General features: G+C 56.5%; 3 protein-coding genes across 18 annotated transcripts; 1 reads left to right on the forward strand and 2 right to left on the reverse strand.

Moving 5' to 3' along the window:
- Nucleotides 1–5,683: 5,683 nt before the first annotated feature.
- On the forward strand, nt 5,684–25,021 carry CCNQ (cyclin Q). Of its 7 annotated transcripts, none has more exons than XM_036305385.1 (6): nt 5,684–5,708; nt 11,249–11,432; nt 14,452–14,584; nt 16,633–16,860; nt 20,534–20,675; nt 22,608–23,144. In XM_036305385.1, the coding sequence occupies exons 2-5, from the start codon at nt 11,263–11,265 to the stop codon at nt 20,645–20,647; spliced, it is 645 nt and encodes a 214-aa protein (XP_036161278.1). In that variant the 5' UTR covers nt 5,684–5,708; nt 11,249–11,262; the 3' UTR covers nt 20,648–20,675; nt 22,608–23,144. The 7 variants fall into 7 exon arrangements, with proteins under 7 accessions (XP_036161278.1, XP_036161279.1, XP_036161277.1 ...); XM_036305384.1 differs by lacking the exon at nt 5,684–5,708 and adding an exon at nt 6,062–6,345; XM_036305380.1 differs by lacking the exon at nt 5,684–5,708 and adding an exon at nt 6,063–6,349.
- A 4,951-nt stretch (nt 25,022–29,972) lies between these two features.
- Nucleotides 29,973–85,189, reverse strand: ATP2B3 (ATPase plasma membrane Ca2+ transporting 3). Of its 8 annotated transcripts, none has more exons than XM_036305284.1 (21): nt 84,839–85,189; nt 80,278–80,475; nt 79,808–80,065; nt 79,267–79,392; nt 78,483–78,608; nt 74,983–75,024; nt 72,914–73,078; nt 72,353–72,567; nt 71,449–71,691; nt 70,658–70,899; nt 67,082–67,316; nt 61,230–61,409; nt 60,984–61,071; nt 59,984–60,090; nt 59,194–59,385; nt 56,423–56,636; nt 54,014–54,225; nt 51,969–52,076; nt 49,734–49,916; nt 44,091–44,204; nt 29,973–33,026 (listed from the first exon to the last, which is right to left on the reverse strand). In XM_036305284.1, exons 1-21 carry the CDS (start codon nt 85,044–85,046, stop codon nt 32,706–32,708), a joined length of 3,777 nt encoding a protein of 1,258 aa, XP_036161177.1. In that variant the 5' UTR covers nt 85,047–85,189; the 3' UTR covers nt 29,973–32,705. The 8 variants fall into 8 exon arrangements, with proteins under 8 accessions (XP_036161177.1, XP_036161170.1, XP_036161171.1 ...); XM_036305277.1 differs by having other exon boundaries at nt 44,118–44,204; nt 84,839–85,046; XM_036305281.1 differs by having other exon boundaries at nt 32,871–33,026; nt 44,051–44,204; nt 84,839–85,046.
- A 29,398-nt stretch (nt 85,190–114,587) lies between these two features.
- On the reverse strand, nt 114,588–130,159 carry BGN (biglycan). 3 transcript variants are annotated; one of them, XM_036305432.1, is made up of 9 exons: nt 129,976–130,159; nt 129,561–129,663; nt 119,564–119,812; nt 119,172–119,284; nt 118,163–118,376; nt 117,549–117,659; nt 117,283–117,376; nt 117,060–117,198; nt 115,621–115,818 (listed from the first exon to the last, which is right to left on the reverse strand). In XM_036305432.1, the coding sequence occupies exons 3-9, from the start codon at nt 119,799–119,801 to the stop codon at nt 115,621–115,623; spliced, it is 1,107 nt and encodes a 368-aa protein (XP_036161325.1). In that variant the 5' UTR covers nt 119,802–119,812; nt 129,561–129,663; nt 129,976–130,159. The 3 variants fall into 3 exon arrangements, with proteins under 3 accessions (XP_036161327.1, XP_036161325.1, XP_036161326.1); XM_036305434.1 differs by lacking the exon at nt 129,976–130,159 and having other exon boundaries at nt 114,588–115,818; nt 129,561–129,716; XM_036305433.1 differs by lacking the exons at nt 129,561–129,663; nt 129,976–130,159 and adding an exon at nt 121,674–121,817.
- Between the last annotated feature and the right edge of the window lie 8,501 nt (nt 130,160–138,660).

The raw sequence follows: 138,660 nt of genomic DNA on the forward strand, positions 1-138,660 counted from the left end.
GCTCAGTGGATAGAATGTCAGCCCGTGGACCGAAAGGTCCAAGGTTCGATTCCGGTCAAGAGCACCTACTTACATTGCAGGCTCAATTCTTGGCCCTGGTCAGAGCATGTGCAGGGAGGCAACCGATCGATGTGAGATGTTTCTCTCTCTCTCTCTCTCTCTCTCTCTCTCTCTCTCTCTCCCTCCCTCCCTTCCACTCTCTCTAAAAATCAATGGAAAAATAGATCCTCAGGTGAGGATTAACAATAAAAATAACGGCTTTTTTGAGATATAATTCATCCATTTAAACTGTACAATGCAATGGTTTTGAGTATATTCAGAGTTGCGCACCCATCATTATAATCTAATTCCAGGGCATTTTCATCACTCTCCCCCCCCCCCCGCAACAAGAAACTCTGTGTCCATTACAGTCACCCCATTGCTCCTCCAGCCCCCAGCCCCAGGCAAGCACTCATCTACTTTCTGTCTCTGGACTCATAGCAGCTGCTCGGCATAGCTATTGCTGGGTGGGCTCCCTGCCCTCCTGTGCTTCCTGCGACTCTTGGCACCTCTCCTGATGTTCAACTTGGTCCCGCACAAGATCCTGTGGGTGCTCAGAGCTGGCTCCATCTCTCTCTCTCTCTCTCTCTCTCTCTCTCTCTCTCTCTCTCTCTCTCTCTCTCTCTCTTAAATCTTTAGCCAGGCCAGCGAGCCTCAGCAGTTGAGTGTTGACCTATGAACCAGGAGGTCACAGTTCGATTCCTAGTCAGGGCACATGCCTGGGTGGTGGGCTCAGTTCCCAGTGTGGGGCATGCAGGAGGCAGCCGATCCATGATTCTCTCTCCTCATTGATGTTTCTGTCTCTCTCTCCCTCTCCCTTCCTCTCTGAAATCAATAAAAACATATTTAACCCCCCCCAATTAACTGTTTATTGTTGAAAGTATTACCTATGTCCCCTCCCCCCCCCATTGACCCCTCCTAGGCCACCCCACCCCACATTTTTCTCTGTCTTGAGCCTGTTTTTACTCAAAACTCTGAAAAAGGAAATAATCCCCGGCAACAAATTAACAAAGAAGCATAATCCCCCCAGTGTCCTCACTTGTAAGGAAACTCCCAGCGTCTTTAATAAAAGCGAACCCTGACCTGCCAGGTAAAGGGAGCTGCATTCTGGCAGCTGGTCCGGCTCCGGTGGGGCTCGGGGAGGGAAGGGCCCGATCAGACTTCACTCTCACAAAGGTTGCTCTGTCTGGAGTGTGGGGGCGAGGGGGTGAGGGCAGGCTACTGAAGGGAGACCCTGTCTGCTTTGTCCCAGCGCCAGGCCTGATCACGGCCCACGTGGGCACTCAGTCAACGGGGGGGGGGGGGGGGGGCAGGAGAGCCTGCCCGCGCCCACAAGGGGCAAGTGTGTAGGGCGGGAGGGAGTGTGTCGTGGCCACTCTGTGGGAACAGGAGGGACCCCCGCCCCAGATTTGGTTTGAATGTGGAGACTGGTGATGCCACACCCACCAAGAGGTTATGAAAAGGTTCCCTCCTCACATCCTGAGCTTTCTGGCAGGTCCCCACGCTGGTCAGAACATGGCTTGAGAGGTCACGGAAAGGAGGGGAAAGGAGACGGGCAGGGCTCTTTGTCAAGGTTGGGATGGGGGGTGGGGGTGGGGGGGCAGGGTGAGGGTTCCTGTATGTGGTTTGAACTCCCAAAGGAGGGAGTGCCCAGGCTTTCTGGTCAGCTTGCCCAGATGTGGGCTCAAGGGGTGGGGGTGGGGGTGGGGGCAGAGGGATGAGGCATCACAGCTGGGCAGCCAGACAGCAAGACAGCAGAGTTGGGAGCCAGGTTCTTGATAACAGAGCGGCCCCCTGCGAGGGCTGCCGGGAGGAGGCAGTTGGGAGGTGGCCCATAACCTTAGCAGGCACTCTATGGCCTGAATGCGAGCCTGAAATGGAATGATGAGATTCCAGAGGGACCTCTTGTTCCTCCCACCACATGAGGGCGCGGTGAGAAGAGGGCTATCTGCAACCCGGAAGAGGTTCTCACCAGGACCCCACCATGCTGGCACCCTCATCTTGGACTTCCATTCCCCAGAACGGTGAGAACGAAATTTCTGTTATTAGCCACCCAGTGTGTGGTATGTTGTTATATTGCCTGAACAGTCTAAGATAAGGATGGGGGTGGGGTGGGAGACAGTTTCATGCATCAGGGGCCAGATGTGAGGGACCAAGGGCAGAGCATGCGGGAGGGCATGGAATCCAGGGGCACAAGTGGTTCCAGAGACGTGGCACTGAGAAGGGTGGCAGGGGAGGGGAGAGGGACCCCAAGTGAGGCTGCTGGATTTGCTGAGGACGGGAGGGGAGAGGCTTGCACAGAAAATGTTGGTGGAAAGCAAAGGGGCAGCCCTAGCTGGTTTGGCTCAGTGGATAGGGTGTTGGCCTTCCGACTGAAGGGTCCCAGGTTCAAATCCCATCAAGGGCACGTGCCTGGGTTGCCGGCTCCTCCCCAGCCCGGGGGCCGGTGGGTGTGTGTGTGTGTGTGTGCAGGAGGCAACCAATCCATGTGTTTGTCTCCCATCGATGTTTCTCTCTGTCTCTCCCTCTCCCTTCCACTCTCTCTAAAAATCAATGGGAAAATATCCTCGGTGAGGATAAAAAAGAAGAAAGGAAAGGGGCAGAGTGGGAAGAAGGGGTGACAGTGGAACTTGGTCCTCAAATATTGAGAAGGTTCCAAGGACAAGTGGTAACTGGACTTGAACGAGGCTGCCCTTCAACCGAGTGCTCCTCATGCGAAGGCCCCTGGGGAAGATGGGAGTGGCTCGAGCACTTTGGATATGGTCCCATCTTTGAAGATCTTCCAGGCCTAGCCCGGTCGGTGTGGCTCAGTGGTTGAGCTTCAACCTATGAACCAGAAGATCACGGTTCAATTCCGGGTCTGGGCACATGTTCGGGTTGTGGGCTCCATCCCCAGTGTGGGGCGTGTGCAGGAGGCAGCTGATCAATGATTCTCTCTCATCATTGATGTTTCTCTCTCTCTCCCTTCCTCTCTGAAATCAATATAAATATACAAAAAATTAAAATGAAATCAATAAAAATATATTAAAAAACAAAACAAAGATTCCCAGGCTCGCCCTAGCTGGTTTGGCTCAGTGGATAGAGCATTGGCTTGGGGACTGAAGGGTCCCGGGTTCGATTCCGGTCAAGGGCACATACCTGGGTTGTGGGCTCGATCCCCAGTGGGGGGCGTGCAGGAGGCAGCCAATCAATGGTTCTCTCTCATCATTGATGTTTCTATCTCTCTCCCTCTCCCTTCCTCTCTGAAATCAATAAAGATATATTTTAAAAAGAAAAGAAAAAAGATTCCCAGGCTTTCCTGGGACCCTGCTGGGCACAGCCTTCCTCTGCACCCTGAATACCCCTCCCTCTTCTCTGCCTCCTGTGAGCTTCAGCCTTAGCCCCTCCTTTCTCCCTCCCTCCTTCCCTCCCTCCCTCCTTCATGTGATCGGCAATAGCAGGGTGGGCCCTGGGAGGAGGGGACTGTGGCTTACTCGGTGTAGAGGCACCGATAAGGGTTAGATAAGGCAGTGTGGCAAATACCATAGAATCCTCTTCTGCTACGATTGTCTGCCCCACCTTTATTGATTGCCTTCTCTGTGCGGGGCCTAGGGATGATTCCTGGGAGAGGTCAAGGGTCCAGGAGTTGGGGAGAGAGGGGAATGCCAGAGAGGGGAGTGGTGACAGGTGACAGGAAGGGAGGGCCCCCTCAGTGGGTGTGCCCTGCTGGTAGGAGACGAGGTGCTGCCTAGGGGTTTGCCGGTTCCAATGGGTGGCTGGTGAATTATTCATTTATCAACCACTGCACCCAGGCTGCCTGCCAGGAGGATGCCCCGTGACCCAGGGCTTGAAAAATTAATGTGTTCATTGAGTCATTCCCTCGACTCACATTCACAGGCACCTACTGCTTGCTGAGCTCAGCCTCTTCACATCACGAAAGGCCCAGGGGAGCAGCGAGAGTCCCAGCTGCACTGCTTAACTGGCGAACACAGTGGGCGAGGAGGTGACAGGCAGGGGCCAGAGGAAAGAGGACTACGGTTTGGGGGCGGGCACGTGTGTACACGTGTGCACCTCTCTGTCAGTGGTGGGAATGCCTGAGGGGCATGTGTGTGTTTATGTGTGAGTGCATGGAGAGCATGTGTAAAGCGCATGAATGTGGGAAGCTGGGATCCCTGAAGACCCACAGCTCCTTTAGGTGGGTGCTCCAGGCTGGGGAGAAGGTGGCACTGCTCCTGGCCCAGGGGCACACACCGGCAACAGAGTGCTCAAGGCATGACAGGGGCCAACAGCACGGGGCTGGGAGCCTGAGCCTTTCCACACACGCACACATGCATTTGATGCGCGCACACAGGTACTCAGCCCAGAGGGCCTGAGCCTTGCCTGGGCCAGAGGGAGCTGGGGAGAAGGATGTGGGGTGGGACTTCCTTCACTGGGCTGAGCATGTGCAAAGACCCTCAGCTGGGACTCCATCATCTTCAGGGAGCTGCCCTAGGTCCTTGCCATGAGTGGCAAAGTGGTGGCACCTGAGGCTGGCGACCCCACAAGGACGGGCATGTCAGGCCTAGGCCACCCATTCAGCCTCACATTTTAGGAAGCTTGCTCTGGTGGCTGACATTGTGGGCCAAGGAGTAGCGCCCCCCCCCCCAAAGATGTGCCCACGTTCTCATCCCTGGAACCTGTGAACGTGACCTTATTGGTAAAGGGGGTCTTTGCGGAAGTAATGAAGTTAAGGATCTTCAGATGAGACCATCCTGGATTACCCTGGTGGCCCCAAATACAATGTGTCCTTATGTGAAGGTGGAGGCAGAGATGGGAGTGATGTGGCCACAAGCCAAGGGATGCCTGAGACCACCAAAAGCTGGAAGAGGCGAGAAAGGTCCTCCCCCCAGAGCTTCTGGAGGGGGCACGGCTCTTCAGGCCCCAGTTTCTGACTTCTGGCCTCCATAATTGGGAATTTACTGTCTAGTAAATTCCTGTTGTTTTAAGCCCGCAGCTTGTGGTCGTTTGTTTCAGCAGCCAAGGGAAACTTAGCTGGCTGATGTGGAGAGAAGACTGGGGGAGCTGGTGGGGTGGGGGTCTGAGGAGGGGGATGAAGGCTGGGTGGGTGGGGGTGAGCTGGAGGTGGAGCCATCAGGAGGTGGAGCCTTGTCACCCAGGCACAAGGGCTTGGGAACAGTGACGTTTCCTCTCAACTTCTCAGCTCTTTCAAATCAACAATTATTTCACTCCATCAGAATGACCCGAGTGAGGCTGCGAGTTCCTTTGGTGCGCCACACACACCTATAACGCCTGATGCACCATTTCCTGTTTGTGCCAGACACAAACGAAAGGTGTCATGGTTCTGTGAGTTGAATACTCAACATGCATCCAGCAAACATGGAAAACTTTCTACTGAGGGCCGGCCGGGCTGGAAAGGTGAGCAGCAACCAGACCCCCAAGGGCTGCAGGGCTGCTGTAAAACAGAGACAAACACCCCCAACGCCCTCATTCTGCTCGCAGCATCCCCTCCGGATTTGGCTTTTACGAAACTGACACTGAATCACACGCCATTTCCTGTTGGGAGCCGCCCAAGTCTCAGCGTGAATTCCCGTAAGCGCCCTGCGCCTAGGCCGGGCTTGACAGACGCTCCCCGTCCTACACCGCGCTGGGCCACCCGCCCGGAGCGACACCTTAGTCGGATCCCAGCTCAGGTGCCTGGGGGTGACCTCGTTGCGCCCCGGAGGTTCGGGCGTGCAGCTCCCTTAGGTCGGGCATGTGGCCTTTGGGGACTGGGCTGCGGGGCCCGACGTTCCCAAGGGCAGGGCTTAGAGGTGAATGAGGGCGGAGCGTGCGGGGTCCCAGGGCGTGACGTCCTCCGGGAGGCGGGACCTGCGTATTCCGGGGGGCGGACCTAAGGCTCTCGGGGGCGGGGCTCGGGGGCGCGGTGGGCAGGCACGGGTGCGAGCGGTCAGGCTGCAGCGGCCTCTGCGCCTGCGCCTGCCGGGGCCAGAGCCTGCGCCCGCTCCTCCTCCCGCCTTCTGCGCGCCGCCGCGCGCTCGCCCCCGGAGGGGGGGGAACCCGGGTGGCGGGCCGGCCCGGGCGGGGCGGGGCAGGTGGGGCCGCCGGGCGGGGCAGGGCGGCCGCGCCCGGCGCTAGGACCCCCGCCAGCGGCGGCCACGCGCTGGGGACCGTAGCCCTTCCCGCCGGGGGTCTGGGGCCTCCGGGCGGGGCCCCATGGAGGACCTTAGCCTGGACAGCTGCGGAGAGGAGGACGCGGCGCCGGGCACCAAGGGGTGGCCCGCACCCCAGGCGAGGGTGCACTTCCGCGTGACAAGGTTCATCATGGAGGCAGGTAACCGTGGCCAGGAAGAGAGTCAGTCCCGCGCGGGCGGGACGTGGAGGCCAGGGTCTGCGGGTCGAGGCCAGCGTTGCGGGGCCCCGGTTCCCGGAGGAGGGGACCCTCACCACGCGGAGTCCGCGTGGCTGGGCAGAGGGAAGAGATCGGGCCTGAACCGGGCCTCTGCCTTCCGCCACGCCCTGGGTACTAGGCTTTGAGTTACAGGGCAGACGCGGGCATTGTCATTTCACCACCCTGCGCTCAGGCCCAAAAGAGAGGAACTGGCCCCAGCTAGAAGGTGGCCGAGTCGGGGTGCCTGCAGCTAGTTGAGTGCATTGTGCCTTTTGCCACTCCTGTCCCGCAGCACAGGGACACTGCATGGCACTTGGTTGCACCGAGCCTTTTGAGCACGTGCTTGCAGAGGCTCGTGACAAGCCTTGTTAGAGAGGTCCTGTCACACCGGGCGCCCCTGAGTCCAAGTTAGGCAAGGAAACAATGGGATTCCTGGAGAGACGTTGTTCAGCTGTCAAAAGTATCTTAATCAGCTGGCAGACGGTTGCTTTCTACGTTTGTTACTTTGTATGCACTTTGAGGGAGGGGCGTTGGATGAGTCTCAAGTCAAGGCGGGCAGTGTGTGGCAATGATGCAGAACCATAATATTTCTAAGAAGAGTTGCAAAGTGTAGCAGGAAGGGTGGCAGTGTCCCCTCAAATGCTCTATTCGTCTACTCAGAGGGTCCATGTGCCGGGAGCCGGTCCATCCTTGCTGTTTCAAGGGACCTGGCATATATAGCATACTGTTCTTAATATGTTTGCTCCCCTTAGCGCTGTTTTAACCAAGGTCACCTCTCCGAGAAAGGTTGTTTCCCCAGGTAGGGATTTTTCCCTGAAGTCAGGGAGGGGATGAAACTCCTTAACTAAGTGCCAGGCGGGTAGTTAATCACTTTAACTACAAACAATAACGCTTAAACTACATAATCTTTACTCCCTGGAATGGAGATAAGAAACGCCCTAACCTTTGCAATAGAAATTGACAGGATTGGAATCAACTGGTATAAATACGGATGTAACAAGACAATAAACAGCAGAGCTTCGCTGGAGATCCTGAACGGAACTTGGCTGGAGGTCCTGGCTAGAGATCCTGGCTGGGTTGCTGATCAGCTGAATGCTGTCTCCATGTCATTCCTTCTTCGCCAACTCCGTCCACACCTTTGGGGACCCCTGGACCTGTTGGGGTTGGACCCCAGCATCCATGTAAACCAGGAGAGCAAGCTGCCCTTCGAGAGTTGACTGCATAAAACAAGACTTGGTGGAAGGTCAGATGCAGCAATACCACCGTATTGACATCTCTGGGAATAAGGGGCCCCATGTAGCAACTGAAGTTTAAATCATATATATATATATATATATTGAATTGAGAGAGGAAGGGAGAGAGAGAGAGAGAGAGAGAGAGAGAGAGAGAAATAGAGAAATAGAAACATCAGTGATGAGAGAGAATCATCGATCAGCTGCCTCCTGCACGCCCCACACTAGGGATCGAGCCCGCAACCCGGGCATGTGTCCTGACTGGGAATCGAACCGTGACCTCCTGATCGACACTCAACCACTAAGCCACATGCTGGCCGGGCTGAAGTTTAAATCTTGAAATACTTAAAGCTCTTTAGGTATCACTTTAAAAGGACTTCTCTATTAAAACGTATTGTCTATGCCTTTGCCTTCTGTGCGAAGCTGAATACTGGTCCTGCGGAGATGTTCCCATTCTCAGCCCCGGAACCTGCGATTGTTACCTTATGTAGCAAAAGAGAGTTGACAGGTGGACTTAAGCATCTTGCGCTGGGGCAGTGGTTCTCAACCTTCCTAATGCTGCGACCCTTTAATACAGTTCCTCATGTTGTGGTGACTCCCAATTTCATTGTTACAAATTGAACATAATTAAAGCATAGCGATTAATCACAAAAACAATATGTAATTATATATGTGTTTTCCGATGGTCTTAGGTGACCTCTGTGAAAGGGTCGTTCGACCCCCAGGTTGAGAACCGCTGCGCTGGGGGAATTATCCTAGACCTAGACTCTGACCTAGAGCAGTGGTTCTCAACCTTGGCTGCACATTAGAATCACCTGGGAATCTTTTTAAAATCCTGATTTCTGGGCCTCATCCTCCGGAAATTCTGTTTCTTTGTTATGGGGTGGGGCCACAACATTAGTAACAAAGAAACAGAATTTCCGGAGGATGAGGCCCAGAAATCAGGATTTTAAAAAGATTCCCAGGTGATTCTAATGTGCAGCCAAGGTTGAGAACCACTGTCCTAGAGTATCTGATGGGCCTGATAGAATCACACCCATCCTCAAAGAAAGAGGCAGGGGAGGGACGGGCAGAAGAGAAGGCCATGTGATGATGGAAGCAGAGTTAGAAGATGCTACACTGCCTGTTTTGAAGATAGTGGACGGGGCCACGAGCCAAAGACTGCAAGTGTGACCAGAAGCTGGAAAGGGCAAGGAAACATACTCCCCTGGAGCCTCCAGGATGAACCAGTCCTGCCAAGCACCTTGAGCTTAGCCCCCCATTAGAACAGGGGGTCCCTCGGGGGTGAGGACAACGGAGCCCCAATGCGCTAGGGCGCTTGCATGCATGACTCCGGAGACCAGGTTCAGAGACACAGATCTAAGTTTATTAAGGAAGTACAGCCGTATATAAAGGGGTAAGCAGCCAATAGAACAGGGACACACTTGCTATGTTATCCAATGGGCGTGAGGGTCGGGGCTAAGAGTAGGTGGCTCTTGGAGATTTGTCAGGCGGGCGTTGCCACTTCCTGGTGTGCCAAGGAAACCTGTTCGCTGGAGTGTGCTCACAGCGTTGCTTCGGCCGCAGCACTGAGATAGATCTCCTGAGCTCTGCCCACACCCCAAGACTCATTTTGGACTTCTGACCACCGGGATTGTGAGAGGAAAAAAAAGTGTGTTGTTTTAAGCCACTGAGTTTGTGGTAATTTGTTAAAAGTAGCCCTAGGGAACTGATACAGTTTCTCAGGCAGAGGATGTTGAAGGTGATCGCAATGATTGTTGGTGGTTGTCCACCGTCTTTCAATTTATTGGATGCCATTTAACCTTCTCTTGTTAATCCTGGTCATTGGTTTTGGTTCTCTGACCCATCGCAGTGATTTCCTTAGAACAGTGATGGCGAACCTTTTGAGCTCGGCGTGTCAGCATTTTGAAAAACCCTAACTTAACTCTGGTGCCGTGTCACGTATAGAAATTTTTTGATATTTGCAACCATAGTAAAACAAAGACTTATATTTTTGATATTTATTTTATATATTTAAATGCCATTTAACAAAGAAAAATCAACCAAAAAAATGAGTTCGCGTGTCACCTCTGACACGCTTGTCATGGGTTCGCCATCACTGCCTTAGAAGTTCTAGGGGTGGAGTAGAGGGAGAGCTTTAACCCGTAAAGCAAACCACCTTGTTATGTTTTTGTTTGTTTGTTTTAGAGAGAGAGAGGAAGGGAGAGGGAGAGAGAAGGAGAAACATCGATGTGAGAGCCGAGCATCCATCAGCTGCCTGCTGCCCATCCCCTTCCTGGGATCAAGCCCGAAACCAGGCATGTGCCCTGACGGGAATCGAACCAGCAGCCTTTTGGTGCACGGGACGACGCTCAACCAACTGAGCCACACCGGCCCAGGCAGCTGTGCTCTTTTTTTTGAGTTCTGTTCCCTTGTCAGTTTTCCTGCCTGGGCCTGGCTGTGGCTTTTTTCCTGCTCTGCCTGCAGTTGCCTTTGGCGGGCACTCTGCTTGCCTTTTCTAACCTGCAGACTAGGAAACCAGTGCTGAATAAGACCTGTTTTTAAAACAAACAAACAAACAAACATATTTTATTGACTTAAGAGAGGAAGGGAAAGGGAGAGAGGGAGAGAGAGAAACATCAATGATGAGAGTGAACCATTGATCAGCTGCCTTCTGCACGCACCACACGGAGGATCGAGCTCTCAACCTGGGCATGTGCCCTGACTGGGAATTGAACTGTGACTTCCTGGTTCATAGGTCAATGCTCAACCACTGAGCCACACTGGCTGGACAAGTATAATCTTTTGCATGGGGGGGGGGTTTAAATTGATTTTTTAGAGAGAAAGGAAGGGAGAGACAGAAAGAGATAGTGATAGAGATATAGATAGAGAGAGAAAAAGAAACATCAATGTGAGAAACAGCAATTGGTTGCCTTCTGCACACATCCCGACTGGGGAAGGATGGAACCTGCTCCCTGGGGATGTGCCCTGACTGGGAATTGAACTCCCCACCTTCTGGTGTGTGGATGATGCTCCCACCAACCGATCCACACCGGCCAGGGCCTGAGTCTAATGTTTACACTGATTGATTGAGTGCATTTATTGGGGTGACGTTGGTTAACAAACCCCAGGACTGGTCACCTCAGGACTGTGATATCTGTCTGATGCTCAGAGGAGTTTGGTTAGCGGAGCTGAGGGAGCGGTGCTGATCTCTAGTTAAGCACTTGCTGGCAACACACATACAACAGTGGAGTGGTCCTTTCAGGATGTGCAGAAGCTGCGATGCCAGGAGCTGACTGAGCTGTAGTCTCATTGCTTCACCGGTGTGGTCTGCAGAGCGGAAGCTGGGGGTGTCCTGGGGGCATGGGACAAGAGCAGGATCTGCTGAGTTACTGGAGCTTTGAGCACAAGCCCTAGGGGCCCGTTAGGCCATTAGAGTCTGGGAAGGCTCTCTCTAAGCCCCTCAGGCCGAGGACTCCGTGAAAGACCCAGTCACTGCTGGCTGGGCTCCAAGATCTTGGTCTTGTCCCAGCAGGTCTGTGCCTTAGGGCGCAACCCAGCAGCGCCCCTCACCCTGGAGGAGGGGGAGGGCTCTGGGTTGAGGTATCTCCTGCCTATTTTCTCTTGGTAGGTGTCAAGCTAGGGATGCAGTCCATTCCCGTCGCCACCGCCTGTGCCATTTACCATAAGTTCTTCTGCGAGATCAACGTGGACGCCTATGACCCCTACTTGGTCGCCATGTCTGCCCTTTACTTGGCTGGCAAAGTGGAAGAACAGCCCCTGCGAACCCGTGACATCATCAACGTGTCCAACAGGTGACAGCTTCCGGGCCCAGGCCTTGGGGGACACTTCCTGGTGTCCACCCCATGGGGAGGACAGAGGAGGTCCCACTGTGCCCTGCCTCCCAGGCACTAGCAGTCAAGCTTTGAAGGAAGCACTTGGGTGGCCTTGAACCAGGGCTGGAAGTACCAGCAGCAAAGGTGGCAATGAGCCCGGCCGGCGTGACTCTGTGGTTGAGCATTGAGCATTGACTTATGAACCAGGAGGCCACAGTTCGATTCCCTGTTGGGGCACGTGCCCAGATATTGTGGGCCCTATCCCTGTGGGGCGGGGGGCGGGGGCATGCAGGAGGCAGCCGATCAATGATTCTCTCTCATGATTGATGTTTCTAGCTCTCTCTCCCTCTCTCTTGCTCTCTGAAGTCAATATATATATAAAAAAAGTGGGAAAGTGGGAATGAGCTGGTGTCAGAAGCCTGGAGAGGGTCTGTGGGGAAGAAGTTGGACTAGATAATGGGAAGCCTCAAAGGCCAGATGGAGTGGGGGAGGGTTGTTATGAAGAAGTCCGGGTGTTGGGGTGAGGGAGGCGAGGGAGGCATGGCATGGAGGGAGCAGGGAGGCGTGGTCCATATACTCCCCTGTATGATGGGCTGACCTGTGGGGCCCACAGAATCCAACTAGTTCAGTCTTTCCTGTCCAACACATCTCTCTAAGCTCCCTCATCCTCCGGAAATTCTGTTTCTTTGTTATGGGGTGGGGCCCAGAAATCAGGATTTTAAAAAGATTCCCAGGTGATTCTAATATGTAGCCAAGGTTGAGAACCACTGGTGTAGGAGGTGAGAGAAACCAGTCAGAGCTGCTAAGGAGCCCAGCTCTGGCCCTGGTGTGGGCATCACCTATGGGCCCAAGCAACTGTGTTCCTGTAGGGCAGGGGTGGGGAACATCCGGCCTGCGGGCCATATAAGGCCTGCAAAATCATTTGGTCTGGCCCTTCCAAGGCATTAGGGGTGAGTTAATTAAATGATTGACCAAATAAAGCAGGCTCATTTTTTAAAAAAATATATATTTTTATTGATTTCAGAGAGGAAGGGAGAGGGAGAGACAGATAGAAACATCAGTGATGAGAGAGAATCATTGATTGGCTGCCTCCTGCACGCCCTGCACTGGGGATCAAGCTGACAACCCGGACATGTGCCCTTGACCGGAATTGAACCCAGGACCCTTCAGTCTGCAGGCCAATGCTCTAGCCACTGAACCAAACTGGCTAGGGCTAAAGCAGGCTAATTTTTAAGTGGATCATTTTGTATGGTCTGTGAATAATGTTATAAATATCCACATGGCCCTTGGCAAAAAAAAGGTTCCTCACCCCCTGCTGTAGGGGAAGGATGTAGGGTCCAGCCAGCGGGTGGGCTGCATCGAGGCCCTCAGGGCCCAGGAGAAAGTGATTTATGGAAAGTTACTGACTAGCGGAGCCTCATCGCAGGTCCAGGAACTCTAATCATTAGGGAAGAAAACTGTTCTGTGCTGTTTCTCTTTTAATAAACAGGTTAGAGAAAAAAGCACTCCCCACCTACTAAAAGCACGGCAGGTTCACAGTGTACCTCAAAAGACTAAGAGGAAAACAGGAGAGGGCAGTGAGGGAGGGCGGCAGGAGTCCACCCATAATTGCCGGGCCGCCAGCAGGGAGCACTGGCAAGAGGGGAAATTGTATTGATCGCTAATTGGACATGGGGCTCAGGTGGGGTTCTGTGGGAGCTGGAAAATGAGTGAGGAGCTAGGAAGGATGAGTCATCGGCAGAGAGGTTTTTAGTTGTTTTTAGAGAGTGGAAGGGGGGGGAGAGAGAGAGAGAGAGAGAGAGAAACATCGATATGACAGAGACACATTGATTGGTTGCCTCCCACAGGTGCTCCAACCAGGGCTGGGGATCAAGCCTGCAGCTGAGGTATGTGCCCGTGACCAGAATTGAACCTGGGACCCTGCAGTCCGCAGGCCAACGCTCTATCCACTGAGCAAAACCGGCTAGGGCCAGAGAGCCTGCCTTTATACTTCTTTAAAAAATATTTTTTTATTGATTTCAGAGAAGAAGGGAGAGGGAGAGAGAAACATCAATGATGAGAGAGAATCATTGATCAGCTGCCTCCTGCATACCCCCTACAGGGGATTGAGCCTGCAACCCAGTCATGTGCCCTTGACTGGAATTGAACCCGGGACCCTTCAGTCCACAGGCCAACACTCTATACACTGAGCCAAACCAGCTAGGGCTCACCTTTATACTTGACATCTTGCTGGGCAATATGGGACAGCCCATCAGGACTAAAAGTAGAAGTTGGCTTCTCTCTTCCATTGGTTACTGTTTTTATCCTGTACACTAGACATGTATATGAAAAACAATTTATAAAAACAGAAGTAGTCCTAGCTAGTTTGGCTCAATGGATAAAGCAGACCCAACGGTCCTGGGTTTGATTCCGGTCAAGGGCACATACCTCAGTTGCAGGCTCCTCCCCGGCCTGGGCCCTGGTTGGGGCACATGCAGGAGGCAACAAATCGATGTGTAACTCTCACATCAATGTTTCTCTCTGTCTTTCCCTCTCTCTTCCATTCTCTCCAAAAATCAATGGAAAACTATTCTTGGTGAAGATGAAAACAACAACAAACAACAAAACAGAAGTAGAATGACACTATGTTTGTTTTTTTAATAAATTTTATTTATTTATTTTTAAAAAATATTTTTATTGATTTTAGAGCGGAAGGAAGAGGGAGAGAGAGATAGAAACATCAATGATGAGAGAGAATCATTGGTTGGCTGCCTCCTGCATGCCCACCACAGGGATCGAGCCTGCAATCCGGGCATGTACCCTTGACCAGAATTGAACCTGAGACTCTTCAGTCCGCAGGCCGATGCTCTGTCCACCAAGCCAAACATGCTAGGGCGAATGACACTATGTTAATCATACTGCAGAAGGATATTGGAGTTTAGATCTGGACATCACGTGACTTCAGGGGCTGCTCAGGGCCACGTCCGTGGCTGCTGTAAGCATCGCCGTTTCTCCACAGGTACTTCCACCCAGGCAGCGAGCCCTTGGAGCTGGACTCCCGATTCTGGGTGATCCGGGACAGCATTGTGCAGTGCGAGCTCCTTGTGCTGCGGGTACTGCGCTTCCAAGTCTCCTTTCAGCACCCACACAAGGTACGGACCTCTTCGTTCTTCATACCGGAAGTGCACCCATCGAATCCTTGAGAGCACATGGGGGACGTTAGAAGGGCAGGGTCACAGCTGGGCACCGGGGCTCCCGATGGCATGCAGTGACTGGCTCAGGCAGCCTCTCCTGTCCCACTTGTGGAGTTTTCTGAGGTTCTGCCTTTCTGCCTGCTCAGCTGTGGCCACGAGCCGGGATCCGGGCTGTCCTCTGAAGCCCTTGACGATCCCGTGACCCACATATACTGTGCGCTCAGCGAGCCACATGAAACAGGGCTGGTTTGTGATCTGCTAGAGTTCCTGTCCCCAAGAGCTGCTGCTCTGCCTTGGAGTTTGCATCCAGTTCAGTTTTTTAAAAAATTGATTTTTAGAGAGAGGAAGGAAGAGAGAGACAGAGAGAGGGAGAGAAACATTGATGTAAGAGTGTCACATCGATTGGTTGCCTCCCACATGCGCCCCAACTGCCAGGGATCGAACCTGCAACCGAGGTACATGCCCTTGACTGGGAATGAAACCCAGGATCCTTCAGTGTGAGGGCCAACGCTCTAACTACTGTGCATATCGGCACACTTTTGACTACTAGAACAAATAAATCCCAACAGAAGAACGGTTTCAAACAGCAGCAAAAGGATCACATTAAACCCTTAAAGCACTTGGACATTGGGCGCGGACTGGGGGGGGGGGGGGATTGTGGGGCTCTGTGCCAGGATTTTGTTTCTTTGCAATTGAATTTTTATTGAGGTAAGTGTAGATATATAAGCAGTTGGAAATAACGCAGAGACACCCCGTTTAAGATAGACACTTTGCCCAGTCTCGCTGAATGGAAACATTTTGTAAAATGAATACAATGTAGCAGCCGGAGTGTGGGCACTGCTACAGTGCCCTGGTTCCTGGTGTTACCTGGTTACTTGTACTGCGCTGGTGCCATACAATATAATTTATGCTCGTGTGTCATGTATCCACCACCCCAGTTAGATACAAAATAACTCTTATCACCTCAAGGATCCCTCGTGTTGCCCCCTCCCTTCCACACCACCAACCTACTCCTGGAAACCCCTGGCGGCAATTTTGAAAGTTGCGTTTTCCTGGCGCCGGCTCGATGCAGGGGCAAGGCAGGAGGGCCCCTGGCTCTGCCAGGCAGTCAGAGGGCAGAGTCCCGGGAAGAATGGCACCCACTGGGAGGGGGCCAGTGTGACCTGCGAGCGAGCTGTGTCTTTCCCTTCCATAGGGGTCAGGGAAGTGGTGGGTGAGGCCCCTCTTCCAGGTGTGCTGGAGCCCCACGCATGTGGGGGGCAAGGCTTACTAGTGTGTTCAGTTGAGCAGGAGGTTCAGGCAAAGCAGCCGTCTCCCCAGGGTGGGAGCTGACATAACTGAGTTAGAAGTTCATTGACAAAGAGGTCACAGCCATGGGCGCTGTTGCAAAATGCAGTCATCTGTCTCCAGTTCCCCCGAAAGCAGGGTCCTGTCTCGTCTGGGCACATGGGCGCCATGCTCTGTTCTGTAGATGAGGGTGCTGTCTCCGGGGCTTATGTTTGAGGGGGGGATGGGGGGGGCAGTGATGCTGACGGTGGCCAGAGCAGGGCCATGCGATGGAGAGGAATTTCGCGGGGGTGGCCATTAAGAGTGGTCCAGGCAGGTTTTGGGAGCGGGGCCTGGGGGACAATGGTGGGTGGGCACGTGGGGACTGGGACAGGAGTGGAGATGATCTCAGGCTGAGGGAGCAGCAGATGTCAGGGCCCTGAGGTGGAGGCCCCTGGTGGTCAAACATAGCAGGAAGGTGGGGTGCGGGCAACGAGGCCGAGAGGGAGGCCGGGCTCGGATGCCAGCGGAAGGCACTGGGGCTTTATTCTAAGTGACAGAGCACCACTGGAAGGTTTGATCAGGAGGTGACTCTGGCCCATCTGTATTTTATATGCATCGAGACAGCTTCCGGGAGAGTGGCTGGCGGGCAGAGGAAGCGCAATGCCCCACAGTGAGGAGGCGGGTGACTGGGGGCCAGAGCCCTGCGAGCCAAGAGGCTGACTGGCGTGTCTTTGCAGTACCTGCTCCACTACCTGATTTCTCTCAAGAACTGGCTGAATCGTTACAGCTGGCAACGGACCCCCATCTCCGTCACTGCCTGGGCCCTGCTGCGGGACAGCTACCACGGGGGGCTGTGCGTCCGGTTCCAGGCTCAGCACATAGCGGTGGCGGTGCTCCACCTGGCCCTGCAGGTCTATGGGGTCCAGGTGCCCGCCGAGGCCGAGGCCGAGAAGCCATGGTGGCAGGTGAGGTGACTGCTCAGTGCACGGGCATGTGTCCCCCTTTCCTTTAGAAGTCCCTGTGTCTTTGTAGCGATGATCCAGCAGAGAGATGTGGGCCACTTGGGAACATTGAAGCTTGCAAATGCCCTGTCATTTCTAAGTCGAAGGCAGGGACGCTCCCCTTGGCACTGTGGGCGTCTGGGGCTGGACCATTCTCTGTGCTGAGGCATCCTGGGCACTAGGATATTGAGCAGCATCGCTGGCCTCTGCCCACTCAGAGCCAGGGGCATCTCCCCACTAGTCATAGCAACCAAAGATGTCTCTAGATATTGCTAAGTGTCCCAGGCTAGGGGTCCCCCCAGTTGAGAATTACTGAGCTCAGTCAAGCACTTTTAGTGAATGGAGTGGAAGCTTGTGTCATAGGTCAGAGGTTAATAAACTTGGCTTCGCATCAGAAGTATGGGGGGGTGCTCTAAAACAGCAGTCGCCAACTGGTGGTCCGTGAGGTCTGAAAGGCTGGCGACCGCTGCTCTAAAAAGATGGATGGATGATGGGTAGGTAGATAGATGCTGGAGAAAGATAGCTAGCTAGAAGATGGATAGATGGATAGATTAGATGGATGAATGATAGGTGATAGCTTTAGTGGTAGATAGGTAGAGAGCTAGCTAGATGGATGGATGGGTGAATTAGATTGGCTAGATGATAGACAGGTAGAGAGAGAGGAGAGGATGGTGGGTAGGTTCCCCTGCCTCCCCTAGACCTGCAGAATTCAAAGTGACATTTGTAGAGAGCAAGGTGACATCTGTCCGTCAGAAGGGCTGTACTCAAGGACTTCTGCCCTCTGTCAAATTTCCCCCGGGTGGTCCCCTTATTTTGGAATGGGATTTTCAGACCATTTTCTGTGTGTTTTTTTTTTTCTTTTCCATACTTGAAGTCTGATGCTCCTCTCTTCCTAACACCTCATTGTCTAGCCTTGGTCTAAAACAAGCATGTCAAACTCAAAGGCTAACACGGGCCAAATAAACAAGGTTTAAGTTTATGTGGCCACAAAAACACAAAAGCTTCAATTTTCATAGAAACGTAGGTTTATTTCAGTAGAGACATGCTGAATACAAAGGGCTGAAATAAATGAGTCATCGTTCACATAAAGTAATAGAACATTTTATTTTATTTTATTTTTAAAATATATTTTATTGATTTTTTACAGAGAAGAAGGGAGAGGGATAGAGAGTTAGAAACATCAATGAGAGAAATCGATCAGCTGCCTCCTGCATGCCCCTTACAGGGGATGTTCCCGCAACCCAGGTACATGCCCTTGACCGGAATCGAACCTGGGACCCTTCAGTCCGCAGGCCGACGCTCTATCCACTGAGCCAAACCAGTTCGGCTGTAATAGAACATTTTAATAAAAATTAATATTTTTTCTTGAACATTAACTTACCAGGCACTGAATAACTGCCCAAATTAATAAGCATCACACAACTAAATCTATTTTTCTTGTTCTCTGAAAGCAAAATATTTCCTGTTGTGCACACCAAACAAGTCAGTCCAAGACTAATGACGTCATAATCGACTACTAAAATATTCAGGGCTAGTATTAGCGGAGAGAAATGGTGCGCCTGTGCGTAATATGCATAAGGGAAATGAATGCCACATGATGATAGTAATCAGTCATTAGCGAGAGTTATAGTTCATTATTAATAATCTATCATAATAAAAGCATAATATACTAATTAGACTGACATCCTTCCAGACAAAGCTGGGGCTTCAAGGGCCGAGCCCCTTGCACTAATTTCGTGCATCAGGCCTCTAGTTATGTATAACAGGATATTGTAAAAATGAAGTTATGAAATCTTTATTAAAACGTTTCTTACATACCATTATATTGGCTGGGCTGCAAAAATATTCATTGTGGGCTGCATGTGGCAGCTGCGAGTTTGACATGCTTGGTCTAGACCAGGGGTGGGCAAACTTTTTGACTCGAGGGCCACAATGGGTTCTTAACCTGGACCGGAGGGCCGGAACAAAAGCATGGATGGAGTGTTTGTGTGAACTCATATACATTCAAAGTAAACATCATTACATAAAAGGGTACGGTCTTTTTTTTTTTAGTTTTATTCATTTCAAACGGGCCGGATCCGGGCCGTAGTTTGCCCACGGCTGGATTAGAATGAGGTTCTACGTAAGCAGAATTTGACGTAACTTAAAGTGTCCCCTTTTGGCGTACCCCCCTCCTGCACAAACCCACAGTGGCCAGAAGTCTTCTAAATGTGTCATCGGTTATCAATTTCCCATAAGGGAGTGTGCCCCATGGGTGCCGTCCTGGGCCAGCTCCTCACTACCTCTCCCCCCTCCCCCCACCGCTCCCCTCTTGCAGCTCTTGGCTTACATGGGGCCTCCCCCTTCCTGACACTCCCTCCCCGCGGTCTGCTTGCCCTCCATGGGAGTCCACAGTTTTTCCTTCTCTGCTCTGCTGGCCTTTATTGTCTGTGGAATTCCCCCCACCACCCCTTGACAGACTATAAGTGCCTGGAGGCCAGGGGTCTTGTCTGCTTTATCAACTGCCTCGCGTCCAGTGCCTGGACCTGGCACATAGTAGGTGATCACATGGCTAAACAAATGCATCCATAACCCCACCTTGGGCCAGATGCACCCGCATAGCATGGCGATGGAAGGGCATCTGTATGCACAGAAAGTATTGCTCCACGCATTGGCTTCACGGGGCTCCCAGATCCCGTGCCTGCAGTGTCCCTGCTCTGTTGCAATCAGGTGGTGGCAGAGGACCTGTTAGTCCCTGGCCCTGTTTTCTCGGGGCACCTGGTGGGCACAGAGGCCCCAGTCCCTCAGCTGCTTGGATCTGCAATGTCGTCACTGGTTTCCACTGTCCCTGTGTCTCTCCTGTGTCTGCCTTCCTGCGCTCCTTCCTCTTCACTTGCTCCTGGCCGTCCCTGGACGTCACTATTCCTACTGCCTCTGCTTCAGACTCGCTTCACGCTCTAGGCTCTTGCGAGAGAAAGGCGCCGGGAAGCGGCTCCACTAGGACCCTGTGTTCTGGGCACCACAGACTTAACCAGTAATTGTTACAACTGGGAAGAAGCGGCTTCTTCGAGGTGTGGCGCTCAGGTTCACCCAACTCCTCACCTTTTCTGGATGATTCTGGGCCCGGTGCACTGTGTGCGTCCTGGGCACCCTGTGGACTCGGCGAGCTGTGAGCGCCAGCTCCCCATGGCGCCTGCCTGCCCCGTCCTGACACCCATGTCTGATCTGTAAACACTTTCTCTGCTCGCATGCTCTCCGCCGCCACTGTTTGCAGCAACCGCCTCTCTGTTGTCACTTGTCTGCTGGGGGCTGGGGCTCCGCCGTGCAGTCAGGAGATTTAGCCAAGCTTGATGCACTTGCCCACCAGAAGCCTGCGCTGGACTGTGCCTGCGGCTGCTGGCCTCTGCGCTAGGCCGGGTCCAGCCTCTGGGTCCGTGAGACACCGCCTCCAAATCAGTAGTGTGTTGGAGTATGTGTCAGTTTCTGCCCTCTTTAAGGCTGCATACTAGGCCATGGTCTGGGTGGACCACATTGTGTTTGTCTAGCCTTCCATGGAGGGGCGCTTGGGTGGCTTCCAGCTTTTGGCCGTGGACTACTTTATTTTATTTTATTTTATTTTATTTTATTTTTTGCCTCAAAAAGTGTTATTTATTCAAAGGGGAAAGAAAAGAAAAAGAAAAGAAATGACAAGATGTCTATCCCTGGGCTCCCTTCCCTCCCCGCTCCTGCTCCTCCTCAGCCTGCCAAGGACGGAGAACACTGGCTGGGATGAGATAGCAGGCCAGCCCCTCTCCAATGAGGTCAGCAGCATTGGGGGGCATCTCCTCGATGGAGGTGTAGAACGAGCAAGTCAAACTCAAAGGCTAACATGGGCCAAATAAACAGGGTTTAAGCTTATGTGGACTGCAAAACAGCAAAAGCTTCAATTTTCATAGAAACGTAGGTTTATGTTGATAGAGACATGCTGAACACAAAGGGCTGAAATCAATGTCATCGTTAATGTAAAATAATAGAACATTTTAATAAAAAGTAATATTTTTTCTTGAACATTACCTTACCAGACACTGAATAACTGCACAGATTAATAAGTGTAATGCAAATAAACCTATTTTTCTTGTTCTCCGAAAGCGAAATATTTCCTGTTACTCACAGCAAACAGGTCAGTACAAGACCAATGATGTGGCCATCGGCTGCTAAAATATTCGCTGCTAGCATTAGTGGAGAGAAATGGTGCGCCTGTGTATAAGGCACATAAGGGAAATGAATGCAACAGGATTATAGTACTCAGTCATTAGTGAACGTTGTAGTTCGTTATTAATAATTGTGTATAACAGGATATTCTAAAAATGAAGTTATGAAATTTTTATTAAAACCTTTCTTACATACCTTTACATTGGCTGGGCCGCACAAATATTCGTTGTGGGCCGTGTGCGGCCTGGGGGCCGCGAGTTTGGCATGCTTGTTGTAGAAAGTCTCAATGTCTCAAAGAGTCCTCTTGTCTTTGGCCCTGGACTACTTTAAAAAATATATTTTTATTGATTTCAAAGAGGAAGGGAGAGGGGGAGATAGAGATAGAGATAGAGATAGAAACATCAATGATAAGAAAGAATCATTGATGGGCTGCCTCCTACATGCCCCACACTGGGAATAGAGCTTGAAACCCGAGCATGTGCCCTGACGGGGAATCAGCTGTGACCTCCTGGTTCATAGGTCGATGCTCATCCACTGAGCCACACCAGCCGGGCATGGACTACTTTTTAAAGGCCACTTCTTTGCTTGAGGTCTCTGGGAGCACACAGGTAGTGGACCCTGCCAAGCAAAACTAAAATGAGTCTACATAGGGCAGGTGCAGGAGAGACCTGGCGCAGCTTCCAGGCCCCGGCACTGATGTGCCAACATGCACGGGCGCTGCCACCAGGAAAGCATCCCTGGCCGCGGTGTGCAGGGACTTCCCTGAGAGTGGGTCCCGCAGGCCTGGGGCGCCCACGTGGCTGACCTCGGTCTCAGGCTCCAGCCCCTGGAGGCCAAGGTCGTATGTTGGGCCCAACCCCCCCTCAGACAGCACTGTCAGTAGAGACTACCTGCAGAGCGCGCGCCCAGGCAAACCAAGGCCTCCTCCTCAGGCAGTGCTGCCAGGTACCTAGAGGTCCCTCCCAGGATCTGAGGGCCAGAACTTCCCTGGAAACATGCAGGGTCAGCCCTGAGCTGCACCCCACCCTTGATTTGGCCCCCTGGGGACTTGTCTTACAATTTTGTCACCTCTCCGGCACAGTCAAGGGGATGCCTGGTCCACCCTATGGAGAAGGGGCCAGCCTAGGTTGGAGTGGAGTCCAGGTGACCCTGCCTGCTTATTTCTGGAAATGGACTCCCACCCCTTTCTCTCTTAAGATCCCCAGAGACCGACCTAAGAGGGCCCGGGCAGGGATGGTGGGGAGGCAGGAGCCCGTGCTCTGGGCCCAGCTCTATGACCAACTGCCTATGTAACCTGGGACAAGCCCCCTCTCCTGTCTGAGCCAGGTGATCACCCAGGCCTTTTCCATCTGGAATGTTCTCTGCTTTGTGATCAACCTGGGTAGGTGGGGACTGAACTGGCTTTGCAGAGAGCCTCCGTCACCTCCAATAGCAAGTCCTCGTGCCGTCCCCCCATGCAATGCGAGTCGACACTTAGCAGCGGGAGCCTCGGTTAACACAGAGGGAGTCTAATCGGAACCTGTTTTCCTTCTCCTTTCTAGGTGTTTAGTGACGACCTTACCAAGCCAATCATTGATAACATTGTGTCTGATCTCATTCAGATTTATACCATGGACACAGAGATCCCCTAAGGCCCTGGTCCAGGCCTGTCCAAAGAGAAGCCTGGGACGCTCGGCTGCCAGGGGACGGCGCCACCACATCGCCGTGACCGCCGGTCCCCAGAGGACTGGCTGGGAGGACTGGTTTTGTGCTGCTGGAGAAGGGCCGGTGAAGGCGCTGACATGCTGCCACTTTGATTCTCAGGCTTTGACTGTCCCTGGCAGCCATGGTCCAGATGGTGACGGGAGCTGCACCTCCCGCGGGCAGGAGCGTGCTGCGGGCGGCTCTGAGGCCTCCGGGTCTGCTTTTGTCCTTTGAAAGGACGCAGACTACAGCCGAGGTTTGGGATCAGTGGAAGGAAAATCAAAGAACGGATGGGACTGTGCCCCAGGGGATTTTTTTAAAGGCCAGATTTAGAGAAAGTATGAATGAACATAGAGGAAATTTTATTTTGTTTAATAAAAGATATTACAAAGCCATAGAGTTTCTTTGCTTTGGAGCCAGTGCTGCCGAGGGCATTTAGGGGTGCTGTCCTGGCTTGGTTTCTCCTCAAGTGCTCTGCTGTCCACGTGGGATTGTCCCAGGTGCTCCTGAGATGGTCCTGGGGCAGGCTCTGCATCGCCTCCTGAGGGCATGATGGCACAGCGCATGCCCATGCCATGGCAATGTCTTAAAGGAGCCTGTGTGTCATCACTCCTCCTCCACTGGGACATTCACAGGGCTTGGGCTTGGCAATCGTCCTGCTTGCTGCAGTGAGCATACATTTTGGAAAGGGGGCTTAGGGATTATCATTTGGGTTAAAAAACAAAAGAAAACACGCCAGATCTGACTAAACTATAAGTAGGAAGTGATACACTTTTTTCTAAGCATTAATAAACTTTTTAATCACCTGAGGATATGATTTTTTAAAATATATTTTTATTGATTTCAGAGAGGAAGGGAGAGGGAGAGAGAAACATCAATGATGAGAGATAATCATTGATCAGCTGCCTCCTGCATGTACCACACTGGGGATCGAGCCTGCAACCCGGGCCTGTGGCCTGACAGGGATTGGTGCTCAACCACTGAGCCACATCAGCTGGGCTCAAAAGGCATCTCTCCACGAAGGACAGCTCTTGGGTGCATTAGAGAAGCAGACCAACCTGGGTTGTTCTCCCTGGGAACCCCCACTGGGCTCCATGCACACTGGTGGGACCATCCTATCAACACATGATGGCGTAGGGTCTGGGGGACTGTCCTAGGCACTTCCCTTCCTTTGGGAGGTTGTTACCAGGGGAGTGTGGGCTGTGGACACTGGCTGCCATGCCCTATGGCGCCACTGGCGTGGGGATGGCTAGAGCGCCTGGAGCCCACCAAGGTAGCTTTGGCGCTCTCCTCCCTGGTTGGGGGCACAAGGAGGGCTCACACACTCGTGACCAGCCAGGCACTGGGGCTTGCTGGAGTTTATGAAGTGACTGTGCTATTTATCTTCAGGGTAAAGGATCCAAGTACGTGTCCCCTTCTGTGTCCTTCCCACATGTATACACCCAGCTTCATTGGGAGCCCTTGGAGCGCAGGGCCGGCGCCCAGGCTCAGGACCCAGGGCTGGGACTCTGGGCTTGGAGGGTAGCAGGTGAGGGGCCCAGCCCGGCAAGCCTCTGAGGACAGCTTCAGGGCTCTTGCCAGTCCATTCTGCTTCTGCTGTTCAAAAAGCACTCGAGTCCGGCTGGTGTGGCTCAGTGGTTGAGCGTTGACTTAGGAACCAGGTGGTCACGGTTCAATTTCCAGTCAGGGCAAATGCCCGGGTAGCGGGCTCGATCCCCAGTGTGGGGTGTACAGGAGGCAGCCAATCAATGATTCTCTCTCATCATTGATGTTTTTCTCTCTCCCTCTCCCTTCCTCTCTGAAATCAATAAATATTTTTTAAAAAATCACCTTGCCTCTGTCATGCCCTTCTTCCCTGAAACCGGGCACAGGCACCCCCGACCCTCTGTGCCCCAGGCCTTGCCTGTGCTGTGTTGACAGGGCCCTGCCCTTGGCCAACACTGACTTGATTTGAATGGAAGAGACGGATGTTTCACTTTGGGATTCCCTGACAGAAGCTTCCATTTCTTTGCATCTCCTCAGGGTCAGCTCCAGGGAGGCAGCTGCCCCATGCACATACTTGACTGGAGGCCTGCTCTCAGCTCTCAGCTCTCAGAAGGCAGAACCCCTGCTCTGGACAGGAGGGCTCTCCAACTACGCCTGTTCCAATGTGTCCCCTTCCCACACCCGGTCCAGGGCAGGTCAGAGCCAAGGGGATGGTTGGGTAAAGCTCCCTAAGGAATCAATGAGCATCCCCCCATGCCTATGATAGCTACCATGCTGACCCAGGAGAGCATGGCCCAGAAAGCTCTGGGTGGCGGGGGCTAATGCAGTCTCTGTGGGGGGTTTTGTGGGTGTAGGTTTCCTTTTCTTTCTTTTTTTAAAATATATTTTTATTGATTTCAGAGAGGAAGCAAGAGGGTGAGAGAGATAGAAACATCAATGATGAGAGAGACTCATTGATTGGCTGCCTCCTGCACACCCTACTGGGAATAGAGCCTGCAACCCAGGCATGTGCTCTGACTGGGAATCGAACCCAGGACCTCTTGGTCCATGGGACAATGCTCAATCCACTGAGCCACCACAGGCAGGCCAGGTTTTTGTTCTTGATGGCACAATTGTTTCTGGTAACTTTAAAAAAAAATATATTTAAAATATATTTTTGATTTCAGAGAGGAAGCGAGAGGGCGAGAGAGATAGAAACACCAATGATGAGAGAGAATCACTGATTGACTGCTTCCGGCACGCCCCCTATTGGTGGTCGAACCTGCAACCTGGCCTGTATGCCCTTGACCGGAATCAAACCTGGGACCCTTCAGTGAGTGGCTTTCTCTCTATGGGACTCAGTTTCCCACTTTTTTTTAAAAAAGTGTTTTATTGATTTCAGAGAGGAAGGGAGAGGAAGAGAGAGAGAGAAACATTAGTGATGAGAGAGAATCATTGATTGGCTGTCTCCTGCATGCCCCCTCTTGGAGATCGAGCCCACAACCTGGGCATGTGCCCTGACTGGGAATTGAACTGAGACCTCCTGATTCATAGGTCGACGCTCAATCACTGAGCCACATCAGCTGGGCGAAGTTTCCCAATTTATAAGTTGAGCAGGTTGGACCAAATCATCTCAGACCGTGATTGCTATTTTGAAATCCTTTGACCAAAAAAAAAGGGGGGGGGGCGGGAAGAAAAGCAAGAAGAATAAGAATAAGAGGAGGAGAAGGAGGAGGGAGGGGGAGGAGGAGGAGGAGGAAGGGGGAGGAGGAGGAAGGGGGAGGAGGAGGAGGAGGAAGGGGGAGGAGGAGGAGGAGGAGGGAGGGGGAGGAGGAGGAGGAGGAGGAAGGGGGAGGAGGAGGAGGAAGGGGGAGGAGGAGGAGGAGGAGGAGGAGGAGGGAGGGGGAGGAGGAGGAGGAAGGGGGAGGAGGAGGAGGAGGAGGGAGGGGGAGGAGGAAGGGGGAGGAGGAGGAGGAAGGGGGAGGAGGAGGAGGAAGGGGGAGGAGGAGGAGGAGGAGGAGGAGGAGGGAGGGGGAGGAGGAGGAGGAAGGGGGAGGAGGAGGAGGAGGAGGAGGAGGAGGCCCCTTGATCTGTTTGTGTGCCTGTCACACTGCCCTGGGGACTTACTGGCTTTGGGAGCCCTTGGAGGACCGGGTTGGCGTCCAGGCTCTGGACCCAGGGCTGGCTTCTGGGCTTGTCATCTCAGTGTGTGTCACTCTGTGTGTTTTCCTGATGTGGCCGGGGCTGGAAGCTCCGCTTTCCGCATGTGTTGTCATTGGAATAGAGATGAAGGGAAGGTATTGGGATGTAGGTGACACTGCCTGGGAATATATGACATGCCAGCCCTGTTTTATAAGGACACTTGGACACAGGATATAAATGTGGTTTTTTTCTTGTTGTTCATTTGGGCTTCCTATTACTGTAAAAAATAATGGGGATTAAAGATATATAATGTCCCCTCTCCTTTATTTTATTGTCAAAAAGATCAGCAATGAGCCCAGCCAGAGTGGCTCAGTGGTTGAGCGTTGACCTATGAACCAGGAGGTCATGGTTCAATTCCCATTCAGGGTACATGCCCAGGGTTTCACACTTCATCCCCAGTAGGAAGTGTGCAGGGGGCCTGGGTGTGTGCAGGGGGCAGCCGATCAATGATTCTCTCTCATCATTGATATTTCTCTCTCCCTTCCTGTCTTAAATCAATGAAAATAATTTAAATAAGGTCAGCAGTGAGAGATCAAGAAGATTGTCTAGGACCATAAGCTCCCAGGAGCTTTTCAGTCCAGAGCACATCTTCATGACTGTAAAGTGATAAATGGCTGAGCCTTACTCGGCATGTCAACCTGGTAGAAGGAAGAGGGCAGCCAGGTCCTATGAGGGACTTGGCCTATCTCTTCCTTTCCAACTGTGATGGAGTGAATGGTGTCCCCCAGAAGAGGTGTCCACATCCTACCCCTAGGGATGGGACCTTATTTGGAAATCACGTCTTTGCAGGTGTTGCCAAGGTGATATGAGATCCTACAGGAGTGGGGGTGGGGGACTAGTGCAACATGACTGGTGTCCTTAGAAGAAGAGAGGAGACACATAGAGAGGGAGAAGGCCATGGAAAGGCACAAATGCACAAGGAGAAGGTCATGTGACAATGGAGTCAGAGACAAGTGATGTGGCCATGAGCCAAGGACTGCCTGCCACCAGCAGAAGCTGGGAGAGACAAGGCAGGTCTCACCTCTCTAGCCTTGGAGTAAGCACGGTCCTGCCCACTCTTTGATTTCAGACTTCTGGCCTCCAGAATTATGACAGGATAAATGTTTGTTGTTTGAAGCCCCCCAGTTTGTGGAACTTTGGTACAGGCCCCAGGAAACTCCTCCACGGGCCTCCCCCAGGCTACCAGGACATCATTGGGTGGTGAAGACATGTCAGCTTTGTGGAGGGATGGGTGTGGTAGTGTTTCCTTGCCCCAAGCGATTTGGCTAAGTACCATTTCCCCCCAATGTCATATTTGATAGTGTGAATCCATGGAAAAGAATCCACAGACACAAATGGATGATTCTTTTAGGGGGAAGCAAAATATCTCTCCATCAGATGCTATCTTGCTATGGCATTTGGCTCAATTGAGACTACTTAGCTTCATGGTTCAGGGTGGACTCACACATCAATGAAGAAGCAAGGGCTCTTTGTTATTTGTTTGCTGTTCTTAGCTCTTCATCTTTTTGAGAAATATAGATTCTGGTGGTTGAGAGGGAACGGAGAAGCCATTTTTTCTCCTTTCCTGGCACCTTCCCTGGAAAATGCATCCTCTGGCACTGCTAAGTCTAAAAGGGTGACCTGCGGAGTGGAGAAATAGGGATATGAGGAAATGAAATGCGGGAGTCTTGATGCTCTCACCGCAGTGGTCATTTGCAAGTCCCAGATCAGAGCTGACTCTGTGACTCAGCTGGGGGCGGGCCACAGACCACAGATGTCCCATCGCACAGGTGTCCAAAGACACCTGGTGAGTGCAGGAATGAATGGGGGAATGACCATGGAGAAGTGAATGAGTGAAATAATGGTTTTTCTTGCCATGTCTTTGGTTAAAGAGGAAGTCTGATTGGAAGCCTCGGGTACTACTTGGGGGAGGGGGGTATAAAATAGTGCAGGTGCTGTGGTAAACAGTTTGGCAGTTCATCAAAAAATTAAACATAGCGTTATTGTATAATCCAGAAATTCCAACTCTGAGTATCTGCCCAAACGGGTTGAAAGCAGGAACTCAAACACATACAGTGGGGCCTTGACTTACGAGTGTCCCGACTAACGAGATTTTCGAGATACGAGCCGTCTCTCGGCTGATTTTCTGCTTTGAGTTGCGAGCTAAAATTCGGGTTACGAGCCAGCTTCAGATACCCCACCACTAGTTGGCGCAGCAAACGTCACAGTGAACGCCACAACATCAGCCCAGCATTTCAATTCATTATAATGGTGAAAATTGATTTGACATACGAGTAATTTGTTACGAGCTCCATCACGGAACGAATTAAACTCGTAAGTCAAGGCCCCACTGTATTTGTGCACCAGTGTTCATAGCAGCATCACTCACAGTAGCCAAAAGGTGGGAGCAACCCAAGTGGCCATTGATGGAACATGGATGGACAAAACAGGGGCTATCCATGCCATGGAATGTCATTCAGAAGGAAATTCTGCCCTAGCCGGTTTGCCTCTGTGGATAGAGCATTGGCCCATGGACTGAAGGGTCCTGAGTTGGTTCCAGTCAAGGGCATGTACCTTGGTTGCAGGCTCCTCCGAAGCCTGAGTCCTGGTAGGGGCTCATTCGGGAGGCAACCAATCAATGTGTCTCTCTCACATTGATGTTTCCATTTTCCCCCCTCCCTTCTGCTCTCTCTAAAAATCAATGGAGCCCTACCGGGTTTGGCTCAGTGGATAGAGCATCAGCCTGTGGACTGAGGGGTCCCAGGTTCAATTCCGGTCAACGGCATGTACCTGGGTTGCGGGCACGTCCCCAGCAGGGGGTGTGCAGGAGGCAGCTGATCGATGTTTCTCTCTCATCGATGTTTCTAGCTCTCTATCCCTCTCTCTTCCTCTCTGTAAAAAATCAATAAAAAATATATTAAATAAATAAATAAATAAATAAATAAATAAATAAAAATCAATGGGGAAAATATCCTCGAGTGAGGATTAACAAAAGAAGAAGAAGAAGAAGAAGGAGGAGGAGGAGGAGGAGGAGGAGGAGGAGGAGGAGGAGGAGGAGGAGGAGGAGAAGAAGAAGAAGAGGAAGAAGAAGGAGAAGAAGAGGAGGAGGAGGAGGAGGAGGAGGAGGAGGAGGAGGAGGAGGAGGAGGAGGAGAAGAAGAAGAAGAAGAAGAAGAAGAAGAAGAGAAGAAGAAGAAGAAGAAGAAGAAGAAGAAGAAGAAGGAGAAGAGGGAGTCTACCCGTGTGTCAAGGTCCTGGCATTGGGCTTGATTTGCTGGCGTTGAATTGTTGTGATCATCTCTGGTCCCCCACCTTCCTCTGAGGACACACCAGGGAGGACATTCAGGCCAGGCCTTTCCAGGTCAAGGCAGTGAGAGGACTGCGATGCAAACCTCTGCCAGGAGCGCATCTGGCCCCCCAGGGCGGGTGAACCCCTTCCATCTGATCAGACTGGTGGCCATACACTCAGGGGAACCCTGCCACTCCCGGGGCTTGGACCAGTGGGCGAAGCAGACGAACACACCTTTCTTTTGTTCCAGATGAGAATTCACCAAATAAATCACACGAGTTACCCAGACCAGGATTGTAGAAGCCTTTCATTTTTTTTTTTTATACACAGAAATTTTGGTCTATTCTTTAATTAGGAAATTCAACTACAGACTTTAAATTAGTATGCATCTGTGGTCTTCCTCGTTAAGATATTTTTTTTGTTCATCTTTATAACAGGCAGATAAAAATGTAAAACATAGTTAATAACTGAACACGGTTGACCAAGCCATTCCATATAATATAATGTTTTATAGAGAGGGGCTCCCTGGTGACACAGGTCCCTCGGTCTGAAGACGACAGAAGCCAGAGCAATGAGCCGAGGTCACAGCCCCCCCGTTTCTGAACCACACACCCCACGGAAAGGCAACCTAGGACTAAACAGTCGACATGTACAGTAGGCAACTTTGTACAGCAGCAGCGAGGGTGCTTTAAATATATATGGAACGTCAGTTCTACCAGTGTGTCTACAACAGAATGAAAAGAAGCCCATGGGTGGAGTGTGATGGAGCTCATCTTCTTCAATTGAAACATTTCCAACTTGACTTCTTTTAAGAACACAGACCCTCACCGAATTGAGTTGCCCTTTTTGTGGTGGTCGAAACAAGGACATAGGGGACAATGTACACATGGGTGACATTCTCGATGTGCCCTTTGGAAGAAAGGGATGGCTTTAAGTTATCTGGAGCTGGCATTTGAAGTGGGATTTTCTTTTTTAACCGAAATTCCTTTGCCCGAGGTTTGACTACTCCTGCTCAGGGGTGACGTGGCATCCATGCTAACAGTGCAGCCTGAGCGTGTTTTGGCCGCCAGCGCGGATGCTCACGACGCAGGTGGAGGTAAGACGAGACCCAGCCGGTGGGGAGCGCGTGGGCGGGGGGCGTGATAGGCGGACCAGCCTTGCCACCAGTCCAGCTACTGCTCAACTGCACCTGCAGTTTCCATTCTGACCCTCTGTCCCTCAGTCCCCAGCCACCCCCCAGTGGCTCAACCCCAGGCCCCAGTGACAGGCACACGGAGGAGCCATGGTTGTACCCTATCTCCCTGGGAAACGTGAGACAGATGAATTCTGATGTTAAAAGGATCTCTGCTTTCTCTGTATTTCCCTCCCTGGCTAGGGTGCATTCGGGGAAACTGAGGCTTGGCACACTGGGTGCCCACACTGCAAGGAGAGGCTCCCGAGGGAACCATCTGGGGAGCCCAGGCCCAGCTCTCCGCACCTGCAGATAGGTGTTCGGCCCACGTGGTGAAGCTGACCTCCTCAGCCTTCCAGACTCACGAGAAAGCGCCACAGGTGGGATTAGAGCAACTGCCACGAGGGGCCATGGCTCCTGGGGGCTTTGCCTCGGCATCTGGTTCCCTGATGTCGTTGTCAGTGGCTGTAGACACAAATCCATGCTGTCACGGGTCAGAGTTGTTGAATGAGAAGACTGGGGTCGGAAGAGCGCTAGGTGGGTTGTGACTGAGAACTTTCCGAGCAGCGTTATGGGCGCCTCGGCAACAACTACTTGGCATTTGCCAAAAAAGAATGGGAGTCCGGTGGGAGGTGCGAGAGGGCTGGGTCCGTATTGCAGCCACGTCAGCTCCTCTTGGGTTTTGATGGTATCTCTTCCTCCACTGGTTTCTGTCTGATTCTTGTCACTCCTCCCCCTATTCTGGGTCCCCACATGGGGTTAGAGGCAGCAGGGGGCAGAGCTTGGACTTGGATTGTAGACAGAGAAAGCCCAGCAGCCAGAATTCAGCACTTGGAATTGGAATTGAAACCAAAGGAAAGTGAAAGCAAAATGCCCCCTTCTACCTCCTGGGAGGGATCATCCTCATCAATACTTTGGTATTTTCCTTTTAAATAAAAATTCCATCAAAAGGGTCTATTTTTTCCTCTATAGGCAGGGGTCTCAAAGTGCAAATGTTCCAACGGTAACCGCTTGCGTCTTAACCTCGCCCTTCCCCTGACCTTCTGCTGGGAATCGCGATGGTGATACTGCCCGGGATGGTGCCAGGAGGAGGGGGGGAGACAGGGGAGGAGGCTGGGAGCCCGGGGCAGGGCAAGCGACCAAAAAGCGATTCTTGCAGTCTAGTTCCCTGAACAAATCAACCTGCCACAATAAATAATGAAATTTCAAAAGAAGAACATCTGATAAGAGCAATGGAAAGATCATGCCGATAAATAGTTCCTTATTCTTTAAATATGCACGTATAGGCCTATACGCACACGCACACACACAGACTGCATGTGTCCCGGGGATGGGGTGCTTGGCGGTTCGCATACGTTTGCAGGCGGCTCTCTCGGGCGGGCGGGCTGTCTGGTGACGGGCATCCTTCCCAACCTTGCAAAGCAGTGCTCGCCTGCTTTCCTTTTGCATTGAATCTGTTGCTCCAATGGCTCTCCAGTGGGTGCAACAAAGTTGCTGAGAAACCAAAACCAACCCCGTGCCCCCACCGCACAGCCCAATGACAGAAATCGGGTGGCACTGTAGTGTTCGTTAAAAAAAAGCTTCGATAGAAAAAAGTGGGGAACACGGCTCTTCTTGTTCTCTAGTTTTTCCTTCCTTCCTTCCCTCCTCCTCCTCCCCCTCCTCCTCCTCCTCCTCTTCCTCCTGCATCTCCTTGGTCCCAGGTAAGAAGCCTTGAATGGTTTGGCTTCTTGCAAGTGCTGTGCGAGCGAGCAACGTGTCCAGCTGCCATGGCTGTGCCCTCCTGCAGGCCTGTGTGTCCCGCCTGGGTGCCCATGTGTGCGGGGGGTGCGCGTGCGGACAGCAGTTATGCTTAGAGGGACGTCTCCACGCTGTGGAGCGGGCTCCCGGGTCTGGAAGAAAACACTGACGAGGTAGCTGACTTGGTGCCATGCGTGGTCAGGTAGATGCCGCTGTCTATGGCGTTGTTGTTCTGGTTGGGGGAGGGGGGTGGGAGGGCCCGCAGGCGCTCCTCGTTCTCATCCACATCCGTGTCATCTATGAGCGGGATGTTGTGGGTGTAGTCATTGATCAGGAATTCGGGCGTTGCCATGAAGTTATGGATGGAAGTCTTGGATTCCGGTTTCTCCAGGCCTTCGTAGAGCGAGCTACGGAATGCTTTCACCACTCGGATCTGGAGCGGAGGTGGAGGGACAGGGGCCCCAGGGGTGGGGGGAGGGGATAGTGGAGGGAGGGAGGGAGCAGGAGGGAGGGAAGGAGAGAAGAGAAAGAGAGGAGATAATCAATGGCAGACCAGGTGCTGGCAAGTTCCACCCACATCCATGGCAGGGGGTCACCGTGTGACAAATGCTCATCCATTGGAATGGACTGGTTGGGGTGGCTCTTGCCTGGCTGTGGTGAGGGTTTCAGTTTGGGTCTCGGTCTTGTCAACTGACTCACATGCAGAGCCAGTGGCGGTGGCTTGCCCTAGGCTGACCCAGGCAGATATTCTGGAATCCCTGAGTGACAGAAGCACCGTGTTCTCAGCTGCTACCTCCCCTTGCCCTGTGCTGGGGCTCGACTGGCTTAGGTGGCCCCTGGGGTCTGAGCCAGATCGGAATTCCAATTTGGTGGAACAGGGAGATGATGCGAAAAAGGGAGAACGCTGGAGAGGGCTCCACGCCTTCTCTTACCGGAAAGTCTATGGGTGCATTGCCAACCTTTCTTGAGTGGGTCTCCCTGCCTGGTTTCTCTAGGGATCTCTTCGCTTCCCTCCCAGCTCTCCTCGCCATAGCCAGCACCCGCCATGCCCACACCATTCAGCCATCAGCGTCCCTGCTAAGCTCAGCAGCATTTGTGTCTCCATCTTTTTTGATTCCTCAGGGACGCTCGACACAGCCAACTGCTCCTCTTTCTGGAAACTTCTGGCTTCCCAGACATTGCCCATGTTTGGACCCGTCCTACCTCGCTGGCTACTCTGGCCCCATCTCCTCCACTGCTCCTTCTTCTGGCCTGGGCCTGGCCCTCTTCTCTGTCCACACCCCCAGGTCCACATCCTCTGGACATGGATCTGGGACTCGTCTGACTATAGTCAGGGCCTGTGGCCCAGGCCCTTCCTCAGAGCTCCACAATGCCCTGCTCCCAGAGCTTTCCAACCCCCCATCTGGAAGCATCCAAGACTGAACATGGCTCCACTTTTGAGTGGCACCCACTAAGCCTGTCCCGTCCAGATGCTCTGATCCACGCTGGCAGTTCCTGTGTCTCTTTACAGCGTCTGGCCTGCAGTTCGGTGCATCTGACTGGCTCATCTTTTCCTTAGCAGACCCTTCCATCTACTCCGACTTTTCTATGCCTCCTTCCCTGGCCACCCCGCTAGCATCTGCAGACCTCAGGTCAACAAAACTCCCCAAAGGGAAGAGCTTCCCACAATGCCCTGCTTCCCCGCCCAGGCAGCCCTCTGACCCTGCACCTCCCGTGAGAGATCCTGCTCCCAGAATTAGCCACTGGGTCTCTCTGACCCCTCCCTTCACTGGTGCTCCACCTTCGCTTACATGAGGGCTCAAGTCTCATCAGGCTTCCAAGCCACAGAGTTGCTCCCTTTCTTTGCTCACTTCCTGGCCCCCAGCCTGGGCCCAAGCTGGCTGGCCTTGTGCTGGGATGGGGAAGCCAGCCCCTCCCTATGTGAGAGGGTGAGCACCATGTGAGTCCCAAAGTCATTCCAGCCCCAAGGTTCTAGGATTTGGTTTTGTTGGTTTAGATAAGGTGTTGGCGAACTGTGGCCCAAGGGCTAACTCTGGCCCTCTGCCTGTTTTTGTAAATAAAGTTTTATTGGTACACAGCCGCGCTCTTCATGTATGCATTGTCTATGGCTGCCTTCAAGATCCAAGGGCATTGTGTAGGTGGGACAGAGACTTGGCCTGCCAAGCCCTTTTTACAGAGAAGTTTGCTGCCCCCTCATTTAGACCATGAATCACAATGTTGAGAATGAGTCCCTTTCAACCCTCAGCATCTGCCCCGGCGCTCCTAGATCACTTTAAACCAGGCAAAACTCACAGCCTTTCAAGTGAAAAACACTGAGCCAAAGAGATGCATAAAATGGGCATTTTCTACCTCCATATACAAAATCAGGTTAGGATTTTCTCTGAATTTGGTGAAGCCACATCTTCCGGATTGCAGACGGCCGACTATTTGCACCTCGTTCCTTAATTCCCCCCCAGATTGGCTTCGGAGATCCGGGTCACACAGAAATCGAGAATCGCTTGCCAGGTTTAATAAAAAGAAACCGAATGTCCTTTTTTGTAGCCATTGTAGATAGACTTCACTATTTGGGCCTTTTCTGCTGCAGAATTCAGGGGGAGCCACCACGACATCTGCCGTGGCTACGTGCTGGTGTGGGATACCCATTTCAGCGGTGGGCCACACCCCCGAAGTCACAGAAATGAGAACAAGTTGCTGTCTGTCAATGTTGCCCTTGACCCTGAGGGGCCCTTTCGAGGTGGTCTTGCCAGCCAGGATCCCGTGACTCTGGCTACACCCTTTCCTCTTGCTGAGCCCATCCCTTCACTAAGAGCTGGGTCACGTGATCAGGCCAGGGCCCTGCTCAGACCCTCCTCTGGTCTCCGTGTGCCTGGTTGAACTCCCAAGTCTTTGCCCAAGAAGGGTAGTCAACCCTCCTCTCCCAGCTTCTGCTGCTCTAAACCGGAAGTTTCCTTCAGGGTGGAACTGAAGACTCACTTTGATGCCTGTCTTGTCCCTGGCTTTGGGGGAGGGATTGGGCCTGCCTGTTGCCAAAACCTGGCACCCAGCAGTCGCTCAGTCACCAACAGGGGGCTCCAGGGCCCTCTGCTCAAACATTCCGCTGCTGGGGGCTTTCAGCTGATCTGCAGGCTCCACTCCCCTGCATGCAAATCTCGGGCTATTAACAAAGGGGTTGGCATTTGTCTTATGATGGGGAAGGGGTTGGGGGTTCAGGCCACTCAGCGCTGAAGGGCATAGTCAATTCCCGAGTCACTGGCTCAGTGAGAAGTGGCAAACATTTCTAAGAGATGCTCGCCCTGGAGGCCCGAGCTTGCACATGGATGCCAGGGATGTCCTCACAGCGAGTGGGACCAGTACCCTTCCACAGCACAGGGCCCTCACTGCCTCCTCAGGCTCCTCTCCTGGCCTGGGATGGTCCCAGGGTGGGGTCCTCAGGCCACCCCTCCATCTCTACCACTCTTACAGGGACCTCACACCCTCAAGGCTGTCTGTCAATGCTGCCTACAACCCACAGGCCGCCTTGATGCCAAGCACACCCTGTACTGCCACCACCTGTGTCTGCAGCCGGGGTCCGCCCCTCCCCAGTGTGCTAGACGTATGTGCCTGCTGCCCCTCACCTCTCCTTGGATGGCCAATGGCCATTGAAGAAGGCTGCGGAGCGCCCTCAGCCTGGCCCTGCCCACCCTGGCCCTCACCTAGCCTTCCTGTCCCAGTGCAGGGCTCCAGCCGGGCCTCAGCTGGACACCTGAGTCCAGTGCCCCATCAGTGTGTCCCATAGGCCTTGGGTCCCAACCTCTTTGCGGTAGAACCTCCCACTGCCGCTGCTGCTGCCAGGCCTGCCAGGCCCTGGAGGCCCCTTGGGCTCCACCAGCCCTGAGGGCAGAGATTCCACTTGCCTGGACCCTCTGGGTGGCAGGCATCCCTGGGGGCCCTCCTCTCTGACTACTGAGTCAGGCCCTGCCCTCCCCCACCTGGCCCGTGGGGACTTCAAGCACTCCAACAGGAGAATTTTAAAGAAAAAGGAGCTCGGATGGTGTAGCTCAGTGGTTGAGCATCGACCTATGAACCAGGAGGTCACAGTTCGATTCCTGGTCAGGGCACATGCCTGGGTTGTGGGCTTGATCCCCAGTGGGGGGCATGCAAGAGGCAGCTGATTGATGACTCTCTCTCATCATGGATGTTTCTCTCTCTCCCTCCCTCTCCCTTGCTCTCTGAAACCAATAAAAATGTATTTTAAAAAAATTAAGAGGATTCGTGGAAACACTTTCCATTAAGGATGAGTGACTCCGAGGGTATGGCTGAGGCCTCTGGGAAGGCCGGGGAGGATCCGGCCAGGCTGGGGTTGGGGGGCTCCCTGTGTCACCCTGACTGAAACACAATGCCCCCCCATGCCCCTACTTCCTCCTTTACTGCCTGGCCCTGCACCCACCCCAGGATGTTGCCCAGCCACCACCCTGTCCCTTGTCTAGGTTACTCATCTGTCCCATCTTGAAAGAGACCCTCTCTTGGTGCCAAAGTCGCCTCTGGCTGCTGGCGACGGCTTGGAGACAGTTGTTGGAACTCATGGCCTCCATTTCATTTCACCCTGTTTTCTCCTGCCTCCACTCCCTGGGGACCCCCTGCCCCCCGCTGAGCACCCAGGGTGCCCCTTATCACACCCCTGCTTCCCAGCCTGCCTTGGGTTTCCAGGTCCTCCTCCTTCCTCTTCCCATCCTCTCACGTCCAAGGGCGCAGCGCTCATCTTTGGACCTTTTGTCTACACCAAGCATGTCAAACTTCCGGTGGTCCTCATGCCTCGTTTAGGCAAGCAGCCCGCCGGCCTTGAGTTTGACATGCTTGGTCTACCCCCATGCGTTTCCTGCTGCTCAGATCTGCCCTACTCAGGACCAGCTCCCCGCCAGGTTCCTGACCGCGACCTCCACAGTCTAGTCTCAACACGGCAACCTGAGCAATCTTTTCAAACAGAAGCCAGAGCCTGCTACACCCACCACTGGTCCAAGCCCTTCAGTAGCTGCCTTCTGAGAAGGAAAACCTGAAGTCCTGACAGGGCCTGTCTCAGCCCTTCTCCTCCTCTTCCTCCTTTGCTGTCTCCAGCCCAGGCCTCCTGGCTGTTCCCCAAGCGCGCCAGGCACACTCCTGCCCCAGGGCCTTTGCACGCCCTCTGCCAGGAAGGCTCTTCCCCAGTGAGCCCCCCCCCACTCCTCTTCACCTCTGTCCCTCTTTAGAGTCGCAACCCGCCTGCCTCCCTCAGCACCCCTGCACCTCTTCTGCTCCATTTTCTTCCCAACAGGGCTCACCCTTAAACAGCCCACACATCCCATTATCCTCTCCTCTGTCTTCTCTCTCTTGGGAACACAAGGCCCCCGAGGGCAGGGGTCTGTCTGGCTCACTGATGTCCCCAGCACCTAACATGGCACCTGCAACCAGCAGGGGTTCAGGGGCAAGCGCTGAAAGCAGGGGGCCCACCGGGCCTGGCAGTGTCTTCCACAATGGCTTTGCCAGCCCAGGGGCTCTGTACCCATGTCACTAGCTCATTAGCTGGCTGGAGTCCCCCCCGCCCCCAAGCCATTGCACCTGCCCAGTCCCCTGCCCAGGGCATTCTTCTGCCAGACCCTCCCCAGCTGGCCTGTTCTCCTGATTTGGCACTTGGTTCCCAGGTCCAGCCTCTGTCCCGGACACAGCCTCTGTCTAAAACAGCGCTCCTGACACTCCTCCTGCTCTGCTTTCTTCTCTTCGGAGGCTGTGAGCATCTGACTCCGTGTAAGCTGGCTTCTCTGCTTGTGTTTGCTGCCCACCCCCTGCCCCACATGTCAGCCCTGGCCTGCCTCCACCCGAACCGGGAGCTCCATTGGTGGGGACGGTGGGGGACGCTCCAGACTCACAGGACCACCCCAGGCACACTGAGCTGAAGCCCACGGCTGCTTGTGTCAGACTCTGCAAAGGGGACCCTGCTCCTGCGGAGGGGGGCGAAGGTCACGGCTGAAAGTGGAGATGCCTGCTTTTGGTTGGACCTTCAATCCCTTGAGTTGGCGATGCAGGTGTGTGTGTGTGTGTGGGGGGGTGGTGGAGAAGGGCGGGGAAAACAGGGAGGCAAGCCGAGGGCTGAGGGAACACCCACCCCATTAAAGAAATGCAAAAAGGGAACCGAAAGGAAAGAAGAGAAAAATAATAGCAAAGGCTCCTGAACAACGATGACAACAGTCACAACAAAAACTATGCCTTCTGGCCTTGCCCTGCTGTGCTGTGGGAGCGGCAGGCTCTGGGGGTCCCCATGCTCTCTGTCCTCTCCTCACTGAATTCTTCTGACTCCTGCTACACCCTTCTGCTGCTCTCTCAAAGCCCCCCACACTTGACCAACACGCCTGTCTCTATACCAACCAATCCAGAACCTTCTGCAGGGAGAAGGAACCTGTGGCCTCCCTTGGCATCTGAGCTTTGGATTTAGAGCAAATTCTGGACGCAGCAGCCAGGGGGTGCTGTGGGAACTGTTTCCCAGGTCCAGACCCTCCCTGCAGGTGTGAGCATGAACCACGACTTGGACTTGAACGCAACACAAAGAGGTGTGGGGCGATGTGGCCATGATGGAAGGGGCAGCAGGGGGAGGGTTCCCTATCCTCGCCATGGGATTAGGAAACGTGAAAATCCAAACTTCAAACAGCTGGCCCTTTCCTGAGGGATTGAACCCAAACCAATCACAGACACAGCTTTGTGGATGTCGGCAAGCCAAAGTTGTGTGGAGATTGTACCCTAGCCTGTGTGCAGGCTTGTGTGCCAATGGAAGCAGGATGTTGCGTTGAGCTGACCCGCGCATGGCGAGTCCCGGGCTTTTCAGGGAATCAGCCTCACCTCTCATCCGGGCCATGTCCAGCTGCAAGGCCTCGCATCAGCTTCCTGAGCTCCCTGGGCCCTGGCTCCCAGCCCTGGGAATCAGCCTAGAAGTGCCTACTGGGGAGGGCTCAGAGCAGGGCTTCCGGGGTCTGGCCTAGGCTGCGAGCTGCCGCGTGCTTTAGGAATTGCCTGGAAGGCCCTTGCCTGTGGTTGCAGGAAAGCTCGGGACTGGCAGGGCTGGTACTGTTTCTAGCGTGGAGACCATGTCCAGTGTGCCATAGCCAAGACAAAATGCCAATACCCTATTCCCAGAAACCCGAGTGGGGAGACCTGGCTGTACGTCAATGAACTTCCTGAGAAAGGAGCAAACAAGGCTGCTTTTCCTTTGCAAGGCTTCTTCGTCCACGGGACTGCCTCAGTGACAGGGCCACCCTTGAGTATGTGTGATGAGCGTGTTCCCTCGGGGCTCCAGAAGGGTGTGTCCAAGGCAATCTCGGGGGCTCACCTGGCCTGGCTTTGCCAAGTTGGACATAAGGTTGCAAAAGCCAATGAAACTAAAGCAACTGCTGCCTGGCTGGCGTGGCTCAGTGGTTGAGCATCGGCCTATGAACCTGGAGGTCACGGTTCGATTCCAGGTCAGGGTGCATGCTCGGGCTGTGGGCTTGATTCCCAGTGGGAGGTGTGCAGGAGGCAGCCAATCAATGATTCACTCTCATCATTGATGTTTCTCTCTCTCCTCTCCCTTCCTCTCTGAAATCAATAAAAATATATTTAAAAAAATTAAGCAACTGCTGTGATCTGTTTGGGGCACGGTTAATCAGAACTGAGGAGCCCTGAGGGAGCCCTTCTGGCCACATCTTAGCAAACTCACTGCTGGCACCTGTCCCTTTGGCAAGGCCGGGTCAGGAGCCCTGCCATGAACCACTGTCACAGTAAACGTTCGAGTATAGAGGCCCAGGCATGGCTTCAGGAAGGGCTGGGCCAGGCTCAGCTCCCTGTTGGCATGGGAGGGCCATGGGGCAAGTTGGTGGGGCTTTGAATGTGTGGCCGGGGAGGGCCTGCCGGGGTGTGTCTGCGTGCGCCAACTCACACCTGCAGGCAGCCATCCGGCGCCTGGACTTGCCGCTCATCACTGGCCACACCTTAGGGGAATGTGATTGGGGCAGGAAAGGGGTGACTGATGTACCAAGAGGGGATAGGATTTCGTACTCCTTTGGTTTAAAAAAAGACTGAAAATGGTTATTATTAAAGAATGCTCTCGTGACCCACTGGTGTGGGCCGGCCTCAAGGCCACAGCTGAGGTCCCGTGAGATGAGGCGGTGGCTATGTAGGGGAAGGTGCTACACGCTGGGCTGAGAATAAAGCAGCCATGATGGGAAGTGGCCCCCAGGCCAGGGAGGGTGGAGAAATGGCTGAGTGAGTAGGGGGGGAGGCAGCCAAGGCTCCCCCCCCCCCCCACTGAGAGGTCATTGTGTGCCACTGAGGGAGCAGGGAGGGTGTTGGGACTCCCGAGTGGGCAAGATTTCGCGTGTGCACGTAGGCGTGGGGTGCCCAGGGGATATGAAGGGTGGGCAGGTGTGGATGTGGATACACTGAGTCCCAAGATTCACAGCCTCTCTGGCCTCCCCTGGTCACCCCTCCAGGGAGTGCCCCTCTCCCTCTAGTTCCAAGGACAAGCTCCAGATACTCCCTGCACTGGCACTATGTGCTGGGGCCTGAGGCAACAGATTGCTCTGGCCCTCGGGCTCCTTGTCCACACCCTGCACTGGGCCTTCAGCTCTCGGAGAGCCTGAGGCTCCCACCGGAAGTGGTGTCGGCCCAGGGGCCCGGATGTGTGGAGACACTTGCCCCAGCATGTGGGACAAGTGTGGACTGGCTGGGGGGTGGGAAAGGAAGACAGGAACCTTTGCACAAGAATGGGAGTTTCCCTCGGGGAAACCTTTTGACCTGCGACCACCGCTCCTCCTACAATGCTGCCTCTTGCCTAGGCTGGGAGCTCTGTGGTGGCTGGCACCCTGCCTTCCTTCTGGCAAGTTCCAAGAGAGGGCGATGGCCTTGGGCTAACCCCAACTCTGCTAGGCCTTCCCCGAGGAGGGTGCTGGCTTTGGTGATTTCCTGGGGTCCTCGCAGCTCGGACTGGGGGCCGGTTCAGAGTTCCAAACCGATCTGCCACCTGGCGATGGCACGGAGCAGTTTGGGTCGGTGGCTTCCACAAACAGGTGCGTCCCCCGGTGTTGCCTGGTCTTCCAACCAGCATCTCTCTCCACAGTGGGGTCCTTTCTTTCTGAGGTGCTGCCACTTAACTGGGGTGAGCCTTTTAGGCTGACCCTTGTGAGTCAGGACATCGGGACCCCCTTGCTGTCACAGGAGGTGCTCAGCTCTCAGCGGGGCCTGCCACCTGCTCCTTGCCCAGAGGCACGTGGTGTGGAAGGGACAGCAGCCCTTCGTCTGGCCACATGACCAGGGGGAGAGGTGGCACTGCTGGGCTCCTGGAAGTGGGAAGATGGGGGTGGGGGTGGGGGATAGGTGGCTGCAGAAGGAAAGAAGGTACTAGGAGCTGAGGAAGAGGAGAGAAGCTGCCCCCCCCCCGCCCCCCCCAGGGAGTGAACCGGAGGAACTCAGAGGGAGCCAAAGCCAGCAGGCCTCGCCAGGAGCACAGAGGGGAGGCCTGGGCTGGAGCACTAGTGGGAAAAGGCCAGCGCTATGGAGAGAGCCTCAGGGGCATGCACAGTGGGGTCCGTGTTGGCTGCTTTCCTCACAAGGCAACAGACAGGCAGATGGATAGACAGAAAGGGCAGAGAGAGATGGCAAAGGGGCATGTGGAGGAAGTCAAGGGCTGGGGGGGGGGGATGGACAGGTGTACATCAGCGTGTGTCCCTCAGGCAGACCCACGTCCCCTCGGGTCCCCTTGTTCCCAGGAAGGAAGGTGCTGCCCAGCCGGGGCTTGCTGAGTCTCAGGAGGCCGTGACCACTCCTGTCCTTAACTGTCTGGGTCGAGTGGTGGCTGGGTCCCTCTGGGATGAGGCCACAGCTTTTTAGTTCACCTGTGACATCTGTTGGCCACTAGCTGGGGCCCAGGTGGGTGGCCCAGCGAGTGTGAGAGGGGAGATGGACGAGCGTGTGCCTGTGGTTTGGAGAAGGGATGTGTGTGTTTCCAGAGGGGACAAGGTGGCCCGGCGGGGACCGGGACGGCGCACATCCCTTCCTTAAAGGGCAGCGTGGCCTGAAATGACAGCTTTAGCAAGAGGAGGGATGCCCCCCCCACTGGGACCTCTCACCAGTTCCTAAAAAAAAATAAAAATAAAAGAAGAAGAAAAGAAAAGGAAAAAGGACAAGACACGACAAAGGAAACAAGGGAAAGAGATGAAATCAAGCAAAAGGAAATCCCAGGGTCCGGTGGGGAAAACGGCGTGGTTAATGGTCCCGTCTGCGGGCAAGTGGTGTGTTCACCGGGGGAGAGCTGCTGGTCTCACTGGAAGGAAAGGAAAGAGGAAGCATCGAACCATCCCGGCAGGGGCTCTGGGCTCATACTCGAAGGTTTACTGTTCGGTTTTGGAAAATCTCCAGTTTGTTACAAGAAGCAGGAGGCTCTGGGTGGGAGCAGGGGGCCCACACCGTTCCCTGGGCTGGCGGGTTCCATGGCCTAGTGGCTCACCCTTTGTCTTTGTGAAAAGATGTGAGTAGTTAGGGAAGTTTCTACCTCTCCAGGCCAGCCCCTGGGTTCTCTGGAAATGTGACGGACATGGCAGAAACACGGACCATATAGAAGGGAGTTGATTTCTCCCAGTTTCTCAAAGGGAGAAGGAGAAAGGGTGGACCAGATCGGGTTAAGACCTGCCCATGCCCAGGCCTGTTTGGAAAGAGTGATGGTACATTGGGAACCGACGGGAATGTAAAGTGCAGGCTGGGGGTGTGAGGAAGGCTCCAGCTCATGGTAGGCCTCAGGCACCTCTAACCCCCGGGTGGGGAGGGCTCAGGGCAGGGCCTACGGGGCAGGTAGCACCCGAGCAGGAGCAGCTGGCCACCGCCAAGCCCATCTAGGAACACGTGGAAGAGGCCCCCTGAAGCTCACATCAGGCCTGGTGCCTTTGGAAACCACCTCAAGGAAAGTTCTGGAAGCTGACACTTTAGTCCCCAATGGGAGGGCTGGATTCTTCCGTTGCCAGTGATGCCCCAAAGGCACCTGCCTTCCCCTCCAGCCCTGGAAGGTGACCCTGAGCCTGCTTGCCTCCCTTTTGCTGCCCCACCGAACACCGACCGAGGTGCCCCCTCCACCCCTGACACCAGACACCACCAGAAGCAGCCCAAATTCATGAAGAACCGTCGGCAAGTGCAGACGAGTTCAAGAAAAGAAAACCAATGACAGAAGGAGCACTAAATGCAAACCAAAAAAACCAAACAAAAGGACAGAAGGTCCAGCAGTGCCATGGATTCAGTACATTTCATAAGAGAATATGGCTTTGGCGAGACACACCATCTGGGCGGGAAGGACTGGACAGGGCAGTAAAGAAAGAACGGAAAAGCCACGGTGAGCGGAGGATGCAAGACTGGAAAAAAGAGAAGGAAGAGCTGGAGAGGCTTTTTCTCCCCCAGAGATGCCATTTATGAGAGAAAAGGGGACTCAAGACTCACTCCCAGCGGCACTGGTGGGATTGGCAGCAGAGAGAATTACGTGAGTAGGGGTAGAAAGATTGGTTACGTCATGGAGCTGGCTGAGGACCGAAGACCGCCGGCGCACGGCACCCTGAAATGAACCGCTTCTCTTGAAGGTACTCACTACCTCCATCTGTGGGAGAGAAAATGAGATAAAGTTTGGCTTGCACTGTTGTCCGGGCTAGCGCACGGGGGTGGGGCTGGGCAAGGACAGGGACCACACTGGGCACATATCGTGACAGCAAAGCCTCATCTAGGTCGCCCAGCTCCCTGGCGGGGCCATGGCCATGGCTGTGGCCGTGGCCCAGGCCAGCCTCTGTGTCATCCACCAAGAGAGGGTTTTGCTGAGCAAATTGATTAGCGCTCAGAAGACTGGGAGGGCGGGTGGTTAACAACCAGGCACACTGCAAACGTTTAGTCATTTGCATTCACATTAAGCTCATGGCAAGCCACTCATCAAATACCTGTGTCTGCAATACTTTGTTATCCTAGGTCAGTGGGTCTCAACCTTTTTTTCCGCCCCAACACACCTGAGGGATATGACACGCTCCTATTAGAAACAAGGCTCCCTGTGGCACCACAGGGGGACAGGAGCCCTTCCCTGGGCCTGTCCTTCGTTTACCCTGCACCTCACCCTGCCAGCCTGCCCTGCCCTGCCGGAAGGTGTGGCCATCATACTTCTTCTACGATCATCCAAGTGATTGAGGGGCACCCAAGGGAAGCCTTGGTGGAAGAATGGATTTAAAAAGAGGCTGGTGTCGCTCAGTGGTTGAGCATCAACCTATGAACCAGGAGGTTCAATTCCTGGTCAGGGCACATGCCTGGGTTGTGGGCTCCATCCCCAGTGTGGGACGTGCAGGAGGCAGGCAATCAATGATTCTCTCTCATCATTGATGTCTCTCTCTCTCTCCCTCCCTCTCCCTTCCTCTCTGAAATAAAAATATATTAAAAAATGAAAAATAAAAGAGGGGAGGGGCCACAGGAAAGGCAGGAGGGAGAGCAGAGAGCCCGGATTCTGGGGAGCAGACAGGTTTTTGCTTTGTCCCCCACCTTTTAAGCTTCCTAAAAGTCAAAAGGGAAGTGGGTCTTCGGAAAATGAGAACCATATGGGTGAACTTGCTGGGAGTCAAGTGTCTTTGGACTTCCTGACCCGACCTTGGACTGGCATGGGGGCCCAGGGGTGAACAGACCTGGGTGTGGGGCTCCCAGGAACAGCAACTGAGTGGCCACAGTGAATGCCCAGTGTTGTGCGACCATGTGCCTAGATTCTGGGAGGCCAGCCAGGGTGGCACACTTTTGGCCACCTCTTTGGGAATGCCCTCAGTGTGGGGGTGACTGGGGGAATCTTCGGTCTTAGAAGGTGGGTTTGACTTGTGGAAAGTGTTCTGTAGCTCATTGGATGATGTGAACAGCGAAGCAAGTATGCATTTCTGGAGCCTGGAATGCATTTTTGACCTGATGTGGGCCCAACGACCTGCCCCACCCTCAAGCCCCTGCCGTAGCTACGAGGTGGCCACCAGGTTCAGCGGGGTATCTGACAGGTAGGCTTCTCAGAAGAAGGCAGCTTGAGTGATGAGACTCCCCCTACCCCAACCCAAATGAGGACGCCACAGAAAAGACTTATTGTCATGGATCTGGCCGCCGAGACCCCCTTCTGCCCAGCACATCCCACTATTGAATAGGGGACCCTCAGGACCAAGACTGAGCCCCGTGAGTAAGGCACGCTGAGCCCCGTGGAGGGCTGGCACACTGCTGGGCGTGCCTCCACACACTGAAGAAAGATGACCCGTGACCCATGCCGTGATGTCGCTGTCCCTTGGGGGGAGGGTGTGTCTCCTCCTTACATTGAGCAGATGCTTCTAAGGCTATGGACGTAGGTCTGTCTCAAGAGGGGACTCTTGCTGTGGCAAAGGTGACGAGGGAAGGGAAAGATGCCTTTCTTGCCTCTGATTTGGCCTCTCCGTGTGGTGTCCAGATGGGATGATGGTATCAGTCAAAATACTGCAAAACTGTCACCCATCCTCCACCCCCAGAAGCCCAATTGCTGCTGAAACTTCTCGCTGGTTCATAGAGAATGTGCAATACACCGCGTCATGAGCGCTCCAAGAAGCTCCGTGCTCTGGGTTTCAAGGACTCTCTTTTTATTGTGGTGCATTCATATGTTAGTATGAAATGATGGTGAGCGCAAGTAGCAGGTTAGAAATGCCCCCACTTAGCAACATGAAGAGCTGTGCTGGCCTCCGAAGCCTGGGCAGGGATTTTGTGGTTCACAAAATCCAGAAATCTAGGGCCAAGTACCCAGACAATGTTTCTCTTAGCTTGGGATGTACATTCAACCCGGGGGAGCTTTATTTCTGTTTTTGTTTGTTTTGTTTTTTTCAAGCAGGTATTTTGCATCAAAAAGAACATACACTGTTAAAAAGTGAGCTAAAGTAACCAATCGGTTTCGGCATTGCTGAGAAGGGTGGGGAATCTGACGTGACAAGGTCAAGATCTCACGGAGGAATGAGTGGATCAGGGCACGGAGACTTGGGCCCAGCAGGCCCACACTCCCACTGGGTGACCTCGGTTGAGTCCCTTCTCTCTGGGCCCTGTTTCCTCTTGTGTAGAGCAGGGATCTGACCGGCCAGTGTCTACATGGACACTGCCAGTCCCAACAGCCTGGAAGTCCAAGACTGCGACTGCGGGGACCACTCCATAAGCCAGGCAGCAGCGCCTGCCCAGAGCCCACAGGCACACAGGACGCAGACGCGTAGGTGGCCGGGGCTGACCTCCCTTGAGATGCTTCACATCCGGGCAGGGTTGTTGTCTCAGCTGCTAGAAAAGCTAGGCTCAACCTTAGGTTCACTGATGGGCTGACCAGGGCAGGCAAGGTGCTGCTGCACTCCCTCCCACCCTCACCCCTGCCAATGCTCTGCATGATGGACAAGAGCCCGTCAGGGCCAGGCCAGGGTGGGTGGGGCTTACAGCCCAGTGGCCAGAAGGCAATGGGGAGACGTAGACACCTGGCTACAAAGGCTACTCTTGTTCTACCAGGTGCTCTGTGTTCTGCCCGACCTAAGACATTCTTCCCGGGCCACACAGCTTAGGTACTCGGCACAGAGACCTGGCTTCCTACTGCTCCACTGCAGAAGCCCCTCGGACCCCTGGGGAGCCCCTTAAACATGGAGTTCCTTGGTGCCACCTCACCCAGCCCTAAAGCACCCTGAGCTCTGGGGGCAGTCCTGCACGCTGCAGCTTTGGGACGCCCCCTCGGGGAGCGTGCTCCTCACTGACTCCAGCGCCCTGGGCGGGGTGCACAGATGGCTGGCCATGGGAGAAAGAAGAGCCATGAGTATGTGTGCCAAGCATCCGCGAGGGTCCACGGTGGTGGGAGGGAGTGGACTCTGAGAAGGCTTCACAAGGCAGTGGCCTTTGAGTGGGCAGCTGCAGGATGAGGGGGGATCCCCCGAGGGGACACAGTGGGAGCTGGGGAGGCCTGGAGCCCGGACGGGTGGCCAGCACGGAGGCACAGCGAAGCGGGGGGTTGGGTGGGGGGAGCGGAGCGCACATCTGGAAAGGCAGCAGGGGGTCACAGGGGTGCAGGGGGTGTGGGGTGACACCAAGAGGCAGGGGCTCGAAGGCCACTGTCTGGACCCTGGACTTCACCCTTAGGACAAGGGGAAGAGGCTACACGGGTGAAGGTGTGGAGAGTGGCGCTGGAGGGGCCGAGCTGAGCAAGGGCTGGTGGAGCCGGCAGGAGGCTGGGAGCTCATGGCCACAGTTGAGGCTGGAGCCTGGGGAAGAGAGGAGGGGTGCCTGAGGCGGAGCCCCATGACCCCCCAGGCGCTGTGCGGAGCAGCTGCCGAGCTGTGTGCACCAGGAGGTAGCACTGGGCCTGGGGCTTTGGGCACACTGCGTGGAAGAGTCTTTGGGATGAGCCTGTGGCGATGTGTGCCGGGCTGGCGGGCAGACATGGAGAGAGATGTGTCTCAGGTCCTGCCCCAGGCCGAGGGGTCCAAGTTGCCTAAACAAACTCTGGAGAAGGGCCGAGCAGTCCGGGATCCTTCCTTCTGGTGGGACCCCAGGAGGAGAAGCAATCGGAGCCAGGTCAGGGGCAGTGGGGCTGGGGGTCCTGGGCTGGAGGTGGGGGGAGCGGGGAGTGGGGGGAGCAGGAAGCCCAGGAGGGGCGGGAAATGGCTATGCTGAGCCGACGCTGTGTTGCGAGGGGCCGGGGTGGCAGCAGAACTGGGGACTTGCATTCGAGGAGGCCGTGTTGAGCCGATGAACCATGCCGAGGCCCCGGGTGTGCGGGGAGACAAGAAGAGGCTCTGAGATGTCCCTGGGGCTCTGGAGTCACAGGTCAGGAGCTGGGGGGCTGGGAGGAGGTGAGCTGGGGCTGGGAGGTGAGCTGGTGGCCGAACCCAGGGTGGGTGCTGGGAAGCATCTTGGTGAGGGCGCGGCGCTCCGCGGTTCTAGGCTGGACGGAGGAGGCGGTGGTGAGTGAGGGGCACCGGGCACTGGCGGAGACCAGCATCTGTCTGTGTGGCAGGTCGGCGGGGGCTGGATGGAGCTGAATGAATGAATGGGGCTGCGGGTGACTGGAGGGGGCGGAGGGCGGAGGGTCAGGCAGGATCCCTGATCCGCACATGGGGCAGCTCTCACCCGCTCCTCCTTCCTTCCCTATCGTGTCCGACGCCCCCGGGTCCGGGGGATTTTCAACACACGAGGGCCACAGCAGGGTGGACCGATGTCTCAGCGGGAGGCGGGGGTGGCAGGCGGGAGCAGAGAGCGAGGTGGAGAGGGGACAGCAAGCCGCCAGGGACAGCAGGGATGACGGCACTTCCAGAAGGGCGCTGGGAAGAAGCTTCGAAGCAGGAAGGAAGGAGGGACAGCCTGACCCCGAGAGCCGGGAGGATGCCTTGTAGACCTTGACGCGAGCCTCTGGGACGCTGAGGGCAGAGGCTAGGCTGCGATGGGATCACAAGTGAGTGCATGGGAAAACCATGGAGAGATAGCGAGTATGGAACATTCTGGCAAGAAGGCTGGCTGGGAAGAGCTGGGGGCAGAGAGCAGGGCGGTCTCTGGCGGGCGGGCTCTTGTGAAACCTTGGCCAGGGCTCACGGCTGGGCAGTCGTGGCTGTGGGACTTGATAGAGGACAGCAGCCCTGATATTTGTAGAGTGGGGTGACCAGAAAGGACCAACTTGGTGGCCGGAGTCCATGTCCCAAACGACATCGTTCCACGGAATCCCCAACAGAACCCAGTGAACGGTGAGTTTGCCAAGGGCTACTTGAAATGGCATCTGGGTCATCCCCGGAATGTCCCTTCCCTGTGACCTGGGGGCAGTTCCCGCCACATACAGCGAGGCCCAGCAGCTCCTCAGAGCCCCCAGAGACACAGCGACTGGTCACAGCACACACCTGCAGCTGACACCTGTCCTCACTACGGGAAGGCCAGCTGGGCTCTGAGGGAGGTGGCGGGCCACCTCAGTGCCACAACTGCCAGAGGGTATGTGTGTGGATGGCATAGGGACACTAGCCACTGCCCGCATTGATCGTGGCCGCGAGACCCAAGGCTTTGCCTGTCAGTCCCCTGCTCAACACACCCATTCGCTGCCTGTTGCTTGCTTGCCACCCTCCGGAAGCAGAAAAGCCGAGTGGCCTAGCACGTGGCAGCTTACCTGCGTCTGGATCCGGTTGAGGCCCCGGAACCAGAGGATCTGGCCTCTGCGGAGCTCCCGCTCGGCATGGTCAATTTCTTCCTCCCCCTCGGCCAGCTCCTCATCAGTCATCTCGTCCTTCCCAGGCCCGTGCCCCGCCTCCTTCAGGCACTTGAGCTGGCTGGTGGGAATCGTGGCGATGACCTGGGGGCCAGAGGTGAGGGACAGCAGGCGGGGGTGGCCATCAGAGCAGGGCCGGGCTTTTCAGGGCGAGAGCTCTGCGGGGCCCAGAAGGGACCCAAGCTGCCCAACTCCCTCTGACAATGGCTGAGGCAGGTGTCTGTGTATCCCCACACCCAGGACTGGACATCCCTTCCTTGTCCCTGAGGCTTCATGCCTGGGCCACTTGTGCCTGGTGCCAACTCCACACTCCAGAGGGAGAGCCAGCCTCTTTCCTCTGAGGGGCTTGGTTTCCTGTTCATCAAAGAAAGCAGATCCAGCCCAGCTGGTGTGGCTCAGTGGTTGAGCATCGACCTTTGAACCAGGTCACAGTTCGATTCCCAGTCAGGGCACATGTCCGGGTTGCCAGCTCGATCCCCAGTGTGGGGCGTGTGGGAGGCAGCTGATGAGTGATTCTCATCACTGATGTTTTTATCTATCTCTCCCTCTCCCTTCCTCTCTGAAATCAATACAAATATATTTTTTTAAAAAAGAGAGAGCAGACCCAGAGCTGGCCCTGGGGGAGCTGGTGTGCATGCCTATGGCTCCTCCTTGTCGTCCCCCAGCCAAGCAGAGGGCCACAGGAGCAGCTGGTGCAACCTTCGCACGTAGTGTGTGAACTAAGGGATCTGCTTTACCAGATGGAACTCTGTCCTTAGCCCTCAGCTCCTGGGAGGGACCTCTAGGTACCTGACCTCTAGGTACCTGGCAGCACTGCCTGAGGAGGAGGCCTTGGTTTGCCTGGGCGCGCGCTCTGGAGGTAGTCTCTACTGACAGTGCTGTCTGAGGGGGGGTTGGGCCCAACATACGACCTTGGCCTCCAGGGGCTGGAGCCTGAGACCGAGGTCAGCCACGTGGGCGCCCCAGGCCTGCAGGACCCACTCCCGGGGAAGTCCCTGCACACTGCGGCCAGGGATGCTTTCCTGGTGGCAGCGCCCGTGCATGTTGGCACATCAGTGCCGGGGCCTGGAAGCTGCGCCCGGTCTCTCCTGCACCCGCCCTGTGTAGACTTGATCTTGGACTTCCAGGCCCCATTGCTGTTGGAGAATAACCTACGCTGTCTAAGCCACCCAGTCTGTGGTATGTGTTGTGGTGGCGTGAGGTGAGTAACACACAGGACAGAGTGGATCCTGGGCTCAGCATCCTACGCAGTGTTCTAGATTCCGGAGAAACGCTTTCAGAGGCCTGGGCGGCCCCTACCTTTCTTCCTGACTTAATACTCAGGTACTATGACACCTACACACACACACACACACACACACACACACACACACACGGCTTTGACTGCAACCACAGAGCTTGAGGTGTCAGGGTTTCACTTTCCATCAGCTCAAAGTATTTCCTCATTTCCCTCACATTTTCTCTTGCCCGTGGAGGATTTAGCAGGATGTTGTTTTCAGATAGGTGGGGATTTCCCAAGGCACCCAGTGTTAAGGGATGATTCCTAGGTCCTAGCATGAAAAGGGGAGTGATGGGTGGTTTTGCCAAGGCCCTGTGACATTCCCGCCATGGCCCTTTACCTTCTTTCTGCTGACACTGTCGCTTGTGGCCTTGCCACCTGAGTCGTGGCATGTCCCACGTCTGAGCCCCGCTGTGTAGTGCCGCCAACCTGAATATGCCACCTGCTTTCCCAGGCTTGGGCTCCGAAGCTCTGGAGCAAGGAGCAGGGGCAGGGGTCCCTGAGCTGCCCACCATTCCCTGGCCTTGTGCCCATCACCAGGGCTGTTGCAGAGCAAATGCGATGGGGGCGGGACTGGGAAAGCTGATAAGGCAGGGGGAAGGGGGCGGGACTAGGAAAGCCAATGATTTGGGGGGAGGGGGCGGGACTAGGGAAACTGATGAGACAGGGGGAAGGGGGCGGACTAGGAAAGCCAATGAGATGGGGGGAGGGGGCAGGACTAGGGAAGCTGATGAAACAAGGGGAAGGGGGCGGGACTAGGAAAGCCAATGAGATGAGGGGAGGGGGCGGGACTAGGGAAGCTGATGAGACAGGGGGAAGGAGGTGGGACTAGGGAAGCTGATAAAACAGAGACTCACCTGGCCCCAGACCAGCTCCCCAATACCAACAAACAGGCACCAGAGCCACTGCTCCGTGGACAGCGGGGAGCAGCTGAAGGGCTTTCCACCAAACTGGACGATGACAATCTGCAGGAGAGGGTGGGAGGGAGGGAGGCGGGTCCAGCCGGCACACCTATTCATACCACCCTCTTCCTCTAGTACTCGAGGTCCATCCCATCCTGCCCTGCGGGCGGCCCCGCCCTGCTCAGAGGCTCAGAGAGGCTGCTGCTTTCCCCAGGCAGGTGGGCTCAGCGGATAAACCGCATTTCCAGCTTCTGTAAATTTGATTCTTTAACCCTTTGAGTGCCAGCCAATATCCTAGGAACTATGCTAAAATTGCCAAAGCATTTTTGCTGATTTTACAGCAGTTTAGGGGAAAAAAAACTTCATCAAATCGTAGTACCTGTAAAAAAATTAGGCAGATAAATGCCAGTGGTCAATCTTAGAACTACAAACATTCGGCATCATAAGTAATCTGCCCTTAGGCGCCATCTGTCAATAAAGAGTGAACTACTAGCATCTAATAGTGACACTGCAGGAGGAGCGCGATCGCGCTCCCGGCACTTTTGGGGAAAGACAGGAGGAGCGGGATCGCGCTCCCTGTCACTCTAGGGGTTAACATTTACGCTGCGTGCATACGCTGGACACGCTTTGTTCTGGACAGCCCTGGGCACACCAGCGTCACCTCGCCAGGCCTCCTGCTCCCTCATTGCCTTCTCCTTGAGAGAAAGTCTCCACCTAGTGGCGAGCTTTTAAAATACAGACCAACGGGCTCTCACACTTCAGGCCACTGTCCTCCACCCCATTCACCCAGAGCCAGGTTCCAGACAACCAGGGACAGCCCAGCCCTCCCCCCCAACCCTGAAATCACTCGCACTAGCCCGTCCTCAGCCTACTCACCCCACCTCACAGCTCCTCTTTCTTAAAAAAAATTTTTTTAACCTTTATTGTTGGGAGTATTACAGATGTCTCCTCTTCCTCCCTATTGCCCCCGTCCACCCGGTTTTTGTCCAGCCCCAGGCCTTCACCACCCTGTTGTCCATAGACAATGCATATATGCATATAAGTTCTTTGGTTAATCTCTTCCTGCCCCCCTCCCTTTCCTCTGTCGCCCCCCTCTCCCTCAGCCTCCTGACTGGCCCTGGTGGCCCCCCATAGTGGGGCAGACTCCTCCTCCGAGAACTGTGAGGAACAAGTATTCTGGCCTGTGGACCTCACTATATGTCACATGTTTTATGAATGTACCCTCTGTTCAAATGCTCAGCCCTCCTGGGAAGCGGACTGGCCAGCCTGTGGCAGGCAGAGGCCTGTGTGTCAGCACAAGGGAAACGGCTGTTAGAAATGGCCATGGCTGACCCAGTGGGACCTGTGAGAAGGTCAGGTCTGAGGAGGCCCCTGAGCCCCTCTGGATCCAGCAGGTGGACCCAGGATGAGGCCTGTTTTTATTCTAAAGAAGCCAGGCCAACCCTGGCCGGTTTGGCTCAGTGGATAGAGTGTCTGCCAGTGGACCGAAGGGTCCTGGGTTCAATTCTGGTCAAGGGCACCTTCCAGTCAAGGGCATGTATCGTGGTTGCAGGCTTCTCCCCGGCCTGGACCCTGGTCAGGGCGCATACAGGAGACAACCAATCGATGTATTTCTCTCACATCGATGTTTCTCTCTCTGTCTTTCCCTCTCTCATCCACTCTCTCTAAAAATCAATGGGAAAATATCATCAGGTGAGGATTAAAAAAAAAAGAAAAAAAAGGCCAGGCTGGCCGATGTGGCTCAGTGGTTGAGCATCGACCTATGAACCAGGAAGTCACGGTTTGATTCCCAGCCAGGGCACATGCCCGGGTTGTGGGCTTGATCCCAGTGTGGGGCGTGCAGGAGGCAGCCAATCAATGATTCTCTCTCATCATTGATGTTTCTATCTCTCCCTCTCCTTTCCTCTCTGATATTAATAAAAATATTAAAAAATAGTAGAGAGGCCAGTACCAAGGGGACATGCTCCCCGCCTCTCCCAAGAGTGGGCCCTTCCCCCTACCTGAATGGCGAAGGTGCCCAGGACGATGGTGCAGAAGATGGGGTTGCCAAAGATGCCATGGAAGACGTTGCGCTCGCCATGGATCTTGCGGGCATTGATCTCGTTGAAGAGCTGCATCATGACGAAGGTGTTAAAGATGATGGTGTAGTGCTCCGAGGGCGGCGAGTGCAGGGGCGCGTTCCTCCCGCTGTCGATGTCGAAGAAAAGCTCCCCTGTAAGCCAAGGGCCACGTGAGGGGAGCAGGGCCCTGAGCCAGGCACAGCCCTAACCCCTTGGGGAGACAGCCAAGGTCAGCGGCAGGACCTGGGCGGGGGTGAGGGACTGGCACTAAAACCTGAAACCCGAGGGCAGAAATGAAGAAATTAAGACAGGCCAGCTGGCATGGCTCAGTGGTTGAGCATGGACCTATGAACCAGGAGGTCACGGTTCAGTTCCGGGTCAGGGCACATGCCTGGATTGTGGGCTCGATGCCCAGTGTGGGCATGCAGGAGGCAGCCAATCAATGACTTTCTCATCATTGATGTTTCTATCTCTCTCCCTCCCTTCCTTTCTCTGGGATCAATAAAAATATATATATTTTTAAGAAGAAGTTAAGCCCTAGCTGGTTTGGCTCAGTGGATAAAGTGTAGGCCTGTGGACTGAAGAGTCCCAAGTTCGATTCCAGTCAAGGGCACATTGCCTGGGTTGCAGGATCAACCCCCAGTAGAGGGAGTTCAGGAAGCAGCCGATCAATGATTCTCTCTCATCGTTGATGACTCTATCTCTCTCTCTCTCCCTTCCTCTTTGAAATCAATAAAAATATATATTTTAAAGGGAAAACAAAGAAACTAAGACAGAGCTCTGGCACATCTTTTCTCATTTGCCTGCTGGGTTGAGTTGGGGGTGGGCTGGGAAGGACTCGGGGGGCTGCGGGGTGGAGGGGAGCCCAGCCCTCCTCCACCCTGCCCTACCCTAGGACAAGGCAGCCGGGCTAGGCCCTTGGACAAGGCAGGGGGCTTCTGCTCCCAAGAAATCATAGAAAAGCTCCACAGAGGGTCCCCAGATACTGACATTTGGGGGCCCCCACTGTGACTCCTGCACACTGAGCTTTGATTCTGCTCCGAGGAATATGCGCTGAAAACCTCACTTCACCAGGCGCTGGAGTGCTGTGATGGGGACCCAGGCCACCCACAGTCCAGGGTTGCAGATACATGGGGAGCACCCCGACATAAGGGAGAGAGGCCACACACACACACACAAACCAGCAAACCCACCCCCGATATAATGAAAGGAATCTGCCCTAGCCGGTTTGGCTCAGTGATTAGAGCGATGGCCTGCAGACTGAAGGGTCATGGATTCAATTCTGGTCAAGGGCACGTACCTCTGTTGCTGGCTCAATCCCAGGTCCTGGTCAGGGCGCATGCGTGAGGCAACCAATCAATGGGTGTCTCTCACATGGAAGTTTCTCTCTCTGTCTCTCCCCCTTCCCTTCCACTCTCTCTAAAAATCAATGGGAAAATATCCTCGGGTGAGGATTAAAAATAATAATAATGAGTCTGCTCCACAGAGCCTACCCAACACAGAAGAAACTCAGAGGTGGACTGGACAGCAGGCACTGGCACCAGGATTCCCAGGAGCAGCCAGTGTGCTGGAGGGCTCCATGCCCTCCATGTCTGGGCTGCAGGCAGAGCCAATGGCTGGGGGCCCTGTGATTGTCGCCCTGAGCACCCTCTGCCCAGCCTCTCCCCATCAGTCCTTCCCTCTACTGTCCACACTCCTGTCTCTGCCTCTCTCCCCTCCCCTGCCCTTGCCCCCTTCTTGCTTTCTGACTCCCTCCTCCCCCTTCTTCTCCTCCTTCTCTTTTACCCCTCTCCCTCCTCTCCTTCCCTTCATTCCCCCTTCTGCTCTCCCTCCTCCTCCCTACCCTTTTTCTCCTTCCTCCTTCTTCCCCTCTTCTCCCTTCCTCTTCTCCACCCCCCTTCTCTCCCCTCCAGCCTCCCTTCTTTTCGTCCCCTCCTCTATCCCCCTTTCCTTTTCCTACCCCCTTCCTCCCTTCCCCTTTCCCTCTTCCTCTCCCCTTTCTCTCCTGGTCCTCCTCCTCTCACAGCTTCCCGGAGACCACTCTGGTCATTGTCTCCTGGAGAAGTACACAGTCATGGGGTGAGTGGACAGATGGGTGAGTGACCTGGTCTGGGTGTATGCTGAGACATGCCACCTGCTCTATGGAGCACTGGACAGTTTCTCAGCGGCTCAGGGGCCTGTGACACCTGGGTGGGGCATACGCACAGAGGGGCAGCAGGGAGGTGAGGGCCAAGGGGTGGGTCCTCACCGGAAATCGGGTCCCCAGGTGCTCATCTGTGCCTTCCACCCCCAGACAGGGCAGGAGCCCAAAGATCCAGTAGTAGCACAGTGTGCCCAGGACCAACCTACCCACAAACAGCAGCGTGAAGATGATGGTGAGCTGGTAGACCGCATGGCCCAGAATGTTCTTCATCATGGTTCGGGAGATCAGGGGCTTGTCCCGGCCATATGGCTTCCGCAGCAACAGCGACTCGGTGGGCGGCTCTGTCGCCAGGGCCAGAGAGGCAAATGTGTCCATAATCAAGTTCACCCACAACATCTGCACGGCTTTGAGAGGAGAGTCCTGTGGAGAAGAGGTAGTCGCCCCAATGTGGTGCTGGAAACCCTACAGGCCCACAGCTCCTGGGAAGAAACTGAGTTCAGGGGCAATATCACTGGAATTTCATTCAAGCAAAAGTGCAACAAATTCGACCTTCCTATAAAACTGGGGTCCTCAAACTTTTTAAACAGGGGGCCAGTTCACTGTCCCTCAGACCGTTGGAGGGCCGGACTATAGTTTAAAAAAAAACTATGAACAAATTCCTATGCACACTGCACATATCTTATTTTGAAGTAAAAAAACAAAACGGGAGCAAATACAATATTTGTATTTGCATGTGGCCCGCGGGCCGTAGTTTGAGGACCCCTGCTATAAAACGTGACATCTCTATCCCTGTTTCCCTTTTAAAAAAACATATATTTTTTATTGACTTCAGAGAGGAAGGGAGAGGGAGAGAGAGAGATAGAAACATAAATGATGAGAGAGCATCATTGATCGTCTGCCTCCTGCAAGCCGCACACCGGGGACCGAGCCCACAACTCGGGCATGTGCCCTGATGGGGAATCGAACCGTGACCTCCTGGTTCGTAGGTCAACGCTCGAACACTGAGTCATGTTGGCTGAGCTCCATCCCTATGTTTTCTAAGATTAGTTGAGAGTTTTCACTGGGCTGATTCCTGCTCTTAAAATGTTGCCAGTCTCCTCTTCTTACCTGGTGGCAGTGATCTAGAAGGCGCGGCCCAAATTATTAGCAGGAGGCTGGCAGTTGCCCAGCCTGTGAAAGAGCCTGACTAATGGTGGCCTCCCGGTCCCCCACACCCGAGGAGCAGGAAGAGGCAGAAACTCTGCACAGGCCTTCCTTCTCCTCCTCGTCTCTGAGTTGTTGGTTAAAAATAAGACCCACAGAAGCTAGACACCAGGAACCACATACTGTATGATTGTGTTCTCATGAAACTTCCAAAACTGACAGATCTGAGGAGACAGAAAGCAGATGAAAAGCAGATGAAGGGGAATGAGGGAGTGGTTGCTTAGCAGGCACGGGGGTGATGAAAACGTTCTGGAATGAGACAGTGGTGATGATTGCATGACGTTGTGAATGCACTAACAACCACGGAATTGTACACTTTTAAATGGTTAAAATGGCGATTACAGTGCAGTTTGTTATGTGAATTTTATCTCAGTAAAAAAACCTCTGGTCCTGGCTGGTTTGGCTCAGTGGTTGGAGGGTTAGACTGCAGACTGAAGGGTTGCAGGTTTGATTCCTGGTCAAGGGCATGTACCTTGGTTGCAGGTTCCCCAGCCCCAGTCAGGGTGCATGTAGGAGGCAGCTAATTGATGTGTCTCTGTCATTTTTGATGTTTCTCTCTCTCTCTCTCTCTCCCTCTCTCCCTCTCTCCCTTCCTCTCCCTCCTCCCTCTCTTCCTTTCTCTTCAGAAATCAATGGGGGGAAAAATCCTCGGGTGAAGATTAAAAAAAACAAAACCACCCGGCCAGCATGGCTCAGTGGTTGAACATCGACCTATGAACCAGGAGGTCAAGGCACATGCCCGGGTTGTGAGCTTGATCCCCAGTGTGGGGCGTGCAGAAGGTAGCTGATCAATCATGCTCTCTCATCATTGATCTCTCTCTCTCTCTCTCTCTCTCCTCCCTTCCTCTCTGAAATCAATAAACGTATATATTAAAAACAAACAAACACAAAACCTCTGAAAGTGCGACAAGTTCTGGAGACTCACTAATGGAAAGAAGTGGACTATTGATAAAGGTGAAGAGGCTCCTTCAAAGGTTAAATACAAGTTCCCAGGGCCCCTGCACTTCCACTTGTAGGTCTAGACTAGACCCAGCAGAACTGAAAACGCCAGTCCCCAGTCCACATAAAGCTGCATTCATGCGTGTGCACAGCGGCGTTATTCACAGAAGTGCAAACAACCCAAGTGCCCATGGATGGAGGGATGGGCGCACGACTCGCTGCAGCCATACAATGGAACATTATTCCGCCACCAAAAGGCATGAAGTCTGGATCCATATAACACAGTTGGACCTTGAAAACATTGCGTTAAGCGAAAGGAGCCAGACACAAACAACCGCATTGTTTGATTGCATTTATACGAAATGACCAGAATAAATAGAGAAGTCTGTAGAGATAGGAAGTAGATTGGTGGGTACCAGAGGCTGGGGGAGGGGGGATGGGGAGTGCTTGCTAAGGGGTATGGGGTTTCCTTTTGGGATGATGGAAAGATTCTGGAACGAGATAGAGATGATAATTGTACAGCACTGTAAATATACTAAGTGCCACTGCATTGTATGCTCTCAAATGGGGAACTTTTTTGGTATGTGAATTTTATCTCAGTAAAAAAAAAAAATCAGCAAAGGAAACACCTGGCTCTCCCAACCTGGGGGCCTCAGGTGGGAGCTCTTCGCCTGCACATGCCTGCCAGCAGGGTCCCTGGGCTTGCTCTCTGCACTGGGGTCCAGATGTACAGGGCAGGCAGGGTCTCGGAAACTGGCTTCCTCCTACAGGCCCTAGGGGCTGTGGGAGGGAGATCCCAGGGTCCTCCTTGGGCAAGGCGGTCCGCAATGCCCACCTGAGTAATGCAGGCGCCCGTGAAGGCCACGATCACGGCCACCACATTGACCGTCAGCTGGAATTGCAGGAACTTGGAGATGCTGTCATAGACATTGCGGCCCCACATGACCGCCTTGACGATGCTGGTGAAGTTGTCATCAGTCAGGATGATGTCTGAGGCCTCCTTGGCCACGTCAGTCCCTGCAATGCCCTGGGGAGCGCACACACGCACACAGTGTCCATTAGCCCATTCCCCACCGCCCTTCGATCACCCGGCCCACCTGGTGACTCCCTGCCGTTCCCTCACAGAGTTCCCAACTGGGGACAGCTCTCATTTCATCCAACATGTCCTTGTACCACAAGGACATGTACCACAGCTTGTCTCGAAGCTTTGCTCATAAACAAAGAGGGTGTCCCTAGCTGGTGTGGCTCAGTGGATAGAGTGTTGGCCTGCGGACTGAGGGGTCCCGGGTTTGATTCCAGTCAAGGGCACGTACCTCAGTTGCAGGCTCCTCCCCAGCCCGGGCCCTGGTCGGGGCTTGTGCAAGAGGCAACCAATCGATGTGTTTCTCTCACATAGATGTTTCTCTCTGTCTCTCCCTCTCTTCCACTTTCTCTAAAAATCAATGGAAAAATATCCTCAGGTGAGGATTAAAAACAAAACCAAGTGGCCATGATGAGCGAGAAGGAAATCCAGGCATTCCCCAACTTGCCTTACCACTAACTCCCAGGTTCTTGCATAGAGCTGATGTCCTAGAGACACAGGCCCTGCCAGGCATGGTGAGCCGGGCAGGCATCGGGTGGCTTACCATGGCGAAGCCCACGTCTGCCTTCTTGAGTGCTGGCCCATCGTTGGTGCCATCCCCGGTCACGGCCACCACCTGCCGCTGCTCACCGGTGGTGCTGTCAATGATCCCTGAAACACAGCGTGGCTGTGTGACCATCCCGGGGCAGCGGGGGGTGGGGGGGACAGGGGAGGGACAGTTGATTCTGGAAACCCTCTGGGATTTTGACTGTGCCTCCCAACCCCAAGCCTCTGTGCTCAAGTCTCTGTGCCTTGACTAGAAGCTCCGCCCCCTCCTCCCCACAAGGTCCATCACCCAGTGAGATGATGCAGGGTGTTGTGATTTGGTAGAAGGCAGGAGCCCAACCCAGCCGGCATGGCTCAGTGGTTGAGCATTGAATTGTGAACCAGGAGGTCATGGTTTGATTCCCGGTCAGGGCAAATGCCTGGGGTTGTGAGCTTGATCCCCAGTGTGGGGCGTGCAGGAGGCAGCCGATCAGTGGTTCTCTCTCATCATTGATGTTTCTCTCTCTCCCTCTCCCTTCCTCTGAAGTCAATAAAAAAAATATTTTTTTTAAAGAAGGGAGGAGCCCAGCACCATGTGACTTGGATAAATGTCTCCCTCTTCAGGGCCTCAGTTTCCCCATCTGTTACCAGAGGCTAGGCTCAACTGGCATCTTCCATTCACGATGTTAGCCCAGAGAAATGGAGGATTGAGCTCTGTTATGTCAGCCCTCTGAGGGGCCTCCATTGTTTTCCCAAAGAGTAAGCTGAGGTTCAGGGAGGGCCAGTGACTTGCTCAGAGACACAAGCCAACTCTCCAACTGCAACGGGTCCAGAGCCGAAGACCCCATGTCTTAGGCAGGCCCTGGAGACCCATTTGGGAGCTTGGCTTTGGATGTCTGGGAGCAGAAAGCATGCAGGGGTGACAGCCACACCCAGCCAGCATCATGCCACTCTGGGCAGGGGCATGGCAGGGGCAGGGGCAGGGGCAGGGGTGAGTGAGAGCTTGCTCGCTCCATTACCTTTGACCAGAGTGTGCTTGTCTGTGGGAGACGATCGGGCGAGGACCCTCAGCTTGGGCCACACCTTGTCCAGACGCTCTTGTTCGATCTGGGAGGGGGAAGCACACAGCCACTGCAGAGCCTGGGGGCAGGCAAGGCTGAGCAGAGGCGGTGGAGGAGAGTGGAGAAGTGGCCAGAACCCTGGACGGAACCGAGCTGAGCCAACCATGCAGCCCCCTGTGGAAGGGCAAATGGGCTGGGAACTACCTCGCCTTTCTCATTGCGGATCCTCCGGTTGAACTCCTTCCCCTCTAGGCACAGGAAGTCCTCCCCGGGCTGGATGATGCCGCACTTGGCTGCAATGGCCCGGGCTGTGTTGATGTTGTCCCCAGTCACCATGCGGACTGTGATGCCAGCACGCTGGCATTTGCGGATAGCTTCAGGGACCTGGAAATGATGACTGACGTGGGCGGGGCCATCAAGGCAAGACACTGCTGTGTCCAGGCTTTCCTGCACCCAGATCTGCAGCACCCCCTGCCCCCACCCCTGTGGTCCTAAGCAAGGACTTCTGCAGAGGGGGAGGCCTAGAGAAATCAGGGAGAATGGCTTGTATATTCTACCACCGCCATCAGCCGAGCCCGTAGTGGGCAGGGCGTCTCCCTCCGTCCTTCAGCCCGCATCACCCTCTAGGTGCCTCCTTCACTGTGCTGGGCTTCTGGGACTGGCCACACCTCCAACCTAGGCCCTGACACCACAAGCAAGGCTGGGAGAAGCTACTGGAAGCTCTGTCCTGGGTCACTGCCTGAGCTGTGGATGGAAAGGCGACTATAGAAGCATGCCAGCTCCGTCAGCCCCATTTTCCATTGCGACATATAGGGACCCAGAGCTGCTGAGCTGGGATCAGCCCTGGTGACCAGGCCAGCTGGCATGGTGGCTGTCAGCTCGGGAAGAGTGAGAAAGGAACCTCTGTCCCCCAGCCACCCTGCCAGACAGTAGGGCCCACTACGGGCCTGACTCTTTGGGCCTGACTTAGGGCAGGCTCCAGGCTATCAGCTGGCTGGTGGCCACACTCTGGGCAACTCTCTCATTTGTCTCCCTCCACTTTTTTTTTCTTTAAACAATAGAAAACCTAAACATTTAGAGTTGCAGGTTTCACTACTCATTAGAAGAAATGAAACATTGCTTGGTTACGAAGCATACATTTCCATTTTCAAAATATAATACTAGCCTGGCCGGCATGGCTCAGTGGTTGATCGTGGACCTATGAACCAGGAGGTCATGGTTCAACTCCCAGTCAGGGCACATGCCTGGGCTGGGGGCTCGATCCCCAGGGTGGGGCATGCAAAAGGCAGCCAATCAATGATTTTCTGTCATCATTGATGTTTCTATCTCTCTCTCCCTCTTCATCCCTCTCTGAAATCAATACAAATATATTTAAATATATATAAAACTAGATTCTGGAAAAGAGGGAAGAAAGAGATCGCTTCAGTGCTAAGTGCACAAAGGGCTGAAGGGAGTCGAGACCAGCCAGGAGGTCCTCCCAGAGAGTGGAGGTGCTTCTGCTCCCAAAGCCAATGCTGAGGGGGCTCCCGAGCCCAGAGGCTACAGGAAGCTCCGAGCAGTGGGCTCAGGGCTCAGGAAATTGGATAAGGAGGTTAGGCCTAGTCGGCCTGTGAGATGCCCGGATGCAAGCCGGCAAGGGTGCAGCCTGGGGACCTGGCCCCCTGCTCTGTTCAATGGACCCAACACACCCACCTGATGGGTTCTCAGTGCTCCCAGCCGAGACAGAGGCTGTGAGAACAGGCTGGGCCAGAGGAGAGAGAGCAGTCGGGCCTGGGAGCCCAGGGACAGGGGGGTGAGCTGGGCCACCAGGTGGTGAGGATTCGACAGCACAGCTGGGAGAGCCCAGGGGCAGTGGCCAGCAGGTGGGGCAACACGGGGGGCAGGTGGACACGGCCTTGAGAGGCCCCATATGCTGGTGGCCCCTGAGGTCATGGGGAGTGGCTATGATCTCAGCCAGGGAGAGTGGGTATGAGAAAGAGGGGGGGACCAGAGCCCAGTCAGAAGGGCCCCATTTTAGGGCTGTGACAGTGACCAGGAAGGGTGCTTTCCTTCTGCCCCCCTAGTCATGTGCCTCAGGGACACCTTCCGCTCTCTGCAGCTGTTGGGTTGCTGGACAATGAGCTATAGGGAGATACTCCCCTTCTAGGGAGTTCCCTCCAGTCCCTGAAGCATCTGGAAGCCACCCTCTGCTGCCACCAAGTGGCCATGATGAGCCTTGCTCCCCTGCTCCTCACAGAGGTAGACCCCTCCCTCCCAGGGCACCCTCTCCTTCATCGGGCACTGTCCTTCCTCACTTGCCTCCTTGTGGTCCAGCCCGATCACCATGAATACAGCCTGCCTCCAGACCCCCTGTGACCTCCTCCCAAGGGCTGAGACCTCAGTCCTCCTCTGGCTGCAGTCATCTGGGTCCCCAAGGTTTAGCAGAGACCCATCCACCCTCCTGCCTGCACCAGCACAAGGACTCCGCTGGGCCCTGGCCTCACTCCTTGGCCCTTACCCCGCTGGCTGGTCTCCGCAGGCCGTCGCCTGGCCTCCCAAGCCTGACCTTGGCAGTGCCATCTGCTGTGCAGACTCTCACTCAGCCTCTCTCAAGCCTGTCCCTTTCCCTGGACCCTGTCACCCAGGTTCCTTCTAGATTTGTTGTTGTTGTTATTCCTCACCCAAAGATGTTTTTCCATTGATTTTTGGAGAGTGGAAGGGACATGGAGAGACAGAGAAAGGAACATTGATGTAAGAGAGACACATTGATTGGTTGCCTCCCGCATGCGCCTGACCAGGGCTAGGGATGGAGCCTGTAACCGAGGTACGTGCCCTTGACTGGAATTGAACCTGGGACCCTTCAGTCCTCAGGCCAACGCTCTATCCACTGAGCCAAACTGGCTAGGGCCGCTTCTGGATTTTAAACAAGCAGCCATCGCTGGCAGCCGCTGCAGCTGGGCCTTCATTGTACCCTTCCAGGGACTTGTGCCCGGGTTCTGGATTTTCTAAGATGAAAATTTACCACAATAATAACATCCCACTCTGAGAAGGATACTGAGCAGAGGCAGGGCTGGGCCTCACCCCACCCATGTGCAGCCGCCCGGGGCAGCTCCATCTGCCCCCGTCCCCCACTAAGGTGGACTCATTGGCACTTCTGTCAACAAGCCAACTCAGATCAGAATATCTGCAAATACACCTAAGGTCTCCAGCCTTACATCTATGACTCAGCTTCAGTTTGATCAACAAATATTTCTACCAGAACTTAGGGCTCCTGGGGCCAGGGAACCAGGCCAGAAGAGCTCCTTGTGCTGTGTGGCCAAGAGCTGTTTCATGCTCACACCCCTTCATCCGGGCAAGTGGCTGAGGAGGAAGGGGAGGGTGGGCTGGTTATGATGGTGTGGAAATGGCCTTGGCCAGGGCCCTGGGAGCCAGGGGATGTCATCTTCCTGAGTCTGTGATGCATTCAAAGGTGCTCCAGCCTCTGGCAGCGTCACACAGCCCCAGAGAGTTGGGTGGAAAAGTCTAGAGCTGCCACTGTACTGTAGGCGCCTGCCAGGAAGTCAGGGGGGACACCCACCGCTGTGGGAGCAGCACTGGACCCCAGCTGGGGGGCTGCAGCCATGCTGGGGGTAGAGGAGTGTGTGTAGATGGCCCCATTCAGAAGGGGAAAGCCGCTCTAGCTGGTTTGGCTCAGTGGATAGAGTGTTGGCCTGAGGACTGAAGGGTCCTGGTTGGATTCCCGTCAAGGGCACATACTTTGGTTGCAGGCTCCTCCCCGGCCTGGGTCCTGGTCGGGGCTCGTGTAGGAGGCAACCAACCGATGTGTAACTCTCACAATAATGTTTCTCTCTGTCTTTTCCTTTCTCTGCCACTCTCTCTCTAAAAACAAAACAAAACAAAACAAAACAAAACAAAACAAAACAAAACAAAACAAAACCCTCGTCCAGGGAGGCAACCAATTGATGTCTCTCACATTGATGTTTCTCTCTCTGTGTCTCTCACCCTCCCTTCCACTCCAGCTAAAAATCAATGGAAAAATATTCTCAGCTGAGGATTAACAAAAAATAAATGAATTAATTAAAAAAAGAAGGGGAAGGCCATTAGGTCCAGGTGAGGGCAACATGGCTTTATGACTCAGCTTTGCTGTGTGGGCACAGCCCTTCTCCACGCTGGGCCTCAGCTGCTCCCTGGTCCAATGAAGGGAAAGGCCTGGCCCCTGTGTCCCTGGGGGTGGTCTTGCTTCCCTCAGCAGCACCCAGGCTACTCCTCCCACTGCTCTCTTCTCCAGGCCTGTTCCTCTGACTGGAAGTCTCTCCCCTCCCCACCGCCACTGTCCATTTCCTCCTCGGAATTCAGGGACACCTGGTCGCTGATGATGTGTGGCCAGCATTTAGGTGTGGCCTGTCTCCCGAAGGAGAGCCTGAAACTTCTCCTCCTTCATCTCGGCAGCCCCTAGGGCGGCTGGTACACATGTACAGTGGGGCCTTGACTTACCAGTGTCCCGACTAATGAGTTTTTTGAGATACCAGCTGTCTCTCAGCCGATTTTTTGCATTGAGTTGACAGAGTAATTTGAGTTAACAAGCTCCTTAACGAGCTCGGTCTCGGAACTGAACGAATTAAACTCGTAAGTCAAGGCCCCACTGTATGTGTTCAGGCTAATCAGCAGATCCAGGTGGCTCTGCTTCTGACATGAGGTGAAGAGGCCCTGGGAGGAGGGAGAGGGTCCCTTCCTGCACCCCCTGCCTCTCACCCCCCGGGGCCTGGTGTGCTGCAGCTGCCACGGGCACCTCACTCCAGGCCAGCCCAGGCAGGCTCCCCCTCCCTGGAAGACCCCCCCCATCTTTAAGGACCAGCTAACCTCTCCATTGGTTCCTCACTCTCCACCATGGCCAGTTCCTGCCCTGTTTCTCTTCAGGGAAGCTCTCAGGTAAGTTGTCTACATGTCCTGGCTCCCTGCCTCGCCAGCCCACAGAACCCGCTCAGGTCAAGGTCTCCAGTGAACTCTTAATGTCAAGAACCTGCCTTTGGCCCGGCCAGCGTGGCTCAGTGGGTGAGCATTGATCTATGAACCAAGAGGTCACTGTTTGATTCCTGGTCAGGGCACATGCCCAGGTTATGGGCTCGATCCTCAGTGTGGGGCTTGCAGGAGGCAGCTGATGGATGGTTCTCTCTCATCACTGATATTTTTATCTCTCTCTCCCTCTCCCTTCCTCTCTGAAATCAATAAAAATATATTTTAAAAAGTATTGGTGGCTTAAAAAAAGAACCTGCCTCTGTGGTGACCAGGCTAAGCCGTCCTCTTGCTTCGGTAACATGGCCCTCGCGGTTTCCCCTCCCTGCCTGGCCCCTCCCTTTGAGCCTCCTTTGAAGGCCTCTGCTCCAGCCGCACACCCTCCCTGAGACATCACTCATATAAGCAGTAATGGTCTCCTGCTAGGACCATTGCTCTGAGCTCTATACTCCTACAGCCACCTACCCCCTTGACATCTCCATGGCATGTCCCCAACCAAGCCCTCAACCTAGAACTGTCCCGCTTTGCCCCCCACACCTGTGTCCTCTCGGACTTCCCAGTCCCATGATGGCAGTGCCGTCCACCCACATCACCAAGCCAGAGCCCAGAGTCGTGCTGTCTCTTCCCTCTCCATCAGTCCTATGGGTGTCATGGCTGTCGAAGTTCTGGCTGCCACCCTCTCTCACCTGGTGGAGGCAGAACCTGAGCGAAGCATGGAGGCCAAGCAGGAGGGGCCTTCCAGCGGGCAGGACAGAGCCCCCTACAGGAGCAGGGTGAGAGGTCAAGTGCACCGTAGAGGCTCTGATCTAGGGTGTGGTGGCTGTGGCCCTGGAGGACCTGAGGCTCTGTCATCACCCACCTTTCTAGACTCCTGGGGGTGACCAGTTTGCTCTACCTCCAACTCTGGCAGGAAGGGGTGTGACAGCCCAGAAAGCAGGAGAAAGAGGCGGTTCTCTCCTTGCATTTAGGTCCAAAGGCCACACCCTGGGGGCCAGACAGGAAGAAGGGCTGCCCCTCCCCCGATCCCGATGCCCTGGGCCTATCCCAGAGGAGAGCATGGCTACCTCGGGCCGCACAGGGTCCTCGATGCCCACAATGGCTATGCAGGTGAGGTCGCCCACAACTTCGTTCTCGTTTTCCCAGTCCGGCTCCTGGGAGGCAGAGAAGTCCCGGTAGGCGATGCAGATGGTGCGGAGGCCATCACAAGCCATTGGCTCTATGATCTTCTTCACCATGTCGTCCCGGTCCCTGGGGCGGAAGGCGCGCAGCTCCCCGTTGCTGTTTAAGATGTTGGTGCACCTGCGGCAGGGACAGAGCAAGAGGAGATGAGAGTCTGGGTGGGTGTCAGTCTGAGCCTCCATCTGACTCAGCGGAGGCCTCTCCAAGGAGGGAGGCCCTCTGCTTGTGTGGGGCAGAATAGTGTGTCCCCCCAAATTCATGTTCTTCCCAGAACCTTGGAATGGGACCCGATTTGGAAATAGGTTGGTTGCAAAGTCGAGGTGACACTGGATTAGGGTAGGCCCTCAGTGCAATGACTGATGTCCTAATAAAAACCCTGGCCGGCGTGGCTCAACTGTTAGAGTGTTGGCCTGTGCACTGGAGGATTGTGGGTTCGAGTTCCAGTTTGCAAGTTCAATCCCAGCCCCTGGGCCGGTCGTGGCACATGTGGGAGGCAACCGATTGATGTGTCTCTCTCACATCGATGTTTCTCTCTCCTTTCTTTCTCTCTTTCTCCTTCCACTCTCACTAAAAATCAATGGGAAAAAAAACCCTCACACCTTGGGTGAGGGTTAAAACACACACACACACACACACACACACACACACACACACACACCAGAAGACACAGAGATAGAGACCCACACGGGGACAAGGCCACGTGATGACGGAGGCAGAGACTGGAGTGATACGTCTACAAGCCAAGGAATGACAAGGACTGCCAGTGACAACAGAGGCTGGGAGACACACGAAAGGACGCTTCCCTAGAGGCTTTGAAAGGGAGCTGGCCCTGGCCACATCTTGGTTTCAGACTTCAGGCTTCTAGAACTGGGAGAGAATAGATTTCTGTTGTGTTAAGCCATCAGGTTTATGGTCCATTGTTCTGGCAGCCCCAGGGGCTGAATGTAAGCTAGGAGACCTGTGGGAGGCCAGAGTGCAGGGCTCATCACAGCCCCTCACAGACACCATGGCTTTAGGACTGGAGTGTGGCACATTGGCCAACACTGAATGCCAGGTAGTGGGCCATGACAAGGCAGCAACCTCGGTACGAGCTCCGGTGACCCTGGAAGCTTCTCAGAGAGCCAGGATGGGGAGAGCTGGCAGAATTCGGGTGTAGAAGAGGAAGGAGCAAAGGAACCAAGGGCCCAGAGGCAGGCGTGCTGGAGGAGGGGTGAAGGAGAAGAGCTGGCTGAGGAGGCCCGGGGGAGCCATGATCACAGCAAAAGCTGGCACAGATTCACTCATGTAATTCTCACAGCACTCCCAGGAGGTAAATATTCCTGTTATCTCCATGCTACAGGGGAAACCGAGGCCCCAGGTGGGGGAGTAACTAGTTCACGTTCACACAGCCCAGGCCCAACTACAGCCCTCTTCCGTACGTCTCCAAATCCAGCTGCAACACTCAATAGGACCCAGACGGGATGAATTCAGGGAGGAGGTGGCCTTTGAACTACACTGGGGAGGCTGTGCATGGGCAAAGTTTTGGGGAGAGCATCTTGGATGGGGCAGTGGTCAGCAGAGGTCAGGACACAGCCGGTGGGGGTGCTCTTGGTCGTCCTATGGGAGCTGGGAGCCCCAGATGTCCTGCTGAGGACTACATCCTGAAGGCCCTGGAAGGCTGGCTATGCGCACAGAGGCACAATAAGGTCTTGCCTTAGATGATGGCTTTATAGTTGCCCTGCCGGCGTGGCTCAGTGGTTGAACATCGACTTATGAACCAGGAGGTCACGGTTCGATTCCGGTCAGGGCACATGCCCGGGTTGTGGGCTCAATCCCTGTGGGGGGCGTGCAGGAGGCAGCTGATCAATGATTCTCTCTCATCTTGATTTTTAAAAAAATATATTTTATTGATTTTTTACAGAGAGGAAGGGAGAGGGATAGAGAGTTAGAAACATCGATGAGAGAGAAACATCCATCAGCTGCCTCCTGCACACCCCCTACTGGGGATGTGCCCGCAACCAAGGTACATGCCCTTGACCAGAATCAAACCTGGGACTCTTCAGTCCACAGGCCGACGCTCTAGCCACTGAGCCAAACTGGTCAGGGCCATCTTGATGTTTTTCTTTCTCTCCCTCTCTCTTCCTCTCTGAAGTCAATAAAAAAAAGTATTTTTTTAAAAAAGGCACCAACATCACCAGTCATTAGGGAAATACTAATCAAAACCACCAGGAGATCCCCCTTTACATCCCTAGGTTGACAATAATAATAAGAAAAATAAGAAAGTAGCACAAGTTGGTGAGCATGAGAAGACGGAACCCTTCTGCATTGCTGGTGGGATGTAAAATGGTGCAGCTGCTGTGGAAAATACTATGGTGGTTTTTCATGAAGCTAATCACAGAATTACCATGTGAGCCAGTAATTCCACTCCTAGGGATATGCCCAAGAGAGGTGAAAACACGTGTTCAAACCAAACTGTACAGCAATTTCAGAGCAGCATGATTCACAGTAGCCAAAAGGTGGACACAGTACAAGTGTCTGTCGGTGGATGAGTGACAAACCAAATGTAGTCTATCCGTGCAATGGAATATTATTCAGCCCTAAAAAGGAACGGAGCAGTGATCCATGCTATGACGTGGATGAACCTTGAAAACATGATACTTGAGTGAAAGAAGCCAAACACAAAAGGTCGTAGGATTCCATTCATATGAAATGCCCAGAATAGGCAAATCCATAGAGACAGAGAGATTAGTGGTTGCCAGGGGCTGGAAGGGGGTTGGGGGATGGGAGTGACAGCACAGGGTTTCCTTTGGGGGTGATGACAATAGTCTGCAACTGGATAGTGGTAATGGTGCACACCATTGTGGATGCATTTAATGCCACCGAACTGTACACTTTAAAGCAGGGGTGGGGAACATCTGGCCCACGGGCCGTAAAGGCTCATGAAATCATTTGGTCTGGCCCTGCCAAGGCATTAGGGGTGAGTTAGTTAAATGTTTGACCAAATATAGCAGGCTAATTTTTTTCTTTTAAAAAATACATATTTTTTTATTAATTTCAGAGAGGAAGAGAGAGGGAGAGAGAGACAGAAACATCAATGATGAGAGAGAATCATGGATCAGCTGCCTCCTACACGCCCCACACTGGGGATGGAGCCCATAACCCGGGCATGTGCCCTGACCAGGAATCGAACCATGACCTCCTGGTTCATGGGTTGACGCTCAACCACCGAGCCACGCCAGCAGGGCAATGCAGGCTAATTTTTAAGTTGATACTTCTGTATAGTCCTCGAATGATGACTATACAAATGGCCAAATGGCCCTTGGCAGAAAAAACGTTCCCCACCCCTGCTAAAGTGATGAAAATGGCCAACTGGATGGTACGTCTATTTCAGCACAATAGTGATACCAGCATGCTTGTGTATTTCCACTGGCCCCCAGTCCCTGGCACCCCCAGCCCAGGGCTCGCCCCCGCACACCCCTCACTTTTTCAGCAGGATCTCGGAGGCGCCCTTGCTGAAGAGGCGGAAGCCACCTTCTGGCATGCGGATGACCGTGCTCATGGACTTGCGGACCGAGTTGAAGGTGTACACTTTGTAAAGCTTGTCTTCCGGAATCTGTTCCCGCACAGGCTGGACGTCCCGCTTCAGGTCCAGGACGAAGCCCAGCAGAGCGCATTCCGTCTTGTTGCCCACTTGGCGAGGGAGGGCACCTTCCTTCTCTGGAGGCTGTGAGGTGAGGCAAAGCAGCATGGCACTGGGGGCCCACGTCCACCCTCCTGGCTCCCCCTGGGGCCCCAGCGCGGCCACAGTCACCGAGTCTTTAGGGTGTGGTGGCAGTGAGCCGAAGAGTGCCTCCGGGGTGGACTAGATGGGCAGGTTTCGCACCACTCGCTGGGCTTGGAAGGGGTTTCCAGAGCAAGCAGCGAGGGCAGGAGTACTGGGGCCAGGGACGAGGGAAAGGTGACCACCACCCCAGAGAGTATTGTAGCTCTGGTCCAAAGTTCTCAAGAACCCGGCTGGTATGGGTCAGTGGTTGAGTACTGACCCATGAACCAGGAGTCACAGTTCGATTCCTGGTCAGGGCACATGCCTGGGTTGCAGGCTCGATCCCCAGTAGGGGGTGTACGGGAGGCAGCCGATCCATGATTCTCTCTCATCATGGATGTCTCTCTCTCTCTCCCTCCCTTCCTCTCTGAAATCAATTAAAAAAAATTCTCCAGAGAGCACAGTGAGCCCCGGACCCCTTGTCTCGTCCCAGCCCTGCTCTTGGCTCACTAGTATTTTGGTGGTGTAGGCACTGTTGATGGAGATGGCGTGGACCAGGAGGTCGAGGATCTTGGGGGTCAGGGCGCTGGGGGCCGGAATCTCTTTGTAGTGGGTGTCCCCGAGGTAGGACTGGACCACGGTCATACGGTTGGTGGTGAGTGTGCCCGTCTTGTCCGAGCAGATGGCTGTGGCGTTGCCCATCGTCTCACAGGCGTCCAGGTGTCGGACCAGGTTGTTGTCCTTCATCATTTTCTGGAAAGGGCACAGACACCCTGGTCTGCCCCACCAGCTCTCCACGTGGCACTAACACACTGGAGGCTGATAGCAGCGCCCAAGGCACAGCTTGCAGTAGCTGCAGGGTGGTGATCAGACCTATGGTGTGGCCTAAGGACCCTGTTGGGCGGGCTGAGAGGCCGGCTCTGGTAGCTGCTCTCCCCAGAGCTCACTCGGGGCCTCCCTGCTGCCCAGGACCATACCCCTGCCCACATGCCCTCTCAAGTCATGTGCTGGCCCTGCAGCTTTCCCCCAATCTCTGCCCTGTGCCACCCACTGTCTCCCAGTGGGATCTCTCCTGATCATCCCCCACCCCTCACTTCTGCAAGTGGTGCCAATTCCCTCAACTCCCTGGTCCCTCTGTGCCCCCTGCTCTCACCCTGTAGATGCCAGATCTATCCCACTGCTCGCCTGCTTTCTGGCTCGTGTCACTGCGCCCAGGAAGCCAGGTGGGGAAGGATGGCTGAGTTCGGCTCTGGGTCCTAGCTTAGCCTCCCTGCTCTGCCCCCGAGGGATGGATCCCAAACTCTCTCCAGTCCTCTCGGCGTCCAGCATGCTTACCAGCTTCACAGCCCAGTTTTGGGTTTGTATCCTGGTCTCATGGGGTTCTTAGTTCAACGACTGTGTTTCGTATTATTACCTTGACAGAGTAAGCTAAGGAGATGGTGACAGCAAGAGGCAGGCCCTCCGGGACAGCCACAACCAGCACAGTGACGCCGATGATGAAGAACTTGACGAAGTACTGCACGTAGACCGGCGTGCACTCAGCCATCCACACCCGGCCTTCCAACACGAAGTTCTCAATCACGAAGTAGAGGACCAGGATGATGACGGTAATGGCGGACATCACCAGCCCTGCCCGGCCACAAGAGGCCACAGAGGGTGGGGGCAAGATTGGGGATTGGCAGGGAGGGGCAAGGAAGGGAGAGAGCAAAAGGGAAGGAGTAAGGGACACTGCAGCTGATGCCAACCTGAGCTGAGCTGAGTTGGAGAGGTACTCCCTGCCCCAGGCCTTATGGCGCATTTAGAATCCGTGCTCGCCAGAACGGGGCTGGACCAGGCCCTGATGGCCATCACCCCCCTGGCCTGTCCCCTTGCTGTCTGGCTCACCCCACCTGCCACATCCATTTCCCACTTGCTGTCCATGGCCCTGGAGTCCCCCTCCCCGACGGGGCCCCGGTCCCCGCTCTGCAGCCCCCACCTGCTTTCCCGATCTGCACGGCCAGTTTGGTGAGCTTGCCCTGCAGGACCGACTTCTCCTTCTTGGGCACGCTGGCCTTCTTCTTCTCCCGCTCCTCCATCTCCCCGCCCTCCGCGCTCTTCAGCGGCTGCATTTCCATGGCAACTGCCCCATCCTGCTTCTTGGCTGCACACAGAAGAACCCCACAGCCAAGGTTAGGGCCTGGCTGCTGGGGTGACAGCTACAGGGGGCTTTCACAGGGAAAGACATGCCACACCAGACCAGAGAACACAGGATTGGGCAGGGGGTGGGGAGTTCTCCGATTTCTGAGTGCGACTCGGCACGGGGCTTGCTCCTCTCCCTCCTCGGTCCTGGGCAGCCCAGGCCCTCCTGGCTGGGATGGAGATGGTTCTCTTGAGGCCTCACAGAGGACGGAGGACAGACATAAGCACAAGTAACTTGGGCACACAGACAGGGCGGCAAGTCCTGTAACACCCCAAATCTCAATGCCCGAGAGCAGAGGCCTGGGGCCCAAGGAACATTCCAGAACCCTGAGCTGACTGATTCATTGGCCCACCGGTGTGCAAGCCCCCTCCCCACTCTGCTCAGGGGGGCCCAGGAGCCCCTGCACGCTCCTCTCCTGCTCCCTGCTCAGGCTGTTTCTTTTCTTGCCAGCCCCTACCCCGCCCCACCTTCCAACAAGGACCCAGACCACCACACATGCTCTCAGCCCGTTCCCTGGCTGCCGGAGGCTGCTGCTTGTATGGGCTGCCCTGGGCCTTGGGCTTTCTACCCCTCTCTCCATGGAACTACTCTTTTGTTCCTCTCCTCCAGCCACCTCCTTGCCTTCTCTCTGGAACACTCCCCCAGTGGCCCTGCTGCCCCTGATGTAGTGATGGTGGTGCTATGTCCCCTACCCTGCCTCCATCACCTCTATTGCCTCACACTCTGTGCCTTGAAGGTCTCCAACTGCACTGCCTCAAGTGACCCAGAGGGGGCACTCAACCCTGCCACTCATCTTCCCACCTCACTGCTCTTGTCCCCACCCAATGGGACTCTGGATGCTCCTAACACCGCCTCTGAACACTTCCTGCCACTTCGCTGTGTCAGATGCTCCCTGTTGCTTCCGGTCTTCCCACCCATCCTTTCTTCCTTGGCTGCCTGAGACCACTCAGCAATGGCTTCTTATTTCCTGGGCCTCAGGCCAGAGCCCATGGCCTCAGCAACACTCAAGGCCCCACCCAGCTGGGCCACTATAGCCTCATGCCCCACTGACTGTCACTCCCTGCCCCAGTCCTGGACCCTAGCCACCGGGCTGTCACCCTGTCCCAAATGCCCTCCCAACCCCAGCTATGCTCTGAATTCTTGTTTGCTTGTCTGATCCTGTCTTGGTCCCTGGGTCCGACGCTGCACTTTAAATATATTTTTTTATTGATTTCAGAGAGGAAGGGAGAGGGAGACAGAGATAGAAACATCAGTGATGAGAGAGAATCATTAATCAGCTGCCTCCTGCACGCCCCACACTGGGGATTGAGCCTGAAACCCAGGCATGTGCCCTGACCAGGAATCAAACCCTTGATCTCCTGGTTCAAAGGTCAATGCTCAACCACTGAGCCACACTGGCCAGGCCCATGCGGCACTTTATACAGCCCCTGGTCCCTCTATCTGGACGGTGACCTTCCTGAGGCCTGGGATGGTGCTTTATCCACCTTTGGGTCCCCAGCGCCTATGAATGACCGCTGATAAGCCTTCATCCCGGCCATGGAGGCCTGGCTCCCAACCGGCATGTGGGCTGAGAGGAGAGTGGGCCTCCGCCCCTTGGATGCCTGCCCAAAAGAAAGGCAGCTGAACTGGGAAACCCACGGGCCTGATCAGGCGTTGGGCAAGTCACCCTGTCTGAGCCTCAGTTTCCTCACCAGAATGCCAGCTCAAAGGTGATCCTTGCACACTCCTGGCGGGGTCTGCAGGGGGCCGCCCTGCCCCACTCACCTGGTGTCCAGGTGCTGCTCCTGCAACTGAGGCGGGCAACCCCCCACCCCGAGTCGTGCCCTCCGTCCGCCACCCCATCCTGAGCGCAGGGCGCGTGTTACCTTTGGTCTGGCTACTCTCCATCGCCCCATCCTGCTGCTTGCCTACAATGGAAAAGGAACGACAGACACGGAGACTTGAGAACATCCACATGGCCCTGGCACACGCACATGCACACGGGACAGCGGGGTGCACAGTCCAGCGGCGAGCACAGGGGAAGAAGGCAGGAGAGGGAGGAGGGCCCTGTCCTCTCCAGGCTCACGTGGTGCCCTCTTGCCACACCTCTCAGCACGTGGCACATGGGCGCTGCAAGCATTTGGCTTCATGAGCGAGACCCCTAGCCAGGGCTCCTCACTGGCCTTGACCCCAGCCCTCCAGGGAGCCCTACGCCAGCTCTCAGTGGCTGGCAGTAGGAGGTTTCTGGAAGGGCTGTCACCATGGGGCGTGAGAGCTGTCAGGTATCTGGTCCAAGCTCTGCCACCTTGAGCAGGGCCCCCCAGTCGGGATATGCAGCCCCCAGAACCAGCACGAGGAGTTTAGCTAGACGGCTGCTAACCCCTGGCAGCCTGCAGATCCACTTTCTCTGCACCTTAGCTAACAGTCAGCTCTATGTGTACTTTATACATATATATATATTTGTTGATTTCAGAGAGGGACAGAGAGATAGAAACATCAATGATGAGAGAGAATCATTGATTGGCTGCCTCTGCACGCCCCCCACTGGGGATCGAGGCCGAAACCGGGCATGTGCCCTGACTGGGAATCAATTTGTGACCTCCTGGTTCATAGGTCGATGCTCAACCACTGAGCCACACTGGCCGGGCTATGTGTACTTTTGAGGGACAAAGGAAACCCTAGGAATTTTCTGGGGTCGGGGTGCCAGTCTGGGTGCTGGGCACTTACATATTGCTGGAGGGAGCAGCTGGGGCATGGAATGGGCTGGACCCCAGGTGAGGGGCTCAGGTGGTGGGTGCACCTGAGGGCAAGGACCCAGCCTGCCTCCTCCGTAGCCCCTGCAGCCATCTACTGTGACATGAATGCAGGAGCTCCCTGAAGGTGCTCTGTGACCACAAAGCCTGAGCCTGGGTGCCAGAGCCTGTGTAGTGACAGATTCCCAAGGTCAAGGTAACCAGCACTGGTTGCTCCTCCGGTTTCCAAGGGCTCCGACTCTGGACGGGGGCACAGGAGATCTGACAGGCGAGGGAGCCTGGCCCTGTGCTTGGGGCCTGGCTCTGTACCACAGTGCCCCCCTGGAGGCCACACGTGAGCTGGCAGGATCCAGAGATGACCAACCTGGGGTGGGAGGGACTTATGGGCTGACTTGTTCATGGGCTGGGGATCCATGGACACAGGGTGCCAGGTGACTCCCAGTCAGTAGGGTCTGGTCTGTGGGCCCCAGGGAGGAGGGAGAGACCCCTTGTGGGGCAGGATGGAGTGTGGGTTGGATCCTCTCTGCCTGGGACCCCTGAGGGGGTGCAGGGGGTTCATAGGTGAAGGAGACTTCTGGGTGGAGGGGAGACACCTGTAGACACATGGTGACAATGCAGCACAAAGAGGGGGTGTTGCTGGAAGCCCTGGGGCGAAGGACCCCAGAGGTCCAAGGCTGCAGGCAGGGCCCGGGGAGGCCCATGGAGGAGGGAAGGAGGTTTGGGGTGAGGGCTACAGGAAGAGGAAGACTGTGCTCAGCTTAAGAGGGACAGGAGCCGAAGGAGGGGAGGATGAGGGGAAGGAGGGCATCCGAGGAGAAGGGTGGCTAGGAATGAAAGCCAACAGGTAAGAAACAGGTGGGGAGGCAGCAGGTGGACAGGGAGCGGTGGGCAGATAGGCTGGTCAGGATGCAGCAAGGGCCAGGGGGAGGCGCTGGGCGTGGCCACCTCCCTGTCTCCACAGTGGTCCTTGGGCTGAGACATCAGTGAGGGCTCTTGGGTGCTGCTGCCCCCTCTCCTGAGCCTGGCCAGCTCTGCTCCCCCACCAGGCCCCCCTCAGAGTCCCCCTCCTTCAGGAAGCTGGCTGGCGGAGGTGGCCCCTCTTATTCCTAAGTAGCCCAGCCTGGGGTGCTGGAGAAGGGCAAGGGGGGAACCTGGGGGGTTGCTGGAGGGGTTTTGTCAAGGTCAAACGGGAGGGGGCCTAGGAAGGAGTGTGGGAAGGGTGCCCTACTAACTGGCTACCAGGGTGTTGATGAAGGACCAGCAGGCAAAGCCAGCTGGGCTTCCCTGGAGAGAAGCTCACTATGGAGAGACACGGGGCCGAGCTCTGCAGGGAGAGGGGGCTGGGTGTGGCCAAGATGGAAGAGGGTCCACGGGTGCCAGTTGGCTGTGAGGGGAGGGCCTGGCCAGCCAGGAGCTGGAAAATGCCAGGAGGCGGAGCCCACGGAAGCTTCTAGATAATGGCAGTTCATCCATCTCCTCCCTCACCACCTCCAGGAGCAGGGTGGCCAAGGGCTGGGGACACTAGCACGTCCTTCCTTGTGCTGACCTGTCTCCATGTTGCTGGGGTTGGGCAGACTGATCCCACCTGCTCTTCAGGCCCAGTGGCCTTGACTGACTGAAGTAAGGCCAGTGACTGGTGCCCCTGCATCCCTGCCCAGCTCACCAGCCCCAGCATCTCGCTGACTGGGGCCCTGGCTGCAGGCTTGCAGTGAGAGTTCTCCCCACGTGTATGGGGAGGGGCTTCCTTCTGGTAGAGGCCCTGATAGATCCCTCAGGGGTGAGGCACATCTAGAAAACTCCGTGCCCCACGTGCTCTGACCCCAGGACCAGGAGACCCAGGTCAGCATGGAGAGTCATGAGCAGGTGGAGACCTGAGTCGTGGAAGAGAATGGGATCCTGACCCGCGGGACCAAGACAGGGGGGTGGATGCTGACAGCAGCTGTGAGCCCTGTTTGAGGACTGGAGGGGACACTGGCCATGCCTGGGGCTCAGAGCAGAGGCAAGAGGAGGCAGCAGGGAGGCCGCAGTGGCTACAGAGCTGGCTTCTCAGAAGACATTTGTCCCTTGACACTGCTTTCCCTTGCAGGGAGGACCCCTGCCTATTCTAGCTTCCTCTGGCCCTGGGCGTCCTTTGCAGGGCTTGCTTTCTGCTTGGGAGCCCTCCCCCTGGGCCTGCATGGCCTGCATTTCCTGGCTTCCATGTTGGCCTGGGACCCTCAGCACTTTACTGTGGTGGTTGGGCACCCCTGAAGGTGGGCAGCATTCTCTTAAGACCCTGTCACTCTGACCCCATTCCTACCAAGCAGGGCACTCCCCCACCCTGGCACACATGTCCCCATGCCTTTGGGGAAGAGCCATCTGAAGGAAGCTGCCCTTACACAGAATTGGGGGGCCCCTGACCTGCTGGCTCTGGGGCAAAGACCCCAGAAGAGAGGACCCCCAAAAAAATCAGAAGAGAGGGTAAGGCTGTCTCTCCCAGAGCCAGAGCCAGAGCCAGAGCCGGAGCCAGAGCTGGAGCCAGGGATGGGCTAGCGGGGGACCGCCAGCAGCAGGCAAAGAAGAGCGAGCGAGCTGCATAGAAGGGGAGCCAGCCCTTCATGGGCGCTGGGAACTGGAGGCCTGCATGACCTTACCTTTCTTGTCCTTCTTCTCCTCCTCCTCTCCGCCAGCTCCAAGCAAGGTAAAGATGATGCCTGTCTGGGAGTTCACACCCACAGCTGTCACCACCATTCTTCCAGAACCTTCCATGACATGAGTGCCTGGCACAGCCAACACAGAGAGACCGAGACAGAGATTCGCACCGCCGGGTGGGAGGCATGCTCAGCACCTACAGGTTCTGTCCCGGGAATCCCAGAATCAAGACTCAGCGTCTGGAGGCCCCTGGAGGCTGTGTTGGCCCTAAGTCTAGACCAAAACCTCCTCCCTGGCTTGGAGCAGCTCCTGTCCCAGAGGCACGGGATGAGCCATTTGCAAGGCCCACCTCCAGCCTCTCCATTCTGTTGTGGACTGCATTTGCCACTGGGATAAACACTGGGCTAAGACAGAACCTTCTAGAAAGGGAACCCTGTCCTCACTGGCTCTTCTTGGGGTCTGGCTTGGAGCACGGCACTGTGCTGCCCCAGAGTCAGCCCCACCTCTAGGGGCTTCCTTCAGGACATCCGGTCCCTCCGGGGTTAGAAAGGCCCATGCCCTTCCCTGGGGCCGGAGCGCCACCACCACGCCCCCCACAGGCTGCTCTGGCCTCGAGGGGGGTGAAGTCTTCAGCCTCCCTAACCAGAAGGGCTACTCAGGGAGGCTGGTTGTGGGGGTTGATGGGCCAAATGGCTTCCAAGGCTCCTGGGTGCTGGGCTGGTCCAAGGGGTGGTGGCCAGCCACCTCCCAGCTTCCCCAGGCTGGGCCGGTGCCCTGAGGCCTCACCTGAGAGCAGCATGGGGTCTTTGTCGGCTGACTTGCGCACGTGGTCGGACTCTCCGGTCAGGGAGCTCTCGTCAATTTTGAGGTCATTGCCTTGGATGAGCACGCCGTCGGCAGGCAGCAGGTCTCCTAGGGCCGGCCAGGCAGCCAGAACCACAGGCTGTGGGTCCAGGCGGCCTTTCTCCCTGCTGCCTCCTGCCTCGCCCACGGGAGGACCCCCTCGGATGCAGGGTCCTCTTCGTCCAGCCTCCTCCTTTCTGGGGGACCCACCCACACCTAGCCCTGTGGTCTGGGTCCCAGAGAGTGGGGACCACAGAAGCGTCCTGTGGTGCTGGGATAGCCTTTGACAGGCCGTGGGGACAGCCTGTTTCCTGAGGCCTCGGGCCCATGATCCCCACCTCCAGCCTCCCACAGCTGAGGCCCATGTGCTCCTGGGGAGAAGGCTTGCAGTGGGGGTGGGGGTGGGGGTCTCCTCGGCCCACACTACCCCCGAAATGAGAGCTGATCTTCTTTTTGCAGAGTGAGCCATGACGGGCACACTCACCATACTTGACCTGGGCGATGTCCCCCACCACCAGCGCGGCCACGGGGACCTGGAGGAGCTGCCCGTTCCGGATGACTGTGAACTTCTGTTCCTGCTCGATACGGCTCTGCAGGCCTCGGAACTGCTTCTCCTTGCTCCAGTCATTGAAGGCCGTGACCAGCACCACGCAGATGACAGACAGCAAGATAGCTGCCCCCTCGATCCAGCCAGCCTCGGCCTCCCCTTCATCTTCTGCCCCAGATGACACGTTCCCGCACGCTATGTAGGGCGACAGAGGGGAGTACAGAGATGTCAGAGGGTCGCCCCAGCCGGCTCCTTCCTGCCGCTGGAGTAGGGACAGCCTATGACCTCCCCCCTCATTTCAGGTTCCATCCTCCCCCCTCCCTGCCAGCCCTTGTCTTGTGCTGCTGCCCTGGTCCTGCCCCTTCCTGCCAGGCCCCACTCCTCTCCCCTCTGGGCCTTTGCCTCACCTTCACTCTCCTCTCCTGGCGGTGCATAGAACGAGAGGCCCAGAGACACGATGGCAGCCACCTCCAGGATGATGAGGGTGACATCCTGCAGGGCCTCCCACACCAGCTGCAGGAAGGTCTTGGGCTGCTTGGGAGGGATGAAGTTCTGGCCATAGATCTGCCTGCGCTTCTCCAAGTCATTGGCGTTGTCGGCCAGGCCTACACCGGAGAGCGGGGCAGAGCATGATGGGAAGGCGGCCGGCAGCCCTGCCCCACGTGGCCCCACACCTTCTTCCCCTGCTCCTGGGTAAGCCTGTCTCTCCTTCTAGACTGAAGGTGCCAGAAAGCAGAAACTGCACTGGTCTGGCCAACCCTGGGGGCATGTATGTGGGGGTGCCCAGCTGCCCGGATAGCGTGGGCATGTAGCCACTAAACAACACGGAGCCCCTAGCATGTGGAAGGGCTGAAAGTACCCAAAGTTTCCATGTGGGACTGGCATCCAGGCCACTGCCTCCCAAGGCTGGACACCCACTTGGCCATTGCCCCCAGAGGCAGGCAGATGTGATGACGCAGTCCCCTGGCCCCACCCTCAGCCCTCAGGATTCTCCTTCCTCCCAGGCTCATCTTTCCCCTGCACTCCAGTGCCCAGCCCTGACCTTGTCCCCCAGCCTCTCTCAGTGGTTCTCAACCTTCCTAATGCTGCGACCCTTTAATACAGTTCCTCATGTTGTGGTGACCCTCAACCATAAAATTATTTTCGTTGCTACTTCATAGCTGTAATGTTGCTACTGTTATGAATCGTCATGTAAATATCTGATATGCAGAATGCATTTTCATTGTTCGCGACCCACAGGTTGAGAACCGCTGCTTCTTCCCCCAGTGCCAGGCCCACACTGACACCTGGTGGACAGCTGGTGACTTGCAGTTCTCAGCTCTGAGTCGCTGCCACTCCCAGCGTCTCTGTCAGGGACAGGGCGGCCCAGAAGGGCCAGGTCCCAGCCCATGGGGTGCTCCCAGCCAGCTTGGGAAGGCAAACAAGACCAGGCCCCACGGGACTTGAGGACAAGGAAGTGCTAAGTGTGATGCCGAAAGAGTGGGGAGGAGGAGGGTGGGTGTGCCCTGGGCAGGGAAAGAAGGCTTCTGGGGATGAGCCGTGTGGGGCCCCTTGGAGGTGGAAGGACTGATAAGGAGAAAGCCCACAGCCGGCACAGGCTTGGCATGTCTCCTGAGTGAGGCGATGACCACATGCTGTCCTCCCCACCCAGCAGAGCCGCAGCTGTCCCTGCCCTTCTCCCCCTGGCCTCATCGTGCCGGGCCAGCTGTGGCTCAAGTTTCTGGAGTCTGCAGCTTCCCAGTTGGGTGTCTGGGAGAGGCTCAGGACCTCAGCTCCTAAGGGCCAGGGACCCAGCCGAGGGCCTGTACCCCACTCCTGCCCAGGGCCTATGTCCTTGAGCCACAGGAGATAGAAAAGGTGTGGTCAGGGCCAGGGAGGCATTTGAACTGACACACGCCCAGGGTCTCCCCTCCCCCTGCTTGAGGAAAGAACATGGATCTGGAGCCCGTGAGAGGGACAACCCCCCACCCAGAGCTTATCGCCTGTGGCGCCACATGGATCTACATCCCGCCGGCCTCGCCCCACAAACCCAGCTTGTCCCTGAGAAACTGGGCCCTCAGGGGGCCTCATCCCCAGGAGCTCCCTCCCTCCCTCCTTCCCTTCCTCCCTCCCTTCCTCCCTCCTTCCCTCTCAGCCTGTCCCTTGGCCTTGGTTTGCCCTTGATGCTGCAGCAACGCTTCTCTCGCCCTTGCCCTAGACCAGCTGGAGGCCTTGACCTTCCTGTGGGCTCAGGGGTCCCGACAGCTGAAGCACTCACGGGGTGGGGAGGCAGCTGCAGCCCCTCTGGTTCCAAGCACGCCCAGGCCTAGCAGGCCCCTGAGGGCGGCCCAGGTCCAGGGTTCGGGGACAGGGGCTGCCGGTTGGCATGGACACAGATGGGCGGCCTGCCCAGAGCAGAGGCCAGATGCCATTGGAATTGGATTAAGACCACATCGTGTGGCTCCAGGCTAATCCGCCCCCTCCTTCCCATGATTGCTGGTGGAGGCCAGACAGGGGAAGGGCTGGGACCCAGGTCTCCCAAGCAGGCCTACCACTGAGCTTGGCCTAAGACCCAGGTTCCTTGGCTTCTGGAATTCTCCTGGCTTGCTAAAATTGCCCTCCCGCAATACACCCTACAGCTCCCCACCCTCCTCAAAGCACCACTCTGCCAGCATCCCCAGTCTGCCCACCTTGGTGGGGGTTTGGTGGAGGGCCCGGGGCACAGCTAAACTGGCCCCTCCAACCGGCTCAGTCCACTGTGACCGAGCAGGAGTGAGTGGGGGTCTGGGTGAGAACTCGGGGACTAAGTCAGCAGGTGTTCCAGGATCCCACACTTGCTGGAGGGCCAGTCACCCATTCCTGGCGCCCAGACCTTGAGGGCTCCGGGGAACGAACAGCAGAGGGGTTGGTGGTCCTCGTGCCACTCATCCTTCGGGACACAGACCAGGCCTGGCTGGGCCACCCACCTGGGCACCTGCCCTTCTCCATTCCTGCCCCTCCACAGGCACCGGGTGCGCTCCAGAGCTGCTGGGGCAGAATCAGGCAGGTTCCCAGGGGCCTTGACATTTTAAATATTTAACAAAGCCTGACAGGCAGAGGAAAGAGCTGCCAGCTGAAGCCCATCTGCTTCCTTTTATCTGGGGGAGGCCAGAGCTCTTGTGGCTAAATGGCCCCAGATCATGGGGGAGGGCAAGGAGGAGGGAAGGAGAGAGATCCTCTGGCCCTGAATCAAACCATCTGCCCCCGTGACACGCCGTGTCAGGCTGGGCCTCTTTACAGTGCAAACCACGAGAGACCCAGGAAGTCAGGGAAGGCCACCCACCTCGGAGTTCCTGACCCAGTCAGGTGAGCGCCCTCCCGCCTGGTCCTCGGCCTGATTCCTCCCCGGTGGGCCATCTCTACTTCCCAGTCCCAGCCCACGCGCCACCCACAGACACATGGGACCAGGGAGCAGGAGGCAGACGATGGCCAGGGCCCTGGGAGGCTGATGTGATGGCTGAGAGGAGAGCTGTGAGATCTATCAGCGCTGGCCCAGAACAGGCCTGGCTCTGGCTGGGACAGCCCCAGCATCCCTGCCAGGGAGGTACCCATTGGGCCGGTAAACACTCCAACTCTTGGAACCTGGGACCCAGCCTGGCTCCTGGTGGTCCCGGCTTCCGGGCAGACCCAGAAGGCAGGACTGGGGGAGGCTGGCACAGAGCAGGACAGAGGATCACCTTGGGATCAGGAGGTGAGGACCTCAGGGCAGAGGTGGGGACCCAAAATGGCAGTCAGGCCTTCACTCTTAGAACCTTCTAGAGCAGTGGTTCTCAACCTTCCTAATGCCACGACCCTTTAATACAGTTCCTCATGTTGTGGTGACCCCCAACCATAAAATTATTTTTGTTGCTACTTCATAACTGTAATTTTGCTACTGTTATGAATCGTAATGTAAATATCTGATATGCAGGATGTATTTTCATTGTTACACACTGAACATAATTAAAGCATAGTGATTAAGCACAAAAACAATATGAAATTATATTTTTTCCGATGGTCTTAGGCGACCCCTGTGAAAGGGTCATTCGACCCCCAAAGGGGTCGCGACCCACAGGTTGAGAACCGCTGGTCTAGAGGATGCCCCCAAGACTCCCAGAGGCCCCTTGCAGCAGATCTGCTCAGATCTACGCTGTCTCAGGCTGGCACCTCTTTGGTGTCACCAAGTGCTACCTCTACTTGGCACTCTGGGCACCACCCCCTCAGGCCCCACTGTCCCCAAGCCATGCCCTCCCTTGCCAGGGAGAGGCCTCCTGCAACCCAAGCCCTCAGAGAGCCCCACTCTGCACCTCTTGCTCCTTGTCTAGCCCCGATTAACTGGACAAGGTGCTGAGCACGTGGGGCACCGGCACACAGAAAGGGGCCATCCCACCTGCGTGCATTGGTGCGGTGCTGTCTCCTCCCTTCCCCTTTTCTGTCACTCGGTTTCTATTATTCTGAAGAAGAGACCAGAGCGGGGAGCCACTCATTATGAAGGTGTGGGTGCAGGGGTCCAGCCACAGCTCCTTGAAGACTGCAGGTTGCCCAGAGGGTGACCTCCTCACCCCATACAGACCAGCTCCTGCTTGGGGGGGAAATGGCCACCCAGGGAAGGCATGGTCAGGGTCAAGAGTGCCTCTAGGGCCCAGCCGGCATGGCTCAGTGGTTGAGTGCTGACCCATTAACCAAGAGGTCATTGGTTGGATTGCCGGTCAGGGCACATGCCTGGGTTTCAGGCTCGATCCCTAGTGGGGGGCATGCAGGAGGCAGCAGCTCAATGATTCTCTCTCATCATTGATGTTTCTCCCTCTCCCTCTCCCTTTCTCTCTCTGTGAAATGAATAAAAACATAGTTTAAAAAAAGAGTGCCTCTAGGAAGGGGACATCCTCAGGAGGCCCTTAGAGTGTCCAGTGGCACATGGCAAAAGTCCCCTGTGATCAAGTGGCTGTGTCGGGTCTCTGCCGGCAGACTTACCCTCTGTGGGCGAGGTCTTCAGCCTCCTGCACAGCCCGCTGACGTCCCCGTAGGCTTCTTGGACCTTCTGCAGCGCCTCAGCCCCTCGGAGCTCCATGAGGGAGCGCAGTTCAGCCAGCGTGCACCCGAAGCCGCCGGCATGGGGGGCCTCCCGCTGCTGCTGGGGCTTGGGGTGGAACTCGATGGAACTGTTGGCCATGTCGCCCATCCTGCCTGTCGCACTGGGAGGAGAGGGTGCGGGGCCTTCTTACAGGTGCAGCCTCAGTGTGGGCTAGGTGGCCACCTGAGGTCCCAATGCCTGGGGGAGGGTGTAGTGGAAGTGGTGGCGGCAGGGAAGTGGCCAAGTGTAGACACCTGGGGAGAAGAAGGGGAGAAGAAGCCAGGGGCACAGTTGAGGCAAAACCAAGGTCCACTCTTCTAGAATATTCTCCACAAATCTGCACTCAGTTCAAGCCATGACTTGCTAAATACAATATTTCTCCCCGCCCCCCCGCCCCAGGCTGGGCCAGTGACCCCCACACTCTGCCAGGCTCATCTGCCCGGGCCACCCCCTACTCCTGCCCACCATGAGCACCCAAGCCGGGAGGGTAGGACTGATTAGTGAGGGTCTTGCCCTGGCTTGGATGGGTTAGCTGTGCCACAGTCCTCCCATGGCCGTGCCCCTCCTCCAGTGAATCGACCAATCCATCACGCTACAGCTCTTGCCTGATTAAGACTCGCCCTGTGGGGCCCGCATGCTATAAATCCCGGCTCAGCCTCTGCTGCTCACAGCTCACTGTTTCAGGCTCGATGATGCACAGGGGTCCCGGGAGCAGGCCAAGCCATGGACAAGGCCAGCTGAGTGCCAGGTCAGGGTGTCTCTGCTGCCCTGTGGGTACCTGGGAAGTGGGGGCAAAGAAGAGAGGAGGCCCAGAGGAAGCAGGAAGGGCGAGAGGGGAGGGGGAAGGAAGGAAGGGAGGGCGGAAAGGAGGGGATAAAGGGAGCAGAAGGGGGGGGCAGGGCACACAGGAGAAATCAGAAAGTAGCCAGAGGTCTGTTGCCCTGCCCCACAGCACAGTGCCACCCCATCCCCACCCTCCACACTGAGAGCAGCCAGCTGACCCTTGGCCACACCACCTTCACTCCTCTGCAGAGCATCGTGAAGTTGTCATCCCTCTCACTGGCCCCATACCCCACCGCCACTGCCCACACCTGTCCAGGGTCTGGCGGTTTGGACCACAGGGGCCTGCTGAGCCTGCTGGGCCTGCCTATCCTCAGCCGCTAGCTTCTCCAGCTGGTCTTCCTCTACCTCTCCTTCCCCGCCTGCGACCTGCCTGCGTGTGAGTGGAAGCATCCGCCAAGGCCATGCACTAAGCTCCTAGGGCTGTAGTAGTCTCCATGCACATGGCCTTGGCCTTCACACCAGCGGAGGCCTCCTGGCAACATGGCTCAGCTGGGCCTCATGCCTCACCTCTGAGGAGGCTCCTGGCTCAGAAGTATCCTCCTGGAGGCAGAACTTGGCCACCAATCCAGACTTCTGATCTAGAACCGCCCATGGAAACACAGTAGCCCAGAGCCCTGTGGCCTGCTGCTCTCGGGAGAGCCCCCGCCTTCACTCAGAGCCTAGTGAATGCACCACAGCTCTCAGGGGCTTATAACACGGTGGGGCCTCAGTTCCTCCGGATGCTGGCCCCACCTGCCAAGAAAAAGCACGTGCACCTAGGGCAGTCCTTGCCCGAGGTGTCTGGGAAGCAGAGAGGCGCCTCAGAAAAGGCTGCCCAAGTTCTAAAAGCCTTCATTGCCGGAAGATGCGGAAACCAAGTGGCAGACCCACAAATGTGCCGTCCTCTTCCACACCCACGCATCTCCCCATTGTCCATCCATTCAGTTCGCCATCTGACAAATCTTTACTGAGCATCTACTACATGCCTGTGCCGGGGACAGACGGGTGGACAGGACGACAGAGGGGTGGATAGGACTGAATGCATTTCCACGCTCTCCATCTGCCTGGGAGATGAGTACATGGCAGGTCCCGCTGGTGAGAAACTGGCATCAGAGTGATGGGGGCGCAGTTTCAGTTGGGAGCAGGGAGCAGGGGTCAGGGAAGGGACACATTTAGGAAAAGATCAGCCAAAATGGCGTGGCCCAGTGGCTGAGCATCGACCCATGAACCTGGAGGTCATGGTTTGATTCCCAGTCAGGGCACATGCCCGGGTTGGGGGCTCAATCCCCAGTATGGGGCATGTAGGAGGCAGCTGATCGATGATTCTCTCTCATCATTGATGTTTCTATCTCTCCCTCTCCCTTCCTCTCTGAAATCAATGGGAATATGTTTAAATAAAAAAGAAAAGACTGGAACAAGTTGGTGGAGTGAGCCATTCTTCTGGAGGGAAGAGTGTTCTGACAGCAGGAAGAAGGCAGATAATGGGACAGGTTGGTGGGGAAAGGGAGGCTGCAGATCACTTGGGGCCATGAGTGACATGGGCCACCACCTATCAGAGGGCTACTGGAGAGGAAGGCGGGAGCTTCGGTGGATCATTCTGGGTGAGGGTGGGGGCCATGGGACTGAGCCTGGGGCTCAGGATGCCTGGGTGCAGCAGAGCGCTGGAGTTTGAAGGAAGCAAAGCTTTTGTGGTGTATGGGGCAGGCTGGGCTCTTTTGGGGGTGCTGTAGGAATGCACCCCACCCACCCAGGGTGGGGCATGGCAGGAATTACTCTGCCATTTGAGTTGAGGTGGCAGAGCCATGAGGCCACCCAGGTTTCTTGCCTCTAACCACGGGCCTCGGCGGGCCAAGGAACCGCTGGAGACAGCGATGGAAGCTTTTAACTGCCACCTGCACTCCTTGGTCCTCTGAAGACAGCATCACCTGGCATCTCTGTCCTGCCCCATGCCCTTGTCTCTGCAAGCTCCCCCCCGCCCGACCCCCCCCCCCCACACTTGCTTAGCCTGCTGGCTGCTGGAGGGAGGAGCAGGGTCTGGTTCACCTACGCAGACACAGGCTCCAGCCAGCGTTGGGCCCACAGACCCCCTGTGAGTTGGCTTCCTGGGCTCAGCTGTCATCCAGGTCCTAGGCAGGCAGGGTTACTGGGAGAGGACCAAACAATTGGCCCTGTGAGGGCTAGGGCTGGATGGCAGGGGCATCCAGCATAAACATAAGCCAGTTGTCCCTGAGCAGCATCCCCGGGCCATGCCAGCCCTGCTCGTACTGGCTGAAGAGAGTGGCGGGCATTCACTCCTGACCCTGATGCCCTTGGCAGGCAGGCCACTGGTCTGCATTCGGAGACCCGCCACATGTGGCCAGGGCAGCAGGGGCCAGCTGTGTGCCTGAGTGACCCCCATGGAGCTGCCTCAGGACTCCATAGGGGCTCTTTCTAGAAGGGAAGCAGATGAAGGATGTTGTTTCTTTGGAACCTTTTATCTTTTCAGCCTCTACACCCAGTTGGATGAACACCAACTCCTGCCACATGGCACTGGTGGGCTCTGGGGGTGACAGAGGGAATGATGCAGAGTTAGGTGGGCTCATCCCAGTAGCTCAACGGAAATGCCTATTCCTCGGAGCAGGGTACCTTGCAAGCCCGCAGCATAGCGTCCCTATCCCCCGCCCCTCCAGGGTTCATCCAAGGCCAGCTCCATCCTCCCCCTCCAAATCCCTGCCCCTGCCCCCCCAGGGTGGCCCTGCCCTCGATTAAGCAATAGCAGCCCAGACAGAGCCACGCCGGGTCCTTGAACTGCTCCTAACTCGTGAGCTGTCTTTGCTGGGGCTGACTGGGCCCGCAGTGACTCATGATAAGGGGACTGGGTGAGGAGGTGAGGCCTGGCTCAAAGCATTTTTGCCCTTCTCGGCTGGCCCTGTGTCCCTCCATGTTTCAGTGTCCCCTGGCATCTGCCTGCACCCGTGGCCTGCTCCTTCTCCCTCATCCCCAACCAAGCAGGTCCCATGTCCCATCTACCATCTAACGAGTCTCCTTCCAGTTGGGTGGTTTGTCACCAGCCAGCTGTGGGTCACTACCTTCCCCGCTTCAGGCATGGTTAGTCTCTCTGCCTCCAAGCTGCCCTGGCCTCCAGAAAACCACACCCCCCGTTTTAATCCCCTCACCTGCCATCAAGCAAAAGGCCTCATTCCCTCAAAGGCCCTTCCAGCTCCAGTCTGCTCAGCCGCGCCCTACACTGGCCTGCCCACGGCCTCGATCGCCCTGCTGCAAGGAGCAGCCTGCCAGCTCCGAGATCCGCACGCGCCCTGCCCTGCACACCCTCTGTTCCATCTCCACCAGCAACAAATTCGAGTGGCAACTCCAATAGAACGTTCCCCAGAATCTGCCCAAACTGAGTCTAGAATCTCCTGACTGTGCCTGTTGTCTTCTGCTTGACATTGCAACAAGCCGTGAGCATGTCTTTTCTGCCCTTAGGGTCACAGCTCTTTGAGACACGTGGTTATTGAGTTGCTGGGAAGCCCATTGCGTGTCAGCCCTGGGCCTGGCTGGCCAAGGAGGAGCTGGGAGCCTTGGGAATGGGGGAACCACTCTCCGGGAGAGCGTGAGGGTGTGGTGCAGGCATGAAGGGCGGGGATGCCCACGACCCCCAGCAGGCCACTCAGCTCTGGGGTCTTCTCAAGTCGAAGCCTGTGCTCATTCGTGCTAACTTCCCTCATCTTAACGCCACAGGCCAGAGGGCAGCAGAGAGGAGCCATCCGTTAAGTCAAGGTCAACCTTTGACTGCTGGCCGCTGGAGAGACTTAATGGCATCTGCTCTTGTTTTCCTGGGTTCTCCGTAAGTCCGAGCAATGGCCTCTGTCGGTCTGAGGAAGGACAGCAGCCACCACTGAAACAGCCAAGAACAGAAGTGACCGGCTCTATCACTTCTGCAGACCTGACAGATGTTCCGGCCTGGGCTGGCTGCCTAGAACGGTTTATAGCGCCGAAAGGGCAGGGGATGTACCATTTCTGTACTCTTTCATCTTTCGGACTTTAATTGGCTTAATTGAATTGAAAACTTCCACACAGGGGGACTGGGACCTTCTGGCATTTGCTCCACTTTGGCACAAATTGGCCAGCGTACCAGGGTGGCGGGAGCAGACACTTGTGGTGGTTCCCTTGCCTGCCTCACCCTCGCTCTGTCATTTTCAACAGGCTGCTACCTCAGGGGCTTGCCCGAGCTCTGCAAGAGGGAGCCTGTGTTTAGGTCTGCGCCGCTCCCCCCCCCGCGCCCCCCCCCCGCCCCCCCGCCTTCTGGACCTTTCCCTCCAGCAGGGCTTGGCCATCCAGAGGTCTCCTGCCCCCAGGCCCAGTGGCTCATGCCCACGTGATTAGAAACCCAGGAATGGTCTCCCCACCCCTGGCCCTTTCTGGCTACTTCTGTCCTGGCTTTGGGTGCTCTCCCAGCATTTTGGCTTCATCTGCCTGGATCCCCCACTTTGCCTCCTTGAACCTCTCCTCCAGGCTCCGGAGCTTCCTTAAAGAGATGGGGGCACCTCTGCGCCAGGGTGCCCTCTCTTGGGGCCCTCACTCTAGATGCTTCCCTCATGGCACCCTCACAAACACCCTGATAAGACCTCCTGGCCATGCTCTAGGGAGAGTCACGATGCCCTGAGTAGTCCAGCCGCTTGGCTGCCAGGAGACAGGACCTTTCTGCTTCCTCAGCTCCGTGTGGGGCTGTCCAGCTTTGCCTTCACGGAGGGAACAAGGAATTGAGGACGAAATCCTACTGCTGTCCCCCAAGTCAGAAGTTGCAACGCATCAGAACACACCCCGTTCTCCATTGGGGAAACATAGTCCCATTGCAGCCCCTGTCCGCCACCGGCCTACAGTGCTGGGGTCTGAGTGGGTGCCTGTCCCCACGTTGATGGTGGGGCATTTGCTGCCTCTCCAGGGTGCATGGAGCCCGGCTGGCAGACCAGAAGCCAGGCAGTCCCCGTTCCCACTGGCCTTTCCAAGGCACTGTGCGCTGCTAATGGCCGATGCTGGATGCCTGAGGGGAAGGGCTGGGTCCTGTCACTCGGGGGCTTCCACAGGCCCAGGAAACCATGCCCTGAGGCAAGGAGGGAGCATAGACCAGCCAGGCCAAACCCCAGGCAGCCTGGGACAGAGTCAGAGGGCAAGAGATGCAGGCCTGACTCCTGCCCCCCTGGGCATGTGCCCTCCAGTGCCACCCTCCTTAAGGCGAGCTGCCCTCCACATCTCCCCACAGATCCACGGAGCAGGGGCTCACCTTCCAGAAGAACCCACGGCTCAGCTACGTGACTCATGGTGGGGATTCCTTGAAATAACAGTCCCCTCCTCTCTCCACCTCCAGGCACCTGCAACCCAGGCCCAGCCCCACGGAAGCAGGAGCAGGAGGCCCCACAAGTCAGTGGGGGGCCCCTGCACAACAACTGGGGCCCGGATTGGGTCAAACCCTCTAGCAGCAGGTGGAGAGCAGGCGGGGGAGCAGGTGCAGGGGCCCTCGGGGGACCCCACTTGCCCTGCCCTCTTCTGGGACTGGTTTGATCCAGGCAGGTGAAAGCAGTGGCTCAAGGTGCCCCTTTAACCCTTGACTTCCCAGGACGCCCCTTCCTGGGCCAGGACCTAGTTCTCCTGCCAGGCCCCCTGCCTCCCTCCCCTCCCCACCCCCCGCCTCCTCTGGTTGACCACCTTGGCGACCACCCAGGAGGGGAAAAGAGGGCTCCAAGGACGAGGCCTGCATTTAGCCAGAAAGGGAGGAGGGAGCAGGAGAAGGAGCCGAGGCAGAGAACAGCCTCATTAATATTTCAGAGGCACCGTCACTGCAGCTCCTGGGCCCTCCACAGCCCCGCCACTTGTGCTAGTGGAGGGAGGAGGATGGGAAAAGGAAAGGAAATAAAACAGAGAAAACAGATTTAAAGGGACAGCCCCCCCTCTGTTCTTCCTCCCTCTAGTTCCTGGTACAATCTGTGCACACGTCAAGTGGCTTTCCCAGGGAACAGCTTTGGGCAAAAACAATAACAGCAGAAAAGGGTCAGCCACTGCCACGGCACCCTCTCTTTAAGCTCATGAACACACCCTCCCACTCGAACCTCCAACCCTGTGGGGCTGTCCCTAGGCAAGGGCCAGTCGTGCTGCCACTGGGCACCAGGGCCACCACAGGGACCCACTGGGGCTGCCAGCAAGGCCAAAGGATGCTTCCCAGCCAGCACCAGGTCCAGACTCAAAGGGCCATCTCAGGCCAGCAGAAAGACAGATGCTCAGAGGACAGGCTCATTAGAGTCCAGCCAAGGAGGATTCTGGAATCCGGAAAAATCCAACAAGTCTAGATACCTGGAGGTGGCAGGGACCCAGGTTGGTGAACCCCTTGCGAACTGATAGCTCAGTGCTTTAGTCTAACCTAGAACGGCAGATGCCGGACCTGGAGGGGATTTTTAAAAATGCTTGGGCCCAGCGCTGGCTGGTGTGTCTCGGTTGGGCATTGCCCTGTGCACCAAAAGGTTGCTGGTTTGATTCTGGGTTAGCCTGGATTGCAGGCTCGATCCCCTGTAGGAGCTGTGCAGGAGGCAGCCGATTGATGTTCCATTTGCACACCAATGTTTCTCTCTCTCCCTCTCCCTTCCTCTCTTTCTAAAAATCAATAAACCATCTTAAAAAAAAAAAAAAGCTTGGTCCCAGGGGGAGCTTCACGGTCAGAAGGGGGTGGCACAGGGAGTCTCCAGGAAAGGCCCAGAATTATCCAGCTAAGACATGCTCCAACAGGGAATGTGAAGTATGGTGCAGCCACTACAGAAAATGATGTGGTGGTTCCTCAAAAAATTAAGCATACAATTACCATAGGATCCAGCAATCCCACATTGGGTTATCTACCCAAAAGAAGTGGAAGCAGGGTCTCTTAAGAGACCTGCACACTAGCCCTAACTGGTTTGGCTCAGTGGATAGAGCGTCGGCCTGTGGACTGAAGGGTCCTGGGTTCGATTCTGGTCAAGGGCATGTACCTTGGTTGCGGGCACATCCCCGGTGGAGGTGTGCAGGAGGCGGCTGATCGATGTTTCTCTCTCATCGATGTTTCTAACTCTCTATCCCTCTCCCTTCCTCTCTGTAAACAATCAATAAAATATATTTTAAAAAAGATAATAAAAGAGTCCTGCACACCCATGTTCATAGCAGGGGTATCCACAGCAGCCCAAAGTGGAAGCAACCCAAGTGACCATCGACACAGAAATGGTGAACAAAATGGGTCTAGTCATACAGTGGGCTATTATTTAGCCTTAAAAGGAAGGGAGTTCTGGCACACGCTACAACATGGACGAACCTTGATGACATTACGCTAAGTGAAATAAGCCAGACACAAAAGGACAAATAGTATATGACACCACTTATATGAGGTCCTTAGAGCAAGCGAATTCATAGGGACAGAAAATAGAAGGGTGTTTGCCAGGGGGTGGGGAAGAGGGATGAAGAGTTAGTGTTTAATGGGGACAGAGTTTCAGTTTGGGAAGATGAAAAGCTCTGAAGATGGATGGTGGTGATGGGTGTACAACAATGTGAATGCACTTGATGCCGCTGAACTGTACCCTTAAAAAAGGTTAAGATGGTAAATCCTATGCAATGTGTATTTTGCTGCAATTGAAAAACCAAATTGGCCCCACCAGCCCTTTTGTACTGTGTCCAGAGTAGCCTTCCATGATGCCTTGGACCTCACAATGATAGTAACAGTCCCACTGCCTTGACTGATGATCAACTGATGATTCTGCCAGGGTGGATTTTTTGTTGTTGTTAATCCTCAGTCAAGGATATTTTTCCATTGCTTTTTAGAGCGAGTGGAAGGGAGGAAGAGAGACACCCAGAGAGAAACATCGATGTGAGAGAGACACCCAGAGAGAAACATCGATGTGAGAGAGACACATCAATTGGTTGCCTCCTGCATGCGCCCCCGACCAGGGCTGGGGATCGAGCCTGAAACTGAGATACGTGCCCTTGATCAGGAATCAAACCGGTGACGCTTCAGTCCGCAGGCTGATGCTCTATCCACTGATTCAAACTGTCTAGGGATGCCCGTATGGATTTTAACTTTCAGGAGCATCCTCTACCTGGAATGAAAACCTAGTCAGACCCTTCCATACGTTCCCTACCCCCACCCTTTAGCCTGGATGACCTTTCACACCACCCTCATCCTGCCTTAGCTGGCTGGTTGCCTATTAGGTGGCAGAAAAGCAGAGGAGTGGAGAGGCTGAGCTTGCTGGTGGCCATTGGCAGGGCTCTTCCCCCTATACATGGAAGAAGTGTGGCCCTGTGTCTCCCCCTGTCCCTCTTTGCCTGCCTCCTCTCTTGCTGTTGCTCTGCATTTCCTCAGAGGTGCTAACCCCACCCTGTCCTCAGAAGGGACCAGAAGGGATGGCCAGAACACGTGGGGAAGGCCTGGCCTCCAGCCCACAGGTGCTGTTAATACAATATGGCTTTAGGAGGTACTAACGAACCCCCAGGAGGGTGTGGCAGAGAGTTGCTAGATAGTCCCTGATTTCTATTCCTTTCTTCCCATATCATATTTTAATTTTTAGCCAGGTGTCTTGTCATCCAGCTATTGATTATATTCCCCCAACTCTGATGCAGCTACGTATGGCCATGTGACTATGTGCTGGCCAATGGGATTTGAGCAAAAGGGGCTGGGCCGGGCCAGGCCTTACTCATGGACAGCAATAGGGATTCTAAGCACATGGGGGGAAAGGGGACAAGGCCAACTCCAGGGTTGTGTCCTTAAAGGGAAGGAATGTGAACTCCCCTGCCCCTTTCCTCCTTCCTGCCAGCTGGAATGATGATATGAAGATAGGAGCAGAAGCAGCTATCTTACTCCGTCTGGCACATTGCCCGCTGAGGATGGCAACATCATCAAAGGAGCCTGGGTCCCTGATGGCCAGGTAGCTGTCATTCCAGCCCCAGGTTGCCTAGATTTTTGTGTGTGAAAGAAACCGACTTCTCTCTGTCTATACCTCCATGAAGCTGGGTCTCCATTAAAGAGGTCAAGCTCATCACCTGGGTAATTCAGGCATGCAGGGAGGAACTCAGTCGGCTGCCCCCTCCACGCCCAAAGCCAGCTCTGGTTCTAGGAGAACCAGGAGGCCTCCACGGAGTCTCCATGATCTCCCAACCCCCGTTACTTCCATGGGCTCCCTGGAACATGTGATGATTCAGAGCTGGGCTCCCCCTCACCTGTGCCAATTGACATTGTCCTAGAAGTTCTAGCCAAAGGGACAGAACCACGAGAGTACCAAAGAGAGAGACAGAAGGACAATCTGGTCACAGGCACTGCCTGGCACCGGGGCTGTGTGGGGCACTCTCCTCCATGCTTTGGGGGAAGGACGCATTCCCTCTGAGCTATAAGCCTCTGAGGCAGGAAAAGTGATTGTCCCCACTTTAGCGCTAAAGCTGCTGAGGCACAGAGAGGTTAAAGAGCTCATTCAAGGTCACACAGCCAGCAAGGAACAGAGGTCGACTCAGGTGGTTTAGCTCCAGAGATTCCTACATTGTTCCTCTGCCAAGTGACTGCCCAGAAAACTCCAGAAAAGCAACAAATACATAATTAAAGCCAATTAAGAGTTCAACATAGCCCAGCCGGTGTGGCTCAGTGGTTGAGCACCAACCTATGAACCAGGAGGTCAGGGTTCGATTCCCGGTCAAGGGCACATGCCCGGGTTGTGGGCTCGATCCCGAGTTGGGGACGAGCAGGGGGCAGCCGATCAATGATTCTCTCTCATCATTGATGTTTCTATCTCTCCCCCACCTCCCTTCTTCTCGATATCAATAAAAATATATATTTTTAAAAGTTCAATATAAAAAAAAAAAGAGTTCAACAAAGTGACTAGACAGGACATCTGTCCTCGTAAACCTCAGGGCTTGGGACTATAGGCACTGGATTCAAGGTTGGCGGTGTGAGCCAGCACACTTTACTCAACCTCTCTGGGTCTCTCCTTTTGTCAGGTCAATGGGTCCTTGCTCCTCCTGGCTGGGTTGGTGTGAGCTCCTAGGATAGGGGTTACCAAGTGCACATATCTAGGAAGGTCACATTTCCCTAGAGGGTTTCTTCTCCAGGAAGATGAGAGACAGGAATGTTTCTTGTTGAGTCAGTCCGGCTGCCACGCCCGCCCTCCCTCTGCCTGCCTTAAAACCCTGAGCTCTGACTGAGCCCATCTGGACCCCAGAATTCCATAGGTCAGGTCCAGGCTCCACCAGTGAGGCCAGAACATTCCACTTGGCCAGAGGCCGACCCCATACGCTTGTAAGATGTTTCCCTGTTGCTGGGCCATCCTGGAGCCTGCCCGGCCCCCAATCCTTCCTGGAGAGCGCTAGGCGCTGTGGGGGCAGCTGGCTCCCCAGGATGCTTCTGGAGGGAGGTACACACCCCACATGGTGGCTCCCACCGCACCGGGTGCCCCTGGGTCCCAGAAGGAAGTTGGAAGCCCCTTTCTGGCTGGAGCCTTGAAGTGTGTCATTAAGGGGGTCACGACTCTGCCCCGAGCAGGGGGGACAGTCATTTGTTTCCTGCCAGAGAAGGCGAGAGAGCTGGGAAAGGAGAGCTGGAGGGAGCAGGAGAGCGAGAAGCGATGGGCAGGAAGCATAATGACACTAATTATCCAATTACAGCAGCTGTGGCAGAGAGAGCTGCATTGCAGCAGGGAGCTGGAGCCAGCGCCCCCTCCTCGCACTCGTGTGGCCTGGCCCACTCTGGCCCACGCCCCTCCCGCTTCAGCCTGTGAGCAGTTGGTGGCCAGTGAGGTCCTGAGCCTGCCCTGAAGAGCATGGCCTGGCCTGTGGTGTCTGGAGGGATGGGGTGTGGGGGACCCGGAGACACCTTGGCTGGCCTCTGGGACATGCTTCCAGCACGCACAGGACAGAAAACACACACCTGGGGTCTAGGAGGTCGTGGGGTCCTGTCCTCCAGGCCTTCACAGAGAGAATATATATGGACAGAATAAGAGTGCCCAGTCCCAATCCTCCCCCATGTCTCCCCAACTCTGTCCATGGTACCAGGCTGCCCACCCTGCCAATTCCCAAAGCCAGCTCAGAGACACCGGGAGCAGTCAAGGCCTAAACAGATCATTAAGGAAATGACAGCTAACCGAGGCCTTGGGAAGCTGTGGGCCCAGGGGTGACTAGAGGAGTCTGCCGGGACACACATGTCCTCCTGGGGACAGGATCCAGGGGAGCCCTATTGTGGGTCCTGGTGGGGAGAGGGTCTGTTTTTGGAAATATGTTGAAACCCTGGGGAAGAAGGGCTTGGGAGATCATTGGGTCAAGATCAGGGGCCAGGAGAGCTGTCAGGAAAGGACACCCACTTCTCTGTGGCCAATAAGAGTCAAGAAGGCCAGGCCCCAAATGGGAGACCAGAGATATGTGAGCTGACTTGGGTTCTACCCAGGGGTCTCTAATTGTTGGCAAAATAGGCCTCCTGGGACCTTATAGGACTGAGTTTGGCTGGAGGTCAGCACCCATTGAGGAGAAAGAGCTGATAAGGACTGTCATCATTGAGGGACCCTGGCCACAGGCCACTCTGAGCCCTTAGAAAAGACCTGGGTCTTGGGCATGGTCGCCAAGCAGGAGCAGAGAAGATGTGTGCAGAGTAAAGATGGGAGTCCAGTTTAGTTGGCCTTCTGTGACGCAGACAAAAGAACTAGCACCCCAAAGCATCCGCGCCACCTTTCCCGGCTGACCAGGTAGGCACGCCTGCTACCAAATGTATCCACGGAGGAGGAGACAGTGGCCAACAGTGCCACATCAGAGACACTTCAGAAGCTGAATCCTGGGCAGGGGCACCTGCAAGGCTTCCCGGGTCCGTTCCAGCACCCTCACTAACCCTGGCAGGCGGTGGCAGCAGGACCAGAAAGTCACCAGGTCCAGCTACCATCTGAATCACACAAACCGAGCCGTCAGGGTCCTGACAGGCTGGTTCCGACAGAGGACCCGGTATGCAAATCCAGAAGCATTTCCAGAAAAGCCTGGAGAGGCCACCACAAAGCTCCTGCAGGCCCAGGGGATGCTGGGAGGGAGTGGGTGGGGGTCCTGCAGAGGCACGAGGGCCCCTCTTGTGTGACTCCTCTATGATGACACACGTCGTCGGGGTCTGAGTCTCTCCCCTCAGCACACCCCACACCGTGGCCATCCACCGAAGAGAAGTGAGGGGCCACAGGAGAGAGAGAAGATGGGGTGGGGGTGCCCAGCATGGGCCTGCGTCCCTGTCCCTCCCTCCTGCGCTGCTGTGGGCACTGGGCCACAGCACGTGGGAGCCTCCCTTTGACTGCGGGGCCGACCCTCACAGGGCAGCGCTCAGGGACCCCAGCAGCCACAGGAGCCCAGGCCGCCTGGCCCTGGGCCACCTGCTTCTTTTCCAGGCCCGTGGCTCCAAACCAAGACTGGACAGTTCACCCCCGGTTCTTCCCGGAAGAACAGAGCTGAGGCCCATATGGGGGTGGTCAGGGAAGGTCCCGGGGACCTAGTGTGGCAGGTGGAGGCCCGAATTCTACCCAGGAAGCAGGTGCCCAGGCCATGCCCCACACTGGGCATGCAGAGCACTGAGCACTTTCGGCCAGGCTGGTCCACTGTGGAGAAGGGCCCCCTGTGCGGTCACGCCTGGTGCCACCATCCTGGCTGGGGCCAGGGATCACGTGAACAGTGGCTCAGGAGAGGCTGCTGCTGCACGAGCCTTCACCCTGGTTCAGATTTTGCATCAAAACTCGGGTGTGCAGGATGCCCAGTGTCAGGACCTCCAGGGACTGACGATATTCCCAGGCCAGTCCAAAAAGTGTGATCACGGTGGCTCTTTTGAAGGTGCCTTCATTCCGAGCGAGCCAGAGATGTGCCTCCCAAAGGGAAGCAAAAAGACCAAAGGCCTTGTCGTCACCGGTTTGATTCCTGGTCAGGGCACATGCCCGGATTGCAGGCTCCGTGCCTGGTAGGGGTGTGTGCAGGAGGCAGCTGATCGATGTTCTGCTCTCAATCGATGTTTCTCTCTCTCCCTCTCCCTTCCTCCCTCTAAAAAATTAATAAAAATATTAGAAAATTATAGATATAGATATAGATATTATATATCTCCAAAGCCTCTGAGTCCCCAGTAGCTGGAACGGAGCCGGCCAACAGCAACTCTACATCTCCCTGTCCCTTCCTGGGTTGCCAGCTTTATTTTCCTGTTTCTTAACCAGGAGGGCCTGGTGATCCAGGCTGTCTGGCCATCCTCAGCCGTGGGCCTTTGCTTCTGATGACGGTCTCCTGCCTACACCTGCATCCCCTGTGTAACTCTGGGAGGAAACCCCACGGAGAGCCAGCCACTGTCATGTCCGTGGGGAAGCATCACAGCTCTGGACTGTGGTCCAGAGAATGCGCGGCCAAATGCTTGATTGAGGGAGGCAGGAAGGGGACTCGCCAGATGGTTCTAAGGTTCAGTGGACAAGTTTTGCTTTAAGATTACTGAGCTGGGACCTGCAGGTCAGGTATCAAAAGATACAAGGTTTAAGATTCCAAAGCATTTTTTCCGTATGTCTGTAAGAACAGGGTGATTATTTTAAATGCCTTTATCTGCATGGGAGTGTGAGCTGTGTAGACAAGAGCCTCTGGTTTATTAACCTCTGCATTTCCAGCTTTTTGGAAACACCTATAGGCATTGAGTATCTGTATATGGAGAAAAAGGAAATCAGAAAAATAAAGCAAGAGCTAGTTTTAAAAGAAAAGAAGTAAAAGTGCCCGGCTGCCGTGGCTCAGTCGTTGAGCATTGACCTATGAACCAGAAGGTCATGGTTCAATTCCCAGTCAGGGCACATGCCCGGGTTGCGGGCTCGATCCCCAATGTGGGGTGCACAGGAGGCAGCCTATCAGTGATTCTCTCTCATCATTGATGTTTCTATCTCTCCCTCTCCCTTCCTCTTTGAAATCAAGAAAAATATATTAAAAACAAAAAACAACAAAAAAAGAAAGAAATGCACATTACTGGCATTGGAGTCCACCCACAGGCCATGGGGAAGGGAGGCAGACAGCCCAGAAATAGGCCCTCCCTACTCCACATTGGAGTCTGTGCTGACGGAGGCATCACACACTAGCCAGAGGACAAATGAGCTGATAAAAGAAACGGGGATGTTGGGTTAGCACTCAGGAAAACGATGTACCTTGGATCCTCACCTCATACTATTCTTCAAGACAAATTTCCTTTGGATTAAACAGGGTTTGGCAAACATGGCCCAAGGGCCAAATCTGGCAGCCAAGTGTTTTTGTGAATAAAGTTTTATTGGCACACAGCCACGCCCATTCATTGCTGTCGTGTCTGTATTTGTGCTTCTACGAAGAACTGAGCAGTCAGGACAGAGACTGTGTGGCCCCGTAGAGTGGAAAATATTTACTATCTGACCCTTTGCAGAAAAAGCTTACCCACCCCCGGGTTAAGGAGTTAAACATGTTAAAAATGCAATGACACACTCACACAAGAATAGTTCGCAGATTTCTGTAAGGTACTTTGTAAGTCTAGAAGCAGTGGAAGAAATCACACCAAAAAAAAAAAAATGTGAGACAGAAAGTGTTTACCTTTTGCATGAAAAAATAAACAGGCAAAAAAAATTCTGAAATTACTTGCAACAAGCATGCAAAATTGTCACTATCTTTCATGAATAAATGTATTCAAACCCATAAAAGAAACACTAAGACCTCAATAAAGTGGAGGAACAGACAAATCACTAAAGAAAAAGACATATCATTAATAAGCTTTGTGGGAAAATGCTCACCCTCACGAGCAATTAAAGAAACAAAACAAAAACTGCCCGGCCGGTGTTGCTCAGTGGTTGAGCATTGACCTATGAACCAGGAGTCATGGTTTGATTCCAGGTCAGGGCACATGCCCGGGTTGCGGGCTCCATCCCCAGTGGGGGGCGTGCAGGAGGCAGCTGGTCAATGATTCTCTCCCATCACTGATGTTTCTAGCTCTCTCTCCTTCTCCCTTCTTCTCTGAAATCAATAAAAATATATTTAAAACACACACACACACTCACACAAACCCTCGAAACTAAAGCAGGCATTTTGGACCATGATATTTATTTATGTCAGGTTGTTTGATTATGATAGACTGGCGAGGCCGCAGTGAGCCAGCCCTTGGGATGTGCTAGAAAGCCCTTCTGGAAACAATTTCGCAGGATGAGCCCCGGCCTGGGCACCCTCCTCGGGGCAGGACAAGCGTTACCCACTGAGGTGCCCCACAGGGCCCCACCTATGAGAGTGAAACGAATCCGACTGCCTGGATCTCCACAAATAGGCAAATAATTAAGCGAATTACACTCTCCTGAGAGAATATTATTCATCCATTAAAAATTGTAATTACAGCCCCGAGGACCGCCTTGATACATCCTGGGTGCTTGATAAATAGCTGTCGAATGAGTGAATGATCATTTGTAGTTCCTCCTTTGCATAATTCAAGTTGTTTTTTTTTATTTTTGCAATAAGCACTTACTGCTTTCAGAACCTTAAAAAAATCCAACTGCATCCATTTTGAAAAATTCATTTAGGAAGGGATTATATTAATAAAGAAAATGCACATGTGAAGTAAAAAACAGATTACGCCATTATGCCCATGGTATAATTACAGTAATGTGAAGATAAATAGCCTATGCGAAGAAAGCGGAGCGGAAACGAGTTCGATAAAATGGAAGCACCGGCTTGCATTTTGGTAAGAGGATGGAAGGGGCTTCCTATATCTTCTACTTCTCTGCGTTTTAGGAATTTTCTATAAAGGGCACACATGTTAACAGCATTATTTTTAAGTGGAAAAAAAAATGAATGTTCTATATTTTTTAAACCCAAGATGTTTCTACCTCTTGCTCCCTCTCCCTTCCTCTCTCTGAAATCAATAAAAACATGTTAAAGCCCGGCCGGTGTGGCTCAGTGGTTGAGCATCAGCCTATGAACCAGGAGGCCACGGTTCGATTCCCGGTCAGGGCACCTGCCCCAGTTGTGGGCTCGATCCCCAGTGTGAGGCGTGCAGGAGGCAGCCGATCAATATTTCTCCCTCATCATTGATGTTTCTATCTCTCTCTCCCTCTCCCTTCCTCTCTCAAATCAATAAAGGTATATTTTTAAAAAACATACTAAAAAAAAGAAAACAGCAGGGGCTTTGCCTCAAGTTGGTGAGCCAGAGCCACCGGGGTTGGCATGGGGCCAGGCCTGGCTGGGCATCCTCACCGCATGGTGGGCTGTTCTCTCTTACCTCCCTCCTCCACGTGCGTGGTGCACCTGGGCCAGCCTTGGTGAGGGTGGCAAAAGCCCGAAGACTCTCCAGGGGGCAGTCAGGCTGCTGGGAGACATCTATACCTGCTTCATCCACTCCCTTTCAAGGATCCATGGGGGTGAGGGTGGGAGTGGGGGTGGGGGAGGGAGGTTGGCATGGGTGTGGCCTCAGGGTCCGTGGGAAGACTTGGGTCTGCATTGGCTCTAAAGCGACACTGTGTGACAGAACCTTGCGGAGTGATGACAGTGTTCTCTGTCTGCACTGTCCAGCACAGTAGCCACCAGCCACATGTGGTTACTGAGCACTTGAAATGTGGCCAGCTTGACTGAGGAACTGAATTTTACATTTTATTTAATTCTACTTCAATCACCACTTGTGGCTACTGGCTACTGCATTGGACTGTGCAGCTCTAGAAAGTGCCTTGGGATGGTGGCTGCAGTCTCCTTCAGATTTCTCATTTGAATAGGAGGGTTCCCTTTTACTGAGGGAACCCATGTACAGAACCCCAAATCAGGCTCAGAACCCCTTTAAATAAGGCATCACCCAAGGACACTGACCGTTAGCATCCCCTTTGCACAACTCTGATTTGGATTCAAGTCTCTGGGAACCTCTTGTGGCCCAAGTCCCCCCAGTCCTTGAGGCGGGACTCCGGTACAAACCTCCAGCCCTTTCCTCCCACCTCACCCTGTGGCTCTGGTTCGGGTTCTGCCATCTACTCGGCCATGTAACCTTGGTCTCGTCCTCTTCCCAACCTTGGGCAGTCCAGGATGCCTGGCCTTTGATCCTACATCTGAGGGCCTCTTTCCCTCCGTCCTGGTGACGTGTGGGCTCAGACCCTGCTCTCCAGGCGGCACTCCTAGGCCCACTTCCAGAACCTCCCACCCAACAGAAGGTGCACAGGCAGGGGAGGACTTTCCAGCCAGGCGTCACTTGGCCTGGCTTCTGCCAGCTCAGCCAGGGCGGGGAAGAGAGAAACAGTGAGGAGCTGGGGCCCCAGATAAAGAAGTGGCCTTCTGGGAAATGATTGGGGGGGGGGGCAGGGAGAAGAAGACATCTGCACATTCCAGGTCTCTGCTTGCCCTGCCCAACAAATTCACAGCCAGAGCTCGGCGCCTGGGCCCATCTCAGAGGTTCCGGGGCAGCAAGCCCTCAGTTAGATTTCAGCATCTGCCTTTGGTGCCACAGCCCAGGTCCCCATCTATCAGCTTCCACTGAGACTGCCCCTTCGTAGGTGTGCACTGGAAGGGTCATGCAGAAAACTTACTGAAATGCAAATCATTCCCTAACTTGCTTCAGATTGATACAAAGCCGCGGTTTGTCCGTTTTCCTCTGCGAGTAGATGAGGGGCCCAGGAGGCTCAGCTTCTGAGCTGCAGGGTCTTCCCAGGGCTGGAAGGGCCTTCGACAAACAGCTCACATGCACAACGCTCCATTCTGCTGAGCTCAGCTCTGACTTCTAGAGATTATGGAATGAGTGGCTACATAAACAGACCAGATTCAGGAGCTTGACGGCCTGCCTTCCCATCCTGGTTTTACTCTCCGCTGGCTGTGTGACCTTGGGCAAGTTGCCTAACCTCTCTGGGCCTCAGTCTCCTCGTCTGCAAAGTGGGGATAGTAAAAGCCCTTGCTACATTTGGTTGTTGTTTTAATGAGGTGAGGGGATGTTGAGAATGATGTCTGGCACAAGATGAGTGCCTCTATTTTTATCACTGTTATTGCCTACTATATATATATATTTTTTTTTTAATTTTATTTTTGTTAATCCTCACCCGAGGATATTTTTTTCCATTGATTTTTTAGAGAGAGTGGAAGGAAGGGGGAGAGACAGAGAGAGAAACATCAATGTGAGAGAGACATCGATTGGGAGACACATTTATTGGTTGCCTCCCACATTGCACCCTGACCAGGGCTGGGATCAAGCCTGCAATCAAAGTACGTGCCCTTGACCGGAATCGAACTTGCGACCCTTCATTCTGAGGGCCGACGCTCTAACCGCCGAGCCAAACGGGCTAGGGTATTACCTACAACATTGGATGTGCTAATTAACCTCTGATAGAGACAGCAGCCATCAGTTACATGCACACACCCTCAGTTTAAAATCAGAAGAGAGTGCAATGGGCATAGCCCACATATGTGCTGACAACTCACTTTGTATGGTGGGAGAAGGGAAGCTGGGCCCGGCTTTGCTGGCTTCGGGAGTCCCCGCTGAAGGTCAGCTCTCAAAGCCCCCAGGGGCCTGGGGCACTCTCATCTTGTCCACATGGAAGGCCAGGGGGGAGTGGGGGCGGGGCTGAGGCTGACCCCAGCACCCTCCGCTGCCTCCCTGGACTGGGAGAAGACATTCTGGGTGGAGAGAGCTCCCTGACTCACTGCTGGGCCTCTCCCGCTTGCTTGCTCGCAAATGATTCAACCTGCGAAGCTCCAGCTGGGAATCCTGAAATGTCATGGGAGTGCACTGAGACCCCCCCGCCCTTGCCAGGCCTCCAGGGAAGGGACTTGGCCAAGGTCACAAAACCATCAGTCGGAGAGCTGGCAGCGAACCCAGGAACTCCCCCAGGCCTTCCTTACCCCTCAGGGGCCTGCTGCAGCGCCTCTGCGCCTGTGGCTGTGGCTCTCTCCCCAGCCCCAGCGCTCTTAGCCTAGGGCTTCCTTCCCCATAGGACCGGCTCTCCTTCTGGCTCTGTGCAAAGCCCCCTCCCACACCGCCCTAGTGCCATCTGCCTGCGTTACCACCCCCCCACACATGTCTGTGCCAGAGCCGCCTGCCCCTTTGCTCAAACCACCTGGCAGCACTGGGCATGGACCAGGTTGGTCTGTGTCCTTGGCCCTCCTTCTCCTCGTGGCTAAGCAGCAGGGACAATCAATACCCTGGGACCACAACTGCCCAACCTCTTCCAACACCCTCAGACCCTCTGCCAGATCTCAGCCGAGGCCTGCCCGGCAGGGACCTAGGCAGCCCCCAGCCAGCTCCTCTGAAGGCTGGTTTGGGCTGAGGTTCCCACGGCCCAGGTCTGCATCCCAACTCCTCTCTCATGAGCCCCCACGGCCTTGGTTTCCTCGGCCGTGAAAGGGGGCAATCAAAACAGCAGCTCACATGTGGCGTTGATGGTGAGACTCAGCTTAGAGCCATTTCTGGACTTGGAGTGTCCCCATCTATCCACCCATCCAGTGAATGCAGCGTCAAGTCCCTTTCCCTCTCAGGGCCTCAATAGTCTCATCTGAAAAATGGGGACAAAAACCCTGGCCTTGCCTCCCTCGTGGGGTGATTCTGCAGATTCAGGGAGGTCAAGGTCGTGAACGTGCCACACAGAAACCTGTGCTCACTCTGAGCCACACCTGGGCTGGGCTGGGCACTCCATTCCGAACTGGCACAGATTAAGAACCAGTCCCTGCCTTAAGATGTTCACAGACCAGTGAGGCTGGCACCCACGTCCCTGCAGGGAGCCAGGGAGAATGGGATGGCCAGGGGCAGGCTGGACTCAACCCTGCAGCTGTCAGGGACACACTTTAGGTCGGAGGCCCAGTGGCCTCATCTTTGAAATACTGGCCCCACTCCCCCACCCCAGCCTGGGAGTATCAAGTGCCACGTTCAGGGATGCTGGCCCTGCCCTGCCCCTTGAGGAAGCTTTTCCCCACTATCTCCCAGTCCTACACCCAGGCCCCCTGCAGGCCCCCATCTTGCCTGCCACCCACCCTCAGCGGGCCTGCCCACTGAGCCCCGCAGAGCCAGCGGAAGGAAGGAAATCAGGTCCCAGAGAGAAAAATCAGAGGACCCGGACAAGGGGGAGATCCAGGGCGTCCTCCTCTGGGACATGCTCCCTCCCCCCGCGCTGCAAATTCCAGAATCCTAAACCCTTGAGAAAACTGAGGCCCAGGAGGGAGAAGCCTTCTGGCCAAGGTCACACAGGTGAGGAGGGGGAGGATAGCTGTGCACGGAGGGATGGAGAACGAGTTACCCAAGTGTGGCCGCGGCGGCTTGCCATTCGCACAGCCCATGCCAGCGGAAGGGTCGGCCGGGTGTCTGTGTGGGCGGGCGTGTGGGGACAGTGTGGGAACGTGTGCGGGTTTCTCAGACCGTGTGTCGGGGGAGAATAACAGTGTGAGCGCGCGGGGGAGGGGTGCCGCGAAGCTCCGGAGGTGCGTGCGCGAGGCCAGCTTGGCCCAGGCCCCACGCCCCGGCTGTGCCCTCCCGGGACCCAGCCCGCAGCCCCCGGCGGCCTTTTTCCCTAGATGCAGATGCGCGTGCGCGCGGGATGCGGGGCGCAGGGTGCTGGCTGCGGGGCGCTGCCCGCCGGCCCGGGGCTGCGGGGTGACGCGCGGACGCGGCTCCGCAAGGACACGCAGGCCCCGCGCGGGGTGCAGGTGCCGCGAGCGGGGATCCGCGTTCCCCCACCTGCCAGCCTCGCCACCTGCCGGGCCGCCTGCCCCGCCCCACCCGCGCCCGCGCCCACCCCAGGGCGCCCGTGCGCCCCGGGGCACCACTTACCCGGTCATGGGCACGGCCGCCGCCGCGGCCTCGGCTCCGGCGGGCGCTGTCGCTGCGGGCGGGCGCCCGGCGGGCAACGATCCGCTCCAAGGACGGAAAGGCCCAGGCACAGGGCAGCCTGGCCGGCGGCGCGGGCGCGACCCTCCGCGGCGGGCGAGGGCTGCGGCCGAGTGCTCCCCACGCTCCGCACCGGCGGCGGCGGGCGACGCGGCGCGCTCGGCTCCAGCCGCAGCTCTGAGCGCGGAGGGAGGGAGGGAGGGAAGGAGGGAGGGAGGGAGCGAACGAGGGGGGGGGGAGGAGGAGGAGGAGGAGGAGGAGGAGGAGGAGGAGGAGGAGGAGGAGGAGGTGGAGGAGGAGGAGGAGGAGGAGGAGGGAGGAGGGATCGGGCGCGGGGGGCGGCGCGCTGCGCGGGGGCTGTGGGGCTGCGGAGCCACGCGTCGCGTCCGGTGCGCGCTCTTCTGTCCCCCAGGACGCGCGGGGTGCTTGCCCTTCCCAGTCTAGCAGTGCCCCCCGGAGGGCGCTGGCTGAGGTGGGGTGGGCGCGACTGGAAATTGAGGGCCCTGGCAACTGGGAGCGCAGAGAAAGAGCTATGAGCGTGCCACTGGGGCACCAGGCTGCCCTCCCTCAAGACCCCTGCCCTCTGGGTCCTTCTCCCTGAAGTCAAATGGGGTGTGGAGCCCGCTTGCGGATATGTAGTGTGGGTTCCATGGGTCCCTACCTTGCGGGGGAGAGGGGTGGTGGTCATTGTCCTGAAACTGCCTTCTAACGGTTGGGAACGCGATATATAAAGGCATTTTCAGAAGGGAAGCTGGAGCTCCGGACAGATTGTCAAAGTCAGTGACCCCAAAAGGTTATCATACAAACCCCCTTATACAGGACACCAAGAGGCATTGCACACAGGTGGACACCAGAGACAGACACACAGGGTCACAGACATCTGTGGACACAGTGGAGACAGACACACAGACAAACCCCAATGCAGAGAAGACCATACCCACAAAAGCACAGATGCACGTAGGGTGGACAGAGACCCAAGTGTGTGCCCATGGACACCCAGGCAGAAGCTGGCTGGCTTATGCCACCCGTCTTTAGAGCCCCCAGATCCCCAGATTCCCAGCTCCAGGGACAGTGGGTGCCTCCAAACCCACATCAGGCCTTTGCCACCATCTGTGAGCAGACAGCAGAAGTGCAAGGGGGTGGGGTGGCGCAGGAAGGGGGCTGTGTGTGGGCAAGAGAACTGACAGGCCCCTAGTGCGCATCACCACCCTGGAGCAGACAGGGCTGAGAGCCCAACGAGGTGGCAAGTAGAAGAGGCCTGGGCACAGCCACAAATTATCTCTTGCCTTGGACAAACAGAGCCCTGGGGCATCCTGTGTGCCCGGCCCAACTGGGCGCTAAGGACGCAGCAGGGACCACAAATGGGGCTGGCAGGCAGAGAGTAAACGCATGGCCACACAGTGTGGGCAAGAGCCCAAGAAAACCACTGATTTGAGAAGAAAGATGGTGCTGAGAGTTAAGGGAAGGATTCTTTGAGGTGGTGCCACTGTGACAGAGACCTACAGGGCACAAAGGCACAGCGGGAGCTCTTTCCTGGGCCAAGGGACTGTCATACCTCCCCACAGTGTGTCCCTCCTGCAGGAAGCAGCTGTTTTCATGGACAGCCTTTGAGACCTGACACATCTCAGTGCAGGCAGAGGTCACATGCACACTCACAGGCTCACTCACACGCTCATACTTATACACGCTTACTCACACATGCTCATGCATGCTCACGCACTCATGCCCACTCACACATGATTACACACATTTACTCACACAGACATGCTTAATCACACTCATACATACACGGAGTCACATGGGCATAGCTTATACTCACACATGCTCAAACACCCCACACATGCTGACACATGCTCCTGCATGCTCACACATGCACAGTCCCAATGCCACACACTCACACCCAATTATTCAGACATAGTCACTGCTCTCACACACACTTGTGCACATTCAGAGTTAGTCACACACATGCCTAGTCACTCAAATTCACATTTATTCACATCTATTCAGAGTCACACCCACTCAGTTACACAGTTACACGCTGTCACACACACTCGCTCATAAATCTCACACAAATGCACACAGTTGTTCACACTCTTTCACACGCACTCACGCATGGATTCACACATGCTCACTCAAGCGCTTGCTTACGAACCCCCCCTCCCCACTGCCCTTCCACTGCAACCCCAGCCACTCTCCTGGGTGCTTGTTCTTTGAAAGCCACCTGGCTGTCCCTCGGGTCAGGGAAGAATGTACCCCAGCACAGGGTCCAGCTGTTGTGGGCTCAACAGCAGCCCCAGGGCCTGGCCTGCCTGACCCACTGTGCCCAGAGGAAAATGAAAAGCCAAAGCCAGCCTGATTTCCTGAACACCTATCACACGCTCGGTGCTGGCCGTGGAGTCTTGTGTCCTTGTGTGAGAGCCAGCCACCTTGGAGTTGTTCTTTTTCCCCCCCATTAAATTAATTAATTAATTTTTAAAAATCTTTATTGTTGAAAGTATTACGTATGGCCCCTCCCCCACATGGACCCATTCTATTCTGCTTCCTCCACCATCGCCACCCCCCAGGCCTTCGCCACCCTATTGTGTGTGTCCATGGGTCATGCATATATGCATACAAGGTCTTTGGTTGATCTCTTCCCACCCACCCACCCTCCCCTGCCTTCCCTCTGAGGTTCTGCAGTCTGTTCCGTGCTTCTGTGTCTTTGGAATTGTTCTTCTTGCCGTCCCACACTTGAGGGGCACCAGACCTCACTTGAGCACCAGTTGCAAAGCTCGACTTTCACCTGGCTGGGAGATGGGGTGCCAGCCACCCTGGGCACCCACACGATGGAAGAGGAGCTCTGAATGATGAAGCACTTCCCGAGAGCCTCAGATCACCCCCCCCCCGCCCCCCACCCCCACCCCCCCCACCCCACCCCCGCCAGATTCAGGTTGGATCCCTTTCTTGGCCTCCAGCAGTGGGACAGGCTCCTTGGGCATGTCCTTCCGGTGGGGACCTGAGACCCCAGAGCCAGGGGAGGTAGAGGCAGGCTGCTTCCTTGGGCTGGGGGTGCACCCTGGCTGATAGCAAACACCTCATAGTCCCACCTCCTAGTAGACAGGTGTGGGCAGCTGTGGGAGGACAGGAGTGAGGAAGAAATGGGGGCGCAGAGGGGAAGGGGGAGGCCCACATGAGCAGGCCTGGAAGTGGCTGAAGAAAAGATAGAAGACTCCCTTGGGACTCCGTCACTGCCTTCCCTCTGAGACCCAAGCAGCTAATGGGCTAGGAGAGGTGATAGCCTCGTCCCAGATCGCCCCTGGGGGCATGTTTATTTTCCTGATGGCTGCTGTCCACATGGCAGTATTAGCACCAGCATGTGAAGTCCGCCCGGCTCCCAGAGCTGGGAGCCTTGGGTGGGGAGTTCCATGCGGCCCCTCGCTTCCTGTGCTTGGCACAGGCCCCCTCTTGATGGGAAAGGGAGAGAGTTTGAAGCAGGAATCACCCACCCGTGCTCCTGTGCCTCTTCCCCCCCGGCCCGGGGGCACTGTCTAGGGCTAGCCTGGGCAAGAGTTGGCCATGCCACATGCCCCTGTGATGAGGCCCACTGAGGCCAAGGTCAGCTGGCCGAGTGACAAGGTATGTGGCCTTCAGGAGGGCTGAAGAAACAAAGTCACAGCCCTTCAGGGTGTCATCATGGTCCTCAGTCCCTAGCAAACAGCAACCCCCAACCAGCTAACGGGCCTGGAGAGGGGATGGTCTCCATTTTGTGGCTAGAGTCGGTCAGTCCCAAGGCCTGGAGCATCTGATGTATCACTGATGGCCCTTGTTCATTGGCCAGCCCTGCTTGGCTTCTCCTTCTCTACAGAGGTAGATGGGGAGAACTTCTCTAGAAATTTCTGCCTTAGGTCTGCCCTGCAAATGCTTAGGGGGAAGTCCCAGGAGGCTCATAGCTGGGGCTGGGGGTGTGGCAGGGGAAGGGGCTTGGCCTAGTGGTCAAGACCTTCCTACTTCCCTGCACCCTCCCCCATCCCTTTCCTCCTGTCCCATCCCCGGTCCCCAGTGTGTCCTTGCCCCCTCCTGTCCCTCACTCCTACAGTGTCAACAGCCTGTCCAACGTCACTGCTCCCCCCCCCCCCCCGGCACTCTATCGCTGAGGAAGTAAAGCCAACAAGAAGCCGGCTCTCAGCTGGTGCCCTCACACACTCTGCCAAAGGAGCCCACTCTACCTTTTCCTACCCGCTCATCACCCCTCCCTCACTCCTGCCTCTAGCCCTCATTCTCCTCCCCCACTTCCTGAATGCTGTCTTTCCCAGGTCCTCAGGCCACCATCTAGCACCAGGCTTCTCCTCTCTGTGGGCCGCAGCTGCCACCCCTCCTCCCTTGCCTGGTGTCCCTCTTGCCATTTTTGGTGTGACTGCCACAGCCTTATCTGGGGACAGCAATTCCTCAGCCCACCATTGAAGTGGAGGAACGTCTGGTTGGGCCCGGGCCTCCTCTCTTCTCTGTGTGCCCACTCTTTCTCTGTCTGAGATCACAGACAACTCGCCCCCCAAGAGTTTGGGAACCATCAACCTTGACCTGCAGCCCCATGGCAGGCAGAAATGCCCCCAGTGAGATGTGCAAGTCCCCATCCCTGGAATGGGACTGAGACCTTCTTTGGAAATAAGGACTTTGCAGATGCGATTAACTTCAGGATGGTGAGATGGAGAGATCACCCTGAATTATCTCGGCAGGACCTGAATGCAGTGACAGGTGTCCATAAAGGGGGAGGGGGGACAGGAGGAAATTTGACACACACAGACGCAGAGCAGGAGGTCGTGTGAAGATGGAGGCAAAGACTGGAGTGATGCAGCCACAAGCCAAGGGATGCCCGCAACCACAGGAAGCTGGAGCCTTCAGCCGGTGCATGGCCCTGCTAACACCTTGACTTTGGACTTGTGTCCTCCAGAACCATGAGAGTCCATCTCTGTTCGAAGCCACCAGCTAGTGGTCCTTTGTTACAGCCACCTCAAGAAACACATCAGCCTGGGGCTGGCTCAGCCCAAGGCACACCTCCCTTCTGGTTTCCCAGCAGCTAGGGACTGGCTACAAGGAGGTGGTCCTCTGAGCACAACTCCCTCTTGCCAGACCAGCTCCAGCCTCCGGGCGCTCCTGCCCTGTCCTGGCATCCCATGTGCAGCGGGCACTGGGGCCCTTCAGTGGCTCTGTGCCACCCTGGAGATGGTGCCCTGCCCCACGTGTTCAGAGTGGAGGTTGAGACTGGAGCCTGGAACCCACTGGGGCGAGGCCAAGAGACCACAGAGGGACTAGTGGTGGATGAACACTGCCCCCCAAGTGCTCAGAGCAGCCCCTCACTGACCCTTCAGGTTCTTCAAGGAGGGGTTGTTCTTCTGAGGGGCCCTGTCCCCATCCCTGGCTGTAGCCTGCGGACACCTGGCCGACTGCCCCTCGGACAAGCCCTGACTCGTCTAAACCTAAGCAGTGGATTTGGCTTAGTCTCCAGCTGGGCCCTGCCACCTCCAGAAGGCACCTGACCAGTTATAAGTACTCGGAAATGTCCCCCAGCCCAGCCCTGCCCCACTCCTTGGCGGCCTCTCCTTTCACGGGATTGTCCCCCTACCCCCAACCGAGCTGTTCCCATGACTTTCATAGCCCAGCGTGCGTGTGTGTGTGTGTGCGCATGTGCATGCCCCTGTGCGCCAGCCCCAGCATGCCCTGGGACTCACACCCCTCCTCTGAGCTGCACCTGCACACCCACCACTTCTGGGGCTTCAATGGGAGCACCACACTCTCACCCTGCCCACTCCCTTCCTCTCCCCGCATGAACAATCAGTCACCAAATCTAGGGGTTCCTGCTCAACCCAAGATCGGGCTGGAAGCGGGGCCCTCCCCCACCTTTCTCGCACTTTCTAACTGAGCCCCCCTCAGCCCACCGATCCACCTATAGTTTAGCATGCCCATGCCAGCCCTCTGCAGCTTTGCCACCCTGGGCTTCCTGTGACTGGAGCTAGGCCCTGAGCTCCGCTAGGAGGATGTATGAAGTGTACATGAACCTACATGGCAGCTGTTGGCCAGCCAGGGTAGTAAACTCGATGTTGCCATGGGTGTTGTTTTGTTTTTTTTAAGTCCAATCAGTTTCAACGTTTGCATTCATATTCCCCTTGTTCTTCCTATTATTATTCATCATCTGATAGTTTGCAACACACTTGATATCAGAGTGAGGCTAAGTAATTCGTCTTTGACCAATTGCTGTGGGTGGGGAGCTCTCCCTTCTAACCAGGACCTACAAGCCCTTTGGGGCGGGCCCTATCCATCTCCCTGGGACTCTGCCACAGGGCCCAAGCATTCTCCTGGGTGCCTCACAGGCTCTGGTCTGGGCACCATGCGGGTCCTGCCTGCAGGGCACTGTTCCCTATGGGGAGGGGTGACCCACCAAGCCTACAGGCCCCTTCCCTGGGGTCCAGCCACAGGGGTCTCCTCTGCACCTAACAGCCTTATCACTCTTGTCTCACTAGCTTGTTGTGGCACCTGCGTCCCCAGTGAGAGGGAGGCAGAGAGGAAAGAAATTGCAGGAAGGCTGGGAGAGAGGGAGGGAGGGAGGGAGGGAGGGAGGGTGAGAAGACAGAGACCCACAGGGGGGAGGGGCTGTGCTGGACCCGCATAACAGGTCAGGCGCCAAGACCAGCACACAGAGAAAGGGCCTGAGGGCTCGAGGTTTCTGGCTCCACCAGGCCCCGGTGCCCGACTGCCCCTCCTCCCAGCCAGTGAGGGGACTTGACCGAGGCCCTGACTCCTGGCCCCTGGCCAGTGCCCTTGCCCTGAGCCTGCCCAGCTCAGCAGAGATTGCTGGGCTGTGGAGCACATGGCCCAGAATAGTGCTATGATGCCGACGGGTGACATTCTATCGCTGGGCCGCCACTGTGAGGAGTGCCTCCCATCCCCAAAAGGAGAAACCTGGGAACACCGGGTGTCCCGGTGCCAGGCCAGGTGGAAGGGCAGGTGGCGGTGTGTGGGAGGCGGGGTGCTGAGTCTCCGGGCTCCTCTCCTGGGCTGCCACTCCCAGTGGGCCCTGCCTGCTCTATTTTCGTGAGTGGCCTGTGGCTGCCCGGGGAAGCCCCAGGGCTCCACCACTAGAGACAGAGCCCCCTCATGTAGCACGAAGACAGAGCAGCCAGGATCCAGCCCACTGCCACCTCAGCCCTCTGGGCAGGCCGAGAGGGCATTGCTCTGGGGACTGTCCCCCCACCCGTGTCCAGTGGGCAGGATTTCCTGGCTGCGCTCTGGATCTTCTCTTGGGACTGGTGCCAGCACACTGCAGCCTGGGCGTGGCTCAGCTGGCACGCACTGTGCCTTATGGGGTGGAGGTTGTGCTGGGAACCCGGGCCAGGCCAGCACAGGTGGGCACACGCAACACACAGCGTGCCGCCCTGCCCCGGAGTGAGCCTCCTGGTACTGACACAGGAACCCATCAAGAGGGACAATCAGGCACCAGGCCGGTGTGGCTCAGTGGTTGAGCATCGACCTATGAAACAGGAGGTCACAGTTCGATTCCCGGTCGGGGAACATGTCTGGGTGGCGGGCTCGATCCCCAGTGTGGGAAGTGCAGGAGGCAGCGGATCAATGATTCTCTCCCATCAATGATGTTTCTATCTCTCTCTCCCTCTTCCTTCCTCTCTCTAAAATCAATAAAAATATATTTTGTTAAAAAGAGGGGCAATCAGGGGGCCCCTAGGACTTACTGGCTCCCCTGAAAGGGGTCTAGCCTGGTGCCCTGCAGCCTGCACTCTGAAAGGGTCCCGGGGTGGGCTGCTCCAGGAGCCCAGTCTAAGGACAACTGGGGCAGCAGAAGTGCCTAGAAGGGAGGGGAAGGGGCCAGGCCGTGGCCTCTCACCTCATCACCAGTGTCTGTTGTATAGCCTCATACCTGGAGGTGCCCAGGACCTTCAGAGAAAGCAGCAAGATAAAGCCCCAGGCTTGGAGGGGGCACAGAGAGGCAGAGCCCAGCAGCCGGCCAGAGGCGGCCCCCAGTGCCACCCCGAGAACAATGACACACAGAGCCATATTGCACAGTGTTTCTTTAATTGAAAGACAGCATCCGACCTCAGAAGCAGCCCTTCCTCAAGCTGGGTGTGTTTGCTCGAAACCCCACACCAAGGGCCGGGAGCGAGGTGGGGGTGGGGAGACCTAGCCATCATGGAGGACGGGGGGGGGGTGGGATGAAAAGCGTGCTTGGGACTCCAGTGGGATGCTGGGCCCCTCCCGGGGGCCTGACTTCCAGGGTCTGGCTGAGCCCAGTGCTTCCCCCCGTGACTAGAGCGTGGGCGGGCGCAGCACCTTCATCTGCCGCCTGCAGGCCCAGGCTTAGGGGAGAGACCTGGGCAGGGCAGACTGGTGTGTGTGTGTGTGTGGCGGGTAGCTGCACCCCACCCACTGGCTTGCCTGGGTAGGGACTGGGCAGAGGCCTATTGTGACAGAGACCAGATCTAGCCCAAGGATGTAAGAGAGGAGAGGGAGACTGAGAGAGAGAAAGAGAGAGAGGGAGAGAGAGGACTGGTCTAAGAGTCAGTAGAGCAAGGAGGCTCCGATGGATGGGCCATGAACTTCCATAAAGGTGGGAGCCCATTTGAGGCCAAGGATGGCAGACCAGGCCAATGAGGGCTGGAAGCTGCAAGTTCATGTGAAGGAGGAATGTGCCCCAGGCAGGTGCAGTGGGCTCAGAGGGGTCTGCTCATCCCCTTCCGTCCCCCAGACACAGGGACTGGTTTCCCTGGATTGGAGCTTCAGACAATTTGGTTTTAGGGTGAAATGGAAGAAAATTTGGTGGGAGCCCCTCTGAATGGCTATGATGGGGGGAGGGGTAGCTCTGAAGCCAAGGGGACATGTGATGGGGTCTGGGCCTCGTGCCCCGCCTGCATGCTTGGGAACCAGGGTGAAGGTGTCAGGGGGCAGCGAGTGAGGGGTTGGGGATCGGAGTGGGGCTGGATTGGGTGCAGCTGGGCACTGGCTTGGCTCCCTCGCTCTGCCTCCCCCTTCAGGACATTCGCTGTGCTCCCCAGAGACCCAGCTCAGGCCACCGCAAGGCTGCTGCTGCCTCTACTTCTTGTAGTTGCCAAACTGGATGGCCAAGCGGTCGGTGACACAGCGGAAGGTGGCTGGCTGCACCTCCCAGTAGGGCACAGGGTTGTTGAAGAGGCTGATGCCATTGTAGTAGGCTCGCTTGACCCCGAAGCCCATGGGGCAGAAGTCGTTGACGCCCACCTTGGTGATGTTGTTGCTGTGCAGGTAGACCACCTGGGGCAGAGGGGCGTGGCCTAGGTTCAGCGCCAGTGGCCCCAGCGCCCCAACCACCTTTCCCGAATCTGGCCACCTGGGCATCACATCATTGCATTGCATCCAGCGGGAGGAGCAACCAAGGCTGGAGTATGGTGGTCAGACATGTGTGTGACCAGGGGCTGGGATGAGGGGTTCAGGTGGGTTCATGGTGGGTGGGAGGTGAGGGGCACATGGAGGTGGGGGCAGGGGATGGGGGGGTGTCCATGCAAGAAAGATGGCACGTTGGGATCCCAGAGGGTCCCTGGCCTTCCCTCTGAGTTCAATGAACCCCCTCCCGGCCTGCCCCTCTCAGCCTCTCATTCCAGGGACTCCGGAGCATGACAGGAGAAAGAACCTTCAGGGTAATTTCCTTTTCCTTCCGGTCCTCAGGGGCACTGGCCCTCTATCAGCCTTCCCCAACTCCCTGAAGCCCCTCCCTAGGGGAGGGCTGAGCATACAGGAGTGTGGGTGGTAAGACGTCCAATGACCAGAGGAGGCGCTCGTGTGCAACAAGCGCCCCCTAGAAGCGGAGAGGAACTGGCCACTAGAGGGCGCGCTCAGTCCAGCACTCCCTGCACAGCTGCTGCTGCAGCTGGGCTGCTGCTAGGACGCAGGGCTCTGGCTGGACAACCATGGGAATGGGGCTGAGGAAGAGACTCGAGCAGCTAGGGGCTCGAGCAGGACTGGGCAAGACCAAGCTCACCCGTGTGACTGGAAACCAAGCCAGGGAAAGGAACCCCAGGCAAGGCCCTGCACCACCACCCCATCAGCCCACTTCCTGCCCTGGGCTATCCCTGTCTTGGCACGTATTTGTTCATTCCCAGGCCCTTCCTGTTCCCCGACCTCCCAGGCCCTGCCCTCTTGGGAGACCTTCAGCTCCAGTATCTACCAGGCCACCTCCTGCTTATCTGTCACAACCTCTCTCCAGCTCATCCCACCCTCCTTGCTGCCCTGCCGTCCTCCCCCTCTTCCTCAGCACAGACTCGTGACTGCTCCTTTCCAGATGAGGAGGCAGAGGCAGAGGGAGAAGGAGTAAGTGGCCAGACCATGCAGCTGCCACTTGTACAGCGAGTCCCTGTTCCACTCTCTACTTGGGGCCTGAATCAGGAGGGGCAGGGGGGCCAAGGAACTGGCCTGGGGACATGGGCTGCTTCCTCCCCCAGTCTTAGAGGACTTGGTACTGGGTTCCCCCTCCTCCCCCCTCTCCCCCCAGCTCTCACCTGGAGTAGCTTGAGATCCGGAAGGCCAGCAGGCACCTTGGACAGCTTGTTATTGTCCAAGTGCAGCTCCCTCAGGGTGGGCAGAAAGCTCAGGCTTCCGTTCTCGATCATGCGGATCTGGTTGTGGCCCAGGCCCAGCCTGCAAACGGAAGGAGGAGATGTACTGAGAAGCCAGAGGAGAAGAGGGCTGAGGGGTGGGCCACCCGCCTGGGCCCCAGCCCACCTGTACAGCTTGGAGTAGCGGAGCAGATCCTCCAGCTCAATAGCCTGGATTTGGTTGTGGTCCAGGTGGAGTTCATTCAGGGTCTCGGGGAGGTCTACCGGGACAATGAATGAGATGAATGCAGGAGGGTGTGGTTGCTGCTGTGTGTGTGTGTGTGAAGTGGGGGAGGCCCGCTGAAGCCCTCCCTATAAGGAGACCAGGTGGGTCTAGAAGGCTCTAGATCCCCCAGCTCTGCCCAGCATGGGAAGAAAGGGCTGTCTTCCTACCTTTGGGGATGCCGGTGAGCTTGGCCTCGGAGATGCGCAGGTAGTTGAGCTTCAGGCCATCGAAGGCTCCAGGTTCAAAGCCGCTGTTTTCCAGGGGGTTCCCGCCCATCTCTAAGAGAGAGGCCCCCTCAGCCCCAGAGCCAGAGCGGATGGAGCTCAAGCTGCCGCCCGTACACCCCGGGGCCTGCTGGCCTCCTGGCTTGGGGTTGGCCTGATGAACCCTGCCAATTGCCTGCTCCCCTATCTCCCCCTGAAAGCAGCCACTGATTTATGGGGCAAATTGCAAAGTCCTGGCTGTTCAAGATCACTAGCCCCCAAGGGCACTGGCCCTGCATCCGGCTCAGGAGGCAGGGGGAGCAGGAGAAAAGGGGGAGCCCATGGCAGGCTCCGGTTGGCTGTCTAGTGGCATTGGCCCTTTCCCTTGCCTCTCTCTACAGTCCCCTGTCCCCTGGTTTCTCTTCACCTTGCTTTGGCCGCTCTGGGGCATGTCCCTAGACAAGGCCCCAGAACATTCTGTGAGACCCATTCTGATTGGAAGAGGTCCTGATCCCTGTCCCTGACCGTTCCTGACAGCCACCGGGACGGGGACTGTCCTGGGCCAGGGCCACACTCACCAATGCAGTTCATGTTGCGCAGCCCGCTGAACACGCCCTTGGGCACCTTGCGGATTCGGTTGTCATGGATGCGGAGCTCCACCAGGGAGCTGGGCAGGTTGGGAGGGATCTCCACCAGGTGGTTCTTGGAGATGTAGAGCTTCTGCAGCTTCCGCAGGGGACTGAAGGCCTTCTCGTGTATCTTAGAGATTTTGTTGTTCACCAGGACGAGAGCCTGAAGGTGGCAGGGGGCGGGGCGGGGGGAGTGGGCATTGGAGGTGAAGGCCCAGCTCCCCGGCCCACCCAGCCCTCTCCTCTCTCTCCCTCCGCTGCCACCTGGAGGCAGAAGCGGAGAGAGCAGGAGTAAGTGGCCGTTACTTCACAGGTGTCTGAGGCCCAGCTGGGTGGGCAGAGCGCAGAGCCTGGAGCCAGGCGATGCCACTACTGCCTAGCGTGGCCCAACGCTCCTATGAGCCTCAGTTTCCCCACTTGTACCCTGGATACAATGAAATATGTTCTTGCGAAAAATCAATAAAGTTTCCAGCCAAAAAGACGATTAAGCTGAGTGATCCCATTCTGCCCTGTGGTTGCTGACACCCATGCACGTGACCCTGACCCCGGGCACTCCCTCCACGCCCACCTCCAGACTCCTCTCAGGACCCCATAGGTCCCAGGTCCCTCTTGCACTCCACAAGTACAAGAACACACACCCATCTGGATCCACTCCTAGCTGCAGACCACCCACCTCCCCAAGACCCTTCGAAAGGGTAGGGTGGACCCGGCCGGCTTGGCTCAGTGGTTGAGCATCGACCTATGAACCAGGAGATCACGGTTTGATTCCTGGTCAGGGCACATGCCTGGGTTGTGGGCTTGATCCCCAGTGTGGGGCGTGCAGGAGACAGCTGATCAGTGCCTCTCTCTCGTCATTGATGTTTGTTTTTTTCCCTCTCTCTCTCTCTCTCCCTCTCCCTTTCTCTCTCTGAGATCAATAAAAATATATGTTTTTTAAAAAAGAGCTGGGCAGGCTTACATAGAGGTGCGGCATGCCTTTGAAGTCGTCCCTCCGAAGCTCGTTGATTTCGTTGTTCTGCAGGTCCAGCAGTGTGGTGTCGGGCGAGATCTCCTTGGGCACAGTGATCAGATCTGGGGACCAGCACCGCTGTCACCCATGTGAGCCCAGGCCACGTCCCCAAGAGACTCAGAGCACGGGGACACTCACACACACAGACACACACCCAGGGGCCCCGCCACCACCACCCGCCCACACTGAAATCAGGATCCCAGGGCCTGCCTGGGGTCACCCATCTGCGCTCCCATCCTCCCATGCCCATCCCACAGGACAGACGTGTGTCCCTTTGCTAGGGGCACTCGGGCTGTGCTCGCGCCTCCACACACCCCTCCCGCCACAGCCCTGAGACTGACCTAGGTCGGAGCACTGAACCACCCGCAGGTGGCAGTGGCAGCCGAAAGGACACATGTTGCTGAAGTTGGGCGTGAGGGAGTCTATGTCCGGGTCGCCCGAGGTGTCGGTACCCGAAGCCTCCTCATCGTTCATCATGGGCAGCCCGTCGTCCAGGGTGAAGTCCCAGAAGCCCTTTTGCTCGAAGGGCAGGGCCTGGCTCAGGGCCAGCAGGGACGTGAGGAGCCAGAGGGGCCACATGATGGACGTGCCTGCAGGCCAGGGCGAGGAGGGGCCGTCAGGAGGGCCCAGCCGGCACCACACCCATCCTCTCGGCCCTTTCCCCAGCCAGGGGCTGGGGTTCTCTGTGTGTTGGCACCATGTTCCCCATCCACCACTGGGGCCCGAGTGGCAGAGAGAACGGCTGTGGGCAGCCAGGAGGCACTTGGCAGAATCGGGGCACCTCCTTCCGCTCCCCTCTGCTCCCAGGCAAGACCTGGCTTTAGTGGGAATTGCAGTGTCTTCCCAGTTAGGGAGTCTGTGGCCCTCCCCCCCGCCCCCAACACACACACCACTGAGTCAGCGAGCAGCTGCCTGGGGGGTCAGTGAGGCGAGTGGAGGAGGCGGAGAGAGAAACCCAATCATTTGCCCCCCACACGCTTTGAAGATACCACTGTGGCCCCGGGCCAATCCCACAAGCTCAAGGCAATGTGGGCGCAGTCGGGGTTGAGTTAAGGGATTATGAGTTGCTTCCTTTCCTGCCTGAGCCCCCCACCTTGCAGCGCACCCACATCTTTTTTACGGAAGTCAAGAGGCCAAGGCACCAGGCTGGGCACACTGTGCCAAGACCTGGGCTCATTCCAGAGGCAGGAGGAGAAAGAGAGGGGCATTCCCTAGGGCACAGCCCCCCATCCGCTTCCTCACTGTCCCCCGGGGCCTCGGCTGCCTCGCCTGGCCCACAAGCCTTCCCCTGGCTGGGCTCACAGAGCCCTGGGGCTCCCACATCCTTCCATCTGCCCAGGGTCCAGGCCCCTGAAGCCACCTCCCTTCCCCCGCCCCCGGGGGAGAAGACTGCCAGCAGGGTGGTGAGCAGGGTCAGGCTTGTCTGGAGGCCCCCAGGCTGGGCAGCGAGGTGGGGTGGGGGTGCTTCCCTGCCTGAGCCTGCCTCTGGCACCCACATGGGCCTGCCTCCTTCCTGCTCTGCCCAAAGGCTCTGTACAGGCAGGAGCCAGGGCCCGTGCCTCTCCCATCCCCCCCCCCCGCCCCCAAGGATTTCCCGGAAAAGTCCCAGCCTCATTTTCCCTATCTGTTCAACAGGAATAAGAGTGCCCTCCCCCCTGCTTGCCTCAGAGGTTCCGGGTGGGGGGCCGGGGGTGGAAGGTTGCCCTGGGTGCATCTGTGGGCAAAGAGCCCAGCAACGGCCTGCGCCTCCTGCAGACCCAAACTGGCCCCACCCAGGGAGGCCCTCACTTGGTGCCCATCTTGGCCAGGAGAGGGGCTATTTGGAGGATCAGTGGGGCTGGGGAGCCCCCTGAGCCTGGATGCTGGCTGCGGAAGTGGAAGGGAGGCCTGGGGGTGGAGGGCACTGCCCGCTCTAGGCCAGCATCTTCGGAGCAGCTTGGACCTGCCTACCGCTCTCCTGGGCAGGCCCATTGGACTGGGGTTGGGTTGGCTACCAGGTGGTGCCTGGGACCAGCTCCAGGCCTGGGCACACAGCTGTGACCCTCAGATTCTCAACCATCCCTGTCTTGCTGTCCCCTCCAGTACTCCTGCAGCCCCAGGTCATATGGCTCGCCTTGGTTCCCATGGTCCCTAAGGATACAGCTACGGAGGGATGGCAGGAGGAGCCCAGGCCATGGTTCTGTTGACTAAGCCACAGAGCCAGCCTCAGAGGGCCCCAGCCAGACACCTACCGCCCTCCTGAGTGCATGGCCCCCGGTGGCAGGCTCAGAGAAGCTGCCTGCCTACCCCAGGTCACACAGCAAAGTGAGGGTCCCACACACTGGGGCAGCATCCAGCCTCCCTGGCTTCCACTAGGTTTTGCCAGCCCCAGGGGACTCAGGGGATGCAGGACTCAAGGGACCCCCAGAAGTCCTTGGCTCAGGGTAGGGAGAAGGCCTGGGGCTTGCCTACCTGGACAGTGGATCCCTCCTTCTTCCCCCGAGTTTGCAACTCTCAGGACAGAGTGGCGTGGGTCTAGGCCTCCCGTGCCTGTTACTACTGCTCAGGGCCCTTGCCCAGGTGCCACTGGCTGCCCGGGGCTGGGAGGAGGAGGAGCAGTGGGAGAGAACAGGAAGGGGAGGACGAAGGCAGGAGAGAAGATGGAAGGGGAGAGAGGGAGGAGACTGCTCCCCCCTTTGTCTGGCACCCCTGCCAAAGCTGCTCCCTCACAGCAGGGATGAGTCAGGGCTGGAATGCCCAGCAAGAGCCTTGGAATTCTCTGGGATCCACAGCCCACCTGGATAGGTGGGGGTGGGGATGGGGGTGGGGTGGGTGGGGGTCTGGGTGGGGAGAGGTGGGTGCAGATAGACGCCGTGCAGCCTGGAGCTGGAGACGGCTGGGACCTCCACAGGGCACATCTGCCCTGGTGTCTGGCCCCTCCACGGGGACAGAGGATGGATGGGTACTGGGAAGGCCAACCAAGGGGTCACACGGGACCTGCCCTGCGGGCCGGGGGCTCTGGAGGAGCTGAGCCAGCTCGAAGCCCCCCTGCCTGACGTCACTGCATCTTCGGGCCAGCCCGGCTCCAGCGCAGACACACTCCGAGGGGAAGGGAGGCTGAGGGCTTGGAGGGGCACGGCAGAGGACAAGGTTTGGCTGGTTCTCCCCGGTTCCTGGCTGGGCCCAGGCAGTGGGCAGGCTGGCGGGTGGAGGCTGGGCGGGCTTCCCGGCACAGCCCTCATTTCCCCTCGAGGGACTGGCACAGGACTCCGCCAGAACTATGCAGAGGGGAGGGGGCCGGCTGGACAGCGAGCCTGCAGGGGGCGGCCAGAGACCCCCACAGAGTCAGAAGGAGCCAGGAAGGGGCCTCCGGGGGTGCCCAGGGGGAAGGCTTCCCTGTGTCCAGCGCAATGAGTACCTCCATTTTATGGGAGAGAAAACTGAGGCCTAGAAAGGGGAACAGATTCCAACACCCCCCAACCCGCACCCCGAGTCACTCAGCATGAGACCGAGACTCCAGCTCGGGTAACTCCAGGCCCTGAGCTTCCAGGTCTCGGCCTCGCCTCTCAGCACCGCGTGAAGGATGGGGGTCTCTGGATGGCTGGCTTGGCCCAGCGTGGGCAGTGCAGAGCCTGGGGGCGGAATTCCAGGCGAGGCTGGTGATGATTGGGGTGATCGGGGTGGGGAATTTCGGGGAGGTAGATGGGCCCAGCTGCCCCAGTTTAAGCGTGCCCCTGCCTCCTACCCATCACCTCACACTGTCCCCCCCCTTTTCAGGAACACACACACACACACACACACACACACACACACACACACACACACACGTAGGAGGCAGGAAGGTCAAAGCCCAGGAAGTGGGAGCCCCCCATGGACAGTGTGAGAATCACAGCAAGTCCCCCCAACGTCACCTCCCCACACCACCTGGGCCTTTGGGACTCAGTTTCCCTTCATCGGCCTTCCCGGGCATGTCCCCAGGACTTCAGGGAGGGCCTCCAGCCCCATCAAAGCAGGCTCTGAGCTCTCTGGACCCCACCTCCTCAGAGCAAAGGAAAGAAGTGGTAATGGCCATGAGGCCTCAGGCCTGGCATCCACAGGTGTGAGCGAGGGAGGAGGCTGGGCTTCCTGGAGCGTGCGCCTCCGACCCCATAGGGCCCTTCTTGTCTGGCCTTCTGGACATCGGAACAGTCCTCCGAGCAGGATTGCTCCAGGTCGCAGCCAAACAAGACACATTGGCAGCCTCTGAGAACATGGACGGGCCGTGCCAGGCATTCAGGCCAGGCCAAGGGCGGCGGGAGCAGGACTTGAGGTCTGGCATGCCCTGGGAGCTTGCCGGCCGAGGTGTGGCCCACAGTTGCCAAGTCCTAGACGCTGGGCACTAGCCCTAGGCCCCAACCCGACGTGTCTGGCCCCACTGAGCCACCCGACCGGAATTCTGACACACGTGCCACCTTCCATTCAGCCCTGTCAGGTCCCTGGGACTGCATGGGTGAGGTGTGGTGAGAGAGAGGGAGATTGGGGGGAAGGGTGGTGATTCAGGGTGCCCTTCCTCCCTTACTCAATCCTGTTCACCAAACCCCCTGGGCCCAGCTTCACCAGCAGGCAAGAGGAAGGGTTGCTACCCAGGCTGACCCTGGGGTGCTCACTATGGCCCCCGGACTCCCAACAGCTCTAGTCTGCACTTGGGGTCAAACAGAGAGCGGGCACATGTGCCACCCATGGGTCTGCTGAAGCCCACATGTGTGTGCTGTGGGGATGACTGCATAAAGGGCTGGTGGCTGGAGTGGGGAGGGGCTGGTCCCTGAGCCCCACCCTGTCTGCGTCTGTACCCCAGCCACCCTGAACCCACCGTCATTGTCTCAGCGTGCCCTCAGGTGACAAGGGGAGCAGATGCCCAAGTGTGGCTCACCAGGTCAGCTCCTTCCTATTGTGGCCCTGGCGCTGCTGGGTGACTGGACAGAGCTGGGTCTTCAAGGACAAACTCCACCTGGACATGGTGTCAGAGGCTGCAGGAAGCCAGCCATTGGCTGCAAAGGGCTGCCACCGGGAAGGGGTGAGGCAGCTGGTGCTGGCCAAACCAGACTCCCCTCCCCTCATGTCAAGGAGAGCCATCCCCCACCTGCCCCCACCCTGCCAGGAGGGAAGCAAGAGGGTCAACCTGCGGGCTTTCTGCCACGCTAGGGGTCAGGTCACAGGTGGCCTACATCAGCCGGGGGTCCTGAGTTCCCTGGTCCTTCTATACCTAAGCTGTGTGCCCTTCCTCCTCCTCCCACTGATGAAGAAATCCTAAGCTCCTCATCATGTTCTAGAATCTTTGAGGAGCCCAGCCAGTGTGGCTCAGTGGTTGAACATCGGCCTATGAACCAGGAGGTCATGGTTCGATTCCCCATCAGGGCACATGCCTAAGTTTTGGGTTCCATCCCCAGTGTGGGGCGTGCAGGAGGCAGCCGATCAATGATTCTCTCTCATCATTCATGTAACTCTCTCTCCCTCTCCTTTCCTCTCTGAAATCAATAAAAATATATTTAAAAAATAGAATATATTTAAAAAATAGAATCTTTGAGGAAGAGGGAGGATGCTATCACCACCTCCCAGGGCGGGGCAGGAAACTCAAATGATTTCCCAATGACCATAGAAGGAAGCCCTGCTTTTTACTACTTGCTGAATGGGTAAGATGAGGCTCAGAGTTTGCCCAAGGCCACCCAGCGAGGAAATGGTGGAGCTAGGACTTTGCTGTCTGTCTGTCTACCACCCATGTGTCTTGCCCCACCCTCTGCCATCAGTTGCAGACTTTGCTGCAGGCTCCAAAGCCGCAAGATCCCACGCTCTCTGGGCTGCGTAGGGGCTGGGCCAGCCCCTGGGGTCCCTGGAGAAGACTCGTTGGCAGCTCCCTTGCCCCAGCTGGGACATGAGGTAGTTGGAAAGCACAGCCCAGCGCCCCCTTGCTTGCATCAGAAATCCTTTAGAAACATAGCACCTCTCTCTGGCTGCCACCATCAATAGCTCCCCACTGCCCGAGGGGCCTACCCCCTTCGTTGATGGATCAGGTGGCACTGCTTTGGCCCAAGTATATGCACAAGGCCAGCTCTGCTTCAGTCTGCAAGGAAGTTGCCTGCAAAAGCCATCACCCTGGCAGGCCAGGGAAGTTCCCCTGAGCATTTTAGGTCCCAGCAGGCGCCAGACCCCCCAGGCGATGCTTTCTGCCTGCCTACCAGAGCCTGGGCCCCTGCCTGCCTCATTTCCTCCTTAAGCCAGGCCAGGGCAAGAGAGCTTGGCCTGGCTCCCAGGCCAGGAGAGCTGCCAGGCACCCTGGAGGGAGGCCTGTAGCCCCTTCCCTTCCTGGGCCCAGGGTTCCCCACAGCCCTTCCCTGCACAGGGTCCCAGCTCTCTCCCAGGGACTCTGGCTGTGGCAGGACCCAGCCCTTGGCAGCCAGGACCTGTTCACCTTCAGCCACTCGCAGGGTTCCCTGTTTCAGGCCTCTTTGTAGCTGGGCGGCCTCTAAGGCCCAGGGGACCATAATGAAGGTTGAGCTGGGACTCAGACTTCTGAGAGGATCAAAGTCACACTCTCCTCTGCCTCGGGACTTCCCTTGTCTCCAAGGTCAGAGCTGCCAGAGCCAGCCTCTGCCCTCTGCCCCTGTCCTTCAAGCCCTGCTTCTATTCCCCCAATCCCCAATCCTGTGGCCACATGGGCCTCTGACTGCTGTGTCCCCGTGGGCCATCTGACCTCCCAGAGGCAGCTGGTGGGGGAGAAGCCGGGGTGAGGTCACAGTCACACAGAGTCTGGGACCTCCCCCAGCGCCCTGCCCCCTAAACCTAAGAGATGTGTCACCACAGGGAGGGGGCAGATGGGAGTCATCTGAGTCCCCGAACCTTCGCTGGTGCTGCTGGTGCTGCTCTGTAGGCCGTGCTGGGAGCTGAGCAGCATCTGAAAAAGCTGAGGCTGCTGGGCTCTGGGCAAGAAGGTGCCCTCCACGGCCACTCGAGGAGCTACCCCTACCCAGAGCAGAGAGGGTGGGGAAGAGGCTCATGTGGGGCTGGGGTGGCTTCCAGGAGCCTGGAGTCGCAGTGGGGGTGAAGGATGCCCTGGGACACTTAGGCTGTGTGTTCCTATATGGAAGGTTGGAGCTGGTCTGGAAGGCTGGAGAAGGACCTGGCCATGGGGCTGGGGCTGGGACAGGCCTGAGCAGACCCCGTCCCATCCCCCCAGCACAGCCCCCTCTGCTCACCTCCCACTGGCTTCCCCTAAGACGGGATGTACAGAAAGGGTTCTGTGGGTGGCCCAGGGTGGGAGCCGAAGAGGACAGGAGGGAGGGGAGGGAGGGGCAGAGCTGGCAGGGCCCGGATCTGCTTGCCTTCAAGGGGAGCAGATGCTCATTCCCACCCCATGGCTCACAGCAGGGCTCTCTGGAGAGCCACTGTCACCTCCTAGCCCCTCAATTTGAGGCAAGTCTTGGGCTAGTGTGGCTCACTCCCAGCAGCAGGGCAGACAGGCGTGGGGTGGAGCAGCTCCAGGCAGGGCCCAAGCTCTCCGGCTCTGGGTACCTAACCAAGGGGAGCAGGATGAAGTCTTGGTGGGCCTGGGAAGACCTTGTTAACAATCAGGATGGACAAGGATGGTGAGGGGCCCCGGATGTGCCACCTGCAAGACAGCAGCCCAGTGCCCAGTGGGTGGGGCTTCAGAGGCCAGGGTGTGGGTGGGAGGAGGCAGCCCTCTCAGAAGGCCCTGCTTGCAGACCCTCGCTTTCGGGCTCATGACAACTCCCTCCTCTGGGGACTTGACGTTGGCACTGGAAGAGACACTCTGTGGCCTCCAGTGACTGCAGAATCTTCCTGAAGGAGACTCTTGTCTTACAAAGGCCCCCTTTCCACGCCCCTCCAATGGGCCAGGGCCATGGTGGGGAGAAATTTGGGTTGATGGTCGCAAGTCACCACACACACCGATCAGAGGGTCGCCCCCCCACCCCCAACTCTCTGGGCCCTTAAAATGGACTGACTCAGAACTGCCACCCGATTCACTGGCAAAGGGGTGGGGCCCCAGACTCCCCATCTACTACACGGGGACCCTGGCCTCTTCTCCACTGGAACCTGGGTCCGTGGGGCTTGAAGGTGGCCCAGTGGCTAGCTGGACCGGGCATCTGGCTTGCCATCGGAGCCCTCTCTGCTCCCGGCTCCCAGCCTGGCCCTTACAGTTTGGAGGCAGCTCTGCACCTTCCTTTCAATGCACCACACAGCCCAGTCCTCAGAGGCTCCCCCAGGAGGCCCACGGTAGCTAGCCATGGGCAAGCGCCACACGAAGGTGCCTCTGCCCTTGCAGGTCTCCCAGGCGCGGATGGCACAGGCAGCAGCGCGTTGCCAGGAGCACTCGCCTGCACGTCTGTAGTCTCGTGCACGCGTTCTCACTCTGCATGAACGCGCTCCTGGACACAGACCCCCAGGAACCTTCTTCTCTGGCGCTGAGGGAGGCCCGAGCATCTCTAGCTTGTCCCGGCCCCAGGCAGGCCCTAAGGGCGCTGAGCTGGCAGGCCAGGGCGGGGTGAGGGCACAGAGGCAGGAGCCTTCTGAGGACAGATGGCATTGACCGCAGCCGCAACCTGAGCGGCTCTTCTGAAGATTGTTCCTGAACAATCTCTCTGGCTTAAGTGAGGTCTGCCCCACCCGATGCCACCCACTGCTCCGCCCTGGAGGATCATGGACTTTCTGCACTCAGCAGCCCTCAGTAACCAGTGCCCAGGCCCCACACCAGCCCATGACGCAGGGAGGCAGGGAGGTGGCCAGGGCACTCAGGGGCACACCCAGAGAGCTCTGTTCTACCTTCCTCCTCTCCTGGGTCTCTTGACAGGCCCCTCTACGTGCCAGCCATCTTGGCAGCTTGCGGGACAGGGGCCAGTGATCTTGCTACCCCCACCCGATTGTCTCACAGTATGACCACAGGCTATTGTCATCAGTAGTCAAGTGATTCTGAGGAGTCCCTGGGTCAATACAGCCAGAGTTTGTCAGTCAGAAGCCCTGGGTCCTGACCTCAGCTCTGCCCTTGAATGACTGTGCAACCGTGAGCAGGTTCCTGCCCCTCTCTGGGCCTCAGTAGTCCCCTCTGTACAATGGATGGGATGGGGGTGGGACCCGCAGGAGCCATTCCTCTCCTCCCAAATGGCCCTAGAGGCAACCCGCCAGCGACACTTTGCTCAGACCAGGGGCTCTCTCTCTCCATTCAAAAGGTGCCCCCTTGCCCCGCACCAGTGGCTGGGTTGCCTTTTTGAGGACAGGGCTGCTTGCTGGTCAGGGGACCCTTGAAGTCCACCCATCCCTAAAGGCCTGGGATGATGAGATGATAGGGTCCCAGCTTGGAAGTGGGTCTGCAGCCAAACATTTACCCAGTGTCCCCCTAACCTTAAGGGCCCCAAGCCAGGCCTGGCCCAGGGTAACATGGCCTAGTTGCCCGAGTTTCTCTCTGCCTCAGCCCAGTTCTGAGTCTCAATCCAACGGGGCTCTGGGGAGATGGGGTTGAGCCCCACCCAGGCAGCCCCGCCCCGGGCCCTGGAGGCCAGGGCTTGGTGGACCCACACCTCTCCCACGAGGAGGTAGAGGCAGGGCATTCGCCTGTGGGTAAGCGAGGAACATCTGGGCAGGGTGCCTGGGGAGTGCCTGGAGAACCAAGTCTCTGAGTTCCTGCCAAGGCCTGGGCCCGGGCAGTGGGGACTGCTCCCTGGCCCAGGCTCCCGCGGAGGCCCTTGGGCCTCTGACCTGGGCCAGGAGAAACTTTGAGCAAGTAGGTTTGCCTGCTGAGCAGGAGGAGCAGAGCACAGAGAGAGGCTGGTGGGAGTGCAGGGTGCACCCGGGGTCTTGGGGCAAAGGGAGAGGGCCACTGGCCCACTGGCAGAACTGGGGTGCCAGCCATCCAGCCATGCCTTGGTGATGCTCTGGGGCCGCAGCCAAAGATAACAACCCCGAGGGGGAGGCAGAGAGGGCAGGCACGAAGCTGAGCTGAGTGAGATCAGAGGGGAGAGGGAAGGGGGGTGGAGAAGGTGCCTGGAAGAGGGAGGGGAGTGAGGGGAGTAGAGGCAGAACTGGGACAAGGACCAAGGGTGCCACAGGGCGGCGACGAAGGGGCACAGACTGAGAGCCTGCAGCAGTGCCCTGGGAACCCGCAGGCATCCTGGGAACCCACAGGAGAGGGTGGTAAGGGGGCAGGAGGGACAGGGATAGGGACGTGGAGGGGCGGCATAGGGGCAGCAAGGTCAGGGTCTGGGACTTCTTGAGAATGGTGAGGGAGCAACAGAGCCAGGGATGGGATATCCAGGGCAGCTGAAGGCCAGCGTGGGGTGTGGGGACAGTGAGTGGCTGGCGTGGGGGCCCTACCTGAGGAGGGGAAGCTCTGGGTGCAGGCTGGCTGGTTGGCAGGCTTGAGTGTCCAGCAGTCCGTGTGTCTGTCTGTTGGGCCGTCCAGAGCAGCTGCTCACTCCTGGGCAGTTCGTGGAGAGAGGGAGACAGAGGCGGTGGGAGGGAGGCTAAAGGCTGGGCGGGCGGGCCAACCGGGGAGGGGGCGGGGAGGGAGGAAAGGAGGGAGGGGGCTGGAGGGAAGGAGAGAGGGAGGGAGGAAGGGAAGGAGGGGGGCAGGCTTCCAGGCCCCCCTGGCAGCTTCAAAGGGAGCAATTTTCTTGTAGACGGCTGGGCTAGCTGCACCCACTCCCGGCTCCCTGCTCACATCCCCTCCTCCAGCACCCCCTCTCCCTGCCCCAGGGAACGGAGCGAAGGGACACACGGTCTCACTCACACAAGGACCCTGGGCGTCTCTGGGCAGGCCCAGCCTCAGAGAGTCAAACTTTCCACTGCCCAGATGGGGACACTGAGGCCCAGAAAGGGGTGGGAAATGGCTTTCTGGCCCTGGGCCGGGCAGAGGAAAGTGAGAGGGCAGAAAGGAAAGAGAGATGAGGGGGAGGGAGGCAGCCTCTGGCTGCTGGTCCAGCGAGTGGCCCTGGGATTCTGTTCTGAGCCCGCCTAGAATCTGGGGCAGCCTGGGCCTGAACAAGGAGGTGCTTCTCTGAGATCCGGGAGGCAGCTGTGTGGGTTTCTGGAAGGGCTTGATCTAGGCTCCTGGGAACTCTGGACACCCCCATCCCCACCCCCACACATTCCAGCCTCTTTTTTTCCCTAAAAAAGAGGAACTTGTCTTATCTGTGTGACCTCCGAATGGGACTGAGCTGGGGGCGGCCGGGGCCCGCCCAGACTTGGGGGATCCTCCCTAGCTTGCCTGTCCCGGAGCTCAGAGATGCTGAGTGGGAAAGCTGATTCAGAGAGAAGGAACCTAGCGAGTCATTCTTTTGCTCAATCTGTGCAGGTCCCCTAGGATGTGATAACCGCTCTGTGGGTGGGCACTTCCTTCGGGGCTCGAGCTCTGTGCCGGTGGCCACTCACTAACTGGCCGGCCAGCCAAGCTTCCCAGGAAGAGGCTGTCGCCAGCCACTACACCCAGGCCATGACTGGAAGCGTGGCCACTTCCTGAGGACCCAGCGAGCCCAGCTCCACCTGCGGCTAGGGCAGGGGTGGGCAAACTTTTTGACTCAAGGGCCACAATGGATTCTTAAACTGGACCGGAGGGCCGGAACAAAAGCATGGATGGAGTGTTTGTGTGAACTAATATAAATTCAAAGTAAACATCATTACATAAAAGGGTACGGTCTTTTTTTATTTTAGTTTTATTCATTTCAAACGGGCGGGATCCAGCCTGTGGGCCGTAGTTTGCCCACGGCTGGGCTAGAGTCCAGGCCTCCCTGTCCACTGGGGTCCCATTCCTCCCCTGGCCCGTGTACCCATCATGCAGCGGGGCCAGGCCAGAGCCAGCCTCTTTCATGGGCTGACACTGCAGGAGGGAGACTCTTGCAGGAGCAGCTTCCGAGAGACAAAGGTGAGAGTTGAGAGGGAGTAAGAAACCAAGGTAGGCCCAGCCGGCATGGCTCAGTGGTTAAGCACCGACCCATGAACCAGGAGGTCACTGTTTGATTCCCGGTCAGGGCACAAGCCTGGGTTGTGGGCTCGATCCCTAGTGTGGGGCATGCAGGAGACAGCCGATCAATGATCCTCTCTCATCATTAATGCTTCTATTTCTCTCTCCCCCTCCCTTCCTCTCTGAAGCCAATAAAATAAAATCAAAATAATAAATAAATAAACCGAGGTAGGCAGTGATGCTGAGATCTGCACAGGAGACTAGGGGGCTGAGAGAGGAAGACGCTAAGGCAGGTGACACAAGACAGGACAGAATTCCGCAGAAACCGAAAGAGAATAGTGTATAGAGAGGAAAAGCTCAGCAGGTGGAGGCTGAGGGGAGGCCGAAGAGAAATGGGTCCAATGGATGGAAAACAGGGATGAGGTCTGAGGGTCCTGCCAGCTGTCATTCAGTTATTCAGTGCTCAGCCCAGGGCTGGCATGCAAGTGGGGTCTAGAAGGTTCTGCCTGGAAGAATGGCTGGGCCCAGGGGCTCTCCCCCCACCCTTTTAATATATAAATTTATTGATTTCAGAGAGGAAGGGAGAGGGAGAGATAGAAACATCAATGATGAGAGAGAATCATTGATCGGGTGCCTCCTGCACACCCCCCATTGGGGTTTGAGCCTGCAACCCGGGCATGTGATATGGGCCAAGCAGAGTCCGGGTCGGGAGCTCTGTCTCCTTCTTCTTTTGGGGGGCAATGCCGACGCAAAAGGTTCAAACCAGGAGACTAGAAAGAACTCATGTCTTTCCAGACAAGGGGAGTCAGTTTGTCTGCTTGTTTGCTTGTGGTTTTTACTGTTTATTGGAGACGTATTCCAACATCTCTGGCAGTAGAAAGACTAATATTGCGAGGCCCATGCAGCATCCCCAGTCATGGCCTTTCGGAGGAGAAAGAGGGTCCAAAACACACAGAGAACATTGTGCTCCATGAAAGTAGCCTGTCGCGAAAGACCACCGATTGTATGATTCCCCTCGAAACGTTCAGAATGGGCGCACATATAGGGACAGAAAGTAGATGAATGGTCTCTTAGGGCCTGGGGAATGCGGGATGGAGGGGTGACGGCTAAAGGCATGAGTTTTCTTTTTGAGATGATAAAAATGTTCTAAAATGGACTGTGGTGACATTGTACACTCCGTGACTATACTAAAAACTCTTGATTTGTACATTTAAAATAGGTGAACTGTATGGTATGTCAATTACATCTCCATAAAGCTGTTTAAGCCAAGCTGGCGTGACTCAGTGGTGAGCATCGACCTCTGAATCAGAAGGTCATGGTTCAATTCCCGGTCAGGGCACATGCCCGGGTTGCGGGCTCGATCCCCAGTGGGAGGCGTGCAGGAGGCAGCCGATCAATGACTCTCTCTCATCATTGATGTTTCTCTCTCTCTCTCCCTCTCCTTTCCTCTCTGAAATCAATAAAAATATATTTGAAAAAATAGAGCTGTGTAAGAAATGAAAGAAACCCATGTAAGGCATGCCCATTGCCCAAGGAGTCCCACTTGGCCTTGTGCCCCCAGCCACCCTCTGCTGCACCCTGCCCTGCTCTGGAGGCTGGGACGCCAGGGCTGCGCACAGCGCCAGAGGAATAGTGAAGAGGGACTTGTTGGTGGCAGAAGGAAGCGCACACAGCAAGGTGCAGAGGGTGTGGGGAGCAGGGGGGGAGAATGTCACTGAAATTAGGTGGTCAGACCTAGTGGTGGGCCAGCCTCCATCTCCCCTGCACAGCCTGGCATCTTCCTGGAGGGAGTGTGGGGGTGGCACCCTGCAAGGGGCACAGATGCACCTTGGAGATCTTCCCCGTAGTTGGGGGGTGCATCCAGGGCAAGATTTCTGTACATACGGTTCCTGTGCCTGGAAGGCTCTCGTGTCTGTGGTTTGCAGTCTGCAATAAGCCGTGACTGCACACCCGGCCCCAGGCCCACTGAGTCACTGGGCCTGGCCCTCTAATTTGGGGGCCACTCCCAGACCAGCCAGGCAGCACCTAAGTCCTGGGCTCCCCTCCCCCTCTCCCTCCTCCTCTCTGGGCCTCAGCTCTCCCTGCAACAAAGGAACAACTTGGACCCTAGCTGATGCCCACTGGGAACAGCATGTCCTTGCCGGCTGGTGGGAGGCCAGAGGACAGGGCTGGGAGGAGGCAGCAGGAGGCAGGGGAGGGCAGGCCTGGGGGGCGCAAGGCAGGAAGGAAGAGAAGGCATTTCCTGAGGCCCCAGGCTCTGGAGGAGGCCGGGGCACAGCTGTCTGAGCTTCAGAAGAATGAGAGGCGGACAGCGCTGGCCTGGTCCTGGTGGGCGCCTGAGAAGGGGTTGGGATGGAGGGGAGGCAGAACCCATCCCCCATCAGGATGAGCCTGAAGGCGACCAGGATCCTCTCCCAGCATGCCCTGCACTTCTGGGACACCACCAAACAGGCCCCCTTAAAGCCAAACCCTGGACACTTCCCCCAAAGGGCTTCAGAGGCCCGAGTGATCCTGCTGGAACCGGTTTGCCACTCAGCCCAGACTCCTCTCCCCTCTCCCACTGCAGGCGCCTTCATAGAAGGCCCTGCTGCCAGAAGGAGTCAAGAACTTGACCTGAGAAGGAGCTGAGTGGCTGGTCAGGCTTCTCGGGAAAACCCCCAGGCCATACTGCTGGCTGCCTGCTCTCACATGGCCCTTGTGGGGTCACTGCTACCCCAACCCACTTCCTAGTACCAGTCTGGGGCCCCAGAATGCAGGGCAGGTGCGTCAATATAGGGAGGTGGTAGGAGGGGGCAAAGGGCAGAGGGCACAGCTGGGCAATCCAAGGCCATTGCCACCCTATAGGCCTGTGTGTGGAGAAGGGCCTGGGGTCAGCTGCAGCCTGTCCCCCAATAGCTGGCTTAAAGCTTTTCGTACCCTGGCTTCAAAGCTAGGGGAGGCCCAGGAGAGAAGCAGGGCACCTGGAGGGCCGGTTTCAAGCCGTTGGTCCCCTGTAGGAGCAAAAACCGGCCCTTGGTTCTAGTGTCTGCAGGGCAGAGGCTGGGAGTCTGGGAGGTTGCCCAGTGGGCGGGGCTCCCAGGGGCTCAAAGGGGGACCTCTGAAGAGGTGGCAGCAGGGAGAGTTCCCCCTGAAATCCAGCCCACCCAGCTGCTGGTCCCATGAGCCTCTGGGGCCTGGACAGAGCTGCCAGCGTGGAGCTCCAGGGGCTCTCTGCCAGCCCCCTTCTGGGGCCTTCCTGGCCTCCTGGCCCTGCTAGGTCCGGCTGGCTCCCTGCTCACTCCCGCCTCTGCAGATCGTTCCCCCTGTCTGTTCTTTCTGGTTCCCCACTGCTTTCTCGGGTCTCCCCTCTGCCTCTTTGTCTCATCCTTGGGCACTGAGTCCATCAGCCTTGACTTCCACGGAGAGTGCACGTGCTGCTGGACTAGAAGCAACATGGTGACTGAGTGTGGTGAGTGATCAGAAGGAAATAGCGCAGGTTTAGGTGATGGCATGGGAAGGGGGCACATGGAGGGCTTCTAGGAGGAGGTGGCTCTCCTGCCTCTCAGCCCCTCCCCGGAGTGTCTGCATAGGACTCTGGCAAAGCCAGCCCAGCACAAGGAGTCTTGCCCAAGGGAGTCCCCTTACACTCCAGCCTCCAGGACAAATCCCCAAGCAGGAACACATCACACACACATCAAGGTCACTTCTTGAGCAAGTGTCCTTGCCCTGAACTCCGCTGAGATCTCTGAGAGAGCCCTGAAGGCTCCCAGGCACTGCAGCCCCTGAACCCAAGCCTGTGTCCTCGAGTTCATGGCCTTATGTGGGCCTCACTCACAGCTGGCGGGCTTCATCCACCCCCAATCTTGCATTCTCAGGGGCCAGGCAGGGGAGAGGGAGGGCCAGGCCCATAGTCACCAGGGAGGCAGGCTCCCACCTCAGGGTCCCTGGAGGCCAGAGTTGGGACATCCAGGAGCCCCAAACGTATAACTTGTGCTCAGGGGACCCTCTGGGTGAAGGGGACTAGGACCATTCCCTGAGAGGCTCATGCTAACATGCTCAAGGGGGAGCCGAGTGGTTGTGGAGCGGCCGAGCCTCCACGATCTGGAAGCTTCCCAGTGCCGATGGCCGAGGTGTGGCCGGTGAAAGCTGGCACTCTCTATGCCAGAGCTTTTTTTGACCTTCTCTGAGGACATAATCACACAGTGGCTCTCCGCCCAGGGCTGCCAGGGCTGTAATTTCAGGGCCCGAAGGGGGCTCTGTGCAGGCTGGCCTACGACTAGCTATCTTTAGAGAGGCACGGTCTGGGTGTGGCCAGACGAGGGATGGTGGACAGGGACTATGCCACGGGGAGGCATCCATCTGTTCACCGCCTTAGAAACCTGCGAGACACAGATGCCATGAGGCACCCCGGGGTCCCCATGGTCTTCCCCTAGGGCAGGCCAGCCCCTAGGAGCTGTGCTCGGATCTGCGAGCTGCCTGCAGGGGTTGGGGGCTCAGGTGAGGGCAGTGGGTGAGGGTGGGTGCAGGGGAGGGGGGCCTTGCAGCTAGTGTCTCCTGGCCTGGCCCTGGGTGGCCGCCAGGGTGGGGGAGGCGTGGCACAGAGCATATGACCTTAGATGTATCCTTTGCCTCCCTCTGCTCCGTATGCTCCTTCCTGGGCCTGTGTCTCTGGATTTGGGAGCTGGAACCAAGCTTGCCATGAAGCGGGGTGTGAGGCAGCAGGGAGGCACGGAACCAAATGTGCAGGGGGCTAGGCAGGGAGACCTGCGAAGGTAGGCCCTCAAGTCGGGGCACTGGGGACAGAGAGGAATAGGCGGGTTGGAGAATTTGGAGGTCGATGGGCAGGGCTCTGGGTCTGTGGTTGGGGGTAGGGGTTCAGACATGTAAGGTTTTTTTTGTTGTTGTTAATCTTCACCCGAGGATATTGTTCCATTGATTTTTAGAGAGAGTGGAAGGGAGGAGGAAAGACATAGAGAGAGAAACATCTATATGAGAGAGACACATTGATTGGTTGCCTCCTGCATGTGTCCTGACCAGGGCCAGGGATCGCGTCTGCAACTGAGGTACATGCCCTTGCCCAGATTTGAACCTGGGACCCTTCAGTCCGCGGGCCAATGCTCTGTCCACTGAGCCAAACCAGCCAGGGCAAGATGTGTAAGTTTCCATCAAGGTCCCTGAGAGGAGACATCAGTCTGGCACCAAAGAGTGCAACACTTCTTCCTGTCCTCATTGTCACCCCTCACATTTGTTACATTGTGTTCCCCTCCCAGTCCCCGCTGCCCCACCCCCACCCCCTCCTACCCTTGTCTCAATCCAGGGGCCGCCCATGAGTGCCTCCCTACTTGCCATGCCACCTGACTCCAGTCACTCCTACTCTGTAGTCACCATCACAGTTACCAGTGTCCCCCCAGAGCCCCACCAATGGAGCCAGCACCTGCCCTGAACGGGGACACAGTACCCAGTCCCGTGCAGGCATGCGTGAGCAGAGGATGGGGGTTGGCGCATGGGTGGAGAGGAGGCGGGCACCAGGTGACAGACAGGCTCCGTCCTGCCACCAGATGTCCACAGCACTGCACTCCTTCGTCCTCCTGGCTGGATTGCTGACTATCCCCTCTCACTGGGGGCACACCGTGCTGCTACTGCCACTGCCACCTCCCTGCCTCCAGCTACTGGCACCCCTAGTCCTGAGCTCCTGGCCCTCTGGGGGAACTGTCAGGGCTGGAGAGAGAGCCCTCACCCCAGTCATGTCCCCTTTGCTGGGCAGCCCCACCTACTGATGACAGCGGGATAGAAAGACCCGGTCCCCTTGCCCCAACTCAGGACCAGCTCAGCGTCGGAGCACAGGAGGGGCATGGCTGGGCTGTATCATTGGCTGCAGGCCAGCTTCTCCCTGGGCCACTCCTGCTCCTGTCCTCCACTTCCGAGGTGGTAGCCCAAGAGCCTCCAAGTAAATTCCCTGTAGGCTAATCCTCCCCTCAGCAGTTGGTTTCCCGGGAGGCTCTGCTATCCCGGCTGCCTTGGTCCCGGCTCTCTGCTATCCCGGCTGCCTTGGTCCCGGCTCCCTTTAGGAGGGCCACCCAAGGATTCGCTTCTGGGCCTGGGTTCAGCCCACCTGCCAACAGCCCCGAGAGTTTAGCAGCTTCCTGTCTGGGAGTGGAATTAACCTGGCTACTACCTGTGGGCGGCCTGTTCCTCCATGCCCTACCCTACTCTGCCCTTACCCCTACATGGCAGCCATGTTACCCTGCCCTTCTCCTCCTGGTCCTTGGACCTCATCTGCTCAGGGGAGGAAGGAGCGGTGGGGAAGTGGGGGGTTCACCCAGTCCCAAATTCCTGTGCTCCTAGGGCCTGACCTCTGTGTCTGTGGGGGAAGGAGGCAGCTGGGGGGTAGCTGGAACAGGAGGGGTGGGGAGAAGGGGTCATGAGAGCTGGGAAAGTAGCAGCCTTCCCCATCAGGGCCAGCGCCTCAAGGGCTGCTGACCTCTGACACAGCCCAAACAGGAAGTGCCATATCTGTGGGCCTAGGCCGAGTTGGAGAAGGAATGCAGGGATGAGTCCAAAGCAAACACTCCACCAGCTTCCCAGGCCTTGCCCCGCCCCCTGCCAGAGTCTGGCCTTTTCTCTGTTGAGAACTGGGGGAGGGGGAGGGAGCGGGTGGGGGTGGGTGGCTACAGAATGGGACTGATGTCAGGCTCACAGTTCCCAGGCCCAGACTACAGCGAGAGGCGGTGGCAAGGCAAGGTCTCTGCACTGGGGACTTGGTGTCCTTCCTGCTTCACGCCCCCCACAGCCAGCAGCGCTGAAGGCTGGGGCCAGTCCTGCTCCTACTGCATCCTTGATGCCTATCACTTGCCTGCCTCCTCCTTTCCCCTCCGTCCTTCTCAGCACCAGGCATGGTGGCATCATGAGCTGTCAAGGCTGACCCAGTGACCCCACCCTAGTCCTGGTGGCTCCCTTCGCACGGGCAGGGCAACTGTTCCAGTGACCTCATGGGGCTTCACAGATCCCGTGTCCCCACCCAGCACAGCTGGCCAGTCCTGTCCTCAGGGCTCAGCAGGGCTCACCACCACAGCTGGCCCGCATCTGCGTCTGCCTCCCCCACCAGGCAGACAAGTCAGCAACTTTGGCCAGGGGACAGTGGCTGCTGGATCCCCAGGGCCAGGCCTGGCCTCCCAGAGACCAAGAGCTCCTTTCCCAAGAGTTGTTGAGCCCATGCCACTCCCCACCCTTCCCTGGCACCAGGTCGCACTGGGGACATCTGGATCCCACAGCCTTGGACGCCTGAGCCTGCCCTTGAGGGCTGTGGGGGCTGGGGGAGCCGGGGACCCACAGGCTAGCTTGGGGAATGGGTGTGTGCCTGGGATGGGGAACCAGGAGGAGGGCCCCGGGACCTTGAACCGGGGAAGAGGGAGAAGCAAGGTGTCCCTGGCCTGGGTGCAGTGGTGGATGTGGGTGGCTCCAGGACAAAGGGTGGGCACCATGGGCTTCCACATCAGCCTGTTCTGCCAGCTAAGCCTATCTCTTCCTCTCTCCCAG

This window comes from Myotis myotis, unplaced genomic scaffold (genome assembly GCF_014108235.1).
Source record: "Myotis myotis isolate mMyoMyo1 unplaced genomic scaffold, mMyoMyo1.p scaffold_m19_p_4, whole genome shotgun sequence".
In the NCBI taxonomy this organism is placed as follows: domain Eukaryota; kingdom Metazoa; phylum Chordata; class Mammalia; order Chiroptera; family Vespertilionidae; genus Myotis; species Myotis myotis.

Coding starts and splice junctions, on each gene's coding strand:
- CCNQ (XM_036305380.1), top strand. CDS start 6,232: ATGGAGGACCTTAGCCTGGACAGCTGCGGAGAGGAGGACGCGGCGCCG. Junction 14,585..16,632: donor CCTTTCAGCACCCACACAAG/GTACGGACCTCT, acceptor GTGTCTTTGCAG/TACCTGCTCCACTACCTGAT. Junction 16,861..20,533: donor CCGAGAAGCCATGGTGGCAG/GTGAGGTGACTG, acceptor ATTTATTCAAAG/GGGAAAGAAAAGAAAAAGAA.
- ATP2B3 (XM_036305284.1), bottom strand. CDS start 85,046: ATGGGCGACATGGCCAACAGTTCCATCGAGTTCCACCCCAAGCCCCAG. Junction 70,900..71,448: donor CCTACACCACCAAAATACTA/GTGAGCCAAGAG, acceptor CTCACCTCACAG/CCTCCAGAGAAGGAAGGTGC. Junction 60,091..60,983: donor CAAGCACACTCTGGTCAAAG/GTAATGGAGCGA, acceptor GCTGTGTTTCAG/GGATCATTGACAGCACCACC.
- BGN (XM_036305434.1), bottom strand. CDS start 119,801: ATGTGGCCCCTCTGGCTCCTCACGTCCCTGCTGGCCCTGAGCCAGGCC. Junction 117,377..117,548: donor GCTCACCGGCATCCCCAAAG/GTAGGAAGACAG, acceptor TTGTCCCGGTAG/ACCTCCCCGAGACCCTGAAT. Junction 117,199..117,282: donor CGCTACTCCAAGCTGTACAG/GTGGGCTGGGGC, acceptor TTCCGTTTGCAG/GCTGGGCCTGGGCCACAACC.